The sequence below is a fragment of the Vigna unguiculata genome, chromosome 7 (assembly GCF_037176805.1).
Source record: "Vigna unguiculata cultivar grain cowpea cultivar isolate G323 ecotype 2 chromosome 7, ASM3717680v1, whole genome shotgun sequence".
NCBI lineage: Eukaryota > Viridiplantae > Streptophyta > Magnoliopsida > Fabales > Fabaceae > Vigna > Vigna unguiculata.
In genome coordinates, this window is record NC_140798.1 from 2364782 (window position 1) to 2489057 (window position 124276).

Sequence of the window (124276 nt, forward strand, 5' to 3'; positions counted from 1 at the left end):
AAATTTGCAAGGCTTTTTCCTGCTATTTTTTTTAAGAATCTTAATTGACAAGTAATTTCTTTGTGAGTAATTATTTCTTACAAAATTATAAAATTTGTAAGTATTTCTTATAATTTTTTTTGTTAAAAGTGTTCAATACAAAATATTCTGAAAAAAAAAAATAGACAGTAATTTCTGCAAATTGTTTTTCATAACAAAATTTACAAATATTTTTTACAAAAAAAATCAAAATAAAATTCACAGAAAATATAAATTTTTTTAAATAACGTTTCTGTGTATATAATCAGTGGAAGACAATAATATACAAAGAAAACCCATGCATTTGGACTTTAAATATCATTATTAATTCTAGCAAGGAAAACAATCCTTAATATATTTGATTCCTCCTTTTGCTCTATGTGTTATCCAAAAGTTTACCCTTTGTTTACTTTTATGAATTTGAATGGAAAAACGTGAGAGAGGGAGAATGAAGATTGCAGACTTCTCCAGTATTAAAAATTGTTGTCAATCTCACTATCTTTTTTTTTTTTTTTTTCATTATAGGAGATAGTTAAATATTATGAATATTCAATTACCCTCCACTATACACTGAGAATAAATTAAACTATTGTATCTCACTTTAGATAAGGATTAAAAAAAAAAAAATGGAACATTATCCTTTCTGGAATACGTGCTGATGGTAATGTTCACAGCCTGAGTTTCGTCTCGATCCTTAAAAAACACAAAGAATTGAACAACATACCACTTTACTCATATTAATATTCTTCTTCCTTAAAATAGTGAATCAAATTAATTAATGTGATCCATGTTTTTCCTCTGACTTTTCTGGTTTCTCCTAGTGAAACACGGAGATTTAAGCATGGCAGAAACTAAAATTTGCAGAAGAAGATGCAGATGAAAGTGATAAAAAGTCAGTCATTCTCTTCTCTCTCTATATATATATGTGGATGATAAGCAAGCGAAATGATTTCATAATCAAACACAAAAAAAAAATATATATATGAACTACGAAATTGAAGAAAAGATCTCTCTCTATATATATATGTCTATAAAAGAAGTTGAGGTGGTTCAAAGCCTTGCATGATGTGATTAGGATCCAAAGGGAGAAAAGGAAAAGCAGCGATCTCAGAAATAAAGCCTTCCAAATCAGTGAAGCCACCCAAGTAACCACCACAACTTTCATCACTGGAACAAACCCCAACCTCTTCTTTGACTTTCTCCCTTGTCACATCCAACCCCCAACATCCTCCATTATTATCGTCATATTCTGACATTCTCGAATATTCTTCTTCGTTTTTTGCCCTGGCCTTCTTCTTCTTGCAACATTTTTCTCCGCTCGGTTTCCCAGTTAGCTTCTGCACCAGTTCCCTGAAGTTCTCCACATCGGTCTTGATGATCTCTGGGGCAAATATGTGGATTATGCGGATCTTGGGTTTGGCTTTGGACACCATGTGGGAATCTCTGTGCATGGCTAGGGAAGGTGTGTGGGTCTTGTGTTTCCTAAGCTTCATCGTGTTTTCCATGGCAAGTGTTCAAGTTGGAACAATAGAAGGGAGAATTAGAATATTTGTGTGATTCTTAAAAGGGAAGAAGAAAGGGAATCATGTATATATAGGGGCATGGATTGATGCAAAAGGGAAAATTTGGAAAAAGAAGAATATGAAGCTGTCTGTTGGGAGCATGGATTAGATGAATGGTGGTGTGACAAATGCAAAGAGAGAGTCAATAAAGTAATCACAACTCAATGCTCCCTTCATTTCCCACTTTTCATTATTATATGTTGTTTATGTGTCTACTTTATTTATTTATTCATATATCATACCTTGAAGGACAAGAATGGATGTGGACAAATTTTCTTATTCAATTTCCCCAAAACTTATCACTTGTTTTAATTAAAGGTTTTGGAGGAGATACTAAGTTTTTACTAGTACTATTATTAATTAAGTAAAGGTTGATTCCAATGTTTAACATAACCATATTCAAAGTTGATAATTTTGAAGAGCTACTTCAGATAGGTTGGTTGAAAGGTTTTTTTTTTGTAACATATTATGTGATTGATTAACTCATGAAGTTATTAATAACATAGTGTGACTAATAAATTTTATCAATCATCATGCATCATTAGCTAGCTATATTATAAAATATTATACAGAGTGCACAGGACTCATTGTTAATTGTTCTTTCATCTTCGAATGAAGCCACCAACAGCACCAGTGATTGGGTGGAATCTCTCCTTCAAGCACTTCAATATTTATCAGATCTCATTCTCCATATATTACATGACAAAAACTAAGTCCCTTCCACCATAAAACACCTCAAATGTTGCAAAATCAGTAACTTTTTTTAGAGTGCACCGTAAAAGATTTATGCAACAAAAAATAAGATATTGCTTTTTCTTTTCAAATATAGTTGAAAGTCTCACATCGACTCATAATATATAAGTGAGATGCAAATCTCATCTTACAAGTTGTTTTTATAAGATTGAGTTAGATCTAAAATCCACTTTCTTAACATGATATTAAAATCGTGTCAAAAGTTTTTTTTAACAAGATTTTTAAATATTCTGTTTCACCCGTTACCCGACCATCCATTTCTAGTCCGGGCATATAGATGCAAACCTCGTTAAACCTACTAAACCAAATATTCTTACAATTTTTAGCTTGTTAGAAGCCTAAAATTTGTTTAGGATCTTCTGATATGCATCTGGCATTTATATTTTTCTTGAAGCTATATAGTATTGTTTTACACTTAAGCAAAAATGCTATATACTATAATGGACCTCTGCAAATCGTTTTGAATATTATATAGATATATTTATGATACATGAAATTTGGTTTGAATATTTGGGGTTAGGTATATTGTTACACGAAATGTGTGTGGTTGGAAAATTGAAGCCCACATGTGAATACTTACATAAATCAACAACAGCTATCAGATATACGTAATCTGAGTTACAGAAGATCAAAATGTACATGCAACTTTTTACCTTTTGCTTCTTTTTTTATCTCATCCTCTCATAATATACTTTTATTCCATGTTCACATTACACGTCGCTTTCACCATCTTGGCGTGCAAACTATAAAGTATAAAATCATGTTTTTTTATAAAGAAAAAAGTTACATACAATTTTGAACCTTCTACTTTGTGTAAATCCTATGAATTCAGTTTTTTCATTTTGAAATAGTAATATTTATAAAAAACATGATCAATTCTTAAATTGTTTGTTTCTTATGTTTTAGTTAATTCAATTATTCTTTATGATACCTTCAAAGTAAGTATTATTATGTTTATGGTTCAAATGCATCAAAATAAAAGAATTATAATATAAAATATTTTAAGGGTTGAATTAAAATTATAATTTTTTAAATAAAAAAGGTTTTATTGTGAATTGGTAATACAAAAAGTACGAAGAAAATAGAAACATTAAAATTATGTTTATACATGACGAAGATAAATAAATTTTAGACATAACTAGTTTTTAATTTGGGTGGATAATCTTAAACATCGATAATTTTATTAGACTGATGGAAGTATATTATAAAGTAATGTTTTATTTAAGAAAATAAAATGAAAATATTACATATGCATGCATACTACTCTCTTTATATAGTTAAGTGGCTGATTATAATTTTGAAACTAACTATGTTTTAAAATCAACAATTTCAAACATACAACTAATCCTATGCAGTGAAATGAAATTATGAATGGGTGTATATTAAGTATTTCTTTTAAAGGCTAGATGTTTTTATCGTTTTTCAGTTATTTATTTATTTTATTTCTATATTTTATGAAAATCACATGAAATATTGATTTCAACAAATTATTATATTTTAATATGAAATCCTGTTTTATTAAATGATAAACTTGATGTAGAAAAATAATTTTATATGATTTTATAAAATATATAGACAAATAAAAAATAATTTAAAACTTAAAATGTATAACATTTAAAAAAAAAAATTGGTGAACTATCTGTACCTGGCATTTTGTGTCTTTTATGGTGTGTCCAAGTCATTCATTGCTGGTACATTCATTTCATTGATAAAGATAAAGATCTAAGTTGAAGGTTGCCACTTGTCGTAATTTAATGAATTTGATGCAACACCACATAATTTTGGTGATTCATTGTGGCTCTATAGCTCCTCGGTTTTTGACCTTTTCGAACTGTTCATAATACAATCATAATCACAACTTCCAAAGTACTATGTTTCAACATTTTTTAATTCATTTCAGCCGGAGTTTTGGTCACTTTCTAGTGGACACACCCACATATAATTTCTTTGTATTAAATTAATACGTAAAATTTATTCTCTTAATTATATATAATATATATTTATATACACACAGAGAAAAATGTGCTATACTATATGGGAAGCCTAATGGACCCCTAATATTTAAATATAAAAGAAAATAATCACTAATATAAGATTTGTTCGTGTGTAAAATGCACAAAGTCTTGGACAGTCTTAAACAATATCATCAATATTGTTTGGACGATGAGTAAAGTTATACACTATTTGGTACAATTTGTTATATCTTTGACATGTTCTAGAAGACAACAACTACACTTATTTCATCATTTTCAGACTAAGTATATTATTTATTTTAGATTGAAGTAGGTTAATCCAAATTAGGAGTTGTTATTTTCCAGAGAAAGTATAACCTTCACATATTGAAAAACACACCTTCAAGATTATAAAATTAACTAATAATTTGATTCACTACAGAAATAATTAAGACCATGTAATTTTTATCATAATTAATTATAGGAAAACATAGTCCAAAACTTGAAATAAGCTTGGATTTTAATATGAAGCAGAATTGACTAATGTGTCAACGAAGGTTGAGAAGAGAGAGAAAAATTAGGGTTGAAGAATGGGAAACACGAAAAAGGGATGATTTTTGTTACGTGGTGGCAAGTATGGTCTGATGATAGTGTTCCAATGGCAACCGTGTGATCTTAAGATGATTTTGTAATGTGTGATCATCACAACACAAACACACCACCACAGAAGGACCACATCGTATTCTTTTGTTTGCAGATATGTAACGGTTGGCCACGTGGGCGACGTGTGAGTTAGAAGATCATAGAAGTGCAGCAGCAATGTTATGTGCGTGAGTTGTGCCATGTTGTTATTGTTTGACGTGGTTCCATGTTCACCGTTCGTGCACTTGCACTTCCTTTCTTTCTCTTAGCTGGAATCTCTTTTTTCCCTTTTCTAATGTGCAAGCGCTGCATCACTCTCCATTGGCTAACTATGAAATGTCAATATATTAATTAAATCGACTTAATTAATAAATTCATTTTTTATTTGTTTTTAAGTTTTAAAATAAAGTAAATAAAAATATGTAATTAACAAGGTTTTTTAATAATATTGTCACTTTTAGATAGAGATTGTAGTGTTATTTTAATATTTGGCTTTTACAATTATGAAATTATATTTATTTAATATTATTATGTATATTATTTTATTATTAATGTAAAACAAAGTACTGTTATTTACTAAAATCAATTGAAACGTAACCTTTCCATCTTCACCTTATAAAATTACACTTTTAATCCCTGAAACAGATAGGATTTTCTGATCTATCAGAAGCAAAATTGAACTTTATAATCTACCACAATTAGTTGTGCAATTCAATTTTTGTAATATATATATATATATATATATATATATATATATATATATATATATATATATATATATATATATATATATATATATATATATATATATATATATAATTGATAAATAAATATAATCACTCTTCGAATTGCATTGGAAATGTTTTAATGTATTTTCTTTTTCACTTTGATGGTAGGGTTTAAATTGTAATGTGGGGGTGCTAATAGTAGGGCCTCTGTGAAAGAGCAATTCTTTGTGCACTTCACCTTATTTTCTGCGTATTTTTTTAAATTTTCATTTGTCCTTTTTTTTATAATAAATAGAATAATAAAATTATCTTTTAAGATTACAAATTCTGAAATAGATTTATAATTTTGAATATTTTATCCAAAATTATGTAATTAATGATTATTTTACACAGCTTCAAAATGTCTTTAATTATATTTTGAAATGGTTGTTTTGAAACAATTTAACTCTATATTGGAATATATAATTTATAAAAAATTCAAGTTTTAGGTTATGAATTTTGAAACATTCCTAACCTCTTGATTGTTATCCGGTTTTTTTTTTCTTTAACATATCTAAAATAGTGAAGAGCATAATTCCAAAATAGATATTTTTGGAATGTCTTATATGGAATTATGTAAATGATGCTTATATTAAATAATGCGCGTTTTAAAATTTCTTTTAACAATATTTCTTAATAGTCATTCTTGAAAATGTTTATCAATGATTTTGACAAAGTCCATCCAATACATGAAGAAAGTATTTGGTGTAGAAAGAAAATCCTTTTATGGAAACACCAACCTTCATGGCTCGATGCTATGTTTGGACCTCAGGGCCCATAACTCTATAATGTGGGCGTCATTTCTACTTGCACTTTCATACTTTCCATGTACACCGCTATGGATAATTGAAAGACCAAACATATATAAATTTTGATGTCTCTCTTTCACAATTACTTAATTGAGAATTGTTATTATTTATTTGTTATTTTTAGTCTCTTATTAAGAATTTTGATAAAACTTTTGATTCTCATTTTAAAAAGTTGAATTCATCCTCTTATATGGTTCGTCCCTCGATATATATATATATATATATATATATATATGAAATTGAATTTTATCTCTTTTTATAGATTTATATCAATTATATCTTTATGCTTCGGAGGGTGGAGGAAAGTAGGAGTATTTAAATTTCGCTTGATCTCGATTCCATTTGATCGAGAATCCAACCGCAGGGGTCGGGCCCAAACCTCTGAACTAGCACTACAAAAAAAAAAGTCCGTAGATGACGAGCTTTGTGTCCAAAGGTATAATGAAAAGTGACCCTAAGGTAAAGGTTTTCTAGCCATATTAAGTTGAGCCTACCCATCCCTCCTTGGTTGAGGGAAGATTCCAATTACCATGTCAGAAGGCAATCGTTAAATTCACTCTTCTGGCTCCGTCACGGTTATTACCGCGTTCTCGAGGTATTGTCTGTTTTGGAGCGTTTGAGCTTCGTCACGTTTTTGTCCTTAAAAAGCGTATCAAAAAATGGAGGAAGGTAGGAATATTTAAATTTTATTTGACCTCGACTCCTAAATAATATGAAACTTATTAGGTAACGGAACAATATATTTCATATATTACTAAATTATAGAATGAGTTTTATATAAATTTTTTTAAGGAAATAAAATTCTGTTGTGTATCCCTTGTCACCTAACAACCAGAGAGCAAACAAACGTGAAACTTCTTCTTCTGGTCTCCCACACATAAATACCTTGTCTACTCAGGGTAGTTACAATCAAAACCACTTTATTCACAAAATGTTAAATATAAAATATTTAACTATAATTTGCGGATTAAAAAAATATCATTAAAAGATAAAAGTCTACTGTGAATGGTCAATTCAGGTTTTTCTAAATGAAAATTAATCATTGACGCAGATAATAAATATTTAGTACAAATAATATAAATTATTAAAAAAACTTTATATACATTATAAATAGGAAAATAAAAATAAAAGAGAGAGAAAAAAAAACACTAAATAGCTATTTAATTAAGTAGACGTGACTATTTAATTAAGCAGGCACAGAAAAAGACTTTAAAACTTAATTAGGTTCATTTATTTTGATGCGCCTATTTTGCCGTTAAATTTGGAATTTTGTAAAGCCGACTATTGAATGTTATGAATTTAATTAAGACCAATACTAGAAAAAATTATTAAATTTGTGTAATTTGACTCAATTTTGTTTTATTAAAATTGCATAAAATTAAAAAAAAAAGTTATGCACGTAAATAAATCATGCCAAAAGCAATTCCATACTCGACTTTTATGTTGAACATTTTTTCTCAACATCTTAGTTTCATGATTTCTAAATTTTTCAATACAGTTCATGTTTGTATGCATAATTTTTTAATTATTTTTTGGTAGAGTTGTATTTTTATGCATACCTTTTTTTTGAGTTCTTATTTATGGAATTATGTTTACATCCATGAGTTTTGATCTTTTTTTTTTAACAGAAGACTTTAAGACGTTTTAAAAAATATTTAACATGAAAATCGTGTATTCAATTACAATTTTTTTAAGTCATGCTTCCTAATATAACTAACCAATTAAAAAATATATTAACTTTTAATAATAAAGTAAAATTTTCTCCAATACCAACAACTGAAAAAAGAAAAACAAAATTTCTTGTCTTTTGAAAAAAAATATGTTTCAATATTATTAACATAAAATGGAATTAATGATGTTAGGTTATCATATATTATGTGACAAAAAAATTATTAAGCATAGAAAGAAATACAAAATATTGATAGGTGATTTTGATATATAATATATGAAGTGGTAAGTATTTATTAAATGGATGATTTTCACATTATCACGTAAGTTTAAGAAATTTGTTTGAATATCACTTTAATTAGTTGAATATGATATTCTACTTAAATAATACTAGTGTGAAAGATGAATAATTTCCTTAATAATTACAAAAAAATTAAATAATATAGTTGATTTTTAACCAAAAATTTTAGAAAGATCAAAGTAATATAATTATATAATTATTGGATTGGATCATTATTATAATGCTTTATAATTGAATCATTAGTATAATATGTTTCAAGATAAGTAAAGAAACAAAATTTATTTTGTTTTCATCTTCGTGAATAATAAAAAAATTAATCTATTCTTTTATTCTTCGTTAATATACATTTTGTTGTTAAAAAAACATAAAAAATGAAACCTTTAATAGTTTTATAAAAAAATATTATAAATAACAGTTACTCGTATCAAAATAACGGTTACTTCTAACAAATCACTTAACAATTATTCTTTTTAATAAATTAATTATTGTATTATAAAGAGTAAAAACGAAATAAAAATTATGTACCGAGATATATCTTTAAATATAGAAGTATAGAATATAGATATAAATTACATGACATAGGGACAATATTTAGTTACTTTTCAAAAAATTTAATTTCTCCTTTTTGTATATGTTAATAATGTTTAAAATATTTGGTTTTTTATATTTTACATTAAGACAATATCCTTAAATATTTAATACTTTTAACCTATTACATTATTTCCAAAATAATGATCATGATTTTGTAACTTAATGAGACTATTCTAAATCATGTTTGACTAACATCATTCTTTTTAGGACAATGGTAGGATAACACATTTGCCATGACATTTATAACGAGAAAGGAAAAATAATGTGTCAAAGTGTAGAATAATACGATGACACAACTACATTAATTTGGCATGACTTTTTATATTGGGAGAATAAGAAATAAGAAAATTATTTTTTAACAAATTTTTTTTACAAAATTTTGATAATACCCACGTTACAGTACTAAATCAAATATTTTTATTAGTAAAAAAATTTTCTCTAAATAATTGTTGTGGTAAAGTTGTGTATGTGTTTTAGAAAATTATAGCATGACTTATTTTTTGACTTACATATTTTATTATGTGATGTGGTTTAGTATGAGTCATTAATTCTTTCAAAAAATAATAATAATAAATTAATTAATAGGATAAAGATGCTTTAACTCATTTTTTTTATCCACTTTTAACTTATTTTTTCGATTACTATTAAATAATTTATTTTGATTTTTTTATGTGATGATCTAATGGTGATTGAAATAGTGGGTTAAAAATGAGTGAAAGTGGGTTAACTATCATTGTCCTAATTAATAATACACGCTAAATCACTAATTTCAAGACATGATTAAGCTTTTATTGCAAAAACAACTTTTCTCTGTTTCCCCCTTCCTCTGTTCTCTCTCTCTCTTCTTCCATGCTCTCTGTTTCTTGTCCTCTAAACTATTTTTTAAAATTCTTCATTTAGTCTTCAAATTTAAGATAACCTTTTAATACGGAACATGCTCAATATACTAAGAACATTCCTCAAATCTGAACACAGCACGATCTCAATTCCTCAATGATCCATGGTTGGTTGGTTCGCACAGCAAATTTAAGTGGTATGAATAAATTATTGTAAACATGACAGACAGAAAGAAGAACAACAAAAGCAAAACAAAAACTCCACTTTCTTTTCATTACATATGAGCATAACATAGTATAGTATACACTTCCATTTCTACGACCAACATCACCACTAATCATGAAATCAATCTATAAGAAGCATAACCATGATTAGAGGATTAGAGGTAAAACAAAAACAACCTAAACTGTCTCGAGTCTCATCGAGTCTGAACCAACACAGAGGAATGAATCTCTACTCAATCCAGTATATTGTTGTACCAGTAAACACCATTGTCCTTAGACTTTTCATCACTCTCAACGTACATGCACTCTCTTGCCTCTCTCCACATAGCCTTATAGATAGGAGTGGCATCGAAGTGATAATAATCTCCCAGAATCGGTTTTATAGCATTGGTGGCTTCCATTGCATGGTAATGCGGCATGGTGGAGAACAAGTGATGTGCGACGTGTGTGTCAGTGATGTTATGAAGAACCTTGTTCAGGATCCCGTAATCTCTGTCCACGGTGGCCAATGCGCCTCTCAGCCAATCCCACTCCGAGGAATCGTAGTGAGGAACCGCAGGGTGAGTGTGCTGCAAGAAAGTGATCAACACCAACAACGCATTTACCACCATCAATGGCACCCCATAGACACAAACCACCCAGAGGAACCCTTTTGCCAGCACAAGCTTGTAGAGGCCGTAACACACGGCTAGAACCCCCGCATCGGAGAGGTAAATCTGAAGCCTTTCACGGTCGGAGTAAATGGGGCCGTAAGGGTCATAGTGGCAGGCGAAACGCTCGTAGCTCCGACCCGAAACGTTGAAGGCCAAGTAGAGAGGCCAACCTAGGGTTAGGGTGACGGTAAGAGTGAGAACTCTCCCAACAGGGTTGTTCAGGTACTTCGAATACCAACCAATGCTGGACTTTTTTTTCGGCACAAACACTTCGTCGCGTTCGAGGGACCCCGTGTTGGAGTGGTGGCGGCGGTGGCTGTATTTCCACGAAAAATAGGGCACCAGAAGGAACGAATGGAGAAGGAGCCCAACCGTGTCATCGAGGCACTGGTAATCGCTGAAAGCGTGGTGGCCACACTCGTGCGCTATGACCCAAACGCCGGTGAGGACGGAACCTTGGAGGATCCAGTAGAGGGGCCAGGCCAAGAGGGAGAGGTTATAGGGAAGTGTGGAGAAGTAGTTTAGCGCCACGTACAGAAGACACGAGGCTATGGCCAGGTCGTAGAAGACGTAGGAGAAGGAACGAACCACCGAACGCTCGAAACAGTGCGGCGGAATCGCTTTCTTCACTTTGCTCAGACTGAACGGTGGTTTTGTGTGTGGAACGCGCTTCTTCAAAAGCACATCTTCACCGGAGTTTCTCTGTTTTGGAGCAGAGCTTCGGCCACCACCTCCCATTTTCACGCAACCTGCAAGTAACAGAAAGTTTGGTTGCAGACTTTTAACAAATACGTTGTGATAGTGATATATATTCACAACCAAAGATTCGTATGATTGTTCATATAAAGTGTTTTTGAGATACAATACAACACTAGTGCCTAAACATGGTCATTGTTGCGTAAATATGAATACATTTTATAGGAAGAATTTGATAATCTTTTTCCAAACCTAACATTCATAAATACATAGACCAAAGCGTGTGCTGATAGAAAACTGAAGCCCTGCATTTACCTTGAAAGCTGGTGGATTCGTGTAAAATTAAAAAGTTGAATTTGCAACATAAAGTATTAGGGTTGTAATGCACGTTTAGATATATTTTCACGTTGTAGTTTAGGTGAGTGTGAAAAGTGAGAAGAAAATCGATTTTTTGTGGACACACGACAATAAGTTCTTGCTAGGAACGTGTCAAATGCATGTGGAGTGTGGTAACCAAGTCAACGTAAACAAATAGTTAAGTGGCATGCACAGTGAAAACACAACGAACAAAACACTAAAATACAAAATCAACGAACAACGTAACGTGAACATCTTGAAGTCGTAAAATATTAAAACTTATGTAAGGAAATTAATTCCATCCCGACCAAGTTTCACACATCAATATCAGTTTGTAATTGTCTGCATGATTGATTTTGTTTGATGGGGTAAGACCAAAAGGATAAGATCTGTTCTGTATTAAAATAATTTGATGAAGTGGTAAATAATATTATATAATATAGTAAAATATATTTTATTAGTGAAAATAGGTCAAGTATCGGTGAAAGTTTTATATGGAATAGAATAAACAAAATTATATATTATATAAAAATAAAAACTCATAACAATATTATTTTAAATTTTTTAAAATTTTAACGTAAAAGTAATGTTAGATGTCTAGTATATAATACAAATACCATTTGAAAAAATATAACCCAACATTTATTATATAACAATCACATGGGAATTGTGTATGCCTGTCCACTTATACATTATAAATTATATTTTACATTTTGTAGTTTTGGGTTTTTTTTTCATAATTTTAGTCTCTTAATTTTTAATGTAGTAATTTTCGTTTTTTACTTTTTTTTTTTAATTTATGATCTATGTTTCTTGTTTTTAAAATTTATATTTTAATTAATGAAATTATTTCTTGATGATACCTTAAATAAATATGCTAAGCTTAAAGATATGCTAAGCTTAAAGATATGGTTAGATGAAAAATAAATAAAAGTAAAGTGTAAGAAAATTAAAAATTGAATGAAAATTAGGAAGTTTTAAAATTTAAATGCTGAATTTCCAGAAAAAAAGAAAACTAAAGTCGTGAAGAAAAGTTAAAAGAAACCAAAGTTATCATGGAATGGAGTGATTGATTGAAAAACACAAAGCATGGATATATTTTTCTTCGAGAAAAATGTTAAATTCATAATTAACGGACTTTTAGGAATCAGAAAAGGACTTTGTTAACATTGAACTATTGTTTCTTTAGAAAATTATGTAGTACGGAACAATTAAATATGAAGACAAATGGGAGAAATTGATAAAAGATAAAATATCTTTCAACTTAACAAAAAATAACACTAAAAATATATTGACTTCAAAAACCATACGTCACATATATTCCCATATTTAGCCTTGTCTACCTAAAAATATTTAAAACTATTAATCAGATGGTAGGTAATGATTGAAATTGGAAATTTTGAAAACCTTGAATCAAATGAACATTAAAACATGAACCAAGCATATTTATCTACTTTAATTAGAAGTGTAGAAAGTAAATTAACAACAGAAAAAAATAAAAAAGAAGAAGAAGCAATGATTATTAGATTCTTTAGATCTAGCAATCATGAAAATAAGCTCCAGATAAAAAAAATTAGCATGATAATTATATATATATATCTATTCAAGAAAAGAATATGAAACACAAATAAGGAGAAAAACCTGAATCAGAGAGGTGAAAAGAAAAGTTATGAAACAGGCATACTGGGAAGAAAGACCTAATTTGTAAAAAGAAAAGTTATGAACAAGAAGACGATAATATGAAGACTCTAGAAGCCTTATATATTTAGTTTTAAAACATTTTGAAACTAAAAAAAATAAATAACATCTTTCTTTAAAAAAGAAATCTGTTATAATCTTATCAAAATACCATACACAATTATCACAACACATATTTAAGAACAGTTAACCAATCTTATTCTATTCCAACAGTTACATTGCAAAATTGTGATTTTCTCAATTTAAGAATTATTTATTCTACTTTTACTATGTCTCAGTGAAAAAACTACTAATTTTAAACAGAAATAAGAAATATGAACCTGGAGATAATAAATTATTATATTAAAAGATATATTAACTATTATATTATAAGATATTATTTGTATATTGGAGATATTAAACAAATAATTATTATATCATAAGATATGAATTTTAAATGTCTTAGAGATGAAATAGATTGTGATATAAATTATTACACTAAAAGATTGATAGTTAGTTAAAGAAATTAACAAGAAAAAATATTTTTCATTAGTTTCTCGTTTTTTACCGAGGGAATAATTACTCGAAAATATTGTAGTTAACTTTAAGTTAATTAGTTATAGTTTGATAAAAATATTTCTTTCTGTTATTATTTTAGCGCAAAATTCAATTTCTTTTAGTTATGGATAATTTTGTTGTTAATCCATACCTGACAAACAAAATTTATATTAACGAGAAAAAAATATCCAAATTATTATCTGACTGATTTATTTATTATTATCCCAAAATTTCACAAAATTATTCTCTTTAAAAATAATAAGATATTAATATATTATCAAACTATCATATTTTATTATCACGTAAATTCATAACATTTTATTTATCAATTACATTTATTAGATAATTTCCAAAATTATAAAAGATATTTGACTAAAATATATAATATTATTTTCTTTCCTTTAATGCTATCACTATTATATTTTTTGCTAATTTCTTTGAAAAAACTTTCTTCAAAAAATACACAAACAATAATTTACAAGAAATTATTATTATTATTTTTTATAAAATATTTTTGTATAAAATTCTTACTAAATTTATTGTAATTTTACCTATTATTTTGTATTTCGATTGCATATTAAAAAAAAGCAGAAGCTACATATTCCTTTTAAGCTTTTCATACATATTCTTTTAAAAAAAAAATTGGCAGATAAATTCTATAATATTTCAGATAAAATTGAAAGGAAATTAATCTAGCTATAATTTTATTAGTAACACTGTAATTTAATATAGGAACAAGTTGTTAAAATTTATTACGGGTCAATTAGGCAGTTGATAAAGATAAATTTCAATAATTTCCTTTGGATCAATTAGGAGTAATTATAAATAAAATTTTGTAATTTGCTACATATTATTTAAGAAATATATAGGAAATATTTTGTTACATATTTACTAGGAAATAATTAGGAAAAAATTACCATAAAATTGTTGCAAATTAACAAATAAGTTAAGTTATTTCCTTTTAATTCATCAATGAGGTTTCATAGACGAATTTGTTATAGAAATTGCAATAATGACGAGAAAATAACTCCCTCGCTATTAATTACTTACGAAATAATGTCATCGTTGTTTTTTTAATAATCTTTCTTAGAATGATTTTAAGAGATCAATGAGGGTTTAGTTAAAGATATAAATACGTTAGTATAACATTATAAGATATTATTTATAAATATTTTTTGAGATATTTACATAGAACTAGGTATATTTGAGATATATATATAAGATAACTCATACTATAATGGAGATATTTTTAATATCTTTGAGGGTAGTACATAAGTCTCTTAAGCTTAAAAGTCATAAATTATTTATTTTATTATTATTCTTTTATAGTCTTATTTACAACAATATAGAAAGTATTACGTTCGAAAATACATTTAGTAGTTTATTTGTTTATTTTCTGAAGAATACCTAATAAATTCTAAATTAGTTATTAGCATGGGAATAAAATTATTTAAAGAAAGATGAGAGGTGGGCTATGAATAGTAGTAACGTGGTACAGGCCGTTACTCCCTTAAGTTAGTTTCATAAAGAAACGTGGCAGTTAGCGATCAGAAAGATGCCACGTGTGTTGTGTTGGACACGTGTAGGGCACTTGAATGTTTATATAAAGGTGGGAAAGAGAAAAGAGAGAAAAATAGAAGATTGAAAATGCAGGCAGCGAAGAAAGCGGTGGAGAGCGTGAAGGAAACCGCCGCAAACATTGGTGCTTCTGCCAAGTCTGGTTTGGAGAAGACCAAAGCCACTCTTCAGGAGAAGGTTAATCTCTTCTTCTTTTTTGTTACTTTCGTTTTTGTTCATGCATGGTGAATGTTACATCTTCAATTAACCAGAATCTTTATAATGATTATTATGGAAACGAACGAAAATTTTGTATTCGTGGAAAATCACAAAAATGAAACTGGGCTCGTCTTAACTTTGAATTGGTCCGGAACAGAGTGAGAAGATTAGTGCACATGATGAAAGGGAGAAGGAAAGGGCGACTAAGAAGAAACAAGAGAAGATAAACCAGGCCGAGATGGAGAAGCGCCAGGCGCGTCAGCACAACGCTGCAGCCAAGCAGTCTGCCATTGCTGGACAGGCCCACGGGCCTCAGACAGACACAACTGGGCCTGAGTCCGACAACGCTGCAAACACTGGGCCAGCGTCTGAGACTTCGACCTTTACCACAACTGGGCCCGGGCCCGATGCCATACCCCCAAGTACTGGGCCTGGGCTTGGGTCTGAGTCTTCCATGTACCCCACCGGTGAATTTGGACAAATGGAATCTAACGAAACGGCAAGAATGTCTGAGCCTGATGATAGGTATGTTCTTGACCATGGGCCTGAGGCTGGGCATGAGGCACTTCCCCCGATCGAGACTAAAACTGTCGTGGATACAACGACCCAAACTAGCATTGGGGGAGAAAGTGCTCCTACGAGTGGGCCTACTTTCAGTTGAATAACAACGATTCGTGAAAACTTTGAATGTAGATGTGTTTTGTAGGTAGTTAGGTTATGCTATGTTTTTAGATTATGTAGCTTTGGGTGTTGTATTTTATTAATCTTACGTTGTATACTTTTGTGTGTGTTTTTCGTAGTTCATAACCCTTTTGGTTATGGGACCAGTGTTGTACGTGGAACATTTAGTTCCTCTTAGTTACCTTATCTGTCTGTCTCAATAAATAAAAGTGTAGTCTCAAGGAATGGTGTTTTTTTTTCTTCATAATTTCATGGCAAAAGAAATCAGTGAATTATCTATTTCATGACATCCAAATTTATTGAGTTATTTTTATCACAGACAATAATCTTTCGGGCCTCACCAACCTAAAAAGATAAAATACTTATATTATCAATTAATTGTAAATGTTCTTTGATATAATGCGTTTTTTTTTGTCATTGTACAAGTTTCTCACACAAACATATTGAAAACAGAACAAAACTGTGATTAAAAGCAAAAGAAATGAAATGAAAACATGGCAAAAAGAACAGGATACTCATTTTTGCAACCGCAAAAAAGATGATTTGAAAATTAACTTAGTTCGGCAAAACTATAACAGGAAAATTAATGTGAGTACCAACCACTAAGTAACAATGCACAACAACATCAACTGCAATAATGATAATAATAGACCTGGCTAATACAAGATCGAAAAACAAAATCATACCCCCTGCTTGCGCAACTCGGCAGCTCCATGAGCAAAGTGGCATCGATCTCCAAAAGTGCAAGACCCTTTTGCAAAATTCTCACACAGCTTGGTCTTGAAGTTACTTCCAGGTGGAGCAGGGGCACCAGGAACACCATGGGTGGATTTGGGAGGGGCAGACATTGAAACAGTCAAAAGTAAATCTTTTACCATATTACTTGCCTCCTTTATCTGTTCGAAAGTTCCCTCAAGTTCAATGTTTCTAAGGTTTGGATCAGTTTCATGCTCTCTGATTGAAAGCTTCGCTCCTGTTTGGCGACAGATCTGCTTTGAGTTCACACCACCCTTCCCAATGATAGCTCCTGCCAGAGAAGCTTCTACACTGATCTTGGCCGTAGAAATGGCGCCAAAGCTACCAGCCAAGGGAGGAGGCTCAATTCGACCAGCCATTCGACCAGCTGATGGAGGTCCCAAAGGTCGATGATCATCAAATGAGGGAGCAATAGGTTTACCAAGTTCCCATTCACCATGAGCAAAATGGCACTTGTCACCAAATTTGCATCCTTCAGCAGTATTGAACTTGTTACATATGCGTGTTTTAACAGCAGATGGAGTAGAGCCATTAGGGATCGGAGGTGGTGCAGCAACAGCTCTTGAAGGAGGAGCAGCAGGTTTTAAATTCATCATATGGGCAACCACATTATAACCACCAGGAACAAAATGCAAGAAATGGCAGCTCTCACCAAATGGGCAACCAGAAGTGCTGCAAAACACATCACGGTATCATCAGATCATCATATCAATACTTCTTACATAAAATGCAAGCCTCTCTTTATTTCCGGTTTTCTACAGAATGAAAAAGTAACTCATGGTATAGAATGTTAAAGACCATGGATTATTTAGAAAGACATGTATGCATTATGTTCAAATTTTGAAAACCATCAAAAGTCCAAAACTAAGTTCATGAAAGTGAAACACTGAATTAAACACAAGAAGAAGGAGATATCAGTGGGCAGAGATATAGCAAAGCTACTTCAAGAGGATCAGCCATATCAACACTTTAGCATCGCAAGTCTTTCGTATACCATGTCAATGCTTATACTCACCCAACATACTAAGGGAGTCAACCAAATATGAAGTACTTAGTTTGTTTTCACAAAATATAATAACAATGACGTTTAAAGACTAAGTACACTAACAATTGCTATAGAGCAACAGTTAATAATGGACAAACTGCATCAGAGCAAAACGAGGACTTGACGAGTAGTCTTATTGAAGCAACGAACTATTCTTATCTGTTTGTTTAATATATACTATCAATGAGAAAATTTATCAATGCTTATCAGAGTGTAATTTTTAGCTTATGAACTTGTCTCGGTCGATTTATAATTTAACAGTGTACAACAACTGATTAAAAACGATAGGTTTTCAGATGGGACAAGCGGGTGAACAAAAATACAGTTTCCATCAAAAGTTTAGGGAGTGTGCTCTGGTTTTCCCTTCAAGTTACGATTCAAACCAAAATTTTCACTAGTAATCAAACCAGCTTGGTAGTGTTTGGCCCAACTATCGTTTTGGTTTTTCTTTTTCAAAGAAAAGCTAACACAAACACACACACATATATTTGGAAAAGCTACTAAATTAAGGAGCATTTTTGCATAAAATAAAAAGGGGAAAAAGTAGCTTAAGAGGAAAAAAAAAAGACAACCAGAGTAACTTTAGTCAGCTGCAGTAACTACCACCAATTCATCCTAAAATAATCAATGTATGAAAGTAAGTGAAGCTTTTGGCTTAAAATGAGCTTTTACGCAAAAAGTATCAAACTAGTTCAGCTTTACTTTTAGATCTCTAATTTTGAGCTTTTAACTTCAAACTAAGTAGCTTTTAAACCAAGAAAGGATGGCAAAACAAAATCCCATTTCAGATGGTAGCAAAAAGATTACTTATACGGGCAGTTTGAAGCCTCTATTTCAAACACCCAAACCAAAGAGTAAGCTTGGCAAAAGAGCTGTGTTGCTCAACCCCACCACTATGTACAGAACCTTCTAATTAGGACCTTGCACACTACTACTTTGAAATCATTTATTCCCCCCCATCTCCTCAGTCAAGTGCTAAAAAGCTCAGAAAGGGGGTGGGGGGAAAACTAACGAAAGCAGAACAGAAATTAAGACACAGAACAACTAAGAGCAGAACCAAGACCGGTAACAATGTAAGAATGACCAGTGCTAAGAACCACCACAATAAACAAACACCATAGAGATTACACAGATTGGCTTGTCACTGAAATAAATCAGTTACGGACCGAAAGAAATTGATGATTGGGGTATGAGTTCTTAACAAAATCAAGTTGGGCTAGTGTTTCCTTTGCAAAAATCACTTAACAAGGTAGGACCCAACACAGAAATTATACAGTAATCCCATTAAAACAAAGTTTAGATGTAGAATTAACTATTGAAAACAACAGATAAATTACCACAATTTTAATCACATCATCAAGGTTTAAGGCTACTGCAAATATAATGATGAGACCTCACAATGAGATTCCCCTCCATGAGCACTCTCTCAATCAAGGTTCTAAAATGTGGTTGCAATTTTCTTGCAATCCTTGATGTTGAGGAAATATGAAACCACATTGGCCACCTTTGTCCACCACATCAAAGATTGCAATAAGACTGCAACCATAAAGTGCTCTTTGGGTGGAATTTCATCATAATTTCGCATGACCATAAGTGCTGGATTACAATCTTATAACACTAAATTTTGAATGACATATATTTACATTATCAAGAATGTAAATGTAAAGAAGTCACCAGCTAAAAAGCATATCCAGAAAATCCCTAACAAGCAAGAAGGAATAAAAGATGTTAAAAAGCACAACTATCTTGTGAGACTACTTCTAAACAATAAACAACCTCTCAATCAAATTCATCTCCAATTATTGAACAAAGCTTCTATATACTCAGAATGTAAGATAGGACACAATTGACTAGTTCAAGTTTATAGGTGTTGAAAACAAATCGGTCTCTTGAAAAATATAACAACACAACCTTGATGCTAAATTTTAAATGCATCTATACATAATTTAGAAATAGAGTACCTGACCCAAGTAACAAAAGTTCACCATATCAGTCTATTAATAGCTTACCATTTGAAAGGTGTGTTCATAAATAATAGAATGCAACGAAAATTTCATAGATATTGTTAAAAACACGAACAACATTTACACTAACTAAAGAGCGTGGGAAACACAAACAATGAAAACAATCAATTTATCTTCGGTGTAATGTTTGGTTCCCATTGCCAACGGTCGTCCTGCAAATTGTTATCATCTTTATTGTTCTCCATTACAAAACCATTATTCTGTTACAGCTTGATTAGACCAAAGAACAGTATGTACCTGTATAAAAGCTTCCAATACCGACCCAGTTAATTCACATATTAGTTTTATAGCATCATTAAAACAATTAATTCTTACGATACACCGCCATTAAAAATATAAAAGATGCACCTCAGAAATACTCATTTAGATAGGAAAGATTAGAACCTAAAAAACTTGGTACAGGGCTTCGATTTGCTTCCTACACCACCTGATGAGGACTCCAAGTCTGTTGCAAAACATTAATTACGTTTTCTCAGTTAATGTTCTCTACTGTTATTATTAAATCAGTACACTCCATTTAAATTTTTTTTCTCCAAAAACACATATTTCACGAGTAATATTTATATCTGAAGTATATTAAATCAGGTAAAATTTTGTACAATCAACCACCCGAAGCTAATAGTTAACAAACCAATGATAAAAAAACATGCAACACAGTGAACACTAAACACTTAACCACTGTTTCGTTTGAAAAAGACACGTGTAATATATGCTTAGTTTTGGCTGGTCGAATTTTCAAGAATTTCAGGAGTGTTGTAACAAAGCAAGTAACTAAGCTAAAACCGTAAAACGAAAAACGACCATGAAGCAGAGGCAAAACGACGAAGAAAAAGGAGCGAAAACGGGACATTGCCGAGTAAGTAAACAGAAGAATGTTACAGAGAGAGAAAGAGAAAGAGAAAGAGAGACGGAGAGAGTGCAAACCTTGCTTGGTCTTCTTAACGGCGCCGTTAAGGGTGGCGGCGAGTTCGGGCCTTCCACGCTTGCGAAGGTCCATTGAGAGGGATCGAGATCCAGAAAAACCCTAACAAACGGCGGAAAAGAGGTTTTGGAGAAGAGGGTGGTGAGGCAGAGAGAGAAGGTGGTGGTGGTGCGAAGAGAATATCAATAAATAAAAAAAATAGTATATATTGAAATTGGTGAGTGGTAGATTTGGGTAATACTGAGAGGATTTAAAAAGAAAAGGTTTCAACGTAGTTAAATGTTGGGTTTGGATTCCGCTGAGGTGGGAATCCAAAAAAAAACAATCATATGTGTTGCCCTAACTGTTTTGTTCTTTTGCTTCTGCCGCACCTTCATTACCCGTGTGATTTATGACGTCACGCCTACCTCCATTTTTCATTAACCTTAAATCTGAAAAGAAATATAATATATATATATATATGTATGTATAATCCAAATTGCATTTTGCTATTGTCGGAAAATATTTACTATAAGAAATATTATGGGCGGAAGAGTGGTGTGATCTTAATCAATTTCTTCGTGTTATTAATTTTGTTAACGTAAATATGGTAGTGCTTTAGTTTAGGTAAATTTTTGTAGTATTACATTATAATGTATATTTAGGTTTTTTAAATTATATACATATAGTAATAAAAATTGTATGTAATAAGTAATTAAATTAATAAATTTATTTTATATAGAATATTATTAAAATATTTCTAATATAAAATTAATGCTACAGACATTTTTAATTTTTCCATAATACAAAGATATTATTGTAATCCCGCACGAGTGTTAATGCAATGTGTTTATATTTTTATCATATTATTTTATTTTATTAACTTAAAATTAACTGTGGTAATAAATTTACTACTTTCTATGTTAACTAATACTTATATTGTTTTCAAATTCAATATACTTACGTTATTTTACTCAATATATCGAAGAGAATAGGAAACTTAGAAATTATAAAGAAAATTGATATTTTGAAGATTGACAAATCTAATATGTCAATTTCTAGTTCTATTAAAAATTATTATACGAATTCATATTCTTTTTTTTTTCTTCTTTTAACATTACAATGCTATTTTTTATTCAAATTCACAAAAATTCAATTTTGCATACTTCATCATTTACTCTCATTTAAACAAAGGCTTAAACCCATCAACAACAACACTCATGGTATTAGGGATTTTAGAATTATAGTGGTGAATGTGATTTTAATGTGGTGGTAAGAGTGGTGGTTGGGGTGGAGCTTTTAGTGTAGGGGTGGTGGTGTTGAAGGGTCATGAAATAAGTGTTAGGGTTATGAATGATTAAATGACAATGATCGTGATGAAGCGAGGGTTAAGGGTAATAAAGTAGAAGATGAGACTAAATTGAACAAATTTAACTAAAAATAGGAAATTATTTTAAAAAACACAAATAGTCATAATTAAAATGGTGCAAGTAATATGAATAGTGTCAGTTGATACACTTTGTTATCAATTTAAACAATGCCAACGAAAATGAATATAAACATAATGTAGGAACCAAATTGAATGCGAAAAAAAAAAATGAACCAAGACAAGGACCAAAGAATATTTAAACCTTAAACAAATTATTTCTTTTCACTAATTTGATTTGTTTATATATACATTATCTTCTCCATATTTATAAAACAATACACTTGGTTTCTTAGTTAAGTCTTGTTGAATAAATATATTATTTACTCTTAAACCTCCTTACTTCTATTATAAACATACTTTTGTCAAGGCATAGATTAAAATGTTAATAAATAAATGCAAGTCTAATTCTGAAATCTTGCTTATAAGTACGTGTGATTTTTTATGATAACAAATAATATCATATTTTAACTCTTTAATAAGATTATTTATTGTTCAACTGTTTACAAAATATTTAAGATTAAACAATCATATGTAACTATGAGACATAATAGAGAAAGACTAAACACACATCCAATATAGATGAAGTCTTACCAATAAGCAACAAATGTTATTTTTTTATTTTATAAATAGTACACAAAGTCTACAAAAAACCTCTAAACACATAAATAATATATGATTAGTAGCATGCTCAAAACGACTTAACAAAGTGTAATAAGTACTAAATGGAAACAACAAAGAATGTCTACCTTTGGAGGAAGTTGACTAACATTTTCCAAATATAATTCTAACACAATCACACATAATGAGTTTGTATATTCACTTGTATTGTCGGAAGAGTAGAAGAAATTGTAGACCAAAATATGTCATTCACCATGATATTGAGTATAACAATGAAAGTTGTTAGAAGTCAAACATATTTTAAAAAGTACAAATACAAAACACACGCAAGTTACAACCATCCTTTTCAGACACTACAAAAAAAAAGTTAAATTGCGGAGGTTTTAATTTCGTTTAGCGGGGGTTTTTACCCTCCACAAAATAATTTGCAGGGATTTTTCAAACCTCCACAGTTAGGTTCCCCACAAGTTTTTTGTGGAGGTTTTCTATAACCCCTGGTACCAGATTTATATTGTGGAAGTTTTTTAATGGAGGGTTATAACCTCTCCTATTCATGACTATTATTTTGTGGAGGTTTAAAACCTCCTTTATTTTCATAAACCTATTTGATTCCAAAATTCCTATTTTTCATTTTTTTGTGGGCGTTAATACCCTCCTCAATTTGAGGATTATACTGTAAAAAAATTTTAACTTGTTTCGTTTGTATTATTTAATTTGTGGATTTATAATTGTATTTTTCTTGTATTATTCAAATCTCATAAAAAAACAATATTTTGTTTGTAATTAGAATTTCCTACTATACTTGACAATGTATGTCATCATTTGAGATACTTATATTTTTACATCAACAATAATTTTTGTAAATTTCAATCAAATACTTCAACCAAAGTGCTCAAATATATATCATTAGAACTTTTGATTCTCAAAATCAACATATTAACATAAAAACAATTACAACTTAATCCATACTTACTCAAAGTTCATAATACACTAAAATAGTTTCATCCTAAAAAACATCATCAACACCCTAAATGTTGCTACCACCAGATGATCCTCTTGTACCCATAGAAGACTCAGGCTCATTTGCATCACCGGTTTGCTAAAATTATAAAAGATAAATATTAGCTGCAAGAAAGACGTCAACCTCAAACCATGAAATCAACATGCATATACTAAAATCAGAACTCCACAACTAGCATAATAATAAAATAAAAACAACACTCGATGAAATTTGTTACATGTTAATTATGACTCTAATTTCCTTTATGACAGCTAAAGAATTAATTGGAAAATATACCTTCCACATAGAACCTTGGCTATTTCAGCCCATTTGTTGCCATGTATACAATGAGCTTTAATAAGAGCTAATTCCTCCTCTAAAATCCAGGGATCCTTCTTTATGTCTGGACTAAGATGATTGCACCATCTGTAAATGTTTGAAATTAATTTCATGATAATGAACATATATATATATATATATATATATATATATATATATATACCAAAGCCAATGCGTATGTATTTGGTGTTCATGAAGGATTTAGTAAGCAACAGAGTATATAATAATACCAGGAAAAATGAAAAGCAAAAATAACAAAGCTAGTACAACTTAATTGTTTAGTAGCCCATATACAAAGCTACGAGTTGCCAAATCTTATAATATTCTAAAAAGAGTTATTCTTTAAGCTTAGGTATAGTTTGATGAAAGGTTTTAGATTTAAAGGCTAAACATTCTAATTAAGTCATATACAATGAAGCTTAGCATTTATCAATACAAAAGAATTAATTAAAAAAAGATAGAAGAATTTCTCACAAAGTTCAGTTAACCTTACTGTTCTCTGCATTGTTTTTCTATTCGACCAGGCAAAGACTGGGATATCAAAGACCATTTTGTAGATCCATGTATAGACACCAGTTCAATTATTTTATCATCCTCCTGCATGTCAACTAAGAGAAGTTAATTATGAATAGAATTGTTAGAAAGTAACAAAAATTGAAAAGGAAAGAATTATGTTTTAACCTCCTTTGTCCAATGTCCTTTAACAAGTTCAGGATTAAGAACTTTTTTCCATCTGTGAAGACATTGAACGTTTTTCCATCAATTGCATTCCACATTTGATAAATCAGTTTCATGAAATGAGCATAATGCTTTCAGAAAGAACTCAATACAAAAGATCTTGAATATATGACGATTATGGTCACATCACACAAAATAATTCCATTGGTTCACCCATATATCAATTCTCCTTCACAAAAAATAATGCATTCAAACATTAAGGAAAGATGGAAATAGAGATTTAAGGACTTTAGCTTCCCTGGTTTAATTCTGACTTAATCTAATAAGTTCATCCTTAACCCTTTCTAAGGTATATTCTAGTTTTTTTATGTTTCGATGAGTATGCTCTGCAAATGGAAAACTATAGAAAGGTGCTCTGCAAAACTACATTTATTGGGTCATTGTGCAATTTATTACATTGAAAATGCATGAACATAATGGGGTATACTCACGAGTCATCATTCTAGCTTCAACAACACATCCCTCATTAGTTGTAGAAAACCTTCTCATCGCAGAAACACAACAAACCACCTAGGAAATTGAAGAAGTTGAATCTAAGTACATATATGCACACTATATGGTATGAAGACGTCTAGGACTCAAAAGCACATGATCTAGCTTTCTCTCATTTCTAGAGCCCGATTATCTCAAGTGTGAGAAATGTAAGATATATATCTAAATATTTATACAAATTCATAGACAATGATAAATATATAATGTTCTTACCACATCTACAAAAATCAACATGTTGTTAGAACAGGACAATATTGAGTCCAACCAAACCAAAATAAACACTTTAAAATTATCACTCTCCAAACAAATGTTACTTCTTTCCCAAAAAAAAAATAATTGAATTAAAGTAATGGATCAACAAGATGGAATGCAATATGAGCCTGAAAAGCAAATTATAAGAAAAGAGATTTGCAAACAATATCAGTTGTTGTCATTATTGATGAGTTACATACTCACCAACCTTGATTTCCTGCAAAATGATTTAGTCCATAAAACTAATCATGCATTTTCACTTTCATATTTACATTTAAGCTTAATGCAAACACTGGTTCAAAAGCATTACCTTCTTCATGTACTTTTCTACAAGCCAAGGAACTTGTGATTGACTCTTGAAGCCACCAAAAGTTGTTCCCTTCCATACATGCCCAGTCACCAGCTGGAAAAGCCGAGTACATATTTCCTAACCTGATGTTGCAACCTCCACAATAACTTATGTCCCCCAACCCTGTAATTTTTAAACAACCTTGAACTTAGATCCTTAAACTTAACTTTTTTAATACTTTCTGCTATCAGTGTTCAACTAACTTCGTTAATTTTAGATGTTTTAATACTGTCACTAATTTCAGTTTGATAATCTAAAGCTGTCAGCACTAAAATTGTTTCACCAAGCCCAAAACATGTGTCAGAAACATCTTCACTTTTTTAATTTCGATTAACAACTCTAAAACCAACTTCGGTTGTTAGGCAACTATTAGAAGAAGTTATAATCAACAATTTTCTTGTAGTGGAAATGGGCATGCTATAAAATCTTAAAGAACTTTCAATAGAAGGGCAAATGAACAAGAAAAGAGATGCTAGGGACCAACCATCCATGATATGGAACAAGAACTGAGGAATGCCAGATGTGTCCCACCAGGTTGTTTAGCAAAGAGCTGTTTTTGACACAATATAGGCACCTAGATACCTAGGCCACCCTTTACTCTCTAATGAACCTTCTTTGAAATCACTTAGAAACATCTTCACTATTTCATCCACTTTCTCTTCTGTTAGGTTATCAGCATCACTCAACACTCCTCTTGCCCACGATTCCTTAGGGAAACTCTAAATTTGACGTGATTAAACAACAAGACCTTAAGAAAATTAAAGGAAACTAGATGCAATAATAAACTAATATCTGTTATAGGAAAGTTTTGAATAAACTCAAGGTTAGATTGCATAACATATGGATTGGCTATTAATTAAGTATTCAGAAGAGAGGAACTTATTGGCACAATTAGATGGAGTTTATCCAAAAAAAATAGGAAAATAATTTATTGGCACAAGAAATTGGTGCCTACCTCTAACTGCCCAAGAAAGGACGATAGATTCACAATTGTTGGTGAATCAGATAATTGGAGGAGGGGCATGAGTGATTCTACAGTTATTTTAGTGCCATAGTAATTTATTTGCAAGCATTCTTTAGCTAACTCGTATGTTTGAGTCACTGTCTTTGTTCCTTGCTCATCTGGTACCACTTAAAAACATGGTAATTCAATTTCTGTTTACAAATCTTCTAATAACACATAACTACTCAAGTTCTTCATACATCCAAAAGATCTATTGAACGTTTTGATAATAACAAGAAAAATAGCCCACTCAATAACATTCCAAAAGAAGAGCCAATTCCAAAAAACTTAACTATTGTGAAAATGCTTTCATAATTCCTTAACTGTGTTGGGCTTAACAACAAATGCAAGTTCATGATATGAGAATTTCACAAGCCTTTATAAGCTCTGCTTTTACTATTTCAATAGTTGACATGGGATGGGATCTAGAATTTCAAATGGTCATGAAAAGTTGCAAACTTTAGGCCCCTTTTAGACAACTTTCCATATCTATTAATTAGATTTCACGACACGAGTAGAGTCTTACCCCACGATTCAGGATTACTATACTGATTAAATCACTGTCTTTAATTACAACTCCACCAATTCCTGCATTGTTAACCTGCATGAAACAACATTTCATACTAAAATATGCTAATACAAAATTTACTAGATGTGAAAAACTGATTCCCTTCAAACCATTGAAAGAAATTATCCTAACTATGAGTAGATGTAACAGGAATCTGTCAAATTGATTCAATGGCAACGGAAGCTTACTTAATACCAAATATTAACAAAAATAGAAAGAGCATAATCATCCCTTTGCCAAATGAAGAAAAGTAAAATAAAGGAGATATATAAAATGCTCAATCTCTTTTTAACCCCAGGTGGTTGGTTCCAATATCTTAAAACTATAGTGGGTCGAGATGACACCAAAATATGCAGAATTTGGCAAAGTGTCAGTTAAAACATATGTGTATTCCTTTGGGGCGGTTCTACTACAACTAATAATAGGAATGAGACCTATAGATAAAAGACTTGGAGAAAGAACTCTTGTGGGATGGTAACAATCTAAAGCCTATGAAATTTCAACTTAAGTATATTAATTCTTTAGTACAACCTCAACTCATCAAGGCATCTACATGATTCAAATAAATTAGTCACTTTGTGCCTACTCAAATATTGTTTCTTTCCTCCAAAGTCATTATAGTTATTCACCAAACTCAAATATAGCAGGCATGCATTTAGCAGAAGAACTAATGTTAACCATCATAAAACTATACTGCATGATGAACATTAAGAAAAAAATAAGCTATACAGTGTCATCGATCTAATCACAAACCACAATATGCACCAACTTTGTTCACTTTTACAATATTTGTGTTAGATATTAATTCAATGATGATCTATGATGGAATGGTAATGTATAATAGACTATATAACATTATAATTAAACAACTATTAAATTTAAGCAAAGCCATATTTACTCTAATTGAATATTACATTCTCTATAGAAAATAATACATTAAGACTGTAAAATGGATTAAGATAATGATATTAAAATTCTCATCTGAATATAATTGATTAAGATAATGGAACTTTACAAGCTTTCTAATCAATCTCTTAGTTCTTTGTTGTCTTCCTTCCTTTGTCAAGGCTCAAAACCATCTTCTTACACAATTTTATAATCAAACACTAATCAAGAAGTACTATATACATACATAATCATCAAGTTAAACAAACAAAACCGATGAAAAAGCATTCCTATGCATCCAGATTTCAGATGAAAATGTATGAGCTCGTAAAGAAGGGAAAAAAAGAAATTGGATTCTTATTGTTACTTCGATGGACCTGAAGTTCATCAGAGAGTCGTCGGTGATGGTAGACCTTGACTAGATGCCGTAGAGTAGGTCCTGCCACAACCGCTCCCACTTAGACAAGTTGTTTTGCCTTGTCGTGAACTTCGACGACTTGCTCCTCTTCGATGCATTTGACCTCGACATCTCCACGCTTCCCTTGTCGCTCCCTCTGCCTTCGTCGGTGAACTCCAACGCGGTGCCAATAGTAATAGATTTTTAGGTTTCGAATCTCGACGAAAATGGTCTTCACTCTGATTGGAGATTTAGGTTTCAGGAACAGAGAAAATTTCACTTAAACTATGAAAAAAATATACGGAGAAAAACAATGAACTTGTGATGAGAAAATAATCGCATATCGTAAGCAAATTTGAGTTGTTGCGATGAACATCTGACGGAGAAAGAAGATTAAAAAGCGTTAGGAAATGAAAAACATAATTTGTAAACAAAACAAAAACATATGAAATAATTTAGAGTTAAAATAATATAAAAGTTTGTAGCGGTGAAGAAAGATTGTCAAAAATGAAAATATTTGTAACGGTTAATTATAACCGCTAATAAATAATGGCTAATAACAAGCGAAATTTTTGTAGTGGTGGAGGGAAAAACTGAAAAAAAGATAAAAGGGAAATAAAAAGTATAAAATGATTTGCGGAGGTTACAGACCTCTTCCAAAAATTAAAAAATCCCACTAATTTTAGCATTTGGACAATTCAAGAAAACCATCTTAAATAATATTAATTTGTGGAGGGTTTTTATAACCTCCACAAATAAACCTCTACTGAATAATTTCTTTTTTGTAGTGAGAACATCCATAAATAAAAGCAAAGTCATGCAAAATGATTAGTAGTCAATTTACATGAGACATATATGCAATAGTGTTGTTAAACTTCTTCATTGCTTTTATAAAGATCATTTACTAGAAAACTTTAGAGTGGGAGCTTTATTTATAAATCCTTCATTGTTATGAAGTTAAGCTATACAATTAGAAATTTTTAAATCTATGTACCTCTTTAAGAGTTTTTCTTATAAACACCAAGAAACTTTTATTGTATAGTTGAAAGTAACATAATACTCGATTATCTAGATTGAGATAAACATATAGCTAGGAGTGACTTTATGTACAAAAGCTAAAAATGATAGTGAACAATACTTATAATCATATTTGATTAGTGAACTCTGTAATTGAAATTGTATCTCTAAGACTCTCATTCACCAAAATTTATATTTATGTAGATGAAAAACATTATTTCATACACTTTCTCTATTTATGTTCAAAAACACATTACATTCATCGTAAAATCTAAAAGTTCTCAATCAATCACGTTACATTCTCAAAGTCCACTTTAAAACATTATTTATTTTTTTATTTATTTTTCGATCATTCCATAAAAATTGATTGATTACATGTTATAATAGTATCCATTAACCCTTCTATATATTCATTTATACTATAGACAACACCTTTACCTACAACACAAACTATTAGAATTGTCCCTCTTGGAAAAATAGTGAAAGAGGTCTTTGATACCTCCACCAACTTACCATTCATATGAATCTCCTCCAAAATAGCTGAACAAAACTTCCCTTTAAAATATGTCTAAAACTCTATATGAAGGTGGAGTTTATCCCCTGCAGTACAAATTCCTAATTAAAGAAATATAGAAATAAACAAAAATAATTAAAAGAAAAAAAATCACAATTCTTAACTTCACACCTCACTTACCCATATTTTTAGAATTTCCCGTAAAGAGCAATTGGTTAAGCCTTTAATGATAAAAAGAATTGAGGTGGAATTCGGATTCTTGACTCTTTTCTTCTTCACTACCATTGAAGAAGTCATATAGTTATTTTACTTATCTAATTTATGTATAAACAATATAACATTATTGTTTTTTTGTAACTGCAGTTTTGATACCGTAAGCGTGAGTTTATATCCATATAAAAAATATTAAATAACATGACATCTATTAACTTTTTTATTTAATTATAAAAACTTATAAATGTGTTTTCAATCTTGATATGTAGTATTTTGCTTTTGGTACGTACAGTTTTTTTCACTTAATTTTTTTGGTACGTACAGTTTTTTTCGCTTAATTTTTCAATCTAAAATATTTATTTTTGTAGTCTTTATAATATTTTTTTATTTTGAATTAGTTCGTGTGAAAATATAATAGAGACTAAAATCAATAACCTGCATATTAAAAGGATATAAAAGAAAAAAAAAGGATTAAAATAAAATAACAAGGAAAAATATTCAAAGACCAAAAATAGAAAATAAAAATTAGGAAATAGAAACAAAATATAACCATATTTAATGATTAAAGACATATTTAAATCTAAATTGTATTACATGCTATGAAGCCCGAGTGGTTAACAAATGGATTTGAGACTCTGAATAGAACTTTGGTACATTTGTTCTTTCTAGTGATTCAGGAAAGGTTTTACCAGTTATGGTCATTGAATGATTCTAATTTGTAGTGAAGAATTCTTGAAAAGAAATTGTTAAATGGGCACTTTTTAGCCTTTATTTTATCAAGAAATTGATTCTTTAAAATGGTATTCATGCCACAATGATGATAAATATTAATATTTCATCCGATTTATGGAATATAACGATGCTAGTGGTGGAGATATTAGGTGTGAAAGTTATTAGTGCAATTGTTGAGAATCCTTGTTGGAAAAGACTTGCATCCCTCAAATGAATTCAGTACAGATAGATAATCATTTAACTCAGCATCGTGAATTCCATTGGTTATACTATTTGCTGTGCCAATTAAATAAATGCCAAAACAATCATACCAATTCCAATTCTAAAAGGGTTGAAGATTTCAATGTCATGATCATGATAATCATTGTGCAATACAAAAAATATCTTCTAAAATATATGATGCATTTTGTAAATCGAAAACAACTTATTTATTAATTTTTCTTCTACGTTAGCAAACGTAAATAACTACGAGTTCAACAAATTCCCTGCTCACAATTTTCTTTCGTGCCAAATGGTCTGTTCTGCTAGTTCGGTGGTGAAACAAACAAAATGTATTGCATCTCAAAGTAAAATGATCTAAAAATCGTATACAATCTAATCAAAGTTGCAACATAGAAAACTATATTTCGAGGAAACAAGATATTGTGAAACAAACAATGAAGTCATCAAGAAATCAAGATACCAATCACAAATTGATGAAAGTAACGAACAAATGAAAAAAATAAAACATGTTTCTCTCTCGATTCAAGCGTATCGTTTATTGTATGAGCTTCGTTGCATATAATAAAAACACAAACTAAGGTTATACAAAATTTTTAAAAATAAAGACAAAGATTGATGAGAAATAACCCATTTGATGATATTTTTTAGTTACAGAAAAAGTGGAGTTGCTCAAATTATAAAATGTAAAGCACTAAACTATCGTAAGACTGGTATTAAGCTAACTTTGTTGCTATGATATGAAACAATCAGATTACTCCAGTGTGGACAATGAATTACATAAACTCTCCACTTGTTGCTGTTCAAAAAAATACTGTTTGCATTAGAGAATGGTTCCAACAAATTCAGGTCGTCATGTGAGTCATCACAAAAAGCGACATATTTCGTTTGAAACTCAGATTGGTCAACTTGGATTGCACATTGGGATCTTAGAATCACTTAACATCGTTCCTTGAACCAAGAAAAAAAAAAACACCATTCTAAAATATGGATTAGACTCCAAGCATCTCATAGATGGTGTAAACCTCATGTTAAATAATTTAAAGTAGTGTTATAAATGAATGGGACTGACGAACTAGCCACTACAAAACTACTTCGTTCTCTTTCCATAACAAAATATTGCCAGGTAAAGCACTAGACCCTATGCATGCCCCAGCTAAGAACATATGTACGTGTGCATGCAAAACATCACAGGCAAATCCGTGTGACCATTAGAGGGAACAAAAAATGAAGGCTCTTACCAATGAGTACCGATCTATGGGAGATTGACGCTGTCAAATTTGAGCTGAACCCCCAAGCCAATACATAATTCCGAGTAAGAAATTAAATTATTGTGCATTCTACATCTCCATGTTTTTCATTTGGAAACCTTCAGCATGCTTGTCCCCGAACTTTGTTTGTATATCGGAAATGGCATGCCTACGAGAGAATTGTAAGAACGCATCGTTCCAATTCGATTGTAAGCCAACGGCAATTCATTAACTGATCAAGACTAACCTGCCAGTAGTATGCCACTGTCCGCCAAAGGTCATTCAAAACTGCATTTCAGGTTTGATTTGATCTACTTATCTAATGTCAGTATATTCAGGGAATGTTGTACAATCATCAAGGTCTGAGATTAAACCAGTAACATAATCATGTGGGATCATGCCAACACCCTCCATTTCCCATGAACTTTCAACATTCAGGTCAAAGGGGAAAAGTGTATCCACAGCAGTAAGTCCAATTTCATCTGTAGTGAATGGAGCGAGATCAAATCTAAGATCCTTAAGTAATGGCACTGACTGGAATATTGAGTCAGCCTGATGGTGATGCATTTCACTGGCATCAATTGATGCTCTCTTGGACTTTGACCTAGAAGGCTTAGCAGAGTCAGATATGGAAGACTTCTGCTTTCCAGAGGATTGTATCCTGGATCCAGGTCGAGACCTTGCATCGCTGGTTGGGAATGCAGATGATGCCCATCCAGAGACGTCTTCTTCACAAATTCTTGTTGCCTCCCTGAGGAGTAGGGATAAAGGAGAAAAACACCATTAGCAGCTTCCCAACAGTTACCAGGAAAAAAATGATCATAGACTAAGGACTTAGATAAAGAAACTTAATTGACATTACAGCTTGATTAAAGCAGTCACACCAATTGTTTAAAATACTACTTTTGTTGTGTGAAAAGCGCAATGGCCAACAAAAGGCAATGACGGATTTATTTGATGCAGACAGTCTAACCAAGAGTAAATTATGACTGAAATTCAACCAGGCATGATGTAAAGCAAAAGAGCATATACTTTATTCCATAAATCATAAGTTGATCATGTATTATAATGAATTTAGGAATTTAGTTTCAGCATAACAAGAATATAACAAGTACACCAAGAAGAAAAGGACAACATGACCAGCTATTGAAGGATCTAAAAAGAAGATAAACAATTTTCTGATGTATGACAAACCACAGAATAAACAATTACCATTGAATAAAGTCAGACATATCATCCCCTCTCTCCCCGGAAGCAAACCAGCAATGGACCACAAGGGATGCAATTAGATATAAAAATTAATGAAAAATAGATTTGTATAGAAATTAGGACACACTATACTTCTGAACCAAATGCCTGATGCGAAATTAACTAATTCTATTTACCAGTACTCAATTTAGTTTCTTGTTCTTGCCTATTATTTCAAGCCTTAAGTTGTTTTCTGTTCTAGGCACTAGACCTCTAAACATCAGCACCCAAAAATAAAAATACTAATTTACTACCAATATCATTCACAAGTGGAACCATAAAACTAAAATCCATATTCAGCCATACCTGAAACGATTCTCGGCAATAAGCAGACCAATTTTGAAGTCATCTCCTCCTGTTTGCTTACTTAAAGATGGTGTTGGTTCAGTCCCATGTATTGATAAGTTTATAACAGATGGAAACAAAGCTAAGACATCACTCTCTTCTTTTGGGAATTCCAGAGTAATATCCAACCTATCAGCACTCATTGGCATGCCTTCCCCTTGGTTAGGGAGGATGACTTTATCATTCACTTGCCCAGTTGCAGAATCATCAAGTGCAGCTGCTACTAACTTCTTACTCTGGACCAAATTTGCAAATGGCACTCTTTCAGAGGATTTCTTCAAGGAATTTTGCGAAGGCTGGCCTATGGAAGTAAAAAGACTCTGATCAAAATAGAGACCATTACAGGTGGGTGATGGATTTTGCCTGCGGTCAACATGTGATGCCACCTTCCAGGCAGATGAAAGCAATGCAAAAAAGTGCTTCTGCAGCAGCAACTCCCTATTTGCCTGCTCAGAAGCAACATCTAACAGCATCCGTATGTTATCCTGCCAAAAGAGACTAGATGTGAGAAAAAAAGTTTTTCTTTACCAATTATCAATTTTGGGATGTGTGATAGGGATGGTCAAATATTTTCTAGATCATAAATAGTAAATAAAAGTTGTAATCTACTCCAAATGAAATGAAACCATGTAGATGAGGTCACCACCACATGCAACGTCAAAATATCATAGACCTGAAATAAACATGTTAAACCTAACATTGCCAATCTAACCTCTGTAACTTTAAGAAGAGCCTTTCCAGAGCCAGGAGTGATGGTCTTCTCATTATTTGCATTGTCCATTGACAATACATTCTTCTGGAATAGTTCTCTAAACCGCTCACAGCAATGGACAGGATGTCGATATCTCCCCCTGTATGACCCACCAGCAGTCATGCTATTAAGAATATCGCTAACCAAACTCCAGTTAGGACCATATTCATGAACAACAGCGCATAATATAGCATCCTCCTGAGCAAGCCAAAAATCAGCTGATGGAATACAATCTTTGGACCAATGATTTCCCTTTCTCATTTTTTCTGGTTTTATTGTCCAGATCCGTTTAACAGGCATAGGAATGATGGATATTTTTCCTCCCATCTTACCCCTGCCTGCTGTTTTCGGTTCAAAATCAGCCAGACTTTCACAAGTCTTTGATTCTGCATGTTCATATTGCACAACTAAAGCATTGGATTCTAAATCAGACGCATAAATGTCAGGAGGATCCCTCTTGGACTTTTTGGACTTCTTAAGTCTCTTTTCTTCACCATCAGTCGTTGCTTTAGATTTACGTTTTTTCTGCATGGATGAATTTGGAGACACAAATTCCATACCAGTGATATCCTCATCATCTATGTTCATTGGCTCTGCTTGTGACTCTTCTTTCACAGGTTTCAATCCAGAAGTTAAAGATCCTTTCTTTAGAGATTTGAACTTTGCCTTCTTGGGCTTCTTTTTAGGTTTGGGTTTCAAATCCCCTGGTGTTGTCCTGTGGAAAAAAGAAAAATATAGCATTCTCAGGTATTTTCTTATTTGGGGTTTTACCTTGTTACAATACAAAACTTTTCATGTATTTCAAACTCTTACTGGTAAAACTGCAGAAGAAACATTCAAAACAAAGACGACTTTTTAAGAAAGCATTAATGTCAAAAACTCAGTCCCCATCAAAAACCTAGTTTGTATGTAGAAGAATATTACAGTTACAAAGTGCAAAGAGCTGTTTTCATATCAATGTTAGATATACTATTTCAAAAGCAAGTGATGGGAAGGAGATGGTCAGAGTTCAGTGCTGGCCTACTTTTTAGAATCACAAGCTTCTTCCTCAGCTTCTTTCAGTCTAGCTTCATATTCAAGTTCCTCCATCAACTACAAGATCACAAAAAGCAAAATATTAATAGTCACTCCAGAGCATAGAGAAGGAAAAAAATTCATAGCTCATCCAACACACCTGATGTTGAGCCAAGGCCTCTACTTGCTGCCGATATGCCATGGTTGCAAAATCAGCATCCCAGCCTATTATGTAGACCAAAGTAGTGTTCAACCTCATAAGTCACAATTATGTCAAGCATACAAACTAAACATTTTTTAAGACAACATTTGTAACAAACCATCTCCTGAATGAATCAACAAATATGCGAACACTGAAAGCACTGGAAACCAACCGTAAATCAAATTTTAAAATTCAATGTAAGAGGGTAGCAAGGCACCAGAATATTTATTACACAGTAATAAAAGATTTCAAGTGTAATGAACATATGGAGGAAAACAAACTATAAGATACTTTATAGCATGTTTTGTACTTTCACGGACCCACTAAACTATGCTAGAGACAAGTTATTTGGATACAGTCATGGTCAATCACTTTTTCATGAGATCTAATATAATGACATGAATTTTAACATTCATAAACAGGATAACAATTATTTCCAATTTTATGAAGCAAAGGGAGCAATGAGGAGCATACTTTCATATACAAGAGGTTCCTCGTCTTCATCAATTTCAGCCTCCATCTCCTCCTTGTACTTTTCGATCCGATCCAACTCCCATTCTGTGTCCTCAATCCTGACTTCAGATTCCAAGGCTGTTTTATCTATAATTGGATCCCACAGTTCCAGAAAGCGAATGGCATATCGATCAATAGGGCGTAGCTCATTTTCAAATGCTGAAATAGCTTGTTCAGCTGCAGCTGCAGCTGCAGCCATCTGGTTCACATCAGCCAGCACATCAGCATCATCTTCTTTGACAGCAACAGAGTTTGGTGGTCTATCTTCCTTATTCTCACTTCCATTTAATACCAAGCCATTCTCTTTATTTAAGTTTGAAACAGATTCACCTAATTCTGGAGTTTCATCATCTTCATTTACATATTCATCCTCCTCAAGTCTCCCAATGGCTTCTTCAGTAAACTCCTGGTTTTCCACAGCCTCTTCCAGTTCAACTTTCTTCAAAGCCATGTAATCTGCCTCATCTTCAACACATTTCAATGCAGCCTCTACATCTGCATTCGTTACAGAAACTTCCCCAGTGTTCTGGTTTTTCTCCTTCAGCATACTTTTTATTGAAAGTGTTCTATGACCTGAAAATAGTTCCATAGGATCAAGCTTCTTGAAGAACTCAGTATTATAACCCCCACTTTGTATGACTAGATTATCAAGTGCACGCTTCTGATTTGCTTTCTTCAAAATATTCTCCTCAATGGTGCTGTCACTAATCAATCTATAAATATGAACTTCACGTGTCTGACCAATTCTATGGCATCGATCTTGTGCCTGTTGATCCATAGCAGGATTCCAGTCACTATCATAAAAAATAACTGTGTCAGCTCCAACTAGATTGATACCAACACCCCCACTACGGGTTGACAAGATGAAAAGAAAATATTTGGGGTTTGTGTTAAAGCGTTGCATTAAGGTCTGTCTCTCCTCCGGTTGGGTCGATCCATCCAAGCGCATGTATGTATAGCCATACAAATTAATGAATGCCTCTAATATGTCAAGCATCTTTGTCATCTGGGTGAATATCAAAGCTCGGTGACCTTCTGATTTTAATTTTCTCAACAAATTTGCCAGTTCCTGCAGTTTCCCACAGTCAAATTGTATAAGACGCCTATCAGGGAAATACACTTGTCGGCGAACAATTGCTGGTCGAATTGGTGACAGTAGCGGCAACAAAACTTCAGAGCACTTCTGCTTGTAAGATGGCTGCAGAAACACATTTGTCTCACTTTTACTGCACCAGCAAACAGGAGAGGGTGCCCGTGCAGCTGGAATTGCAAACATGAAGCTTTCAACCACATCAGTCATCTTTTGAAATCGTTCAATGGGGGAGAGAACAATGTCAGCTAGCTTTGTTGAGTACATATACGAAGTAGGGTTTGCTTTCACCATATGAATGTCATATACAGGATGCCTTAAGGTAACAAGGTCCCTCAGAGTTGTTGAGTACATAGGTCTCTTTTTACATCTCAAGGAGTTCCACCATGCAATAGCTGCTGCACGTTCCTTTGCCTGTTTTAGCCTCTCTTCCCAGATTTTCTTATGGATGTCTTCAAAAATGTTTGTTCCTTGCAATTTTTTTTGACATTTTAGTGGCCTAATTACTTCTAGCTCATCTATGTCAGTACGTTCCATGATTGAGGTTGCAGGAGTCTCAATAGCTTGTACTTCATCACTTTCCCAAGCAGCCATACTATAGTCAAGATCAGTGAATAAAAGACCCAAACCTCTTAGGTCCACCACTGAAAAGGGACTAGGCAAAAGCATAGAGCAAACAGAAGAACTTAACTGAATATCAATACCACATATATCAAACGAACTGACAATAGGACGACCCTCAAATAGGTCAGGATGATTGCAAACTTTACGAAGTTGCATGATAATACTAATCATCCCAAAAAAATTGGCACTTGCTAGAGTTGCTTGAGTCTCTGAGCTAGCAATGAAATCCTCATACAAATTCCGCTGCCTCTTTGATAGTCTACAATATATGACATGTTCATGCTTCATTGGAAGTTGCTTTTCCACATCTCGCTTCAGTCGACGGAGTAAAAAGGGACGAAGGACATTGTGCAGGCGGTCAACAACCTCCTTATTAATTTTTTCTTCTCCCTCTACCATCCCTGATATAGGATTACTAAACCAATCCTTAAACTCTTGATGCGACTGGAAAACATGGGGCATTAAGAAATGCATGAGAGACCACAGTTCCATCAGATCGTTCTGTAGTGGTGTACCAGTCAAGAGAATCCGCCGTTTTGAATTGAAATTCAAGAGTGTCTGCCACCTTTGTGACTTCCAGTTTTTAATGAGATGAGCTTCATCTAAGATCAAATATTTCCACTTTTTGCGCTTGAAAACTTTGGAGTCCTGAATAACTAATCTATAAGTAGTTATGCATACATGAAACGAGTTTGGTTTTAACCATCCTTGCCTTTTAAGCTTTCGCTCCTTTGCACTTCCAAAATAAGTCAAAATTTTAAAGGCAGGACACCATTTCAAAAATTCGGTCTCCCAGTTAAGCATTACACTAGTTGGTACCACAATTAAATGCGGACCCCAAATTCCTTTTTCACAAGCAAGATGTGCAAGCAAAGATATAGTCATAATTGTTTTTCCAAGACCCATTTCATCTGCCAAAATTCCATTCAGTCTTTTTTCATACATGGTGACAAGCCAATCCAATCCAATATGTTGATACTCACGAAGAGAGTACTTGAGTAGAAAAGGGAACTTCGTACGCACATTAGTTGTGGAGAAGGTGTTTCCAGTAGGTTGTGCTGATCTTGCAGCAGCAGCTGCATCAGCAATTATATGCTCACTTTCTCTTTGATCCAAATTTTCATGAGGTGATTCCCAATGTTCTTCTGCTTGGGACTGTGTGGTAGCCAGGTGTTCACCAGACTTTATATCTTCATCCATAGGAATGCCAGAATCCTTTTGCCCGGCATCTTCATGGACAGGAGAGTCTGAATGGTCTTCGGATAAAGCAGAAGCATAATCAGTTTCATATCCCCCATCTTCGTTGTCACTCGGGTCCTAACAAACAAAGGGGGGAGGGGGGCAATAAAAATCAATGGACTAAGGAATCAAGCCATCAGTAACAATTAGAGGTGAATTCCGCTTACCCTTTTATACCTTGCAAGCAGTTCCTCGACAGGCATGTCACTCTCCTTTTGTAATAATGCAATCTACAAATAACAGTTTGTCATGAAGAGTAACAATACAACATATAAATATATATAATAGTTGCAGAAGGATATGGGGGAAAATTCTATATCAGTAGTAGTATTCTGAAATAATATTGCAGAAGGATAGGCAGGCTAGCTCTTAACCTCATCCTTGGGATCTATTGCATCAACTCTTTCGAGTTTTTCCTCCTCTGATAAGGTTGTTTCATCATCCTGAACATTTTTTTTAAAAAGTTAAGACATAAAATTGACAGGCAAACAAACAAGATTGAAAAATGGACCATGTTGAATATAGAGAAAATAAGGTTTGAGACTAATCTCCCTTGTGTAGAAAATACACATAGGGGCTGTATTTATAATAAAGAAAATATGGACTAAGCCCAAAATACATATGAAGACTAATAACAGTAGAAACAGAAAATAAGATATTAATGATATCTTAAGAGTAAATAACCAAAACCTTTAAAAATAGTTGAACAATTGATTAACAGTGCCAAAAAATTCTTCATATAAAATCAAATCAAGCACAGTAATATCCAACAAATTATTGACTTCAAATTAGTATGGAACTATACTAAAATTTGACTAGCAAAACCTTCTATAATGCATTTGGATTTGAAATATATAAAGGAAAGGCTTGGTCTACCAGCAGATCACTTCTTCATATTGAATCATTCAACTACTAGCTAAACCCCACTTCTCTCCATGAGCAAAGGCTTGATGCATGCACATGCTATCAACAGAAACTATAACACACATAAGAAGAAAAAAAATCCATCCATAGAGATTTTGCCTCGCCAGTGTCAGCACTCAACTGAAATTATCATACTTGAAGTCTGACCATGTTATCATGTGGCCAAAAAATACAAAAAAATTAAGCTGGGTATTTGTACTGAAGCCACACTTGAGAAAAAGAAAATTGCGTCAGAGAAAAAAATTATTAGGATAAGGGCAAAGATAAATCTGCTATCTAATAGGACTTCAATCCTAGCCCAGAGACCTTGCTGAGGTAGTGAGGTCCAGAACAATTAGAAGGCATCACCAAGATTATCATTCAACCAATAGAAACTACTTGATAATTTATAAGCACCAAAGGGCCTTGTGTGTGCAACTATTTTAAAATGCGCCCTTTTAATTTATATGCCCGTAGTCATACACAATTCACAACTTCATACATTATGCCAATGTTAATATTAAAGCAGAGTACATGTCTGAAATAATAAAGATGTAGCCATCGCTTTGTAAGCTCTTTGAACTTTTTAGACATGCAACATCTGCAACAGAAATAATGCAAACAACACACAGCTGACACAGTGAAAACAGTTAACATAAACTATAAACCACACCTTCATTGACGATCAAAACCAATTGAAACAAACTCAACTGGAAATGATAATAATTATAAATATAATATTACCTTGTCTTCTGTGCCAAGCAAAAAGTCACCATCTTCCTGACAAATATCCAGAGCAGATTGTAAGGAACAAAGCAAAAGGAATTCACAATAGAACATTTGTTGGAAAGAAAAAGGTGCAAGGAAAAGGTTTAAAGAATGCTTGTACCAAAACAATGACAGTTGAAATTTGTTGGAACATTTCACAGCTCATGTCAAGTCACCCATTAATAATGTCCCAAGAATTTTATGTTTTATGTTCCCTCTGTTTCAATAATATTTTCCTACTAGCTAACTCATTTCGCGAGGATGACAGAATACTTTGATGAGGCTCTTAGATTGTACCATAATTAGTTACAAAGAAAAACCCTGATGAGTTGATGTTGGTGAAAAAAATATATCCAACTGATTAAACCATAGTCATCAATTTTGGATAGCTGAGGATAGCAGCAAACTCTGAAAATGCCTAAGTGGGGTAGCAGGAAGCACTATGACTGCAATTTTAAATATTTTAATACAATATAAATTATTTTATACACAAATACTTAAAAACAAAATTAAAGAAACTTATGATAAATACTAAGACAACACCCAATCGGCATCAATCTTGGAGCAATATGAACATGGAAACAATTAGAGTCAAATTAACAGAAAAAAAAAAAAACATAACAAATTAGTAAAAAAAAATTAGTACGATGTAAACTAGGTGGAAAGATGGAAGAAGAAAGATTGGAGCATAGATAGTACTATAATTCGAGAAGGACTAAAAGTCAAAACAGAAACAGATAACATTTTTGTTGAATAATTTACCCAAATAAGCCCTAAACAATGATCTTATAAGGGTACAATAGGGTTTTTAACCCTGTATGTTTCAGCGCTACTATTGCTTGCAAAAGCCACTGACTTGGTCACTGTTACAACTGCTGCTGAACACTGTTCCACTATTTCAATCCCACAGCAGTCTTGATTGCTCAGCTCTGCTTCCCACTATCGTGTGCTATTGATAACTATGATTAGACCAACCCTATTTTGTTTAAAACTTCAAAGGCTGATCTCTATGACGATGTTCAATCTCTCCCTACTACAACTTGAACACAGAAATTTAGATACCTACTGCCAACACCATTTATTTTGTGCATCCCTCTCTTGCATGGATGTCAATTGTCCACCAAAACTACCTAATCAATTATTAGAGAACACCAATTCTACAATCTCACACCAAGACTTAATTAAGATGAACAATACAAATTAAGGTGAAGATGAACAGCAACTTGTTCATAGGAGTCAACCGTTACCAACTGGGGGCACCTGAGCAAGCTGATTCTCCAGTGATTTGTATGATTACATGCTAGAGCTTATAGCGTATATTAAAATATTATATCATTCATTTTCCTCGCAAGCAAAACCATAGATTTGTACTTGGATCCTTCCCTACAATGTCAAAGTCATTCAGATTGCTAATGATGAATCATCATTACCTGCACAAACAGAGACTGCTAGCATCTAAAGTCCAGATAAAAACCCAGTACATGAACTTGTTATTTCTAAATGGATACGATCTACAAGCTTGAGGGTCAGGTCAATTTCCAAATATGACCGAATTGTGGATTCTTTTATGGGACTTTAGATTTTGAAATAAACAATTTTCAAACTTTGTAACAGCAGTGAAAAACTTACCTACACGTGATGTCTAACAGAACCCAAAGGACTACAGGAGCATCTTATATTTAGATAAACATCTTCATTTTGGAGTCACTTTCCAAAATTTGTGAGTTGCGGGAGACAAAAAGAGTGAAGGGAGAGATGATGTGAACATATACCATGTCACCAAATAAGTGTCCTCTTACATTGTCTGGAGGATTATTCTAAAACATAATTGCTGCATAAATTATGAAGATGTGCCATATAGAAGACAGAAGACAGATCGATAGATCTTTAACAGATGGGAGATTAATTATAATGAGTACATGTTTGGCTTAAAATAAAATAAAGCACATTATCACCTCTTCATCAGTAAAATCATACGCAAAATCTTCATTGGCTGTCTCTCTAGGAACCTCTTTTAGATCTTCAGATTGACCTTCCTCAAATTGAGACAGATTTTTTGTTGGTGTAGCAACATCACCATTACTTTCATCCTGTTATTAAAAAATTAGCATTACACTAAGTCTTTAACTCGCTCTGCTATTCAAAGTGGTAAAACTAAACACATACAACTTACACAACGTCGACCAGAGACCATACTGGAGTTGTTTGTACCAATTTTGCTAACAGATAAATGATCATCACCATTTTCTGGAATACATTAACCATGTTCTATGTCAGAAACAAGTATAACTAGTGCATAGAAAATGGCAGCTCATACCTGATGCCAATATTTTCTTACCATCACCAGCTGTTCTTACTATTTTCTCAACATCTTCACTATGCTCTGGACTACTTTCTTTCATCACAGATTCTCCTAATTGTAAAATAAACAGTGGCATAAATGCTCCGATGGTTCATAAGGTAATCACAATATATGTATAAGGTAAAGCTTACAGTTTAGCAGAAAGGTACATGTTGCACTATCCTAACTACCACTGATAACCACCTTCCCTTTCTTGTTCAATATTGGCTTCCAGAGATGAGAAACTGAGGATAACTCAGAATCCCAGAAAATGAAAAAGAGGATGGTTGGTACAGCAAATTGGCATTTCCCTCTAATTTTTTGTTCTAAAGAATTTTAAAAATAAATAAATCTAACCTTTCTCCCCTTCATAACGTTTGAGTAACTCCTCAATCGGAACATCCATTTCATTATGCAAAGCTTCCAATTCCTCTTGTCTCTCTTCTTTAGTAATAAAAGCCTCATCTTGCTCAATTGTTTGCTCATCATCCTCCTGCAAACAATACCATATTATCATAAGCTCATAAATGGATTTGGTTCAATCTTCACCCATTAAAACACCAGAAGAAATAATCAGGCACAAAACACGGAGAAGATGTTAAATTTTCAAATGAAACTTGGCATTGAGAAAACTTCAACAATTTACATGGAAAAATTAACAACGTTGCAACTAGGAAATGCATAAAGTATATTAAAGATATAAAATACCAGTATGCACAAGAATAAGTCAACAATGCAACAATTACAAAGTGCAGAAAGCCCATGATGTGATGCTTTTTTTAAACAAATAAAGTACAAAACATAGGAGCATTAGTTTCAAGTTAAAATGTTGCATTCCAAATAAAACTGTAACCAGAATGTTATTCCTGGCATATCTAAAACATTACGTAATACATATACATTTGGCTAACTTTTAATACTCCTAAGAATCCCTTTTAAATTTCAAAATAATTAAAATTTAAGTTATAGTGGGGTTAGAAAATAACTTATGTAACCCCCTTAGCATGGGAAAAAACAGTATGGACAAGAGAATGTAACTTTCCCAGAAATAAAAGATACCCAAAAATACCTTTTTGATAACCATCTAATAATCATAGGAATAAATATTGACTTTCATATTATAGGGAATGCAGAATAAATGACTCCATGATAGCACATGAATACAACACACTCTACTATAGGTGATTTAACAAAGAAAATGAAAAAGTACCTGTGGTAGTGGAACTCCACATATCCACACTATCCAAAAGTTGTTACATTTTTTTTCAGTAAAAAAACTAGATAACAGATTATTTCTTCGACTAATTCCCCAAAAATTTCACATCTAAGGGTTTGGTTCAACGTTGGAGAATTGCAGAAACAAGAATTAGTTGTTTCTCATTCAAGGTGAATTTTTTAATCTTTAATTGATTTTGGAAACCAAACATGTGCGGATTCCACGTTAGAAAATCAATTATAATCAATTCTATATCATTTTGACGCAGAACCAAACACGCAACCAAACACGCACTAATTCTCCTTTTCATGCAGCACAATTCTTGATTTTTTTTTTTTCAAAAATAAGGACATCAGTCAAATAAACAATGAACAGATTAACAAAACCATATTTACTTACACAATAATATGAACTTCATAATTAAATAAATATTAAAAAAAGTAAATTGAATCTTTATCTAGGTTTTTTGAAATAAAAGTTGCCTTCACAAACAACATGCCCAAAACTTAAGAGTCTTGTTTTATGACCGTGTGGCAATAATAAAAAAAGAATATTGTTTGAAAAATAATTACCGATTCATCATCAGATTGTACATCATATTCATCATCGTTGTCGGCGGCATCTGATTGATACTCCACTACAATTGAATTGAGCGAAGTGAGAAAAAGTGATTCCATTTATAACTTCAAATATGTCTCTCTACCTACCGACATCAGCTTCCTTAGGTTCATTAATAACATCTCCATGCCCATCTTTGTGTTGAATACTCATGTGATGCTCTGCAGAATTATTCTCTCCTGATTTATGAGCATCCACAAGATTTTCTGCCAGCATTGTTGAGTACCTGAAAACAATATATACTTAAAAGATAAGAGCAACGAAGTCAAGTGGGCTGCCAGGTTCCACAAAACATAAGTGAAAAAAAAAATATAAAAAGGAATCAACCTCTCTGTTTGCCCTAATAAAAACTCAAGCTGTTTGTCAAGTGCCTTTTTCTTCTTTTCATCTAGTTCCATTTGATGTTTGTAAAGAACCTAGTACAATAATAGATGACGAAACGAAGGTCACCATATGGAAATTAAAAAAAGTATGCTAGCCAACAAATCAATTGAGCAAAAAAGTATTACCAGCTTTTCTATTTTTGTCCAGAATTTCTTAACATCCTTAGAAATATTTAGTGCAACCTTTCTTAACCGCTGTTCTTCTTCCTGTACAAGATACAGCTTTCATCACAAAACATAACAGTGGAGAATAAAAGAAGCATGCAATCATTGAATTATGCTTTCCGTATCTTATAAAATACAACCATAGCATCAATAACTAATGCAGGTTATCACTACTTTCATTTATAGAAGAGAGATCGGACCTTCATCTTCTTTTCACCCCTTGTAGCCTGATCTATCATGCCTTTGCTGGCTCTTAAAGCTACTTTCTTTGCCTGAGCTAATTTCCATTTCCTCTCTGATTCAAAATCCTGCAAAAACAAAAAACAGGATGTAAAATCATACAAAATAAAATATAGAAACAACAGATTTTGAAGGTGAAACTAGTGGGTACCTTTGATAACCACGCCATTTCTTCTAAGACATGGTCCCAATGAGTTTTGGGTCGGCGAGGCTCCCTTGGAGCTTCAAGAGCCTGACCAACAAAAAGTCAACCTTAGACAGAGAATTGTGAAAGAAAAATATTTTCTTCTTTTTTTGCAAAAATAAGCAGCTAAAACAATTCTCATTGAATGATTTCCCATTTCATCTTTCAGGTTGTTCTAAGATTCATTGTCCTCCTTTTCTGCAACTCCACTTTCTGAGTGAATTACAGGGTTAACATCTAAAAATATAAATATTCTTTCAAGGATTAAAAACACAGCATTTGGTGAGGCTTCCCATTTCGGACTAAAAAAAGACAGAAAAAGAAAATCATATTATAAATACACAAAAATTAAAGAGAGGGAAATAAGCAAGTCACAGCCAAACATTTAACCACCAAACTTAACCAAAATTTCAAATTGACAACATGATTTTACAATCTTAATTTAAATAAAATTTCTTTTTGAAAATGCATGTACATTCACAAAATATAAACTATTTCATTCCAGCTCAGATTATTTTAACATTTCTCATTGCTGTACTTAATTGCATCATTTTAGTTAATTAAGCTTCACATTTTTTTGTTTTCTTTTTTCTCTTTAGCAAGATTTTTAATCCTCCCAAGTTGAACATTAACTTTCCTTCTGAGTTAGCAATCTTTTGGATGTGAAATTAGTTCCATAGTTTAAGTACATTGGAATCGGATCCTTCTTACAAGGAGACAGGGAAGATTGATAAGGATGTCACATCAACAATTAGAGTTGGTGCAGCTACAAATAAATACTTCAAGCATAACTTCGTAAGTGCATATCAAGCTCAAATGAACTTTATCAAAATTGGGACATTTACATGTAGAATTCAGATGGGGAGAATTTAGAGTAAAAGAGAGAACTTAAGAAAATGAAAATGCTGTATTATTCAAGAGAATGTAGTGTGTACAGGTTTTGTATATATCATCCATATATATGGTCTCATAATACACTTAGTGGAGACTATTTTCCTAGGCTACTATTAATTAAGCACAACTTCCTAGACGCTGATGAACATTAAATGCATGTTATTGTGTGGATGTGATACACCATACATAAACATACAATTTTTAAAGTACATTGACTACTATTTTTCCAACATTAAAACCAATAGTGCTCCATAATAGTATGTTGAGTTGAGCAGCAAAGTGTTAAAAAATGCCAGAAATAAGAGAGTTGAGGTGTATGAGGGGGCATACAAAAAAAAAATATAAGAAATGAATATTCCAAAAACAAATTATGTACTACCAATGGAGGAAAAGATAATGCACTTGGCTTATATAATTAAGCCATGCGAGAAGACAGAGAGATTCCGAATAAAAGTGAATCAAATTTCTTGATAAAATTCGTGTTTCACATTTACAACTGACAAAAAGGTGTTAATGTCAAATGAACTTTGTGTTACCATACATTTTTTTTTTTTTGCTGAAGAGTTATGAAATAGGAAAGAAATGAAGATGGGGCCAACTGAATATTGTACTAATGATTTGCTGATTGTGCAAAAACAATATCAGCATTTCACTTCCAAGGTTTTTCTCATGCATTGCACTAGCAAATATATGCTAAATCACAATACGAAATTCCCTTACTAACTTCAACTTTGCTCATCAAACCCAAGTGCAGTGTATATCTGTGACATGCAACCAACTTTTTCCCAGCCACAATCATATTTCCTAAAAGGACTAATTCTTAAGCAAATTCATTTCAAGACTAATTCAACAAGAAAAAATTGAAAACCCATTTTTTAAAAGTCTCAAACACCAATAAAAAAAAGTGTATTGACGCCAAAAGTCTTAAGCTAGCATGATTGCGTAAGCGGCATATCAAGTAAGAGCATGGGAGCTAAGAGGAGCTCATTTTAATCATACAGACACGGATGATACAGATTTTAAAAGGTCTGCCTCGGAGTATTTAACACAGTTGCTTACCCAGGATTTCAGTTACTGAACACTATGATAGAAATTGATTCACCTAAAACTAATCTTAACCATCTATGTAATGATATCAAACATCCAAGATTAATTTTCTCTTGATACCCTGTACATGTCCATAATAGGAACATTCTCTTGCCATACCATGGCATGGTTTGCTATCCTTATCCATAAAGCCAAGGACAAATCTCCAGCAACTTATGTTAACATACTAAAGCATAGCTAACATAATTATTTCCACCATATAAATAAAATCTAAGCACCATTCCATACCTCTACTGCATTTTAACTCCTGTTACCGTTCTTTTTCTGTATTAGTCAGTTTCAATCACCACAAGTGTTATTTGAATAATTTTACTCTATTCAACTTCTAACTTTTCCCGAATCTGAATTCCTTCTTTTTCTATACACCAAAAACAAAGCAAACAGTTTAAAGGACCAAAAGGTCGACCCTCATAAGAAAAGGAACAAAACCTAGCAAGGAAGAAATCGTAACCAGCAACTGAAATTTCCTCCAACTCCAAGACTACCACATAAAACAAAGAACAATAAAAATATAAATAAATAGTTTAAAGACATGCAGATGATAATTTTGCATTTCAGAGAAACTAGGTAAATTTTCAATTGTCATAATTATTAATAAGTTTTTCTTTTTAATTTCTCAGCCAGTAACAACAGTATCATTCATAGCCAGAATTAACAAAAAAAGAAAAACAAAAAAAAAGATTAAAAAGTCTAGAGACGAAGACCAAGAAGACGAAAACGCGAACTAACCTTTTGCCGTTTGGCTCTGCTCTCGTGATCAATCTTAGACCTGGGACCTTTGGAGGCCATCGCAGAAATCAAAAGGCAAGCACGAAAAGTATCTGTTTTTCAGTGCAACAAAAGCTTTAAATCTTAGGCGATTAACCAGAGGCAATGCATGTAGAAAAAAGAAAGTCGTCGAGAATAGCTTTGCGGAGAAGAAACAGAACCTTATCGCGCGAGGAATTGAATAAATCGCGAATGGATGAGAGAAATAGAGGCTTGGGAGAAGAGAGTGAGGGTGGAGAAGAAGAATGAGAAGAGGAAAAAAGCGATGTGAAGTGTGAGAATGGAAAAACCTAACGCAGAGGGAGAAGAAGGAAGAGGAAGAAGAAGGTGAAGACGAGAAGAGAAATTAGAAGAAGCCACGCACGCGAGGCGAGGTAGACAGCGTTTCTTCACCTGACTTGGCCAAAACGCAGCGTTTCCGCACTGTTCCTATGCTTTCTCGGCCCGGAAACCCAAGGGCACTCTCTTTTACATTTTCCTTTTCTTTCTTTTCTATTATTTTACTTTTCTTTTTCCACTCTATTTTAAATTTGCTTAATCTTATCAACACTGAAATTAAAGTAACCAGGAATCCAGATCATTTACATAACAACTAAAATATTTTTTTCTATATTTAAATTAAATCATGTTTTAATATTATATTAACTCAGCTGTCTGGTCTAATTTGTTTTTCAATCATCAATCATAAATCATAATATCTATTTAATCAAGCTATAATTTAATACTATTTTTTGTTTTAATGATTAATTGCTTTCAAAACATATTTTTTAACCTTACAGTATTGTGGAAATCATATTTTTATTTTTATTTATTTTTAAAATTAAAACAAAAAATTATTTATTATAATTTTAGAATAAAAAATCAGAACACCGGTTAAAGCCCTTTATTATTGTCATGGATTATAACAAAATTATTAAATAGACACTAAATTGCTTTAATTTTAAACAACTTTTAAATGAACAAGTTTTTCATGACGGTTGTGGATGAGTTAAGAATTATTTTTATTGTGTCTATTTAATAATATTAATTATACTTTTTATAATATAATTATTTATTAAATGTTTTAAAATTAATAGTTATTTTTATTTATTTTTTATAAAATTGTTTATTTTTTTTATTCATTAATAATTAATTTTTTTATTTATTTTATTTTATTTTTAAAAAATTTAAATTTATTTATATATTAACTTAATAATATTATACTATTATTTTCTATTGATATATTCTATTCATATTTAAAAAATACGTACAGCGATGACATGTGTCTACGTTAGTATTAATAAAGAAAATTTATTTGTATAACTATTTCTTTACTATTTTAGTATATCTTTTATCAATCTTACTTTTTAATCGAATACCATCTTTTTCATTTATTAAATTCTGAAATATTTTTCTAAACCTAATTAGTTACCTGATAAAATTTACATGTGATAAATTAGAAAGTTATTTATTTTGTAAACACATTTTTTAAATTAATAATATTTTACTTTAATGATTGTAATAAAAATTAATATTTAAAGTTTTATCGCACTACAAAAATAATGATTTTTAGGTGGGGTTTATTATTTGGGGTTATTATAACCTCCAATAAAATATACACATTGTGGAGGTTTTAAAAGCCCCATTTAACTATCTGGGGTTTTTTTAAGAAACCCAAGGAATGCCTCTTTATTTTTTTTTCTCCTTTTTCAAAATTTTTAATTACTTGACCTGTTACCCTTTCCTCCTCTCCTTCTCTTTGTTTTACCCTAGTAGTAAGAAAATAAACCCTTCTCGTGCATGCCTCCACTATGTCTCCACTAAGCCTCACCGTGCCTCCACCGTAGCTTCACCATTTTTGCTTGAAGTTTAAGGTAATGAAGATCGTTATCTTGCTTTCAATTTCATCTCCTTGCTTTTTATTGCTCTTTCTCGTTCGATTTCATCTCCTATTTTCTATTTCGTCTTATTTCAATTTCGATTTTGTTCCCTGCATCATTGCTTTTGATTTCGTTTTCTTGTATTGCTGCTTTCGATTTCGTTTTCCTCTTTCAATTTCATCTCTCTTACTCATGCCCTATCTCACTGATTATTTTTCCACCATCAAGTAGTAGCTTTGACACTACCATAGCTACCGCAATCGGAGTATGTTACTGGTTTATAGTCCCTACCTTGTTCCTTAAGGTTTAAATGTTAAATTGTGCTGTGGTACTGATGTTTGCTTATTGATAGTATAAAGGAAGGATTTTATCTTGGTCCTCCACCAAAAGACAAACTTCCCAAGGTACATTGTCCTCCTTGCTTTGTGTATCTCCATTGGAGTATTGTTAAAATTTAGTAACTTTTGTAATTGTACTTTGACAGAACTCTCTACAAGGATCTGTGTTGGTGGGATCAATATCATATGGTAAACTATCATTTGCTGGTCTACAGGATGGTAAACGTCCAGAAAAGCATCATGTGTCACATCGGGTTTCTTATATCATTCCCCCAAATAAGGTTATCATCTACCTATGCAGTTACCCACCTTAAGGTTTTCCTTTGTGCTCTGTAATTGTACATATCAATACGTTCTGATTTGGACAAGCACCAAGCTTGCTGATGTATCAACTGGTATAGTTCTGTTCTATTTATTGTTGACACTACGCATGGGTAATAAGATTCAGTGATTCACTTGTAGCTGGTTACTTTTAGAATACAAATGCACTTGACAATTTTACACTTTGTTGCCTTATGTTTCAACTTAACAGACAAGGACTGGGAAGATATCAAGTTTGGGGTGGACAATCAAGTAGACTTCTATGTTGTCTCATTTGTCAATGATGCTAGAGTGGTGCACGAGTTAAAAGAGTATCTCAGAAGTAATATTTTAGATGTCTAATTTCCTTTTTATGCTTTTGTATCTAGTTGTGTGGCTTTGTGCATCTGTGTGGAAGTTTCTTCTTTCTCGGTGTTTATTGCTTCTCTAATGTGACAACCATGTATTATTAGATATTAGTGTAGTCATAACCATTGTCGGAAACCCCCTTTCACTACTGTCACCCACCTGAACTGTGGTCACCCTTATCCCACCTTAGTTGTAGCTCTTCTGGGAGTTGTCTTAATTGTTGCATAGGGTAGTGTTTAGTCCCTTTTCTACTACATATATGACTTAAAGTTTATAAAGCTTTCGTAGTTGATAGAGACTTGGGTATTATGGGATTTCTAAGTATCATATTGGATCGTATGTGTTGCTTGGTAGAGTATGTAAGTGTTTTTGTACCCGATGTGTTTGAGTACTTAGTATCATTAGTATACTGACACAGGATGCTAACTAATGAGAAAGTTGAGTGAAATATTATAGGGTGTCTATGTGCCTTAAAAGCTGGTTTGAGTTAGGTCCTAATGAGTCATAAGGTGTTTTTATTTGTTGTTGTGGACAGAGAGTACTATATGTAGAAAGTGAATGTATTGTATGTGAGTTTTGTTTCAGCATTAAATTATATTTCAAAACAACTGTTAGAGAGGCAATTTCTAATTTTAATATGAAACAACTAATGTAGGACAAGTTATTCTGTAATACTACCACATGATCTAATAGATAATAATACTACGTTATTTCTCCTAGCTTCTATCCATAACTGCCAACATGACCATTATTATTAGACTTATTCAATATTTAATAATACATGAGTTCTCATGACAGTGATTATGTATGGGCCCCACCATTCTCATTATCAACTAAATTATTGTAAACCTTTTTCTATAGGTCATAATGTTGATATACACGTGATTATAAAAATTGAAAGTGCAGATTCCATACCAAATCTCCATTCCATACTTTCTGCTTCAGATGGGTTAGTTTCATAATGTTCAGATCATGTATTTGTAGATATTTCATACCTTCAATAACTTTCAGTTAAAAGGGATTGGAATTTTGATTATGTTGGTGATCAATATTGTTTTGGTCTACATGTTTTTATTTATTTATTTTGGTCTAGTTAGTATTCAACATACGAGAAATGGAATTGATTACATGGAGGAATGGATAAATATAATGTATAGAAGTTTTATGCTTCATGTGAACATAGTACCCGAAAAAGAAATTGGAAAATGGAACATTTCAAGTTAATTATCTCACTATGTTTACACACACACACACACACACACACACACACACACACACACACACACACATATATATATATATATATATATATATATATATATATATATATATATATATATATATATATATATATATAGTTTCTTCCTGGTTTGTTGAAGTTGAGGATTTTCAATTCTTATCTGTATTTTATACCCTTGAAGAGAAGGTAAATACTACATATTATTTTATGTAAAGCTTTTGTTTGTGGTTGGGTGGTGGTGATTGATTGTTGATTTTTGCATGGTAAATGCAGGTATATTTGATAGCTGATAACAGAATATTGGTGATTAAATATGGAAGGATTGTAGTTGTTGAGCCAGAAGCAGAAGTTTTCTTTGGTCCAAGACCAGGTGAACCAGTCGAGGCTGAAATTATTGGTCTCTCAGTGAGCACATCAGGTTCAACTGTTTACATCAATGTCAAGAAAAGAGGACTCTTTGCATATCACTCACATGGATATTAAATGTTTTTTGAACTATCAAGATTGTAAATAATTTTAGTTTTTGTAATCTTTAAGCAATTAAGGTCCTGAAGTTGTGTTGTGAGGGTATAGGATCTCTCTAAATGTAAATAAATAACATAAAGAATAGCAAGGGAGAATAAGAAAAAACCAATCCTAAGAATCAACCTATTTAAATAGTTAATTGTTTGCAATAACATTCAGGAACAAAAAATGGGGTGATACTAAACTTTGTTTCCATACCTTTCCAACATTTATATTATTCTTCTCTCCTTTAAGGAAAAAGAGCACTATGATTGTTAATTCAATACTTGTCTCGTCCCACTTGAATGAAAAAAATAAGGTAATAGAACTGTTATAATTGTGATCTTGATTAGGTTGATTCATTTGCCACACAACAAAGATATTTGAAGTTACAACACCTTTCAAAATACAAGAATATGCACCTTTCAAAATAAATACAAGAATAAAGAGAAAGAGAGAAGATGAGAGGGAAAAAGGAAAATTAAAAACTATGTATAGATTGAAAGTCAGTACAATTTTAGCATTACAGTAAAATTAATTAAAGAGACTGTGATACAATAATGCTGGTTGGCATTCAAAACTCTGGTATTACCGGGGGTTTTAAAACCCCAGGAATTCATGGGGGTTTTTAAAACCTCCAACAGTGCTTGGGATTCAAAACCGCAGGGAGTTAGTTGGGGTTCTAAACCTCTGGTAGTACCAGGGGTTTTCTAAACCCCCAATAAATTGCGCGAGTTCCAGGGGTTGCTAGAAACCCCCAGTAATTTGTTAGCTACGCTGGTTGTTCCAGGGAAATTTCAAACCCCTGGTAAAATCATTAGTGGGGGTTAAAACCCCCAGAAACGCCAAAAATAACCCCACCTAAAAATCATTATTTTTGTAGTGTCGTGAGAAAGAAAAATAAATACACGTAAGTGCTTCTGTTTATATATATATATATATATATATATATATATATATATATATATATATATATATATATATATATATATATATATATATATAATGTTGTAATTATTCAATATTATTATCATTATTTTTTATAAAAGTATTCTTGTTTATACTTTATTACAATGTTTTATTTATTTATAGTTCACAATAAAAAAATTGAAATTCAAGTAATTTTAGTATAATGATCTTGATAAATTTATCATTGTTTGTAAAAAAGGATAAAAAAACAACTTTCACAGAAAAATTGAAAAATAGATATTTAATGAAATAAAAATTTCTAATTAGACAAGACAATAATAATATTTAAAAGTTAAAAATTGTATAATAATAAATCATTTTTATAATATTATTTTTTAAATGTTCTAAGACCCTAAATTTTCTAAAAAGAAAATTTGTTTTACTACTAGTAATTGGGTTTGTTTATGTACAGAAATATCAAATAAAATAAATAATTAGATTTTATTATTGTAACGACATACACTACAAAAAAAAATTAAATTGCGGAGGTTTTAATTTTGTTTAGCGGGGTTTTTACCCTCCACAAAATAATTTGCAGGGGTTTTTCAAATCTCCACAGTTAGGTTCCCCACAAGTTTTTTGTGGAGGTTTTCTATAACCCTTGGTACCAGATTTATATTGTGGAAGTTTTTTAATGGAGGGTTATAACCTCTCCTATTCATGACTATTATTTTGTGGAGGTTTAAAACCTCCTTTATTTTCATAAACCTATTTGATTCCAAAATTCCTATTTTTCATTTTTTTGTGGGCGTTAATACCCTCCTCAATTTGAGGATTATACTGTAAAAAAAATTTAACCTGTTTCGTTTGTATTATTTAATTTGTGGATTTATAATTGTATTTTTCTTGCATTATTCAAATCTCATAAAAAAACAATATTTTGTTTGTAATTAGAATTTCCTACTATACTTGACAATGTATGTCATCATTTGAGATACTTATATTTTTACATCAACAATAATTTTTGTAAATTTTAATCAAATACTGCTCAAATATATATCATTAGAACTTTTGATTCTCAAAATCAACATATTAACATAAAAACAATTACAACTTAATCCATACTTACTCAAAGTTCATAATACACTAAAATAGTTTCATCCTAAAAAACATCATCAACACCCTAAATGTTGCTACCACCAGATGATCCTCTTGTACCCATAGAAGACTCAGGCTCATTTGCATCACCGGTTTGCTAAAATTATAAAAGATAAATATTAGCTGCAAGAAAGACGTCAACCTCAAATCATGAAATCAACATGCATATACTAAAATCAGAACTCCACAACTAGCATAATAATAAAATAAAAACAACACTCGATGAAATTTGTTACATGTTAATTATGACTCTAATTTCCTTTATGACAGCTAAAGAATTAATTGGAAAATATACCTTCCACATAGAACCTTGGCTATTTCAGCCCATTTGTTGCCATGTATACAATGAGCTTTAATAAGAGCTAATTCCTCCTCCAAAATCCAGGGATCCTTCTTTATGTCTGGACTAAGATGATTGCACCATCTGTAAATGTTTGAAATTAATTTCATGATAATGAACATATATATATATATATATATATATATATATATATATATATATATATATATATATATATATACCAAAGCCAATGTGTATGTATTTGGTGTTCATGAAGGATTTAGTAAGCAACAAAGTATATAATAATACCAGGAAAAATGAAAAGCAAAAATAACAAAGCTAGTACAACTTAATTGTTTAGTAGCCCATATACAAAGCTACGAGTTGCCAAATCTTATAATATTCTAAAAAGAGAAGTTAATTATGAATAGAATTGTTAGAAAGTAACAAAAATTGAAAAGGAAAGAATTATGTTTTAACCTCCTTTGTCCAATGTCCTTTAACAAGTTCAGGATTAAGAACTTTTTTCCATCTGTGAAGACATTGAACGTTTTTCCATCAATTGCATTCCACATTTGATAAATCAGTTTCATGAAATGAGCATAATGCTTTCAGAAAGAACTCAATACAAAAGATCTTGAATATATGACGATTATGGTCACATCACACAAAATAATTCCATTGGTTCACCCATATATCAATTCTCCTTCACAAAAAATAATGCATTCAAACATTAAGGAAAGATGGAAATAGAGATTTAAGGACTTTAGTTTCCCTGCTTTAATTCTGACTTAAGCTAATAAGTTCATCCTTAACCCTTTTTAAGGTATATTCTAGTTTTTTTATGTTTCGATGAGTATGCTCTGCAAATGGAAAACTATAGAAAGGTGCTCTGCAAAACTACATTTATTGGGTCATTGTGCAATTTATTACATTGAAAATGCATGAACATAATGGGGTATACTCACGAGTCATCATTCTAGCTTCAGCAACACATCCCTCATTAGTTGTAGAAAACCTTCTCATCGCAGAAACACAACAAACCACCTAGGAAATTGAAGAAGTTGAATCTAAGTACATATATGCACACTATATGGTATGAAGACGTCTAGGACTCAAAAGCACATGATCTAGCTTTCTCTCATTTCTAGAGCCCGATTATCTCAAGTGTGAGAAATGTAAGATATATATCTAAATATTTATACAAATTCATAGACAATGATAAATATATAATGTTCTTACCACATCTACAAAAATCAACATGTTGTTAGAACATGACAATATTGAGTCCAACCAAACCAAAATAAACACTTTAAAATTATCACTCTCCAAACAAATGTTACTTCTTTCCCAAAAAAAAAATAATTGAATTAAAGTAATGGATCAACAAGATGGAATGCAATATGAGCCTGAAAAGCAAATTATAAGAAAAGAGATTTGCAAACAATATCAGTTGTTGTCATTATTGATGAGTTACATACTCACCAACCTTGATTTCCTGCAAAATGATTTAGTCCATAAAACTAATCATGCATTTTCACTTTCATATTTACATTTAAGCTTAATGCAAACACTGGTTCAAAAGCATTACCTTCTTCATGTACTTTTCTACAAGCCAAGGAACTTGTGATTGACTCTTGAAGCCACCAAAAGTTGTTCCCTTCCATACATGCCCAGTCACCAGCTGGAAAAGCCGAGTACATATTTCCTAACCTGATGTTGCAACCTCCACAATAACTTATGTCCCCCAACCCTGTAATTTTTAAACAACCTTGAACTTAGATCCTTAAACTTAACTTTTTTAATACTTTCTGCTATCAGTGTTCAACTAACTTCGTTAATTTTAGATGTTTTAATACTGTCACTAATTTCAGTTTGATAATCTAAAGCTGTCAGCACTAAAATTGTTTCACCAAGCCCAAAACATGTGTCAGAAACATCTTCACTTTTTTAATTTCGATTAACAACTCTAAAACCAACTTCGGTTGTTAGGCAACTATTAGAAGAAGTTATAATCAACAATTTTCTTGTAGTGGAAATGGGCATGCTATAAAATCTTAAAGAACTTTCAATAGAAGGGCAAATGAACAAGAAAAGAGATGCTAGGGACCAACCATCCATGATATGGAACAAGAACTGAGGAATGCCAGATGTGTCCCACCAGGTTGTTTAGCAAAGAGCTGTTTTTGACACAATATAGGCACCTAGATACCTAGGCCACCCTTTACTCTCTAATGAACCTTCTTTGAAATCACTTAGAAACATCTTCACTATTTCATCCACTTTCTCTTCTGTTAGGTTATCAGCATCACTCAACACTCCTCTTGCCCACGATTCCTTAGGGAAACTCTAAATTTGACGTGATTAAACAACAAGACCTTAAGAAAATTAAAGGAAACTAGATGCAATAATAAACTAATATCTGTTATAGGAAAGTTTTGAATAAACTCAAGGTTAGATTGCATAACATATGGATTGGCTATTAATTAAGTATTCAGAAGAGAGGAACTTATTGGCACAATTAGATGGAGTTTATCCAAAAAAAATAGGAAAATAATTTATTGGCACAAGAAATTGGTGCCTACCTCTAACTGCCCAAGAAAGGACGATAGATTCACAATTGTTGGTGAATCAGATAATTGGAGGAGGGGCATGAGTGATTCTACAGTTATTTTAGTGCCATAGTAATTTATTTGCAAGCATTCTTTAGCTAACTCGTATGTTTGAGTCACTGTCTTTGTTCCTTGCTCATCTGGTACCACTTAAAAACATGGTAATTCAATTTCTGTTTACAAATCTTCTAATAACACATAACTACTCAAGTTCTTCATACATCCAAAAGATCTATTGAACGTTTTGATAATAACAAGAAAAATAGCCCACTCAATAACATTCCAAAAGAAGAGCCAATTCCAAAAAACTTAACTATTGTGAAAATGCTTTCATAATTCCTTAACTGTGTTGGGCTTAACAACAAATGCAAGTTCATGATATGAGAATTTCACAAGCCTTTATAAGCTCTGCTTTTACTATTTCAATAGTTGACATGGGATGGGATCTAGAATTTCAAATGGTCATGAAAAGTTGCAAACTTTAGGCCCCTTTTAGACAACTTTCCATATCTATTAATTAGATTTCACGACACGAGTAGAGTCTTACCCCACGATTCAGGATTACTATACTGATTAAATCACTGTCTTTAATTACAACTCCACCAATTCCTGCATTGTTAACCTGCATGAAACAACATTTCATACTAAAATATGCTAATACAAAATTTACTAGATGTGAAAAACTGATTCCCTTCAAACCATTGAAAGAAATTATCCTAACTATGAGTAGATGTAACAGGAATCTGTCAAATTGATTCAATGGCAACGGAAGCTTACTTAATACCAAATATTAACAAAAATAGAAAGAGCATAATCATCCCTTTGCCAAATGAAGAAAAGTAAAATAAAGGAGATATATAAAATGCTCAATCTCTTTTTAACCCCAGGTGGTTGGTTCCAATATCTTAAAACTATAGTGGGTCGAGATGACACCAAAATATGCAGAATTTGGCAAAGTGTCAGTTAAAACATATGTGTATTCCTTTGGGGCGGTTCTACTACAGCTAATAATAGGAATGAGACCTATAGATAAAAGACTTGGAGAAAGAACTCTTGTGGGATGGTAACAATCTAAAGCCTATGAAATTTCAACTTAAGTATATTAATTCTTTAGTACAACCTCAACTCATCAAGGCATCTACATGATTCAAATAAATTAGTCACTTTGTGCCTACTCAAATATTGTTTCTTCACTCTGATTGGAGATTTAGGTTTCAGGAACAGAGAAAATTTCACTTAAACTATGAAAAAAATATACGGAGAAAAACAATGAACTTGTGATGAGAAAATAATCGCATATCGTAAGCAAATTTGAGTTGTTGCGATGAACATCTGACGGAGAAAGAAGATTAAAAAGCGTTAGGAAATGAAAAACATAATTTGTAAACAAAACAAAAACATATGAAATAATTTAGAGTTAAAATGATATAAAAGTTTGTAGCGGTGAAGAAAGATTGTCAAAAATGAAAATATTTGTAACGGTTAATTATAACCGCTAATAAATAATGGCTAATAACAAGCGAAATTTTTGTAGTGGTGGAGGGAAAAGCTGAAAAAAAGATAAAAGGAAAATGAAAAGTATAAAGTGATTTGCGGAGGTTACAGACCTCTTCCAAAAATTAAAAAATCCCACTAATTTTAGCATTTGGACAATTCAAGAAAACCATCTTAAATAATATTAATTTGTGGAAGGTTTTTATAACCTCCACAAATAAACCTCCACTGAATAATTTCTTTTTTGTAGTGATATAATTTAATAGGTTAGATTTATTTTTTGTTTACTCTTAAATAGTAAAATGTATGGTAGTTTTAATATGTTTTTACGTAGGAAATTGATTATGATTATGAGCTTACTTCCGTTTTGCATCTCATCTACAGATTAATTGATATTACTGGTAAAATGTAGTAAAACTTTTTAATAATTTTTCACAAATAGAAAAAGTCTAGGTTTTTTAATAATAAATCTATAATCATATTTAGTGTTTAATTGTAAAAATAGATCATTGGATACAAATAAATAATCACTTTTAAAACTTGTTAAAAGAAAAATACAAATACAAATAAATTTATATTATTAATTTTTCTATACAAGTATTCATGTCAATATTTGTTTGATGTGAATATTTTAAAATTTAGGATTTAAATTTTTTAACTTATATTTTTAAGTTCATAACACAATTTTGTAGAAGTTTTCTAAGTTTTATGACAAATGTAATTCTTTTCTTTTTATGATAATATTTTTAACTTTCCATGCATGTAAGTTCATACTAACAAATTAGCAATAATTTAATTTATTTAAGCATGACAAAATATATGAAGGAAATTATTCATAAGCTCGATTCGATAATAAGTCGTACATGACACATCTAAAATAGATATGAAACAGAATATTAAAGAACACAAACTTTATGAGTGATAAACTCACACCAGCATCATGAAAGAACTATAAAGATTATATCACCAAAAGCAGCCAAAACACATCAATCACCATATTCATTCACAATATATAAGTCTAAAAGATCTTCCATATAACTAGATAAAGAAGCAAAGTCCCCTCCAAAGTACCTCACTAACCCAATTGTGTTCAATTTCTAACCAAGTTGTATCCTCTTAAACCCCAAGTTCCAATGTATTAATCCAATCAACAGTTATGTTCCTTTTTTGTAATCAACTTGACCTCTTTATCCCCAAACAAAAATCCATAATGTTTTGCTATTTAAGAGTTGAGTGGGTTTTCAACTTGACCATTATTATACCAAATATAATAGCAGAGATATGCATTCAAGGCATTACACAAAACTTACATTTGCCAGACGAGCATCATTGAGCAAAAAAACAAGATGGCTCTAGTTCATGAAATTTATAGTTCAAGATTATATTCGTGAGCCAAAAGAAGATTCATGAAGAACAAAAACTATAGATTTTTTTTGTGAAATTTGAGTTAGGGTTTATGGATAATACCCTTGGGGGGTGAGGATTTGGCCATAGTGTTTTTACCGATGTAAGAGAACAAAAGGATTTGGCTATGTTGGGGTTCAACCATGCGTTGGCATAAGGGTTTAACGGTGGTCGGATCAACAACAATAGGCGCAATTCCTCAACAATGGCATACCGGTGAGCAGGTTTAGGTATATATGATTATGGAAATGAGAGGGAGTGAGTGAGGGTTCATGCTTTGTGAAACCTCATAGTTAGTAACTAAGATTATTGAATTTTTATGAGGATTTGTGGAAGGGCAAATGAAATTTTTAGTTTTAAGGAGAGGGAATATTCATTAAAGGTTAACTTTATCTATAAATTAAAATTAGTAGGTAAATATTAGTATATAATTTTGAATTATCTATGGATAAAAAATTGGTAGGTAAATATTTGTATGTAATATTTAGTTTACCTACGGATTATATCTAATAGGTTATATCTGTATTAATGTTTAATTTACCTACAAATTCATATCCCTAGATAATAATCGACAGGTAAATTATTATTTCCTCGTAATGTAATGTGTTAAAAACGTATATACTAATGGTTGTTGTAAAAGCTTATTTTATTCAATAGTTGTATATATCCACTACATAAAAAAAATAACGCAAAATAAGGTTCGTGATTATTTCTACATACGAACAAATCCTTTTCCTGGAAAATAGGTTTACTTAAAAAAAATCAAACAATTGACTTTAAAGTTGAACTAGCCACAATGACACTCTTCCAACAAACCCTCCCTTAAATTGAACTTTTATTCAAATAAATACAATAAATTTACTTCTCCAAAATTGCACATTCTAAGTCTTCTTCCCAATTTCAAGAACACTTCCAACTTTAAGGCTTTGGTTATGATATCAGCTAGTTGATCATGAGTTCAACAGTGTAGTAATTCAACTTCCCCTTGATTTGTTAACTCCCCAAAGAAGATTACATCTAACATGAATATGTTTACTCTTATCGTGTATAATAAGATTCTTTAAACGTTTGTTTGTTGAACTATTATCACAAAAAATAATACACCTTATCTTAATCCCCAAATTCTCAAATATACCTATCATCCAAATGTTTTGAGCAACATAAGTTATTGTTGAAATGAATCCAGTCTCAATGGTGGACAATGATACCACATACTAATTTATATAAATAAAAGCAACAAACTCATTTGACATCTTAAAAACATAGTCTAGCGTACTCTTTTGGTTTTGAAGGTCTCTTGGCATGGTCATTATCACAAAAAGTTACAAAATTGTCACCTCATGTTCTTTTGTAAAAGAGCCCTAGTTTAGTGGTTCCTCTTAAATAACACATAACATGTTCACTATTTGTTGATGCATAGTTGTTGAAGCTTCCACGAAACAAGCCACCAAACTCAAAACATACATTAGACCTAGTCTAGTGACAGTCAAGTACATAAGACTTCCCACCATTTGCTTATACGTGATAGCATCAACCTTCACTCCTCCAACGTCATTTATGAGCTTGCACCTTAGAACAATTGATTTTTTTTCTATAAATGATCAATTATGTAAACCAAAACTTTCCATTACTTCGTTTGTATACTTCCTTTGACAAATAAAGAGGTGTGATGTCTATCTGACTTCCACACCAAGAAAATATCTATGTATCCAAGATCAGTCATCTCAAATTTCCTTTTCAGTGAGTTATTTAATTCTTTAGGTCAAATTATGTCTTTGGTCCCAATTTTATAAGAAAGAATCAATTTAGTTTTTTTTTTAAGTCTCAATTAGGTTTCTATTTTCAAAAAATGTATCAATCATGTCCTTTCTGTTAAATTGGATTAAAAGAGGTTAATGGCACAATGACTAAATAGGGTTATGTACGAATTAACAATGACTAGGCAAAGTGAAAAATAGTGATATGGATTATTTTTTTAATAATTAAATTATTACAACAAGTCTTCCAACAGTGTTTTTTTGTAATGAACATAAATTAAAATTTGACTGTGTTATCATATTAGGGTTTTCTTATTTAAGGAAAATGGGGATTGAACACCGATAGAATAGTAAGGTGTCGAAAGGAAAATTTGATAGAAAATTGGTTTTGGTTGACAATTTCAAATGAAATCAAACTAATAATTTTTAGAAAATGAAATTGATAACATAAAATATAACTTGCCATTCTTTTGGTTACATAAAGGTTGTATCTTGATTGTCATCTCACATTTTGTTTCAACATTTCACTTCTATAGTTTTTTTCCCTCTCAAACTCTTTTATGGATTCTCATATGCTACCAGATTTCTAGACTCTACTAAAGTTAGGAAGCCAGCTGGCATCACATCCATTCCTTTTTGTGTCTCCCTTTTTTTCCTTCTATATTTCAATCTTTCTCTTTTCAACCCAAGCTGCTCTCATCCGATTTGGATTCATCATTTTGAACTTCCCCAACTTGTTTGAATTAGAAGCATCTGAACTGCCTCAGTTGTGTCAATCCATGGCGGAGGTGCCAACACCACTGATTTAGGGTTTGATCCAAAAAAGGCAAATGACAGGTATGTATTACACGATGTTGCATTGCATTTCAAATATAAATGACATGTATGCGTTACATAAATCCACCTAAATATCTCCAAACACGGTTTAATCCAATTTAACAACAAAAAAAAACATGGTTGATACCTGCTTTTTAGTCATTTGAATTAATGGGTTCGTCACTAGTAATGCTTCCTTTATTTTTGACGTGTTAGTTACTCTAAGGTTTATGTAAAGCCAACTTTTCTTTTAATAAATAGAACAATTTTTTCCATTATATTCTATTTTCTTTAGAAAATATATATTCGTTACTCAGTGAGAATGAAACAAAAATTTGATATTCGTTGAATTTGAATATAAAAATAATAATAAATTTGTTCTATAACGATGAGTATAAAATAACGATACTCGTCTTTTCTCTCTTTCCATCGACATCTCTAACTAGTTATAAGAGAATAACATAACCAAAATATTTCGTAATTAGAGAAACTAATATATATATATATATATATATATATATATATATATATATAATCTAAATCACAAGACACGCACGATAAGAAAAAAAAACCGGACTTGACGCACGGTTACAAACTAGTATTGTCTGACTAGTATATTTCACACTCTAGATTACATCCACCTAATTTGTGTGTATCTACCGAAATTTGGTAAATATTTTAAACAAATTTGCCCATGGTAAAAAATTTCAAATTCAATTATTTATGTTGATGTATGATTTTAGTATTCAAAATACTCTCAAAAGTTTTCTTACATGTAATCATTACACTCTATCAACCAAACACACTATTATCCGTTGATTATAAAAATCCAAAGGCCCAATTATCCCCTACAGACACTCTCTGTGCACTGCAGCCTATGAAATCAAATTTACAACAACAAACAACAGTGTCGTAGCAGAATCAGAGCAAAGTATCAAAATTTTCTTGCCATCTCTTCAAAAATTTACTCTATAAGATTATCATCAAGAAACCCCAGTGACCCCCAATTCAAAACTAGGGTTCCAAGTCCGAACCAAGGATGAAAGCCTCTCTAAAGTTCCGCGATGAACAGCAGAAGCCGCTGTTTAGGGCGAAGGTGCCGCTGAGTGTTCTGGGTATGCCCTTCCAATCCGGCATCGTCGCCGGCGAAACGAAAGAACTCACTCTGAACCTTTCTACCTTCTTCGAATCAGGTCCTTCGCTTAAAGTGGCGTATCGACCTAACGATTCCAAGAACCCTTTTTCGCTCATAGTGAAAACGGGAACCGGACCCTTCGGTTCCCCTCTCAAGAGCTCCATGCTCATGAGCTGCGAGTTCAACCTTCCCGCCCGAACCGGTTCCCCGCTCTTCATGCTCCACTTCAAACCCCGCTTCGGCGACTTCACATTCAAGAAGACCCAGACCTCCATCTTCGACGGAAAACCCTTTTGCAACGCGCAAAACGACGTCGTCATCGTCGACGAGACCGTTCAAGTCGAAACGCCGTCGTTCGCCGGAGCCAAGATTCCTGTTCTGGACACGAACTCCCGCGCCGCGGGCGCCGTCGCGGGAATGTTCTCCGGCGTTGAGGTGTCCGCCCGGACAACGCTCCCCGTGCGGGGTCGCGCCGCCGTGAAGTTCCGCTGGGGGGTTAGAGTTCCGACGGAGTTCAAGGGAGACGGCGCGTTCCAGCGGATTCCGTTTCTCGTGATGGATAAGATCGGCGTGGAGCACATGATGGAGTGCGGCGAGGCGAAGAAGGGCAGGGCGGACGCCGCCACTCGGGCTCCCGCGAGTGCCGACGTGGCGGAGGCGTGCTTCGCTGTGAAACGGCAGATGGAGGTCCTCCAGGCGGAGAACGGATTGCTGAGGAACGCCGTGGAAGATCTCCGGCGAGAAATTGTTGGTGTCCGAAGCGGAGGTTCAGAGTTTAATAAGTGGAAAAACCCTAAAAAGAACGACAAGAAAACATCTTCGGATTATGGCGGTTTTTCGGGGAAATCGACGGAGGTCGAAGCGAGTGAGGAATTGAAGAAGGCATTGATGGGAGGTGCTCCTTCTGGTGCTTGAATTTGAATCCGTTGAATTAAAAATATTCTTCTTTTATGGTGTATTGTCTATAACTTTTTTTTGGGATGGGTAGAATTCTGTTTTTCTCTTTCAAAATTATAGATTCAGTTTTGAAGCTGCGCAATTTTCTTCTTTATTGTTATGTATGTTATGATGTATAGGTTGGTTCGTCAAGGCTATTGTGTTCAATTTTGAAGCTATGAATGGAGTACCATGAAGTTAAGCAGAGTTAGATTATGAATTGGTGTCATTCATTTCTTTCACATATATACATATGAAATTTAAATGTTAGCCGTAGATTTTAGATCAGACTATGAACGTTTGGTTTGGTGTGAATTGGGTAATCAAGTTTTGAATGTGAAGAGAATTCATTCATTTTGGTTAATTGTTTGCATTGTTGTGATTTGAATTCATTCGTGTTAGTGAGTTCAACATTTCAATATGAGTACAGTGCAAGAGACATATGTGTGAGACAGATTGGGGGCAGTGGTTCTTGAACAATTGAATCAATGGGAAAGACACTTCAGATTGTGCTTTTTTTTTCAGGGAGTTCGAACTGGGTTTTTGGTATGTTGTTTACAACTTTCAGCTGTTTTTGCTCAATGTCAGATAGAGATTGAAATTCTTCTTGTTGCTTGTTGATTTTGGTTTTAGCAGGAATTGAATTTTCAATTTTAAGCATTTCATTAATGCTCTGTCAGGTATTTGGGTTTGTTCATGCTGCATTGAGATTTTTGGTTTGGGAATTGAATCTTGAACTTTCAGATGTTGATCCTCAACGTGTCAACGTCACATTTGTTGAAAATGTTGAGTTATAGTTTTGTTGTTTAGAGCTTTTTGGTTTGGGAGGGAATTGAATTGAATTGAATTCAATTTGGTGTTACTGTCAGTTTTTTAATTTGAAAATTGAATTTTGCACTATTATTGCCAGCTATTGCTTACAGGAGATGCAGATTTGTCGGAAGAAATTGCCCAATAATTGACAATTGAGTATTACAAAGAGAGGGAAATGAATAAGCTGCAATTCGAATAAACTTAAACCTTTAATCACAGATATTTTATTACAGTTATATATATATATATATATATATATATATATATATATATATATATATATATATATATATATATATATATATATATTCTCTTTACTAGTTCAAATTTTCTATTATTTTTATTTTGTGCTGTTTTTGGTTAGGCATTACAAATACATTAACTGATATTTTAAATATTTTCTATTAATCACAGATATTTTATTACAGTTATATATATATATATATATATATATATATATATATATATATATATATATATATATTCTCTTTACTAGTTCAAATTTTCTATTATTTTTATTTTGTGCTGTTTTTGGTTAGGCATTACAAATACATTAACTGATATTTTAAATATTTTTTAATATATTCTAGAACGTTGAAAATTATTTTAGAACGTTGAATTTGGTGATAATCAGTATATTATAAAAATACAATAATAAAACAACACAAAATATAAGGAGAGAATCCAAAATCTTTCTTTACATGATATATTCATATATTCATAGAACATATTTATAGACATGTATCTGAAGATTGTGTTTTACAGAAGATGTAAGTATATATAGGTTTATTACATTATTTGTTCATAAATAGAGATTTGTTACCTCAATTATATGCCAACAGAGGATATTTCTAAAAATAAGAGATTAATAAAAAGTAAATTAAGGTGTACGAGACTTATAATGGAGGAAATAGAACTATGTAATTACAATGAATTCAAATTATATTGGTATCATTTCCCACTTCTCTTCAAGAGGGAAGACATTAACCGACCTTGACCCAACGCGACAACACAGGCCTATGTAAAATAAGTTGTCTAATTCTTAATAAAAATAAATAAGATCTTTATTTATTTTATGTAATTGCATAATTAGTTAAAATTATTACTATAATGATTAGTTACGATAATATATTATATTTATACATTTATAAATTCATACTGCATGATTTCTTTTTTAATTTAATGTAACATATCAATATGTAATGAATTTTATCATAATAGCGTTAGACTGTTTATTATCTTTAAAACAAAAATAGAAATCCCATTATTTGTATATTAATAAATGACACAAATATATGTAAACTTAATATAAAATAATATTTTACTAATAATAGACCATAACGTTAGAGTAATAACATTTTATTTGAAATATAAGATATTAAATTAATATTTAATATATATTTAACAAATTATAAACAGAAAATTCAATTCTTTTCTTTTGAACTTAGAATTTCCTTTCTTTCGTAGATAATCAAACCTAATTTATCATCATGCTTATCTTATGTATAAACTCTTCACCCAGCATCACTAAATTAGCTGTTTCTGACTATATATTTTTGTTCATCATATAAAAATTTGTGTATCATTTTAATTTAATATAAAATCAGTACTCAATTACTGATTTTTACGATTTTCATAATTTTATCATAAAATTATTAAATATATTTTAAAATAAGTTATAAATATTTTAAAAAAAATTGTTAAACATTTTATAGTAAAGGTTATCCAAACAAAAATACATTATGAAGGTTTTTTATAATTATTGTCGTATTTATAATTTTTACTTTCTCTTGTATTTATAGATAAATTATAGTTTTAGAATTACTGTAAAAATTATCAAGCTATTTTAATAAATTTAAATAAATATATTGTATTTATATACAATTAAACTAACATTTTAAAAAAATTATTACGTTAAAAAATATGATCAAATTTTAACTAAAAATTATTAAAAGAGTAAAATTGGTGATTAAATGCTAATTTTAATTAAGCTAGCTTTGAATTCTACAACTTTGGGCTAGATTTCTAAATTTTCATTTGGGTATTGATGTGTTGGTCATTATAAGAGTTTATTTTAGTTTGATGTTGAACATTTGTATAAATACACCCTTATTTTTATGGACAAATAAATGCAAAATGTTTCATCATCACCTAGATGTGTTATCTATATCTAAAGAGAAAAAAATACTTTTAAAATAGATGATACGATTAAAAATATATAAGAAAAAACTATAAATATTTAATTTGTGTATCAAGTAGAAATAAGAGAAAAAAATACATACATATACGAGAATTGTAGGTATAGTTTTGTTAAAATTATTACTGAGTATTAAAAGAAAAAATTTTGTCCCCCTTAGTATTGTATATTTAAACTCTACTCTATGATAGATATGTGTGTAGTTGAGAGTGAGGATGACCAAAATACTCATGTCCACGGGTATGATGGATAAAATCCATGACGGATAGTTGGTATCGCAGGTAGAAGGGTATTTTAATATCCATTTATAAAGGGTTAGGTGCATGTACCATACCATTCTTACCATGGATATCTGTTATCCACAAAAATATAAAAATAAAATTTAATTTATATTTCATTAAGTTTAATTTAATTAAAACTAAATATACATTTTATTATATTAAATTTAATTAAAATAAATATTTTATTTTATTTTATATGTCTTCTGTAATTTTATTTTAAAAATTTATAAAAATATATTTTATTGAATATATGTGGGTATCCACATATACCTGCGAATTTTAAAAAATCCGTGAATATTTTGTAAATAGATACTTGACGGGTAACGAGTAGATTTTTCTGTTACGAATGGAGTTATAAGTAAACATTATAGGTGTCTGATCCGACTTCTCGTCATCTATAGTTGAGAGTGTACAAATACATCACTTGACTTGTTTCAATTAATTTAAGGTTTGAAATTTGTCACCCAAAAAATGATAATTAATAGTGGTTATTAAAAAAAACATAAAAACAAAGTATTATATTAATATAAATATCACACATTAGTTGCTTTAAAATCAAAGAAAAAAATGTTCATAGGAAAAACAACCATCTTTACATCTTTAGAAGAAACAGTATTCTTTAATTTATGATTAATTTTCTTCAAATCTAAGAAACTCATACTTAGGACCATATTACTATAATACTTTTTATTTATAAGAAAAATTAAATATAATAATGAGTAATACAACTTTAACATTCTAATCTATCTAGGAGTTAACATTAGTGGGGTTGTCATTGTTCTAATTCAAAAACCTAATCTAGACTCACAATACCAAGTGGGTCATTTTCTAACTTTGTAATATAATTTATCTATTTTAACCTTGTGTATTATTAAACTATATTAAACTGATCTATATTTAAGCTATAATATATTAAACTATAAAATAAAAGGAATTTAATATTCAAATTAAGCATTATTTTAAAAATAAACATTTTAAAATTAAAATACTACATAAATAAAATATGATGTTATAGATTTTTTTTTATTATTAATGTAAAGTAGTTTAAAAAATATATTTTTAAGAAAATATTAAAATAAAACTACATTGGGGTGATCCAAACACAACTTGAATTATTCTTAAGAAAATTACATTAGATTTATATTCAAATTAAAATTTGTCCAAGTCAAGTTTAGGCAAACCAAACAGGTAACATCCACCCACAATAGATCCACTTGTTGAGCCTTGCCAATGTTAAACTTGGGTAAACATTATAATTTTCTTATTTTTCATTTATTTAATAAGCAGGCAATTTACTCATAGATTAAATTGATTAATATTTTACAATTTTAAAGATTATTGTACCGTTCTACTTATTTCCAAGATGAATTACATGTTCCTTACGATTGCAAGCAACTAAGTAAATGACAGTCTTAAAGATTATTTTTATCAATTTATTAATTTTAGGTACTAGTTTAATCAATTATTAAAATTCAAAAGAATAAATAAATTAGTTTCTTCTTTTTTTTTTCACTTGAAATGCGAGTTAGAAGATAGCTTCGAGACAAGCAATAGAATCTATTTAAAATCCCTAATTATTCCTAATAGGTGACCAAAGGTCACATTAAACCTAAAGGAATACATTAATTATTATTTAATAGAGGGTAGGATAGTTATGTAGGTAAGTATAGTATGGAACATTGACATTATTACATTCAAATTTCTTATTTTTTATATGTATATTAATTTACAAAACTCTTGAATAATTTTTAAAATTTTAATTTTCTAATTTTTTAAACTAATTTTAATTTATATATATTTTTAAAATTTCAAGAATCCTTAATAATAGCGTGGTTTGTCCCACATTCCAAATTACGTCGCAAACGGTGACTCTGTGTGTGGGACCCACGCGAATGCGCGCTGTTTCGGCGTTTCCTTCAACCTCACAACACGTTGCGCAGAACGACACCGTTTTGGAACGACGTAATCCATATCCATCAACCTACCTGAATCGCTTCAACGAAGGGTCTTTGAAGTTCGAAGGAAATGAATGTAAAGCGCATCGGATCAACGTCGTTTCGAGACTATTTCCGAGGACACAGATCTCTTGAAACTGCTCAATTTCTCTTCAGGTACATTCAAATCCTCTTGATGACCTGGGTTGTTCTGTTTTTCGCTTCGTTTGGATTTAGTTGAATGTTGACTTTGATCATGGTTACGACCGGATATTTAGAAAATATTTTAGTGTGGTAAAATTTTGTTAGGTGTAAAAAATTTTAAAATATACTAAATTTTAAAGGATATTTTTATTTATATATTAATTTATATATATAAATATATATATATATATATATATATTATTTATATATATTAATTTATATATGTGTAAAAAGATTGAGAGGCAAGCCTCTCACACACCAAGAACCTCCGTCACTGGTTATGAGGATTTCGGTTATTCGTGTTCTGATGCATTCTTTCAGTGCACTGAATGGTAAGTTGAAGCTGAAGGATTTCATTTCTTGAGATTTTTTTTTTTTTGTTTCTGTTCGGTGGTTTTTGGTTTGGTATAACATCCACTACATGTTCATGACTTGAAGGGATTTTTGTTAGCATTTTGTTGATGCAAGTAAAACTGAATTAGATTTTTTTTAAACGACATATTGGCTTCAAATTTTTTGAATGAAAAATAAAACGTATTGAAAAGGAAGACTTCACTGAAAAAGTGACTGTCAAATTTCATCCTTTTTTTTTTTCTCAATCATTTCACCGTTCAAGTGACAATAAGCTTGGTTTAATCTAAGTAACATTCGGAAAAATGGGTTCCAATTAATTCATGTCGGGTTATATTGCAGAAACAATAAAAGAGTTATGGTTTCAGCTTGATATTATTTGGGTTACTCTAGTGAAAATCTATTTTTATGCAAAGAATAGCATTTGAAACACATGGCATTGCATGTAAATTTAACGCATGCTAATATCCTTTTAGGTTCTGAATCAACTTCATAGACTCAGCATGGTAATTTTAGCTGCTGCAACGAGTTTGAAGCGTCTACTTTTTGTATCTTTCGACTGATCAGATTTCTAGTGATTCCAATCCATCATATCTGTTTGATAGCTTCTTCCTGTACAATGGCGAGGTAGTCGATCGATTACTAATTTGCGCTCTTGTTTTATCATGGAAATTAGATCAAACTATTCAGGTAATGTTTTTCTCTGAGATTTCCTAGGCACGTTTGGAACATACAAAATTTGATCGGTGCATTGACAATTAAGGAGTAGACATCATGTCAGGGAAGAGAGTTTCGCCGAAATTAGGGATCTTGTCGTTGTGGTGTGGGAGGCTTCATTGCTTTATGCATGAGTAGGACCGATTCTTGTGTTTCAGTGGCCATAGTTTTCTTTCATTATCATCTTATTTCATAAATAGGATGAAAAGATTACAAAAGTATATACCTTTAGAAGTATTTATATCTTCTTGTTTAAATTTATGAAGGATCTTAATTGCAGTATTAACTATGGTATGGGGGTTAGGCTTTCTTTTATGACACCATTCTGGAAATTGATGGAATCTAATGATTCCTGGTGGTTTACAAGGTCTTCCTTAGGTTAGTAGATTTGCTAATTTGAATCAGTCATAGTGTCCATGTTACTGTAATTTGAATTGCTATTATATGAATTTTCATTCTCACGTTTCTTTTAATTTTGCATCTGATGGGTTAAGGCACATCATCATTGACCACAGGCCATAGCTGATCAGGTCCTGTATTATTGGATGCGTTTAGGAATACCCTTCCACCTTTGATGCTTTTTGCTGCAAAAATGCAATTTGACTACTATTTGTTTTACTTAAGGTTTCATTGTTACGTTGCAGGAATGCATCGAAGACATTGATAGTATCTGTTAAAGGGAAAGCCAAACGAAATTCATGACAGATTAATTTTGTAACATTTTACTTGTAGTATTTTACAGGTTGCATGCAGAGTGAAGAATTGATATTGATGTGCCTGACAATTGATAAACTGAGAGGCTCCCTGTATTCAAAATCGTCATTGAGTACAAAACTCGCACATGTGGCAACAGTCAGGAAGAGTAATAAATGAATGACAGAAAATGCATGAGTAAGAAGAAAATCGTATTGGCAATTTGCTGCTGTTGGATCCTACAAGTGCATGCATAAGCTGTCCACGCATTCATCTCTCCAATATTAGAGCTTCACGAGATCATCAGAGCTTAAAGATAATGTTTTCTGTGCAACAGATTATCTCCAACATGCAGTATTTCCTGTGCTCTTATCCCCTTTCTATTAATTGTCCATGCTGCAAAAACGGCTGTTCTTCATCTGTAAGCAAAGCACAGTGAAAAATTACACAATTATTTGTGATTGTGATATACATACAACACATTTCTGCTTAATCCTTAAAACATTAGCATGGTGACCGTGATCACCAATTGTGCAAACAATCCTCAGCGAAAGACAATGTTAAAACAATTTTATTAAATAAGCACACAGAACTTGTTTTGTTTGCTTTTTTTTTTCTTTTCAAAAGACCTCTTAATGAGCACAGAAAAAAAAAAGCAATTTTTTCAATAAGCGTAAGCCAAACATTAGCTATAAAACAAGAGGTCCATCGATTCCTGTTCTGATCCAAAATGAAGAAAAGCACAAATGTTTTGCCCCAGTTAGAGAATTGCCCCATATGGTATAATAAAAATGTTGATTTTATTAAATTACAAAAAGCTTATTTGTCTGACCTGAACAAAAAACAAAAGAAAAAAACATAAGGGGTTTCAATATACAGCAGTAAGCAGCATGATTATGTAGACGGCTAATTATTACCACTTTCACCATCAGATGCATCTGCAATCCTTGCAATAGCGTCAACAAGTGCTTGCTCGTGCTCCTATACAACAGTTCAAGCAACTGTGAACAACAACAGTGCGTATAATAAAGGATTCAAGATGGCAAAAACACGATGATGGACTTACTTTCAGCATTTGCTTTGCTTTCTCAAGCTCCATTGAATCAGGAGCACTTGTAGCAAAAATCCTTTCCACCTGTTATAACATCAATGTCTCAAATAAAAAAACTTTCCCTGTTTATTCTTTTGGTTTTAAAGATATTGCTTAGGCATATGATCCTACCTCCTTAACTAGAGAATCTGTGTTCAGCAATTCAATGTCATCCAAAACTCTCTTCCCAATACCATTTTGTGGTGGGTGAAATTCTTGTCTGGTATGAAACCTGGGATGACCTCTCCCTCTTCCTGCACCTAAAGAATCACCACCATGGCCAAAGAATCTCTTAACCCCTCGACCGTGTCCACTATGTCCACCTCTATGGAGTATGCCTGGATCTTCACCTTCCCATCTTATATCCTCCGGTGAGATCTGTAATTGACAAGGTATATTTATGTTTGTCCGTAAAATATGAAAATATCATTTTGCCCAATTTATAGTTATTGCAACATAATTTCTTTTGGGGTGGGTAGAAACAGTCAGGGATCTGTAGCACTACAAGAAACATGGTTTTGCACAAACAGCTTACACGTTCACAATGTACGAGGTTGTATGCACATAGAGCAAAAATTATCACTCAAATAGGGTGTTAAATGACAAGACAAATACCTCTCAACCCTCTTTCTATTTGTATACAGCTACATGTTTACTAACAAAAACCCACCCTTAATGGGCCTATTTCCCTACTTTCTAACATAATCCTTAGTATTTCTTTGACTAACTAACCTAACTTAAATAACTATTAATTGACCTATCAAAATCACCACCGGTTGAAGTTGTAAAGTACAACTTCACCATCCGAAATCTATGTTCAAGCAGTGTTTCTTTATCCGTGAAATGGTATTGCAAACAAGTGCAGAATGAGTTTGCACTTTAGAGATAGTAAATGTGGCACAAATGAGGAAGAAAAATGATCCATTTGACTCTACATTGGACTAAACTTACACAAGATCAGGAAAGATAAGAGATGGAATCTACAATGCACCCTCTTCAAGAGACAGAGGATGGATTCACCAGCTTTCATAATCATTGATTATATAGCCTTTCTGTACATGTAAAATAATCTATTGGCATATGGTGTTTCAACCAGGGTACCACTACCAAGAGAAGAAAAAAAGAGTAAAGGCCAATAGAAGGACAATGGATGAAATAGATTTAGTTTTAGACCACAATAACAGATAAGCTGATAGGAGGATTCAAACTTCTTTTTATGGGGGGATGGATGCTGCAAATTCTGCTATCCCTTAATATGTTCCCAGTGTCCCCTTGGTATCATTTTTAAAAGAAGGTGGTGCTAGAGGCCAGAAAATCATTTGGGTCATCTAATATTCTACTTTTTAGTCATTTCATACTATTAGATGTTAATCTTTCCATTAACCATCTTTTTCTAATGCTAAAATAAATGTAACTAATCAAATTTAAAAACCTAATTAACTATTGTTGTTATATATGCAGCACAACATACGAAATATATACCTCTTTGAGATCAACCCATTCCCAAGTCTCATGTACTTTATTAATATCATAAACCAAAGCATGCCGACCCTGCGAGAAAGAAACAATCGAAAAGCTAGGATAAAAAATTACTGAAAAGTTACTAAAAAAAAGCCTCTCAAGCTGCCATGCACTTTCAGGATTGGGTCCTAATCACACTTCAGCTTTTTTATTTCCATCTGGATTAAAAGGTGAATACTTCATTATATATCCTACAAGAGTTTAGAAACAATAAAGAGAGACACATTCATCCTAAATGATATAAATATAAAATGCTTGCATACTGTTCATTCTCTGTGCATGGGGAAACAAAACCAAAGGCATCATGTGGGCAAAAAAACTCAACTACATAAATCAAATCACCCTAAAGGACCTAAACATCAAATTCAAATGACAATCAGTACAGTAGCTATTCAAACCAGGTAAAATATAAATGCAGTAATCAAGAATTTTCAGAACTATTTTAAGATCTAAACATACATCAGCAGGGTTGTAATCAGTTACAACAGCCTCATAAAAGTGGTTATCTTCAGGCCACCTAGTCCAAACTTTCTTCCCAATCAATGGATCAAACGCTGCTGCTTCGGCGGGTGCATTCGATGCAAGAGCACTGGCATTGCGATTTGAAAAATGCCTACCTCCAGTAGGTCCAGCAGAAGTATACTGTACAGACTTCACTGAAGATAAAGCAGGCAAGGACTGACCCTGGTGGAAAATTAAAACCAAATAATACATCTCAAGCAAATTTTAATCCTCTAGATCCTAAAGCATCCCTAAAAAATGCAGGCATTGAATATGAACACAAAAATTGTGCTGTTTGAGCCCACATCACATCATATATTAATAAAATAGAAGGTGGTACCGAATGGGATGTCTTCTGTTTTTTTCGGGACACTGAAACAGTTGGACTAGGTAAAATGTCATGAACAGGCTGAGATGTGCTACGCCTTGCAGGTTGGTAACAACCAGTTTGTCTCCACTCCCTGATTGAATTTTCAATCACATAACATAATAAAAGGAGAAAAATGGCCAAAAGTAATGTTTTTCTGAACTATTGCAACTATTCAAATAATTTCCAAACCTAATGCGGTGAATTATTTCATCAGAGTTAACCCTGGTAAGAAGTTCTCTGTGTTCATCATCTGAAACCCTCAACTCTTTTCTAAGTTCAGTTATCAAACCTTCCTTCTCCTGATAAATACATAAAATGAAATACAGAAGATGAATCTTTAACACGGGAAAGATAACAAAAAGTACATGGAGGGAACCAATGGTACATACCCATGTAAGAGCATCAGACTGAGCTTTGAAAGCACGCAAGACCGCAGAGTAAGCTTCCTGTTCAAGTAGATGAATTTGAGCCTCCATGTCACAGTGCAAATTAAAGCGTGTAACAAAAAACCTACAGAAGATTTTTCATTGCCAGTAACACTGCTAGATCTCAACTCTATTCTGACCTGAGGAAGAAAGATCATCATCAGTACCTAACATTGTTTAATACAAAAGGAACTTAATATAAGTAACAAGAATGACACGTTTCAAGACTCAAAGGTCAAGTTTATTTTTGTTAAGTACATTGACTCATGCATTGGAAGAGAATTTTCTTTATTAGTGAATGATGGTTACACAAATTATTTCTTTAAGGATTCAAAGTTCATGTTTATTTTGTTGAGGATATTGATTCACGCATTGGAACAGAAATTTCTGTACAAGTGAATGCTGGTTACACAAATGATTTCTTTAAGGATATTCAAAGTTCAAGTTTATTTTGTTAAGGATATTACTTCATGCATTGAAAGAGATATTTCTTTATAAGTGAATGCTGGTTACACATTATTTCTTTATGGATATTGATTAAATTATTCTTTAAGGTAGTCAAAGTTCAAGTTTATTTTGTTAAGGACATTGATTCATGCATTGGAAGAGAAATTTCTTTATAAGTGAATGCTGGATACAAAAATTGTTTCTTTGTTCTAGAAACAGAGGGCTCTTGACTCTTTAAATTTCTTTTCCAATTATCAATGAGCATAATCACAATCAATTATCTTTAGTCTCTTGCATTCTTCATTTTCAAGCTTATTCAACAATTTGAGCAACTCAGATGATCGGTTCCGCAGGATTTACAGGTTTGGACAAAGAATAATAACTAAAAATACAATTCAATGTACAAGCATATGAGAAGCACTGGCAGGAAATGTGACAAGGCTTGTACGCATTCAAATTTTAATGCAACCTGCTTTACAATGAAACAATTTGGATATTAAAAGTTAAAAATATGATCCAAATGCAAGGTTCTGGAAAGTATCTTTAGAGATTTCATGCATCAGGGTTGCTGTTTCATTATATAATTTCTTCTACCCTGCAGATCACAATTGAAACATATATTTGGTCCCTACCATAACCTTCTTGTGATATATGGTTCCTTCAAACACCTACAGAACCAAATTTCGCCCCTTATCAACCTCCTTCATCAATTACCACAGTCCATGTCATATACACACAAAAAATAGAAAAAAAAAAAATCCATCCCAGTAAGAATTTCCCTCGTATAACATGCGGCAACAAATCCCAATTTCATGCATCCAAACATAGATGCTGCATCTACAGGCACAAATACCAAGAAAATAATTCCTATCTGATTGCTCACGGGACTCAAGTTCAAGTTCTGTTCCCTTACCAACTTAAACAGTCTCCATACATCAACACCATCAAAACCTAACCTCAGTAACCATATTCCACAGTAATATGGGCCACCAATAATTCTCTATCTTCAAACGTTTACAAATTACTAAGCACATACCCAATACCAACAGAAGGGTATCTATTTTCACAAAAAATCATAACAAATTTATATACAAGCCAGAAAAATACACACGCCCTACATTAAAAATATTCTTTTCGCCTCAGTCACTTCTCATTTGATATTCTGAAAGAGCCAATCCAGCAAAATAAGGAGTTAAACTTAAACCCTAGCTGAACATTATGCACATCAATGTTACAGTGCCAATTTCAGGAAAGTTCCTAAAACAAACCATCTTCAACGTAATAATAACAGCCAATTAAAAAACTACGGACCCCAAGTCCAGGAATTTCGAATATCGCTAAACAAATTTTAAAAATCTTTTTCTTTCTGACAACATATTCGACAGGTTGAGGTAATAAGAAAAAGAAAACCCTAGAGGGCAATGAGGCTCACCGGGAGTGTCGGAATTGGAGAGTGCGAGAAGATTAGAAAAAATGGGTGAGAGAGCGAAGGGAAGCGCGTTTGGGTTGGAGAAAGTCGAAGGTTTTGGAGAAGAAAATGGGTTTTAGTTTTGAGTTTGGGTGAGAGAAAACGACAGAGTCAGAGGGTGTTGGGTGTTTTCCTCGTACGAGTTATATAGTATAGTCTAATCGAGTCGAGTGGACACAAAAAGCAAACCAATAGAGAAAACAGATTTGGTTTTGGTTTGGTTTGGTTGAAGGAAACCACAGCAATGACAGGGTATGGATTCTAGATTATAAGAACAAGAAAAAAAAGCTATTAGTTTAGTTAATTAGATGAGGAAAAAATAGTTAAAGTTTATTCGTATTTAAGAATAAAATAGTTTTTTTTTTAAAATATGAAGGGAAATAGTGGCTAACAAATAATAATTCATATCAACCCACACGAATATTTATAGAAAAATAATTAATATGGTATAAAAGGATTCATACAGATATTTTATTTGGTGGTATTTTTAATGTTTCTTGAAATATTTACTTATAGGAATTTTTGTAGTGTGTACAAATTTCTACCGTTTTATCTTTTTAAGAATATTTTTAAACAAAAATAATTATATATAAAATAAAGAAAAGTATCTATAATAAAAATATAAAAATTATTTATATTTCATTTTATAACAATAATATTTTTATAATAATCAATCAGTATAATAATATATTTCAAATAAAATAAAATTTTGATTTAAATAGTACAATTGAAGCAATATTTTTTAGGTATAATTACCTATTTAAATTTAATTATTGATTTAAATGACACATGTAAGTTATGACAATTTCATTTTTTTTTTTAATTTTTTTTAAATTTATAAACTGACACTTGACGTGATATGTGACTGTCTCTTGTCATGACAGGTAGTATTGATAATAATTATTTTCAATTTAGATCTTTATTTAAATTGTTTGTTCAGTTTAGTATCCTTATTTTTTAACACAAACCAATTCTATCATCTCCAATTAAAGACCAAATTAATAAATAAGTTTAATTACAACTTATATATACATGTTAAAATAATTTTTTTTGAATTTATACATCAAATCACTGTTGGTAGGGGGAGCTACTTCACCTATGAATGAAGAATGTTTTTGATGATGTCTACTGGTTTAGAATAAAACATAGCTTGGTCTAGTTAGGATATGCATTAGGCAAATAGCTTCTCTTTATCAAATGTTTTTTAGGCCTGTTGTGTAATCTTGTATATGATTAGTTTTTTAGCTAATGGATTAGCTGTGAGTATGGCACAAAGGAAGTGAAAATATACTCACGATAATCGATTAGGTAAATTGCTAATCAATTAGTGACAGCAAAAATCTTTGTATAAAAGCTGTTTTTAGAATCTGTTTTGTCCAAGGAGAAAATTGATAGATCACGCAGTTTTCCATCTGAAAGAGAGCCCTCTGAGAGTCACAGAGTTTCTGAACATTCTGGAAGATCACTCAAGTGCAGATCCAAGAAGATTGATAGTTGATTCTACTATGATGGGTCTTGCTTGAATCAAGGAGCATCTTGTCAAATCTGCACAACATAGGTGTATTCGTTTCTTGTTTTTGTTTACTGTATTTCTGATTACAGTTGCTTCAGTGTTTGAAGTGTAGGCCTAGGTGCAATTGCGTGGATGCATTACTCCTAGGGGGAGTTCTTGATTGGTAGATCAAGTTCTTGGGTTTTTAGGGTCTAGAATTATATAGGTGTGTTTGTAATTCTTGAATCCTATCTGTTTAGTGGAATCCTCCTAAGTGTGTTACTTAGGAGAAGACTGGATGTAGATTCGCCTTGAATCGAACCAGTATAAATTGTGTGTCTTGTTTCTTTCTCTCTCTCATAATCTTTCTTGATTGATTTAAAGTCCATTAACCCAAAACTGTGAAATTGATTAATTGTGCTTTAAAACCTAAAGATTTATTCAAGATTCATCTTAAACCAGACAAAAGCCTATTAATCAATTCAGATCCCTTTGTGGTTAAGATAATTAGACAGATCTGTTTTTAACAATCACTGCACATACATATTCAAATTAAGTTTGTAATAATTAGGTGTAATGATTTGATATATAAATTCAAAAAAATTATTTTAACATGTATATATAAATTGTAATTAAATTTATTTACTAATTTGGTCTCAGTTAAAGATGATAGAATTTGATTGTTTTAAAAAATATGACTACTAAATTAAACCAAAAAATTAAATAAATGATTAAATTGAAAACAATTACTACCACTACCACATGTCACAACGATAAATTGTCGCATGGTACGATGATGACCTAAAACGTGACCGTTTATAAATTTTTAGAAAAAAAAAATAATTTAAAAATTTCACATCTTGACACATGTCATTAATCCAAGACTTAATATAAAAGATCAAATTAAACATTTTTAGATAATTGGAGAACTAAATTAAATAAACAAATAATAATGATACCAAATTAAACCAAACTAAAATATTAGAAGACTAAATCAGTAATTATATCTGCTTTTTCAATGACATGTTATGGGAGATATTAACATACTTATCATTGTTTATTCTTTTCACATCTCAACCTTTGATTATTTATATATATATATATATATATATATATATATATATATATATATTCCTTTTACGTGATTTTTTCTTTATAATTATTAAAAATATATTTTTTTTATAAATAAGGTTATTCCGTATTTGTTTTCCACATACTGTTGTGATCATAATTATTTTTATAATATAAGCATGATTAAAAATAAATTTTAAAAGTGTTTAAATAAAAAATTGAAAATGGACTTAATGTAAGATTTATTTTTACAATTAACAGATACATTTTCTTAATCTTAATTTTTATTTTATTCGGACAAAAAATACGCTATTTTTATAAAATGAAATTAACTTTTTACCTAAAAAAGAAAGAGAAAAACAGTACTAGCTATGTAGATATTTGGTAGTATGCTATTAGAGATAACTTTTGCTTCAGGATGACAACTCTGTGGAAACTATTTCTTTATCCTAATTCATTCTCATATCTATATTTACATACCTAAATAGATATATATTATTTTATCTAATATTCATTTTATTAGATAATATATATATATATATATATATATATCAATTTATTTATTATTTTAATATTAATTAACTATTATAAAAAAATATTTTAAAAAATTATGATATTATTAAATATTCTTACATATTCTCATTTAGTCAATATTAAATATTTAAAAAATATATATATTAAGTCACATTTCAAATTAAAATACTAAATAAAATAACCATATTTATTAATTTTGTAAACATGAATTAATAATAAAATGTGATTTTTTATACACGAATAAAAATTATAATATTTTACTTAAACAAAAGCACGCAAAAAACAAATTTTAAATTATTAATAATTTATATTGAACATAATTTTTTTATCTTTTGAATTTTAATTTATGTTGAATGATGACAAAGAAGATTTATAATAATGAGATTAGATTATTATACTATAGGAAATTCTTTATGTAATTATGATAACAAAATTACACTTATAACAGTGAGTTCAAAAAAAAAAATATAAAATATCATCAACATGATATTCTATATGATAAAAATTAATAACACATAAATATATTAAAAAGAAGTAAAAGTGATCAAATGTACTTATATGTATTTAGAAATAATTTGATACATCATTGAATAAAATCACATAAAAAATAAATATATAATTAAAGACATGATAAAATGGAAATTAGGTCGAAGATATGAGAAATAGAGATGACAAATAAATTCGTCTTTGCGGGTATTGTCTGAATCCGTTCCCGTTTTGACGGAAAATTCCCGCATTGACTGGGTATGGGTATGAATCTCCGACTTTTCAATTGGATATGGGGATGGGTATGAGGACGTACACATTCCTGCCATAATACTCGTCCCCGTTTAAATTATTAAAATATTCCCAATTAATTAAATAACCATATATATATATATATGTATATATATTATTCTTTAATTCTTCTAATTATTTGGTTTGTCATGAAACTCATTCGCATTTTAACATATATTTTTCATCTTATCATAACTTTTATGTAATTATGTTAAAAGATGTATGTCAATTAAAATTTTTTATGTCTCACATTTGAATATTTCTATTACTTTTTAATATTTTTATTTATTGTATATTTTTTTTACACGAAAATGTTTAATACTCTCAATTTAAGTATTTAATAGCACAAACCTTTCGTTTACTAGGTAGTATAAAAAAAATCATTTACTTATTATTCTTATTATTAGTTTTTGTTTCATTTGAAGAACTATTTTGTTTCACTAAAATTATTTTTGTTATTTCTCAACCACTGAGTATATGTGTTGATATTTAAAAAGTTTTCTTAGAGCTCTAAGACATTTTTTCAACTTATCATACCCTTAATTATATATTTATTTTCCTTTATGCAATTTCTTTCCATAGACTCTCAAATTGTTTGTAAACATTTGCTAATTTTTTAATATTTTTATTTCTTGTTTATTTTCATTATGTAGAATACTATTTTGATATATTTTATCTAATTATTTTTTATTTTCTAACTCATTATCAATCATACTGTAATTTTTTACTATAATTGTATAAATAACTTCTATTTACTACAATATAAAAAATTAATGTAATTGTCATGAATATTTTTTTATCACCATCCAACATAATTAAAGTTCAAAAGATACAATATCTATGTTAAAATTGTATTATTATGATTATTATTTGTTCTTTGTATCATTTTGATCAAGTAATGTATTATAACTTTTATTAGTGTATAAAAAAGAGATTTATTAGAATTTAAAAGATTGAAGTAAACAAACATTTAAAATATAATTTAATTTGAATATTTTTTTTCCTTTTATATATTTTTTAAAAAAATTAAAATTTATCAATTAGGTTTCATTAATGTTTGCAAATTTAATAAATGTGTTAGTTCTCATGGAATTTTATTTGATATTATAATCTAAAATGTAAACAATTATAATTTATTTTAAACTTTTATTATGCTTATTATTTGTTCCTTGTATCATTTTGATCAAATAATGTATTATAACTTTTATTAGTGTATAAAAAAGAGATTTATTATAATTTTAAAAGATTGCAGTAAACAAACATTTAAAATATATTTTAATTTGAATATTTGTTTTCCTTTTATATTTTTTAAAAAATATTTTTAAATCTTATCAACCAGGTTTCATTAATGTTTGTAAATTTAATAATTGTGTTGGTTCTCGTGAAATTTTATTTGGTATTATAATCTAAAATGTAAACAATTATAATTTATTTTAAACTTTTATTATGATTATTGTTTGTTTTTTGCATCATTTTGATCAAATGATGTATTATAACTTTTATTAGTGTATAAAAAAAGATTTATTAGAATTTAAAAGATTGAAGTAAACAAACATTTAAAATATATTTTAATTTGAATATTTGTTTTTCTTTTATATTTTTTAAAAAATATTTTTAAATTTTATCAACTATGTTTCATTAATATTTTCAAATTTAATAATTATTTTGGTTCTCATGAAATTTTATTTGGTATTATAATCGAAAATGTAAACAATTCTAATTTATTTTAAAGTATTTGATATCGAAGAAACAATTATCCTTCTAATATTGAATATTTGATAATATTATGTTTCTTTATCATAATTTTTATTATTTTATAAAAAATAATTAAAATTAATATTGAAGTAGTAAGAAAATGAGTATGAGTATGGGTACAAGATTATACCCGTTACCCGGTGGGGATGGAGATGAGACAAAAGTTTGATATCCGTTGGGTTTGGGTATGGAGATGAGGATGAATTTTTTTTACGGGAATGGGTATGGAAAAGCGAAATCCGTGCCCGCCCCGCCCTATTGCCATCCCTAATGAGAAAACAATTCATATATCAAACTAGTCAAACTTTTGAGGGATGATGAAAATTGTTTTAACAAAAAAAAATTATCAAATGAAATAAAAATTAAGGATAAAAGAAAATAAATGATAAGATTTTTATATTATCTAGCAAATAAAGGATTTATGTGATTGAGATATTGAGGGTCAAACATTTTAATGTGAAAAAAATAGACATTGGATAAACAATATTAAAAAGAAATAGAAATATAAAACGTCAAACATAAAAACTATTTGATTTATTATAATTGATAATACACAATTTGAATATAACTACGCAAATGGTGTGATAAGAGGAAAAGATACTATAGATGTAAGTTAATTTCATGATAAAGAACAAAGCGTGGAGAAAAAATCTCCATCCAAAAAAGGAAAAGGTTATAATACTAAATACTACAAGAATATAATATATATATATATATATATATATATATATATATATATATATATATATATATATATATCTAATTATTTAGTTTACTTAATTGAACACTTTAGTAATTTAATTTGAAATATAAATGGATATTAAGTCAGATATGAAGATAAGGACAGTGCATATATGTATGTATGTACTCATTTATGAGTCTCCATAACCAATTGAAAATTTTAGATATTATCCATATTCATACCCTATCCCATTTATAAATTGTGGACACTTTAATAATTTAAATAAGAACATGAATGATGAAAAGGATGGAGAGGAAGGTGAGTATATGGACAAAGAAGAGACAAAATGATAAATAGTTGAAAAAAATAGTTTGGAGTCATTACCTTTGTTTATTTTGAAAAATTACGGAAAAACCATAAAATAAGACAAAGTTTGCAAAAAATTAGATTTTGTATTCGAAAGTCAGTCATGTGTAGAAAATATATTAGTGTCATACAACATTCATCCTAAGACGGTACCTCTAATTAAATATGAAAAATGAATGTGATTTCTCTAAATATTTATTTTAAAAAAAAACAAAAGAATGTATAAAAAAACAAAAATAAATATTTTAAGTATTTGGACCCAACAATAATTAACCTTATTTCTAATGTTTCCATTAACAATAAAAAATCAAAGACAAAGTGTACTTTTAGATAAAAAGAATATTTGAAATATGATTTTGAATAAAGTAAAGGTTAAAATACTCCCTTGGTCCATGTTTTTGTTAAAAAATCTCAAATAGGTCATAACATTTTTTTTAGTCTTAATTAGGTCCATATTTTTGAAAATGTGTAACAATTAGGCTCATTTTGTTAGTATAAAGTTAACGGTGTTAAAGATGTGCCACGTGTCACCTCCACATTTTTTTTGATTTTTTTTGAATTTTTATAAAATTTTTAATTTTTTTTTTGAAAATTATTCATGCCACGTGTCACGTCAGTATTGTGCCACGTGTAAAGTCAGTAAGGTGACACATGTCAAATCATTGTCTGAATCTCAATTTGGTCCATATATTTGTTATTTTTATTACATTTCAGTCCATTTTTTTAAAATTTTTTAAATATATTTATTTTAACTTTTTACAAAATTGTTTTAAAATTTTATATTTAAATTTATAAAATTGTTAATTTTAAACCAGCTCTAACATCTGTATATAAATTATTTAAAACAATTTTGTAACAAGTTAAAATAAATATTTTAAAATTTTAAAACAAAATATAAAATAAACTTAATATTATTAAAATGTTTAATAAAAATATTATTATAAAAAGTTAAATTTGATGAAATTGAAAATTAAAAAAAAATGGACTGAAATATAATTAAAATAACAAATATATGGACCAAATTGAGATTCAAACAATGACTTGACACGTGTCATCTTACTGATGTGATACATGACATTAATAGTTTTCAAAAAAAATTTAAAAAAATTTAAAAAAATTTAAAAAAAATTTAAAAAAAATTTAAAAAAAATTAAAAATTCAAAAAATGAGAAGCTACACGTAATACCGTTAACACCATACTAACGAAATTGGCATAATTGTTACACATTTCTAAAAATATGTAGACTAAAAAAAATCTTAGAATCTATTTAAGATTTCTCAACAAAAGATGGACCAATAGAATATTTTAACCTACAGTAAAAAGGGTCTGTTGGTAATAAAGTACAAGGGTGTGCTGATAATGAAGTGGGGTGCAAGAACCCAATTTTTCTTATATTTTCAAGACCATGAGACAACATGGCTCTTGTCCTTCACACAAGAGTTTCTTCAAGCAGCAGCTGAAGAGCGGCTCCAAGACCAACCACCGTGCATCCCCGTCCCAGCCTGGTGCGTGGGGGGTTGATGATAAATATTGGATGAGGGATTTTCTATGTGACGTAATGATGCTCCCTCTTGGAAATTAAAAGGAAAGAGATGGGGGTCGTTGGTCTGTGTGTTGATTTAGTGATTTAGTGGAAGAGGGAACTGGGTATTTGGTATTCGATGTAAGGAATTGAAAATGGAGGTTGAAGGTTGAAGATGTGTGTGTTAGCATGAAGATTCTCTGGTTGTTCTGTGAATAAAGGAAGCAAGGGGGAGTGTGAATGTAATATCTTGGCTGTTGTTAGCCCATTTCAAGAAAGGTGAAAAGAGTAACATGGGAGGTGATAGTAGAAACATGTCTTGGTGTTAGTTCACAGGGAAGAGGAGTGACAGGTGGTCTATTTTAGAAATGACCTTAAAGAAAAATCAAACATATAATAAAAATGGCTAAACATATGATTTTTATTATTATAGTTTATACTTGTTGATAAAACAATTTGTTATAAAAAGTAATTACGGTTTGTTGCAAAAAGATGTGAATGTTAGATAAAGAATTATAAGCATATTGTTTGGTGTTTTTATTTTGAATTGAATCATGAAATTTAATCTCAATGAAAATTTTATCGGTGAAAACTTTATCATGTATTATTACACATCATAAGTTTGATAAAAATATTAAATTATTTACTTTTGACCATTTCCCACTAGATGTAAATTTTATTTTTTATTATTGACTCATTTAGGTTAGACATAAATTTACGTTTGACTTAAATGCGTCAAATATGAAAAACAAAATTAAGTTTGGGGGAAAATAATCAAACATAAATTTTGACAAATTATTTACAAAAATGTTACCCACATTTTTTCACGTATGATATCTTTTGGTCATACTTAAATGGGTTAACATAATAGTCCTATTTTGTGTTAGTAATAGCCAATTGAAAAAAATTGAATTTTATTCACACTCATATTCATACCCAATCTGTGTGGAGATTTCTTATTAAAACAAACAAGTTGAAACAATATTCATGAAGATGAATTTATTTGTCACCTTACTTCTACTCATTTATTTTGGCAAATATTTTGAAAAAAATTATAATCTTAATACATAAACTTTAATTCTATTAATAGAAATTTTGTGACTTATCACTAATAAGAAGTGAAATGTACATAAAAAAATGGAGATTTTGAGAAAGGTGGAAGTGGTGGTTTGTTTTGAAAAATTTAATTTATAAGTTGATTTAATAAGAATGAATTAGACTTAAAAATATAATTTTTTAAATAATATTACGATATTTATTGGTTGTTAAATATATTAAATCATGAGTTTTCAAATTACTATCAAATCTCCTAAAAATACTTAATTCTACATTTGAGATATGAGGTATGTGAGAAAGGTATATTAAAGATTTCATTTAATGTAAACTACTTAAAACCACATATGCTACTGTATTAACCATAAATTTTAAAAAAGTGTAGCCTTTGTAGGTTTTGACCGTCAAACTAAGCGCCTCATCTTTCACACTCGAACTTAGTAAGAGGAATCTCTTACTTTATATTTTGGTTTCGATACACTGACATCAATGGATAATTATTTTCCTTTCATCCAATTATTTTTTAAACTAATTACAATTTAGTGATCAGATCAATAGAAAATACATTCTAAAAGAACTTACCGAATAATATAAGGATTAAATATGTTTATAGTCTTTTAACTTTTAGTAAATATTGAAATTTGTCCATTTTGAAATTTTGAACTAATTTAATCATTTATCTTTCAAAATACGTGAATTTAGTTCTTTTAATCAAATTTTGTTAAGTTTATTTGAAATTTGAAGCGTATTTCATAATAGTATTTGACTTGACAATAAAACAAAAATGTGCATACATTGTAAACAACTCAAGTACAATCCTAAAATACATATGAAATATCAAATAAACTTAACAAAATTTGATTAAAATCACTAAATTCACGGATTTCGAAAGATAAATGACTAAATTGGTCCAAAATTTCGAAATGAACTAATTCTAAAATTCACTGAAAATTAAGGATCAAAAACATATTTAACCCTTAATATAATAATTAGCTTGATATATAGATATTAATTATGTAATTTGAACTTACTTTTATAAATCGTCAAGGTGGCTACTGGAACTGTCATGTGAGAGGATTAAATAAAAATCTTAAATAGTGCTGAATTTCTTAGTTTATACTCATCCCATCTTCCGATCTCAGCAAAAACAAGAAGAATCTTGAGTACAAAAAACGAGGGAAGTAAACAAAACTTGCCAAGTTTAGATCTTAAAGGAGTGATAGTTTTTTCAAATGCGTCTAACTTGCTAAGTATAGTTGGGTTAAAGATCGAAACAAAACCCGATAGTTTATTGTGCAAGAAGATCTTCATCAAATTAAGGTGTAAGGTTTTCACATGATTGTACTGAAAACATGATGACATTTTAAAAATGGTGAAAGATGACAAAACAGAAATGATTAGACACACAGTACACTCAAGAAAGGTGTTGCTGTGTGAAAGGAATTCTACTATGCTGAATGACCGATCCAGGGTGAAGTTTTTGTTTTCTTCAAACTAAATTAAGTGATGATTAAACCATGGTTTAAGCTGAGAACATGGATTTAGAAGGTAATTGACTCAGACGCACATGTCTATCACATGAATATCCATAATTTAATGTGTGTTTGAAGATTAAAACAAAGTAATGAACAGTCAATTATGCTTTTGCATTTGTCTTTCTTTGTTTGTAGAGTGGATTCAATGACCTTTTCTCAAAAGCGTAATTTTTCTATTTTCATGTTTTTAACGATAAACTTCAATTTTTTAAACGAAAATATATAAAAGAAATTACTTAAAAATTGTTGGAAGTCGCACATCGATTAGAGATCAAGACAATTCACAATATATAAGTGGGTGCAATCCTCACCTTACACGCCGATTTTGTGGGGTTGAGTTAGACTTAAAACTCACTTCTAACATGGTATCAGAACAAGGTTAAAGCATATACTAGCGAACTTTCTTAGACATTCTGTTCCATCCGCTATCTCGGTCCGCTAATGGACCACCCATTAGTTTCTTATTCCACGCACGAGATGAATATACCTCGACCGGTTTTGTGGGGTTGAGTTAGGCTTAAAGCTCACTTCTAACAAAAATTAAGTACAATTTGATAACATTTTCCAAAAAAAGTGATGGAATCAGTTCCTCTTTTTCCTCCAATCCTAGCTATCGTCCATCCGATATATAAGATATTGACACCACTCTTAACCTAAAATCTTAAGATGATAGGTTTATAAGTCTTCATCCTTATATGATACTCAATTTTCTTACTTTTACTCCATGTGAGACTTAAACTTATACTTAAATTCCCATGGGATATAAACAAAATTATGATAGCCACATCATTAATGAAAAACACACACACCTTTGAAAGTTCAAACCAAACCCTTGACCCTCCCATGCTGTGTATATGAACATGCTTGTTTTGTCTTCTCAAATAAGCAGCTGTGATGTCTTTTTCTTCTCAAATACGATGCATAGTATAATAATGCAAGTAATGGTGAACCACGTGCTTAAAGTATGTTCATTGGTTTTCATATATTAGCCTGATCCAACTCTCCAAAATTATTACTACTCTTATATACTATTACATCTCACACTACTTCTTGCTGAAACCATTCTCAGTTTCTGATGAAGAACATCAGGTGCAGACTTTTGGGTGCAGTGTTGGCTTTGGTGCTTGTTCACATTCTTTTGTTCTCTACTTTCTGTGTCCGCCATGACCAGAGATTTTCAAGAGACACATTTCTTTCTAGGAAGTTGCTGTCTTCATCATCATCATCATCATCTTCTGATTCAGCTTCCAGAAGTGAAAGAAAACTAAGTGGAAACAAGAAACAGACCAAGAAAGCTGTGGAGCCAAGCTTGAGGAAAGCACCATCAAGTGTTCCAAATCCAACACAGAACAAGTAGGATTTCACTTTTCTTCTCAAGATCTAATCAATGAAGAATCCATTGTTAGGTTTATGTGATTTCATATATATTTTCCCTTTAGTTCGTCTTTTTCTATGTTACACATCATTTTCCTTCTCTTCAGATTTAATTGTAATACCGTTGAAAGTTTTGTTAGAGTTTTTACTAGAGAAATTTACAGTACTGTATAAGTGGATATGTAAATCTGTTTTTATAAATTGTCAGTTTTATAAAATTAAGTTAGACGTAAAATTTATGTTTTGTGTGTAAGAAGATGAAAAAAAAATGTATTTAAGTGTAATATAGTTAAACTAGTGCAGTAAGAAGCATTTTTCCTTGTAAAGGGTAGAAATTTAATTCCCTGTAAAAAAAATATTCTCCATAGTAGATAATCTTGCTTAAATAGGACTGTTGTAATAATTTTTTTTTCTTTCTTTCAAATGTTCAATATACCTACATATCGACGTGGGTCCGACATATTTTTATGCCAACAACCAATATTAAAATGAGACCTTTTTTAAGTTTATTAATATTTAAAAAGACATTATTTTATTAAAATAATTATATTTTTATTGAAAGTTTATCTTGCAAGATTTTAAGAATGTAAAATTGTTTATTAAATTTGGGTGATAATAAATATATTTCAGGAAGTGACATTGACGTTTGAATTACTTTGTTCTGATAATTAGGGAAATTTTTTAACTGATTTGAGACTAATTTTACTATTAAAATTTTTCACATAAAATTTTGCTCGTAAATTTGTTAAAAAAATAATTATAACAAAAGATTTTTTTTCTATTTTTTCTAAAAATCTTAATTGGTATGTATCTATTTTGTGAGTAATTATTTTTCACAAAATTATAAAATTTTTAAGCATTTTTTACATTATTTTGTAAAAAATATTTTATAAAAAAATTGATAACAATTTCTTGTAATTTTTTTTTCATAATAAAATTTATAAATATTTTTTATAAAAAAAATTTCAAAAAAAAATTTACAAAAAGTTTGAATTTTTTTAATAGTCTTTTGAGAATTGATATATTCGGAATGGCACTTTGATATAGCCAATAAGTTAACTAAAATTATTTAGCAATGAATTTCGAAAGGAAGAAAAAATCACAACATTTATGGGTTTTCTAAAAAAAAACAAAAACTAGAATATATAGTAATAAAAACTATTCAATTAACAATGGTAGTTTATAAAAAAAATTAAAATGATATTAATTTTTTAAAACTCATGTACATACTATAATTTACATATTACAATTTTTATATTTAAAATTTAAATCATATTTTATTAATATGACTTAAAAATATGATTTAAATTTTAAAAATACACAATCTTTTATAAAATGAATTAAAATAATTTGATTATTCAATCTAATCAAACTGAACCATACCATATAATCAGGACATATTTAAAGATTGGGGTGGATCAATCCAATATAATTTTTGAAAAGTGATTTGTTAAGTCCAATTAGACCAATCTAACGTTAAATATCTAAAGAGCAAGGTCAAACATAGTAGCTAGTGAGAACACATGGAAAAGTAAGGAATGCACGTTTGATTGTTGGGTAGTGTTTTGTTGGAACATCTAGGTATGCACTTTTAGGTACCAAACTTGGCTTTACAACCAAAAAGATTGAAACCTTTTGGAGTTTATATATGATGCTTTCTTTGGACGGTTTCATAAATTAGTTGGGATAATATAGTTATTATTATTATTTTTTCTGTTTTCAATTTACCAATCAACTTGTTATTGAAAAAGAAAGAAAGGAGTTGATCACCGAAATAAAAGAAATTAGAGAAGGAAGAAACGAGTTCATTATAGCAAAAACTATACTTTAATTAGATGAAAATAACAAATATTTTTTACATTCAATAAATTTAAGTTATGTCACGTAAATCACATTCTAAAATTGTTTTCAAATGTCAACATTCTATAAAAGATATTTTTAGAAGTCGATATCCAATTAAAATTTTAGACTTCCATATATATATATATATATATATATATATATATATATATATATATATATTTTGAATTTAAAGTTTTATTACTTTAATTTAAGTTATTTTTTAATTTTATTTATTTTATAATTTTTTTTATATAATTAATATGTATATTATTTTCTATTTTATTTTAATTTATTGTAATTCTATTTAAAATTTAAATTTTTAATTTAAATTATATTTTCTTTATTTTTTTATTTTTAATATGTTTTAATTTAAATTTACTTTAATATTAATTTTTACAAGTTTAATAAAAATAAAAATTAAGTATAATTAAAAACAACAAATTTTAAGTTAAGAATATATATATATATATATATATATATATATATATATATATATATATATATATATATATATATATATATATATATATATATATATATATATATATATATATATATATATATATATATATATATATATATATTTGGAAATCGATTTCTGATGTATATTTTTTTTGACATTTAGACGTCCAAATTCTTGGTTGGATCTCGACATCTAAAAATAATTTGAGTGTGATCTGCGTAATTTTTTTTAAATGGTTAAAGAATATTTTAGGTTTTAAAAAATTCTTGGAGGTGTAAGAAGAAATTTCCCTCTTCTAAAAGTTCACATTTTAAGATATCAATAAAGTTGGCCCATAGGTTGAAACGCCATTGCTTCCTGCACCCCAATGTTTTCACTCCCATAATAATTGAAATATCAGTTATGTCCTTTCGGGTAAGTCAGCTTTTGTTTTTTCAATTTTTATTTTGAATTGCAGCAAGAAAATATGGGTGCAGGAAGCATCGATCAGTGGATGGCTTGGTTACTCAGATTTCAGAGCCCAAAATCGCATATTCACTTCTGCAAGACCTAATGTTTGGAGTTTTTTTTTTTTTTTCTTACGAGGAAATGATATTTACCTTATTTGTTGCTTTAAAATAGATATTTCTAGCACTTTATTTTTGTAGTTTTTAAACGGATGTACACTTCCTTCATACTTTTAATTAATTAAAAGTACATTTTTTATATTTTAACGACGTAATTCACCTTTTATTCTTATTTCTAAAAGTTAGTTTTTTAAACTAAATTAACCTTTTAATTTTCAATTTCATTTAAATTTTAGCCAAAATAATATTTTTAAATAAATGTGCGGGGAGAATCTTTCTTTCATTCACATTTTTAATATAATGAAAAAACTATATGATTTTAGAAATAAAGAAAGGACGCATAAATTATAAAAAATATTAAAAAAGATGTTGAGCCGATGATATGAGGGAACAGAAAAGAGATTCTATTGTTTGAATTAAAAGAAAAATAGGGTGATTTGATTAAATTTAAAACAAAAGTTCGTAAAAATTTGTGTATAATATAATGAGTATTTTAGATTAAAAAATATTTTATTGAAAAATAATAAAGATTACAAATTCTTTCTTGATCATAAAAATAAATAAAATTAGAGTAGTTATTGTTTATAAAAATGTTAATATTAATATTATTGTTATATTATTAGAATTATTGTTATTGTTATCGTTAATACTATTATTATTATTTAATTATTATTAATATTAATATTATAATTACAGTGATTATTAAGTTATATTATTAGTGTTATTATAAAATTATGTTTGTACAATGAAATGTTACTTTGTATATAAAAATAAAAATTAAGAATTTATAGGATTATATTGAAATAAAATAAGTAAGGTTTATATTCAGTTGTATTTCAAAATGTATAGAATGAATTCCATTCTAATAGAATCGATTCTTCCATTATCACAAAAGAATAATTTTCATCTCCTCTTTAATATTCAGAATCAATTCTTACATGTTTTTAACACTCAATTGATTTTACCCACCTAACACGTCCAAAATCGATTCCACATCTCCAGAATCGATTCCGTGCCTACCACAATAAACCACAATCAATTCTTTCTTTTCCTTACCGATAAAGATATTATATATCTTCTGTTTTTATTTATATTGATAGAGATATCATATATTTGATTCTCTTCTATTATTATCAAATATTCTTTTTTATTTTATTTTTATTTTTCTCTCTATATGATGAGACATTGTACTCTATATATTGAACAAAGATTCTAATAAATCAATAAGCAAACAAGCTCTCTTTGATTGGTTTTTCACCCAAACTTTTCTTGTGCGTTTTTTTGTATGCATCTTTTTTTTTTCTCTCATGGCTTGCATATGTCTAACATGATATTAGATTTAAATCGCTTTCCGCATATTTTTTTCCTTTCTTATTGATTTCCTGCCATGGCCAATACTACATCATCCTCTAGTTCTCCCCCAAATCCTGGGCACCCCAACCCATGCTTTGATAATCTCACTAATCCCGCCCATCCCCTATTTCTTCACCCCAGTGAGAATCTTGCTCTTGTCTTGGTGTCACATCTTCTTTCAGATAACAACTATCCGCAATGGCGATATGATATGCTCGTTGCGTTGGAAACCAAAAACAAGGACTGTTTTGTTATCGACACCCTTCCATGTCCACCCTTTAATGATCCCTTGCATGAAGCTTGGAAACGTTGTAACAAAATAGTAATTTCATGGCTCACTCGCTCCATGACGCCCGCCATTAAACAATCTGTTATGTGGATGGAGTTTGCGTCTGATATATGGATCGATCTTCTTCAAAGGTTCTCTCGTGGGGATAAATTTCGCATTGCCGATTTATAGGAGGAAATTCAGAATTGTTGACAAGGTGATTCCACAATTTCTCAATATTACACATGCCTTCAAATCCTTTGGAAAGAACTCTTTTTGGTATCGCACGATTCTTGTCTGTACCTGTGCTTCTCCTTGCACATGTGGCTTGATTTCCAAGATTCAGAAAGAGCGTGATGATGATTGTGTCATCAAATTTCTTCGTGGCCTGAATGATGAATTCTTTTTAGGTTTGGTCTCAAATTATGCTTATGGAGCCTATACCTACTTTGGTGAAAACTTTCTCTTTGATTCTTCAACAAGAACGTGAATTTAAGGCTACTTTTCATTCTAATTCTCAAGATTCTAGACCAATCTTGCCTTTCACGAGGGACATGTTAAAAATTTTCACAGTGGTTTCTCTAGCAATCATGGACGAGGCCGCTTTCCTCGGTCTGGTGGCCGCAATCCTAAATATTGTGACCATTGTCACCGAACCAATCATACATCTGATTCTTGTTGGATTAAGCATGGTGTGCCTCAAGACTCTAATCTACACACTAAAGTCCAACCTCCTCCTTCCAAGCCCTCTGCTCATGCTAGTATAGTATGGTTGATACCGTCTCCTCTACTGTCGATCCTCGTGCCGGGAAGGATGACAAAGCTGAAGCTTAGTTTGGTTTCTCTAGAGAGCAGTATGAAGCTTTCCTCGCCTTGATTCAGCAGTCTCAATGATTCTTCTTCCACAGCTACTGTTGTTCATCAATGTACTACCAAACCCACAGGTTTTGTTTTTTCCTTTTTTTCTTGGATTTTAGATAGTGGTGCTACTGACCATATTTGTCCTTTTAAATCTTTATTTCAAAATCTCAAACCTATTTCTATAAAATTACCCAACCAAAACTCTGTCATTGCTAAATTCTCGGGTACCATTGTCTTGGGCAATCTTATCCTTCACAACACTATTTTTGTCCCTGAATTTTCTGTTCAACTCATATCTATTCCTAAATTGCTTAATTCTACTCATTGTCTTATGGTTTTCTCCCAAAATACTTGTCTTATTGTGCAGACAGATACCTTCCAAACAATTGGAGCGGCTAGGAAACATCAAGGCTTGTTTTATCTCTTAGATAGTTCTCAAGACAGACGTAACTTGAGTATATCTAACACAAATATTTCTTTACCACATTCTACTCTCATTAATAATGCTAGCCCGTGTAACTTGTGGCATATGAAACTTGGTCATCCATCTAATAAAATTTTACAGCTTCCTGTTTCTGATCATTCTGATATTTTTTCTCCTTCTATTATTGCTTGTGATGCTTGTGCTTTTGCCAAACAAAAACGTCTGAAATATTCTTCCAGCATGAGTAAATCTCTTCATTTTTTTGAACTTATCCATGATATTTGGGGTCCGATTTCCGTCTCTTCCATTGATGGATACTAGTATTTTTTGACTATAGTTGATGATTATAGCAAATTTACTTGGATTCTTTTTCTTAAAAATAAAACAGAAGTCAGATCTCTTCTTTAAGACTTTATTAATTTGACAGAAAATCAGTTTTCTTGCAAGGTTAAGAAAATATGTTTCGATAATGGCAAAAAGTTTCTTCTTAATGATTTTTATAATAGCAAGGGTATTTTTCATGAAACTTCTTGTGTTGCAACTCCTCAACAAAATGGGATTGTTGAGAGGAAGCATCAACATCTTCTTAATGTTTGTCGTGCTCTTCTTTTTCAAGCAAAAATACCAAACATTTTCTGGTCCTATTCCCTTAAATTGGATGTTCATCTAATTAATAGGTTACCGACTCCTTTTCTCAGTAATCAATCTCCTTATGAATTGGTCTATTCTACTAAACCCGATTTTTCTAATCTAAAAGTTTTTGGTTGTCTGGCTTACGCTAGTTCTGCCAATACTAAAAGAACTAAATTTGATTCTTGAAGCTTAAAATGTGTTTTTCTTGGTTATAAATCTGGAACAAAGGGATATGTTTTGTATGATCTTCACTCCAAGTCTATTTTTGTGACTAGGAATGTTATCTTTCATGAAAATATTTTTCCTTACTCATTCTCTTTGCCTTTTGATAACTCTATTGCTTCAATTGATGATTCTCCTAATTGTGATATTAGCATGTATGATTTTCCAGCTTTACCTGTTTCACATGCCACTGACCTTACTATGGATCCTGTTACTAGTATTGTTTCTGATAATGCTGAAGTTACTGATCTTGATCTTAGAACATCTCATAGAGTGAAAAACAGGCATCGATACTTTGATCAATATTATTGTGGTGTTGCTTCCACTTCATGCTCTACTTTTTCCACACCTTATCCAATGCATTCTTTTGTTTCTTATGATAATTGTTCTTCTGCCCAAGCTGAACCTTTCTCCTTTAAAGAAGCTGTTCAACAAGACTGTTGGAAACAGGTTATGGATGCTGAGTTACATGCTCTTGACAGAAACCAGACTTGGACTTTAGTTCCTCCTCCTTCTGACATCAAGCCAATTGGTTGCCGCCGGGTTTACAAATTCAAACATAAACCAGATGGCACAGTCGATAGGTTTAAAGCACGATTGATGGCTAAGGGTTTTACTCAAACCGAGGGGATTGATTATTTCGAAACTTTCTCTCCTGTTGTTAAACTTATTACTGTCCGCATCCTTTTAGCCTTGGCCACTGCTAGTGATTGGTTTATTCATCAGTTGGATGTTGATAATGCTTTCCTCCATGGAGAGTTACATGAAGAGATCTATATGAAGCCTCCACCCGGTCTTTCTCTTCCCCAGCCAAATCTTGTTTGTAAGCTTAATAAGTCTTTATATGGTTTAAAACAAGCTAGTCGTAATTGGAATCAAAAATTAACTTCAGAGCTACTTCTTCTTGGTTACACACAAAGCTCTGCTGATCACTCTCTCTTTGTGAATAAATCTGTCTCTAATATTACTACTTTATTGGTTTATGTCGATGATGTGGTTCTCACTGGCAATAGCATTGCTGAAATTAATGCTGTAAAAGCTCATCTTCATTCTAGATTTCATATTAAAGATCTTGGCCCTATCAAGTATTTTTTGGGCCTTGAAGTCTCTCGTTCTCTTGATGGATTAATTTTGAATCAAAGGAAATACTGTTTGGACCTCATTTCAGAGACATGGATGCTTGGATGTAAACCTCTGCACCAACAACCACCTGATCCTTCTATCAAACTTCATGCTGACGAGGGAGCTCTTCTACCAGATCCTTCTTCCTTTCGACGTCTGATTGGATGATTACTTTACTTGACTAACACCAGGCCTGATATTAGTTTTGCTGTCCAACAACTCAGCCAGTTTGTTTCTTCTCCGCGTGAACCACATATGCACTAGGCTTTACGGATCATTCGATACTTGAAAAATGCTCCTGGATATGGCCTTTTGTATAAATCCAACACCTCTTTTAAAATTTAGGCATTTTTTGATTCTGATTTGGCAACATGTGCCACTACCTGACGCTCTATTTCTGGATATTGTGTTTTCTTAGGCACCTCTTTGGTTGCTTGGAAGTCTAAGAAACAAACCATTGTTTCACGATCTTCTTCTGAGGCTGAGTATCGCACCTTGCATCCCTGGCATGTGAACTACAATGGGTTCAATACCTTTTTCAGGATTTGCATTTTTCTATTCCCACTCCTTACACTGCCTTTTGTGACAATAATTATGCTATTCACATTGCCAAGAATCTCACTTTTCATGAGAGAACCAAGCACATAGAACTTGATTGCCACATTATTCGACAAAAGTTTGTTGATGGTCTTATTCACCTTCTCCATGTTCCTTCTAGAAGTCAACTTGCTCGTATGTTTACTAAGTCCTTACATCCTTTTACTTTCCGGGTTGCTACTTCCAAGTTGAACCTTTACAATCTTCATGTCCACCCTGAGAAAGGGTGATAAAGATATTATATATCTCCTATTTTTATTTATATTGATAGAGATATCATATATTTGATTCTCTTCTTATTATTATCAAATATTCTTTTTTATTTTGTTTTTATTTTTTCCACTATATGATGGGACATTGTACTTTATATATTCAACAAAGGTTCTAATAAATCAATAAGCAAACAAGCTCTCTTTGAGTGATTTTTCACCCAAACTTTTCTTGTGCATTTTTTGTACGCATCCTTTTTTTTTTCCTTTCTCTCATGGTTTACACATGTCTAACACTTACATAACCAAGACTCCTTAATGGACATTTTTATTTCAAATTAAAGTGAAGGATGTTTATTTTTAAAAATATATTCTCTTACATCACATGTTTTGTGTTTGATTCTACGTTAAATTGATGTAGAATTGATTATAATTGATTTTTTAACGCAAAATAAATACGTATTTGATTTTCAAAATCAATTAAAAGTTAAAAATTTCAGATTAAATGTGAAGCAACTAATTCTTGTTTTTGCGTTGAAGAATTGATTTAGCTAAAATCAATTATCCAACACCAAACCAAACACACCCTTAATGGCCAAATACAAAACTCATTTTCTTTCACAAATATCACTTCCAAATCGTTTCGAATCCTCAAAAACAAATCTATGACTCACACTCGCAAATGCATCCTCGTACATCTACCATCCCAAACTAATGGTCTTAAAAGATTCATTACAATTGAGATTCTTGATAATAATGTGAACGCATTGACGTGAGATTCTAGCATTTTGATTACAAAGATTATTAATTGATTAAACTTTGCATTAATTAAACCTGAACAGCGCATGTATCACATGGCTTAACAGTAACAAGACAAATGCTTCCATATTACGTGTCTATCTCCCAAAATTGTTTCTCATTTTTAATCATCAAACCCTAGAATTGTTCAATCATTAATCCTACACTTCTAATCTAATCATAAAGTTAATTACTTTGTAATCAGAAATCAAAATTTATTTTCTTTGTTTATTAAGAGAAGATGGTATTTCTAATAAGGCCTCGTTGAATGGAAGAACGTATCTATACAATGTATTGCATCACTCATTGTGTTCTTGGCTTCTTCTTACATGGTCAAGTGAGAAATAGATAAGTGACCCATTAGGGTTTTAAATAAATAAGATGGTTAATTAAAGAAAAAAATTTGGTTGAATCTGAAAAAATGAAAAGTATTATAATTAAGCTGAAGTGAATCATTGATTCATATGTGGAATTTTCCAATAAAAACAAGAAATCTTTATCAATCAATCCTTTTCGATATGAGACAATGTCAAAAAAGAGAGTAATAAGATGAATGTCTTTTCTCACACATAGCATGAGAGAGAGAGAAAGAACACTGTAGCATGATCTACCTGTCTGCTACTGGGACAGGGTGTGTGCATCTTCATCACTGTAATCTAATAACCTAAGGGGGACCAACATTTTAATATATATATATATATATATATATATATATATATTTATCTGAGTCAATGTTAAGATTCCTCTCTTTGCTACTCATGCTTCTTCTCCTTTTATTATGATTTTCTTGTTGAAATTTCAACAAAAGATTTTGAAAATTATTCAAACACAAACACTGAAACAGAGGAGGATTGGAGCAGGTGGATCATTTTTGCTGTTAAATCTTATCACATAATATTTGGATGACACACTATTTCAACTGGATTTTTAACTATTTTTAACTCTGGAAGAGTTTGAGTAATTTTATCTACAATGTTTATTTTGAAAATTTTGAGTGAGATTGACCTTGATTGATCACTTTTTATTTAGCACTTCAATTATGAACCATAGTTTTTCAACTTTTTTAGGTTACTTTTTAACTTTTAGTTTTCAATACATTATCAAACATAATCATGCTATTGTGAGATAAAACAATGTCAACATTAACAAATATCATAAGATGAAGAATCTTGATAGGTGCCTAAAGACACTAGGTAAGGAATTAATATTTAAAAAAACAATAACTATAGACACAAATTTAAAAATCCTAATAAAAAAACAACTTTTAACTTTTTAAAATTATTGCACTCACACCAACAGACTTTTTTCTTGACAAATTTTCCATTCACAACCAACACTAAAAGTGGCATTCAAATAAATACATTAAAAAGATGTCACTAAAACCCATATAAATAACTCGTGGAGAGACCAAAATATATCCGTACTCTTACCTGAATTAATCTTTTACGGAAACATACAAACATGGACAATGGAGAAATTTCCCAAAAAGTCCTTATTATTTTCAGAATAAGCTCAAATGTGTGCAAAACTTATATGGTCCATACTTTATGAATTGACATGTTTTTTTTCTAGTACATGTTTAATTAGGTTAAAGATGGATTCATGATTTTCATTTAAACCAAAAGTTGTTTGAATATTCTTGTGTTAACATCTGGAAACATGAACCAGAGGTTGTAAGACATAGTTAAGACATTGAAATGAGAAGTTGAGAAGTTTCACGTGACTTACAATTCTGTGTTCCCTTCGATAAGAAGGGTCTTTCATGCACACACACGGGGCAACCTAGTAAATGAATAATGTGTTAACACATTCATTGGTACGGTGATGATCCTTTCTCATTCATACGTATTTTGGCCACAACCCTCAGAAACAAACAATAGAGACAAACGAATGAGGCCAAAAAATGCTTTAGTAAGGGATAAGATATATGTTGTTGTCCACTAATTTAGGACGATACTTAGGTCCCAGAAGACATGGCGCCGTATAATTTTTTATTATACCTTTAAAAGTAAATCTCCTTCAAATATATAGGAGAAATTCATATTCAAATTCATGTGTTGGATCAGCAACAATGATATAATAAGAAAATTAGTTTATGATGAACTTGTGTGATGAGCATGTAAGCCAAAGTATTGGTATAGCATCACACATGGTTCTGGTCACAGCTAGCTGCACTCTCTGCCATTTCCATGCATTAATTGCAGTTTTTGTGATGCGTTTTTTGTTTGCTTATTATTTTATCGTTTTGTAACTGTCAATGTATCTTCTATAATTCATAGGACTCTGTGTATGTGCTTCTATGATCTCAATGAATAGTATTTAATTGGGTGGATTCAGAATCATATAATTATTGTTGCAATAGTTATAGGTTTCTGAAATAATGTTGTCTAGGTCATGAGAAAACATTAAGTTGACATAGGTAATATATGATATAAAATATTGTTATAATAATTAAGTCCTTGTTACGTATGTATGACAACATTTTTTATAACTCTTCGTTAATTATTTTCATTATCCATAATCAGAATTATTTGAAGGGTAAAGTTAATTACAAGAGAAAAAAAAATATAAAATATATATTTTCACAAACTTCTATACATCAACATTTGTTGTTTTCTTTCTATAAATCCTTTTCATGAATTAAGTCTGTGACTCACTTTTCTTTTTCTTTTTTAATTTTCACGTATGTTTGGTTGGAGGAGATGGATGTAAATAGATTAGTGAAATTATATAAGACAAACAATGAAAAGAATTAGTAATATTTTATTTTTTTTTCTACGTCGTTCTTGATCTTCTAAATTTTTTCTTCAATCAGCTTTCTCAATTAATTTCTATTTCATTTCGTATACATTTTTATTTAGTCATTATATATTTGAACAATGATATTTTTACTATTAAATTTTAACAATTTATTTTTATAATATGAAGTGATATTTTTTAAATGGTTTTGAAATATTGAAAATGAGAAAATAAAAAAATAAAAAACCACTTAAAAATGTTACTTAAAATATTTGTAAGAGAAAATTATTAAAAGTTTAGTAATCGACAAATTATTTTCGTATATATTTATCTGCTTTATTTATTTTGTTTCAACCACACATACTGCGATACAAAAAATGTCTTGTGCAGTGTACATGTAAAAGAGCACACATGCAACAACGTTAGGCCCACTTTGTTTCCATTGAAGATCACCTTTATAGCTATAATGACAAGACATAACCTCTTCTGGTGGATTAGGATCCTCCATGGAGTACTCTTCCACCATAATCTATTCCTATATGTATTATAAAATAAAGTCTATTGAAAATAAACAGTCTTTTCTTTATTAATAATTAGTTGGATTACTGAAAATATACCCTATTCAATCACAAAATAATAATTTAATTTTACAATAATTACTTTAAAACACACGTCATCATTTCTAAATAATTGGTCACATAAATTTTTTAGACAAGTAGTAAATACAAATTAATATTTTTTTTAATTAAACATCTTTACTATATATTCCTACTTATAATTTAGTTGAAAATTTTGTCATACCATTCTTTTACAAATGTCAGTAATGTCCCTTACCTTATATCCTGAAATAAATTGAAATTAATTTTTCTTCTAAATTTTGGTCTAATTTAGTTTTTACTTTAAAAATACATGAATTTAATCATTTTAATCAAATTTCGTTAAATTTGTTTGACATTTTAAATGTATTTTATGATAACATTTGAGTTGTTTACATTGTTTGACACATTTTTCTTTTGATGTTAGCTAAGAAATACATATGAAAAGTTAAATAAATCTAACAAAATTTAATTAAAATAATTAAACAAACTTATTTTTAAAGATAAAAGACTAAATTGGTCCAAAATTTTAAAAATGACTAATTCCAATTTTTTATGAAAATTAAAAAACTAAAAATATATTTAATCCATAAATTTATATATATTAATTGTACCTTGTAACTCTTATTTTCCAATATACCACGTTTTCATTGTCCTTTTGTTTTCTCATATAACACGTTTCTATTATGTTAGTCTAAAATTCGATATTCAAAAAAATCAAATTTTATATATAATTTTGTATTAACATCTATTTTAAACAGGGTTATTGAAAATATGTTCAGAATTCGGTAAGGTTTTACCGAGTTCTGACCTAGTAAAAATGTGCTATTTAAATAAATAAAGATTAGAGTGTGCTGTTTTGGAAACAAATGTGAAAATTTTCCATTTGAATGATAAATACTCTTGTTAATACCATGGTTAAAAGAACAGAGAATCTAATTCCATTTGTAAGAAATTATGTAATCTTTAACCTCCACTTATGTACAATCCTGATTATAATACTCATGTAATACATATTTAAATATTATTAATTATTTTATCTCATATTTAAATATTTAAATAAATAGGAGATGAAAATTATAAAATTGTTCAAGTAACACATGATAATTCTTCACATTTCCACATTGAACAACATTTGGAATGGCTAATGCCCCCAAGTGTTCTTAAGTTATTTATAAAAAAAAGAACAATCCCTTTTTATATCAAATAATTTTATTTCAAAATTCATAATCAAATTTAATTTTTTTATCACATTGGCTACATTTTTATAATTTTAAGTTAATATAAAATGATTTAATTTTTCACTTTGCAATGTATTTTAAATTCACACGATTGTTTGATAGATAATTATTATTTATTTTTATTAAAGCCAAATTTCACCACTTGCATAATATAATATTTTTGAATTCACAGCTGAAATAGCCCATTTTCCCAAAAACTACTGTTACACCGATCGTTTTCATATAATATATAATTCAGGTCAATGGTTATTTTCCTAAAAATTGTATTCTATTCAAAGTTGCATTAGAAGAAAACCAATTCCACCTCGTGTATAAATACAATTCCATCTACGCAAAATTTATTAGCAGTTTATTTCATTTTCACTGGGAATTTAAATTTCATTTGTTCAAATTTTTTAATCTGCAAATTACTAGTAAGCAGATATCATTGTTTCTGTCAACGAAACTGCATAAAGAAAGAAGAAAGAGTAAGAACTTTTACTGCAGTTCATCCCAGTTAACAAAGTTTCCATGATCATGTTTTACTGCAAGTTTCCATGACTATGAAAACAAGCACTGTTGAAATTAATTAACCCCATCTCATAGAATTAATTCTTCAGCAACAGCAACCCAGTTCACGTGTTTTCACTCAGCCAACCACACACCCTTCGAGAGAAATTATTACACGATACACAGGACCACCACATACGTATGGTATCAGCCAGTTTTCATGTAACATGTAATGATTTTCTGCAATTGGTCGGAACCGTGACAGTTGTTTTATAACATGTAAAGTCAGAGAAAAAAAAGAGTGAGAATTCGAAGATGCAGTTCCATATTCTGATTAACAAGCCAAAGGCAAAATAAAACTTCCATGACTATGAACATATATATATATATATATATATATATATATATATATATATATATATATATATATATATATATATATATATATATATATATGAGCATGAATCCCCATCTTCCATTAATTCATCTCTTTTCACTCCTTAAAAGTTACAATTCTAAGAAACGCAAATACTCCATAAATTTTCCCCCTCTAGCTATTGTCTGAACTTTTACATGCCTCTGGCCAACATTTCATGGAACATTCTATCAGATTCTTGCTTCTCCAACCTAAACTTCTCGTGACAATCCGCAATGAACAATTCCGCCAGCATATCGATTTCGTTAGTGTCACAATAACTTTTGGTGTCATTGCTATCGTCGTCGGAAATCTTGTCTTCCAGCCACCGCAAGTAACCGGAGAGGTGGGCGCTGCCGTGACAGTCCTCGTAGAAGTGGTCGGAATCGGGAGGATTGGACAAACCCTGAAAGACCCTTGCGGGGACTGTGATGAGCTGAGAGGATTTGGAGGAGCACCAGTTGTAGTGAAGCCTGAAGGAGCCGGAGATGATCTTCTTGGTCATCTTTTGCTTTCTGTGGTGGAGGTAGTGAATGTTGTTGGAGTGGTTTCCCTTGAGGGTTTGCAAGATTGCAGCTTTGAGTTTGGAGAGTGCACGAATGATGCGGCACATGTGGGAGACTATGAGGGTGTGGATGAGGCTCTTCAGCTTCATGGAGCTTAGGGCTGATGAAGAAGATTGTGATGGAGCATGTGGTGATGGTTTTATGGCGGAGAAAACTTGAACTGTGTGTGAGGTTTTCAGATTGGAAGATGGAGGAGTAGACATGTTTGTTTGTATGTTGTGAGAGAGATTTGGGTGATGGTGCTGTGGTGAGCCTCAGAATTCAGAATTCAGAAGAGGGTAAGTACTCTCTATTTAATGTGTGTGAGAGAGTTAACATCATATTCCAAATCTAACTTTCTTCCAACTTTGCCCTTCGTGAATAATTTATTAGTATTTTTGTAAAATATTTTGGATTAAATATGTTTTTTGTCCCTTAACTTCCAGTTAATTTTGGAATTAATCCATTTCGAAATTGTGAACATATTTAATCCTTCATATTTCGAAATACGTGGATTTAGTCATTTTAATCAAATTTTGTTAAGTTTATTTGACATTTCAAACACGTTTTATAATAGTATTTGACTTAATATTAAAGCGAAAATGTGTCAAACAGTATAAACAACTCAAATACAATCATGAAATACATACGAAATATCAAATAAATCTAACAAAATTAAATTAAAATGACTAAATTCACGTATTTCGAAAGATAAATGACTAAATTGATTCAAAGTTTTGAAATAAACTAATTCCAAATTTTACTGAAAATTAAGGGACAAAAAACATATTTAACCCAATATTTTTAGTTTTTAAAATTCTTAATACTTAAAATCTCTAAGTTAATTTGTTGATTGTAATGCTCATAAGTTGGATAATGTTAATTGAAACCATGTATATAATATAACAATACAAAGATAATGCCAAAACTAACACCATGGAACCTTGGTTAAGTAAATTGAATTTGCATATTCTTTAGCATTAGGTTCAATTTATAAAAGAAAATAACTAATAAATTAAATACAATATGATATGCTAAAAAGAGTACGAGTACACAACTGAAAAAGAACTAAATAATTTTATATTTAATCTATTTTTATTACTCCATATATCTTTTTTATTGCGTCACGTCATCTATATCTTTGTGTCTCTCGCATTACCTATTATTTTATTCTATTTTTTTCTCTCTCACCAATTGCATCTTTTTAAAATAGAGCGTACACTCGATATTTTCAGATTTTTTACAAGTCAAGATTATTATTATTAATGAAGTAAACGGGTATTGATCTTGTATATGATAAAAGAAGCATCATCCACGTTGACGGAGAAAAAATTATGCACCTATGATTTTCGTGGAAAATTCAAACCATTTTCGTGGATACTTGTTACTCGGGGTAACACCCACTGAGTTTAAATTTTTTTGAATTGTTTTGGCATCTTCATACGCTACTAATTAAGGAGATATTTAAATGAGTGTTTTAATAATGAATAATTTCTACTAAAAATAAGAAAAAAATTAATGTGCAACTTGTATATAAGTTAATTTAGAAGAGAACGCTGATGTATTTTGCTTCAATGTTATTTGTGATTTAAAATTTTGGTCCCAAGGGTGTGGGAGAAAAATGAAGGCTCTTAATTCTTTTTTCTCTTCCATTTGATATATTTGGAAAAAATATTGAATATGAAAGAAGATGATTTATAGGTTTTGAAACGTACGGACAAAGTTGTTTTAAGTTTTATTATAGTAAAATTATACTTCGATTTTCATATTTAGTGTTATTGATTTTTTTAAAACTAAAGATATTATAATATATTAATTAATGACTCATAAAAAAATAAAGTATCAAAGTCAAAAAATATAATCATAATATCATTGTTTTTTATTTTATCCTTCTCTTTGTATTTGTAAATAAAATATAATTAAGAAGAAACTGTTCATAGTTCTCCACGCATACTAAAAAAATTAGAAGAAGGGACTTCTCTTTCCGTCCATTTATTAAAATTCTTCCATCCCCTTCTTTGGTTTGAATTCAACACACTGTTGTTGACTTCAAATATTTTTTTCTCAACATATTATTTTAACTTCTTTTCTGCAATGTTTTGAAATTTCGTTAGCATGTTTTATTAGTGTTAGGTGTTCTCGTCCACATAAAATAATTCACAATTAAATATAGGACACATCCAAATATATTCACATACGTACATACTCCTCCACACACAATATGTTAATTTTCTTACCTCACTTTTTATTAATTACATAATATTAGGAAATAAACATCTTTATCCTCAAAATAAATATTCATCCCCATATATTCATAAATAATAAGTATCAAATTTTTGTCTCATTTTTATTTTAGTTAATAAATATACTCATATTAACAATTGTACATGTATTCTATACTATTTTAAATATTAATTAAATAGTATTTCTAAAAACAAATCACAAAAAATAAAATATTATATGATTAATGATTTATGTCAAAAGTACACACATTGTAAGTTAAAAATACATCAACATTTTCTACATATTTGATTCAAATTAACTTAAGTCTAACTAAACTAGTTTGATGTAAATCTAGTTGGACTCAAATCATCTGAACATGATCCCACCGGTTAATAAGATAAAACTTAAAATTAAAAAATATGAATTTAAAATATTCATTAAAATATACTTAAATAATACAAATTTAAATAATTATAAATTAGATTTGACCAATTTTTCCATTGACATTTTGTAAAACATATATTTAATTTTCTCACATCTTTCAAATATTAATTTTTAAATATATAATGATTAAAAAATATTTTTATTATTTAAAATTTACTGTCCTTTTATAGTTATCAAATTCAAAACGTTTATTATGGTTTTTTTTCAATTTTTTTTTTCAGAATAAAAAATATCCAAACATAAACTGATTCACTTGAATATATATATATATATATATATATATATATATATATATATATATATATATATATATATATATTCTTATCAAACTTACAAACACCCACCTCAAAATTACAATAATAGTGGCATTTAATATTGTTGAAAATAAATAATTAATTTATTATACATTTAACTATTTTATTGTTTGAAAAGATATTTTCTTTTTTTTATTAAAATATTAACTTATTTTCAATTCATCTGTTATTTTAAAAAATTAAATGGAATGGAACAGTGAAAACAATTATATGTCTTCCTCTTAAATTATACCAACATACTCTGTAGGAAGGAAACAATGAAAACAAAGTAACATTTTTTTAATTAAAAAATGACATTTTTTCTTAATCCAACAATCACTTTAGCTCAATTTTTTTTTTCTACCAGAAATAGTTGACATATGATGAATTGATAGTTATGTTTAATTTATTAAAGTTTTAAAATACTAGTGAGTAGTAGAGACTAGAGAACCAAAACATTATTTATGAAAACAAGTAATAACATATAGTAATCAATCCATTTAAATGTTACCTTCTTAGAAAAAAGATATCTTGTTCATTCACCTGTGATTTTTTTTTCAGTCAAATAAAAGTTAAATGCACAACTAGCTATAAAAAATCTGTATGAGGTTCAATATAATTATTTTATATTATTTTCAATTTAAAAACCATTCATCTAGGTTTACTTTTAGTAATTACATTTACTTGCCATATTTATAATTATTTTCTTTCTTTATCTTATATTTTTACTCCAAAATGGAGACAAGGAATATCAATACTTTCTAAAACCTTCATCCCATTCCTTATTTATTTATGGTTAACAAGTTCTTCGTTATTTTTTATTTCTTTTTATCAAGAACAGAATCTGACTACACCTGTCAAGTTAATTTTTTTGAATCATGTATCTTTAGATCTCATTAATGGATTGAGATTATTATATTATGTGTGAGATATGATTTTAGTTTCTATAGATAATGATATTTCTTTTCTTACTTTCTTAATTTTTTTTTTATTTCTCGTTAAAAAATTGTCGATTGTCCTTCCTCAGAAACTGTATCTTTTAGTGTTTTAATCAAGGGTGTGAGTATTCTAAATTGGATGAATTTAATTTAGTTTGGTTGGATATTTTGGAAAGGGATATATATATATATATATATATATATATGACATAAAGGTATATTGTAATCACCCAATAAGAAAGTCTAATACTAATTAACATGTACGAATTTCAAAATTAATTATACCGTAAACTGAATAAAGGATTTGTGTACAACTTCAACATACATAAAATGATGGGAACTTATGGTGGGGAGATTTATTAAGACGACACAATACTAATAAAAATTAATAAGATAGTTAAATTTATATAAATGACTAACATTATCTTCAACCAAAATTTTTGATAATCTTATATTTCATATTAATTATCTAACTCTTTTATCTTTACTCAACGTGAAACTTAAAAAATTAATATAAACTATAATTCAAAACAAAATTTTAAAATAATGAATTAATGAATTTTTTATTTATAAGATGTTGAACTTTTCTCATTTATAATTGATACGAGATTTAAATACATTTAAATTTCTAACACAATTTATAAACATATAAAAATTAATAAAGATTAAAATAAGATTCTCTATTCTCTCCAAGATGTTCACCTAGTATGATATAGACATAAAAATAGAAACTCAATTATTTTCTGGGATATATTTAATTAAGTCTTTATGTAATTATAATTTTTTTTCCTTAATACTTGACTTTGAATAAAATAAAAATGTGTCTCTCTAAGAGTTCTCGATAACATCACATTTCTCTTTTTGTTTGCTTTTTATTTTTTTTAAGAGAAAAAAAGATACAAATTTTTTGCTCACCATAATTAAAAACATCGATGAATATAAAATTTAATTGGAAAATGAAAACGAGTATAGTCAAACTTAGGATTAATTATCATCTAGATATATCATATAAAATGATGTATATTGATCATTTAAATGATTAATTCACTAGTGCCTATAGTGTAAATTTTTATATACACATACTATTATAAAAGTGTATATAACTTATGTTCTAAACTAGAGAAGATTTATTTTTTGATATTTATATATATATATATATATATATATATATATTAATTAGGAATTTAAGTTTGAGTTTAAATTTCATAATTAATAAAGATAAAAAGTTAAACACCTTATTTTTGGAAAAAGAATCATAAATTTATTATCTTAATATTTTTATTAAAAGTGATATAAATTTTTTTATGTGAGCATAATAATATATAATATATGTTTCATTTGCTGTGAATTCCTTCGAAAGATTAATCATTGTACTATATAGGTACTCTTATTAAGGTTTTGATTTAAATCAGTATTAATCCTAATATGAGTGATTTTGGATCAATGGTGATATTAATTCTTATATAAGTTGAATTCGTATCTTATTTTTATTTTTATTATATATATATATATATATATATATATATATATATATATATTTATAAAACTCGGAACACGAAAGAGATTAAATTCAAAGATTTACTAAATCCAAAAAGGTTATTATACATCATTTATGCAACAAATTAAATATTAAATTCGCATCATAACTATTCCGAAATTTCCTATAACGTATTGTAATAATGTAATAATTAACTGTAGATCATAGACTTAATTTTTTTATTCCACAGAACTTTCGGGCAAAAATCCAGCTATGGTTGTTTTTTTTTTTTCTTAAACGACAGCATCCCTATGGACTCGTATTTTGACCCTTTCCATACCTTTATTTTAATTATATTTTAAGGGGAAACGACAGGGCACGGTATTAAATTGATGCATCTACTTAATTTATTCTATTTCCAATTGCAAAACTTTCAATACATTTTTAATTCCTTTTTTACTTTTAACAAATTGAGGAATCAACAGAAGTTTTTTTTTTCTTTTCATTTCTTATATACATATTTAAAAATATAAAAGCATTTCAATCTCAACTTTACTAATTTATTAGTATAATTACCATGGTTGAATTTGAGATTAAGTTCTATGTATATTGATGTATCCACACATACACTACTATTATATACTATGATATAAAATTTAGGGGAAAATATGATCCTTGGTCTTAAAGTTTCATCTAAACTTGGAAATGGTAGTTGAAACTTAATCATTATTAGATTTTTGCATTTCCAGAATCATGGTCTTTGGGTTCTTATTCCTGAATGACATTAAAAATAATAAATGGCGTGCTACATGTTATTTACTTTTTTTTATAAAATAGAAAACTATCGTCGGTCTAGTCAACTAACGCTTTTCACCAACATCGAAAAAAAATGTTTTTTTTATGAAATTTGAACTTAATTTAGAAATGGCCCATGATCAAAACTTAGTCAATGTTTGGTCCATGCACATTGAATAATAATTATATAATAATAATATTATTATTGATAATAATATTAATATTATATAATAATAATATATAATTATTAATAATATTATTATCATTATATATTAATAGTAATGATAATTATATATATAATTATTAATAATATTAATATTAATAATTATATAATAATAATACTATTATATAATGTTATTATTATTAATAGTAGAATTATTATTATATATTACCAATGATTTTGGATGTGCATGAATCAAACAATGACCAAGTTTCAACTAGGAATTTCTAAATTAATTTCATACTTCAGGACCAAAAACAATTTTTTTTTCAATTTTCATGGTCACGCTTAGGGATGGCAAAGGGGCGGGGCGGGGACGGGTTTTGCTATCCCATACCCATCTCCGTAGAAAAAATCATCCTCATCCCCATATCCAAACCCAACATGTATCAAACTTTTATCCCATCCTCATCCCCATCAGATAACGAGTATAATATTATAACATCCATAAATCAATAAATAATGTATTACTTTATAAGCATTTTATTATATATTATTATTATTACAAAAATATATATAGGTAAACTAACATATAGTTAGGTAATAAAAAAAAACAATTGGTTAAATAATTATAATAATTTTGTTTCAGTTATAAGAATACATAAATTTCATATATATAATTGAATATGCATTATGATATATGTATGGGTCAGTTAATAAGTAAATAAAATAATAATAATATAATATAACTATAAAATATACGTATATGATAAATATATGTTAATGATCGGATAATTCCATTAGTTACACTAGACTGAATGACGTATTGAAATGATAAAAGAAGATAAACTATCTTCTAAAAATAATCTATAACTAACCTAATAGGAACTACATCATTAAATGCTTAGTCTAATTGAAACTAAGTAATCATTACACAACCACTGTAAATAGCAAAGAGATGTTGGAAGGCACGAGTGGAAAAGATACGGTGAAGGTGGTGGAGTGAACAAAAAGAGAAGAAAGGAAAATAACAGAGAGTGAGAGCGTAGTAGCAAACAAATCCACATATCACCTTGGTGCATTTTTCACAATAATTAAGATAAGGGAATGAGACATCTATCATTTTATCTTTTTATTATGATTATTTTATCTGTTCAGAATTATTTTTATCTCTACATTTATTTAAAGTGAGGTGTCCCTAACCTCATTTTAATTTAATTTAGTTCTCATTCCTATTTATTTAATTTATATTTACTCTCATTTACTTATGTATATTTATCTCCAGTTATGTACTAGTCCTTTTCATTTATTTATATATATTTTTTAATTATGCATTGATCTTATTTATTTATTTATATAATTATATGGTTTAAATATTGAAATAAAAATTATGATAAATAAATATTTGATTATTGTAGTTGGAGGTATGACCTTGGGGATTTAAACAAGTTAGTATTACTCAAGATGAGATGTTCTTGAGTTACTTTGTTGGCCATGAGCTCATTTATCCTAACTAGTCTCTACAAAATTAATCAATATCTTTATAAAAGTATAATAAAAATCCAGTTTTATGGATTTGGGAGAATTTTTATTTCATTTCATTTTATTATGATATGCTGTATTTTTTTTTTGTGATATTTGTCTCACTTCCCTATTTTATGATTGTGTGTGAAAAACAAAATTTTATAACATTATCATAGATGGCTGCTCCCAACATGCCTGAATCCCTTCTTCACCGACATTGTGACTATTTTTCCAAGAAATGCATGGCAAACCAATGCAGTGAATAATTCTGTAACATTTCAGGGAACGGGAAACTCTATCGTTACTTTTCTCTATGCTCCGAATGCGCCAATTGTCATCAAAGGACAAATCGGAGTTACCTTTTATTTACCCCCAACAGTCCAAGTGAACCTTATTCATAACTTTTTCCCTCCACCTGTTTGAAAGCCAGTATATGAGGAAAAAACTGTAAATAAATAATATTTTTTCCCCTTCTAGTGTAGGAAATTAAGATGTACTAAACGATGTAGATATAAGATGCATACAGTACTGTAAATGTGTGTGTGTGTATATATATATATATATATATATATATGTGTGTGTGTGTGTGTGTGTGTGTGAATATTTTAAGTATAATTAGATATCATCGTATAATTTTGCCTTTAAATTTTATAAGTATATTGTAGAAAATAATAATAATTAAATGAATAGTAATTTTTTTTATCGTCACAAATCTCGTACCCATACTCGTACCCGTTTCTTTACTACTTTATTATAAAATTTAATTATTTTATAAAATAATAAAAAATTACAGTAAAGGAAACATAATATTATCAAATATTCAATATTAGGAGGATGATTGTTTCTTCGATATAAAATATTTGAAATAAATTATAATTGTTTACATTTTAAATTAGAATACTAAGTAAAATTTCATGAAAACCAAAACATGTATTAAATTTGCAAACTGCAAACATTAATGAAACCTAGTTGATAAAATTTAAAAATATTTTTAAAAAAATTTAGTGGAAAACAAATATTCAAATTAAAATATATTTTAAATATTTTTTTACTTCAATTTTTTAAATTCTAATGAATTTCTTTTTTTATACACTAATAAAAATGATCATACATCACTTAATCAAAATGATGCAAATAACAAATGATAAACATAATAATAAAATTTTGATATAAATATTGTATCTTTTGAACTCCAATATATGTTGGATGGTGATAAAAAAATATTCATGGCAATTACATCAAATTTTGATATCGTAGTAAATAAAAGTTATTTATACAATTATAGTGAAAAAATTACAGTATGATTGATATAATGAGTTAGAAAATAAAAAATAATTAAATAAAATGTACTGAAATAATATTCTACATGATCAAAATAAACATTAAATAAAAATATTAAAAAATTAACAAATGTGTGTCTTATAAACAATTTGAGAAATTAATTAAAGAAATCGCACAAAGGAAAATAAATGTATAATTAAGGGTATGATAAGATGAAAAATACCTTAGACATCTAAGAACACTTTTCAAATATCAACATATATATATTCAATGGTTGAAAAATAATTGTTTTAGCGAAACAAAAGAGTTATTCAAATGAAATAAAAATTAATAAAAATAAGTATTTTTTTTATATTACCTAGTAAATGAAAGGTTTATGCTATTAAATACTTAAATTGAGAGTATTAAACATACTCATGTGAAAGGAAAATATATAATAAATAAAAATATTAAAAAATAATATAAATATTCAAATATGAGACATAAAATTTTAATTGACATACATCATTTTAACATAATTACATAAATGTTATGATAAGATGAAAAATAGATTGGAGATGCGAATGAGTTTCATAACAAACCAAATAATTAAAAGAAATAAAAAATTGAAATATATATATATATATATAGTTACTTAATTAATTGTGAATATTTTAATAATTTAAATGATGACGGAGATATGGCCGAGACAAGTATTATGGCGAGGATATATATGTACATCCCCATAACCATTCTCATACCTAGTTGAAAATGTCGGGGATTCCCCATACCCATACTCAGTCAATGTGAGGATTCTCCGTCAAAAAGGGGACGGATTCGGACAATATCCACGGGGACATGTTTATTTGTCATCTCTAGTCACGCTAGTTTTTTCTTATAAAAAAATAAATAACATCTGACACGTTGTTTGTTGTTTTTAATGTCGTCCAGAAGTAGGGACCAAAAACAATAATTTTGAAAGTGCATGGACCAAACAGTGATCAAGTTGTGACCATAAACCATTTTCAAATTTAGACCAAACATCTCTTTATTTATAAATTAGAAAAATACTTACATGACAACGGTTCAAAAATCATTATCGAAAATAGAAATAGGACATAATTTTTTAGTGTTGTATATATTGAGTTTTATTTATCTTTGACTTAGATTGTATAGTAAACATGTTGTCTGTATGCCTTAAGCAAATTGTTAGAAAATGTTAGTAATTTAGATCACATATATCTTTAAAATTATTAATCTTTAAAATTATTAATAGTTTATGCCTCGTATTTAAAATAATTGATAATTTAATTTTAAATACATTTTAATAATACTTAAATTGTTGCATAATGCATCAATTTTTTCGTGATGAAAACCGAATAGATCAAGTTACAATTGAAAAGTCACACCCTAACTTTTTAGTTATAATTTTTGGCGCGAAAGTAAGTTTGATTCAACAATTAGTTTACTGAAATTTCACCTGGGACAACAATTTTCAAAACATTCATAACTTTATTAAAATGAGTTGTTGTTTTTGAGCAAAAATAGTTGTCTAAATTTAAACTCATGTTTTTTTTTCTTTTAATTTTATTAACATTTTTAAGTTGTTGTCTACATTAAAAATTGGTGTAATGACTTTTTCTATTATATATAAAATTTCTTTGAACAATTATTTTCCCACTGCATTTCAATATTTTTTATTTTAATCTCTCATCATCATTCATAGTATTTGTGGAGTTTCGGAGTTTTAAAAAAATCGATAAATATAATTATTTTGTTAACTTTTCATAATTATTTAGACAAAAATATGATATTCCATGAAATCCCAACTATAACAATCTACCGAACTAAAAACTATGGTCGATCTGACTGTTCCAAATACGAAAATCAATTTGTGAAAAAGATACATTGAATGAAATAAGATTATTATTTTTTGGTAAACACAAAATACACCATATATATATATAATAATAATAATAATAATAATAATAATAATAATAATAACATTTTTATAATTAGAGTTCAACGTATACTAATGAGTTGACCTTTGTTTTGTTTAATAATAATGAAGTGGACAGAATTAGCAAGCAACACAGAAAAACACAATAAACAAAAGCCTCATTTGCACTATCAACATCTTAATGTCATTTAGGACACTGCTGAGGTTGGTAACCTCAATGTTTGGAGTTACCAATGATGTGCGTTTGCTTAATTTGGAGAATAAAAATATAGGGCAAAGTGAGATAATAAAAATTTCATATCCTTTTCATCTATGGATTTTCTAACTTACAAAATGAAAAACCCATAAATGTTTGCTTTTTAGATTTTTTTACTTTAATATTATCATAAACAACTATTTCATGAATTCCACTGTACATGATCTATTTTCTGAAAGGAAAAGAAAAGAATGAGATTATGGAAATTGGATGACATCGATATATCCATTTATTTAATTGCAGGAGATTACGATTCTTAACAAGTCAAATATAGTGTTTTGTCATGTGTTCCCACTGCACATGTGAACATGTTTGTTGTTTCTAAGTTAGTGGGTGAAAATTTGTTCTTTTGAAGTCAATTCCAGAGGTAACAACAAAACATCACATATCAAATTAGGTGTTTGGATGTTAACCATTCCTCCATACTTTTACCTTCAAATTTATATCCCCATTTCTCACTTTTCAATTCTCTTTCTCACCACAACATAACATAATAAGATTATAAGTTAAAATTGGTTTATTATACATAAACTAATATAAAAAATTTCACATATAATTTTTTTTAATACCTATAGTGATTTTAACTTATAAAAGATTTCTTTTTTTTTTTCTTATTCTTTTGAAAAGTTCTTCTAAAGAAATTTGTTCTAACACGAGCTTTAATTGAAGATAAACATGCCACCTATACATGTTTTAAGTGATTTATTCAGAAAAAGTGATTAAATGAATGATTAGTGTTTGTTTGACTTGGTAGAAAGTTGACTGAGCAGGGAACATCCTTGTGCAAACAAAGTCAAGGACAAGGATGTTTGTTATGATGAATGCTCTTCATTAACATAATCTATTGCTGCAATTCTATGTAAATTAACTCACAATTTCCAGGAAAACTTCTCTATCACAAGCTTGAATTTCCATTGGGTATATATCATAATTAGGGTTTCATTAAAAATATCTTGGATTTTTTTTTCGTAGTTTTAATACAAACTAAAAATAAATATTAATATTGAAAAAATTTCTACTGATTAACTTATATATAAACTAATTTTAAGAAACTTGTTATAAATTTTATTATAAATTTAGAGATATTTTAAGAGAAGCTTGTTAAAACCATGAGTGATATTATTGAAGTTTCCTATTGTAGTAGGGAAAAAAAAGGATCAAACTAATTATAAATTTAAACTTGAGGCAAAGAAAATTTTCGTAGTTTTAGATTTAATGATTCACACCATTGTGGTACTACTTCTCTTATTGAAGGTTATAAAGGACAAAGCAAAAAAAAAAAAATAGAAGAAGGTGTAGTTGTCAAAGTCACACATCTCAAATGAGATATTTGATTTTGATTCGGCTAGAAATGAAGGAACAAAAGGAAGCTTGAGCAATTCCCAATTAATTGTGGTCTCTCTTAACTTCTTATTAGTCATTGATAGAGACATTAACTTGCTAAGCTTCTAAGCACAGCATTTGGCATTTTTTATATGATTATTAATTTGATAATTGTTTTAAACTGGTATTGTCATAAATAATCATTTTCCTTTGTTATTGCTTTTAAAGATGTCAAAATCAATTTCAATTCATGAGCCAATGCGAGCCGAGTTGGGTTGAAAAAAATTCGGTTCTTTTTATAAGTGGGTTGAATTCAACCCGGCTCACTTAACCAACGGGTTCGAGCTGGGTTGACCCACTTAACCCACCAACATATTTTAACAATTTTTGTTAATAATTATTTACTATTCTTAATTATATAGGTTCACAATTTCATATTTTTAAATACTAGAATGTTATTCAATTATATTTGAATAGTTTGAATGTTTCATTAATTTGATTGTCAAGTTATATACGTTGATACTTTGATCTTTAAATATAATTTTTATAGTAAATTACTCAAGCAACCGTATGATAAACAAATTTTTCTAAATTAGCATTACAAAAATGTGTAGGCTTTTATTTATATTTTGTTGAATATCATGACAGAAAATGCGTAATATTAGTTATGTTTTCTTGGATAATATAAACACTTTGTTGGAAACAATTCATCATATATTGGTAGTGAACATGGTAAGGACATTAATTCTTGATTTTACTATGATTAACATTTCATGGGTTACTTAAAATATTTTTTTAAATATTTGAATACTTAAAAATAAATACATAAATAATTTTTTTATGTGAGTTGATGAGTCAACCCACCTAACCCACCAACTCGTGATGGGTTGAGCCAAATTTCCGGCTCACTATAAAGTAGTCAGGTTGGGTTCACTCATATTCAACCCGGCTCACTTTGACATATTCACTTTGACATATTTACTTTCATAATAGTCGTGTTATTCTTATTGTTACTGTCTTGATTATATAAAAATATATTTTATGTTTTCTTATATATCAATTAAATAGTTATTTAATTTTTCAAAGCAATAAAATATTTAAATAATCTAATAATAATATGATTTAAAATATTACATTAGAAAATATTGTATTATAAATTTATGATTTTTTTTTCTTCATGCTGTAATGTTTAATTTTATTTTTTCTGGTTGAATTTTTAATTTTCTCCCTCTTAAATCCATTTTTTTTCTCTTCATAATAGTGTTTTAGTGCTTAATATTAATATTTAATACCAATAAAACTTAACTCTTGTTATAATTAGATATTAATACGAAGTTTTAAGAAAGAAAATAGTAGTTGTTATAATTTAGAGGAATTTTCTATTAAAATTTATATAACGTATTAAATGTGAATGCAGGTCGAATTATGTTAGGTGGCCTATCAAAAACTTATGCCTAAATCATCAAAGTCGTGATTTGGTTTGACTTATTTTTTAGAAAGATCAAGTTTAAGCTTTTAAAAAACATATTTAATCAATAGGGCTAGGCTTTTAGAACTTAATTAGTCTTGAAAGATTCACGTGTTTATATAATAGTAATATGTTATATTGTATTAAATATTAATAAAAGCATAGTGGTGATTTTTATTGAATTAAAAATTCAGTGGTTATATTAATTCTAATTTTATATTATTAATAGGCATGCATGAGTTAGTAATTCAATAAGGGTTAAATATGTATTAAATTCGTAAATTTTATAAATAAAACTGGAATTCATTTTTATCTAAAATATTAATAAAGTGTGATTCTTAAATTCTAAAAATAATAAATGTATTCTTTCTGAATAAGGATGAATTTTAATTTCATATTCATTATTTTTTTTCAAAAAAATATTTAATATGAAAATATTTATATATATGTTATAAGTGAAAATAAAATCGACTTGTAAGCAGTGGCAGATCTTGACCAAAATTATTGGAGGAGCCAAAATAATATACTTAAAATTTATATATTTAACATTACTATTATTAATTCAATAAAAAAATAAATAGATAATTTAGTATAGTTATAACTATAAAAGAAACTACACATATACGAAGAATTATCCATTATTTTTTCATATTCTTGAACTTATCAAATTATTCAATCATAACTAAATTTTTCACCTTTTTTTTCAATATAAATAACCATATTATCTAGTATTCATTTTCTATAACTAAATTTTTCACCTTTTTTTTCAATATAAATAACCATATTATCTAGTATTCATTTTCTATTTTACTAATGTGCACATATCGATACAAAAGTCATCACAAACATTTTATTTCATTGTTATGCGGTGACCAACTATATTGTCCTATTTTGATCTTCACTTCTCTTTTATCAATTTTAAAAAATAGATTTATTCTTTTGTTTTTCATCAATATACCTATTTAAAAAATAAGTTTAAGACTAACAAATAATTTATCATAATCTAATAAAAAATTAAGAGACAACAAAAAATTATGATAATCAAGTCCACTTAAAAATTGTTTATAAAAAATCACATATTACATTATTTACTCTTCTATATTCATAAAAACTAATATACAAAATGTCATGAGATAAAAAATAGTGTTAAATATTAAACAAGTATTTCAATGTCAAGTGACACAAGTTTTTTTCTTTAAAAATGGAAGAAAAGATATAAAGAATGAGAACAAAAATAATGAGTTTCTATTTAACTTTTTTTTTCTTTGGTAACAAAAGAAATTAGGTAAAAGTGAGAGATGACTACAATATATGAAAAACTCAAAAAACAATAAGAAGAAAAAATAAAAATTATCTTAATAATTGTTTTGATTTATTATATTTAATTTTATATTTTTTTATTTATTAACATTAAATATTATACTTTATAAAAGAAATAAAAATAATAATTAATTTAATTTTCATTAATTTTTCAATGTAATACTATCTAATTTTAAAAGATATATTTAATTTAAATAATTTAAAAATATACAGAATTTAAAAAAATACATATAATTTAAAAAAATTGAAAAAAAAATTGAAAAGTTTGGGGGGCCGTGGCCCCCGCCTGCTCCTTATAAGCTCCGCCTCTGCTTGTAAGGTGAGGTTTGCATCCCACTTATATATTGTGAATTGACCTTATCTCTAGTCGATAAACCATAACATATGTGATGGAAGAGTGATTTGTTTCTGTAGAAAACAAAGAAATATATGAAGAAGGAGATTGTGTATAAAGTATTACAAGAGAGTGTTATATATACACACAAAGCTAATCCTACAAACACAAGTAAATGAGCCTAAAACATGAGTTTATGCTACCAATTTCTTGGTTGGAATTGAACTTTTTTAACATAAAGTTTAACCAATCCAGTTTGTACATTAATAAAAGTTAACAATTTTAAGGGTAAGATTGATAGTTCACTTTTAGGACCATTTATGCATTGGAATATGCTTGGAGGGATGATTTTCAAAAGCTTTGGTTGAAGAGTGATTTTTCTCTAGTTTGTCATGGTTTTTTTGGATCAACGAATGATTCCTTTGAATCTTAAGAGGTAGATGGAGTCGTTAATTATATTTTTGTAAGCATATGCAGTTCAAAATTTCTCTTGTTTTTCATGAAAGAAATCATTGTGCCGATAAGTCATCTAATTTAGTTTTGATTCAGGGAGAACAATATAATTTTTTTAGTAGGTATAGTTTGACTATGTTTTGTGAAGTGTAAATTTTATCATGGATTTGGTGTGATCCTTACATACTTTATATTCTTTTATTTTATTTTTTCTTAATAAATTTTCATATAATAATAAATAATTGATAGACTTTTATATATCATCATAATTGAGATGTTAAAATTTATAATAATGCCTGATATATCTTATTTGAAAAATAATTTAGTATGTAATGATACAAAAATAAGAAAATAGTTTTACTTTAAAGATAATTTGGAAAAAGAATTATATACATCAAATTACATTATCATCTTTATAAACTATAGCAGAAAATATTTACAAATCATCTCCAATTTTCTTGAATAGAGTTAAAGAAGTTTCTTCTTTTAAATTAATATTATAAC

The 124276-nt window shown here is 29.8% G+C and overlaps 9 protein-coding genes, 3 long non-coding RNA genes and 1 pseudogene across 46 annotated transcripts; 5 read left to right on the forward strand and 8 right to left on the reverse strand.

Moving 5' to 3' along the window:
• Positions 1-901: 901 nt before the first annotated feature.
• LOC114192309 (VQ motif-containing protein 17-like) lies at positions 902-1749 on the reverse strand. Its single transcript, XM_028081998.2, has one exon. It carries the CDS (start codon positions 1521-1523, stop codon positions 1047-1049), a length of 477 nt encoding a protein of 158 aa, XP_027937799.1. The 5' UTR covers positions 1524-1749; the 3' UTR covers positions 902-1046.
• An 8399-nt stretch (positions 1750-10148) lies between these two features.
• LOC114189943 (delta(12)-fatty-acid desaturase FAD2-like) lies at positions 10149-11713 on the reverse strand. Its single transcript, XM_028078672.2, has one exon. The coding sequence runs from the start codon at positions 11513-11515 to the stop codon at positions 10358-10360; it is 1158 nt and encodes a 385-aa protein (XP_027934473.1). The 5' UTR covers positions 11516-11713; the 3' UTR covers positions 10149-10357.
• A 3970-nt stretch (positions 11714-15683) lies between these two features.
• Positions 15684-16743, forward strand: LOC114190596 (uncharacterized). The gene is made up of 2 exons (XM_028079546.2): positions 15684-15820; positions 15999-16743. The coding sequence occupies exons 1-2, from the start codon at positions 15713-15715 to the stop codon at positions 16500-16502; spliced, it is 612 nt and encodes a 203-aa protein (XP_027935347.1). The 5' UTR covers positions 15684-15712; the 3' UTR covers positions 16503-16743.
• A 297-nt stretch (positions 16744-17040) lies between these two features.
• LOC114192074 (zinc finger CCCH domain-containing protein 14-like) lies at positions 17041-21501 on the reverse strand. The gene is made up of 3 exons (XM_028081648.2): positions 21272-21501; positions 20732-20792; positions 17041-17950 (listed from the first exon to the last, which is right to left on the reverse strand). Exons 1-3 carry the CDS (start codon positions 21342-21344, stop codon positions 17203-17205), a joined length of 882 nt encoding a protein of 293 aa, XP_027937449.1. The 5' UTR covers positions 21345-21501; the 3' UTR covers positions 17041-17202.
• Positions 21502-24173: 2672 nt separating this feature from the next.
• On the reverse strand, positions 24174-29807 carry LOC114191552 (uncharacterized). Of its 16 annotated transcripts, none has more exons than XR_014996800.1 (8): positions 27995-29807; positions 26950-27587; positions 26427-26588; positions 25804-25882; positions 25316-25367; positions 25128-25231; positions 24593-24721; positions 24174-24394 (listed from the first exon to the last, which is right to left on the reverse strand). It is a non-coding gene; the product is annotated as an uncharacterized LOC114191552 (long non-coding RNA). The 16 variants fall into 16 exon arrangements; XR_014996799.1 differs by lacking the exon at positions 25804-25882 and having other exon boundaries at positions 27995-28069; positions 29289-29804; XR_014996798.1 differs by lacking the exon at positions 25804-25882 and having other exon boundaries at positions 27995-28069; positions 29299-29803.
• A 3184-nt stretch (positions 29808-32991) lies between these two features.
• On the reverse strand, positions 32992-50325 carry PIE1 (SNF2 domain-containing protein / helicase domain-containing protein). Of its 3 annotated transcripts, XR_003606031.2 has the most exons (22): positions 50038-50325; positions 49838-49929; positions 47075-47155; positions 46884-46991; positions 46645-46725; positions 46463-46551; positions 46225-46361; positions 46090-46154; positions 44659-44794; positions 44278-44373; positions 44134-44207; positions 43916-44050; positions 41937-41972; positions 40664-40732; positions 40457-40519; positions 37298-40367; positions 36782-36846; positions 36632-36699; positions 35569-36322; positions 34818-35341; positions 33511-34014; positions 32992-33432 (listed from the first exon to the last, which is right to left on the reverse strand). XR_003606031.2 is itself a non-coding variant. In XM_028081341.2 (21 exons), the coding sequence occupies exons 2-21, from the start codon at positions 49895-49897 to the stop codon at positions 33579-33581; spliced, it is 6126 nt and encodes a 2041-aa protein (XP_027937142.2). In that variant the 5' UTR covers positions 49898-49929; positions 50038-50325; the 3' UTR covers positions 32992-33578. The 3 variants fall into 3 exon arrangements, 2 of the variants coding, with proteins under 2 accessions (XP_027937142.2, XP_027937141.2); XM_028081341.2 differs by having other exon boundaries at positions 32992-34014; positions 44299-44373; XM_028081340.2 differs by having other exon boundaries at positions 32992-34014.
• A 1189-nt stretch (positions 50326-51514) lies between these two features.
• Positions 51515-54784, forward strand: LOC114190732 (uncharacterized). Of its 2 annotated transcripts, XR_003605845.2 has the most exons (6): positions 51515-51729; positions 52088-52139; positions 52220-52354; positions 52606-52716; positions 53604-53691; positions 54256-54784. It is a non-coding gene; the product is annotated as an uncharacterized LOC114190732 (long non-coding RNA). The 2 variants fall into 2 exon arrangements; XR_003605844.2 differs by lacking the exon at positions 53604-53691 and having other exon boundaries at positions 51517-51729; positions 54256-54781.
• Positions 54785-56464: 1680 nt separating this feature from the next.
• On the reverse strand, positions 56465-60839 carry LOC114191657 (transcription factor MYB3R-2-like). 13 transcript variants are annotated; one of them, XM_028080965.2, is made up of 7 exons: positions 59993-60838; positions 59419-59585; positions 58948-59182; positions 58425-58586; positions 57314-57365; positions 56849-56977; positions 56465-56650 (listed from the first exon to the last, which is right to left on the reverse strand). In XM_028080965.2, exons 3-7 carry the CDS (start codon positions 58952-58954, stop codon positions 56542-56544), a joined length of 459 nt encoding a protein of 152 aa, XP_027936766.1. In that variant the 5' UTR covers positions 58955-59182; positions 59419-59585; positions 59993-60838; the 3' UTR covers positions 56465-56541. The 13 variants fall into 13 exon arrangements, 9 of the variants coding, with proteins under 9 accessions (XP_027936766.1, XP_085531537.1, XP_027936768.1 ...); XM_085675411.1 differs by lacking the exons at positions 58948-59182; positions 59419-59585 and adding an exon at positions 57802-57880 and having other exon boundaries at positions 59993-60839; XM_028080967.2 differs by lacking the exon at positions 59419-59585.
• Positions 60840-65763: 4924 nt separating this feature from the next.
• LOC114189607 (uncharacterized) lies at positions 65764-67203 on the forward strand. The gene has a single exon (XM_028078219.2). The coding sequence runs from the start codon at positions 65956-65958 to the stop codon at positions 66964-66966; it is 1011 nt and encodes a 336-aa protein (XP_027934020.1). The 5' UTR covers positions 65764-65955; the 3' UTR covers positions 66967-67203.
• A 4898-nt stretch (positions 67204-72101) lies between these two features.
• Positions 72102-74670, forward strand: LOC114190878 (uncharacterized). Its single transcript, XR_003605871.2, has 2 exons — positions 72102-72389; positions 73244-74670. It is a non-coding gene; the product is annotated as an uncharacterized LOC114190878 (long non-coding RNA).
• On the reverse strand, positions 74247-80226 carry LOC114190877 (protein EMSY-LIKE 1). Of its 5 annotated transcripts, XM_028079942.2 has the most exons (12): positions 79964-80212; positions 79164-79199; positions 78174-78224; positions 78049-78105; positions 77849-77958; positions 77630-77750; positions 77248-77472; positions 76750-76818; positions 75400-75645; positions 75244-75312; positions 75095-75158; positions 74247-74596 (listed from the first exon to the last, which is right to left on the reverse strand). In XM_028079942.2, exons 2-12 carry the CDS (start codon positions 79164-79166, stop codon positions 74547-74549), a joined length of 1065 nt encoding a protein of 354 aa, XP_027935743.1. In that variant the 5' UTR covers positions 79167-79199; positions 79964-80212; the 3' UTR covers positions 74247-74546. The 5 variants fall into 5 exon arrangements, with proteins under 5 accessions (XP_027935743.1, XP_027935744.1, XP_085532228.1 ...); XM_028079943.2 differs by lacking the exon at positions 79164-79199 and having other exon boundaries at positions 78049-78224; positions 79964-80226; XM_085676102.1 differs by lacking the exons at positions 79164-79199; positions 79964-80212 and having other exon boundaries at positions 78174-78251.
• A 16193-nt stretch (positions 80227-96419) lies between these two features.
• LOC146884526 (uncharacterized) lies at positions 96420-97420 on the forward strand (annotated as a pseudogene).
• A 9637-nt stretch (positions 97421-107057) lies between these two features.
• Positions 107058-107836, reverse strand: LOC114192170 (uncharacterized). The gene has a single exon (XM_028081796.2). The coding sequence runs from the start codon at positions 107766-107768 to the stop codon at positions 107154-107156; it is 615 nt and encodes a 204-aa protein (XP_027937597.1). The 5' UTR covers positions 107769-107836; the 3' UTR covers positions 107058-107153.
• Between the last annotated feature and the right edge of the window lie 16440 nt (positions 107837-124276).

Bases quoted from the DNA above. Each gene is read 5' to 3' on its own strand.
- LOC114192309 (XM_028081998.2), bottom strand. From the start codon at position 1,523: ATGGAAAACACGATGAAGCTTAGGAAACACAAGACCCACACACCTTCC.
- LOC114189943 (XM_028078672.2), bottom strand. From the start codon at position 11,515: ATGGGAGGTGGTGGCCGAAGCTCTGCTCCAAAACAGAGAAACTCCGGT.
- LOC114190596 (XM_028079546.2), top strand. From the start codon at position 15,713: ATGCAGGCAGCGAAGAAAGCGGTGGAGAGCGTGAAGGAAACCGCCGCA. The intron at 15,821-15,998 runs GTTAATCTCTTC...GGTCCGGAACAG, and splicing joins AAGCCACTCTTCAGGAGAAG to AGTGAGAAGATTAGTGCACA.
- LOC114192074 (XM_028081648.2), bottom strand. From the start codon at position 21,344: ATGGACCTTCGCAAGCGTGGAAGGCCCGAACTCGCCGCCACCCTTAAC. The intron at 20,793-21,271 runs GTTTGCACTCTC...GTTTTGCAACAG, and splicing joins CGTTAAGAAGACCAAGCAAG to ACTTGGAGTCCTCATCAGGT. The intron at 17,951-20,731 runs GTTCTAATCTTT...TGTGTTTTGCAG, and splicing joins CCCTGTACCAAGTTTTTTAG to CACTTCTGGTTGCCCATTTG.
- PIE1 (XM_028081340.2), bottom strand. From the start codon at position 49,897: ATGGCCTCCAAAGGTCCCAGGTCTAAGATTGATCACGAGAGCAGAGCC. The intron at 46,726-46,883 runs GTCCGATCTCTC...TATCTTGTACAG, and splicing joins GGGGTGAAAAGAAGATGAAG to GAAGAAGAACAGCGGTTAAG. The intron at 36,323-36,631 runs GTAGGCCAGCAC...TTTTTTCCACAG, and splicing joins GAAGCTTGTGATTCTAAAAA to GACAACACCAGGGGATTTGA.
- LOC114191657 (XM_028080967.2), bottom strand. The intron at 57,366-58,424 runs GTAATGCTTTTG...ATGTCTTCACAG, and splicing joins TAGAAAAGTACATGAAGAAG to ATGGAAAAAAGTTCTTAATC. The intron at 56,978-57,313 runs GTTAAAACATAA...AAACATTTACAG, and splicing joins AAGGACATTGGACAAAGGAG to ATGGTGCAATCATCTTAGTC.
- LOC114189607 (XM_028078219.2), top strand. From the start codon at position 65,956: ATGAAAGCCTCTCTAAAGTTCCGCGATGAACAGCAGAAGCCGCTGTTT.
- LOC114190877 (XM_085676102.1), bottom strand. From the start codon at position 78,245: ATGATGATCTTTCTTCCTCAGGTCAGAATAGAGTTGAGATCTAGCAGT. The intron at 76,819-77,247 runs GTATGTTTAGAT...TCTTTCTCGCAG, and splicing joins CTGATTACAACCCTGCTGAT to GGTCGGCATGCTTTGGTTTA. The intron at 74,597-75,094 runs GTAATAATTAGC...CTTTGCTTACAG, and splicing joins TGCATCTGATGGTGAAAGTG to ATGAAGAACAGCCGTTTTTG.
- LOC114192170 (XM_028081796.2), bottom strand. From the start codon at position 107,768: ATGTCTACTCCTCCATCTTCCAATCTGAAAACCTCACACACAGTTCAA.